Genomic DNA, 144,179 nt, shown 5'->3' on the forward strand with positions numbered 1-144,179 from the left:
TGCGTTGAAAACGTCAAACGGTGCTCCTTCCATTCCGAGCCCTGCCGTACGCCGAAACAATGGCTTTCCCCCACATATGGGGCATCAGCGTACTCAGGATAAATTGTACAACAACTTTTGGGGTCTAATTTCTCCTGTTACTCTCGTGAAAATAAAAAATTGCGGCTAAAAGATCATTTTTGTGGAAAAAAAATGTTTTTTTTTTTCTCGGCTCTACGTCATAAACTTTTGCAAAATACTTGGGGGTTAAAAGTGCTCACCACACATCTAAATAAGTTCCTTAAGGGGTCTAGTTTCCAAAATGGGGTCACTTGTGGGGGGTTTCCACTGTTTAGGCATATCAGGGGCTCACCAAACGAGACATGGTGTCCACTCTCAATTCCAGCAAGTTTTGCATTGAAAACTTCAAATAGCGCTCCATCCCTTCCAAGCCCTGCCGTGTGCCCAAACAATGGCTTCCCCCAACATATGGGGTATCAGCGTACTCAGGAGAAATAGAACAACAACTTTTGGGGTCCAATTTCTTCTGTTACCATTGTGAAAATAAAAAAAATTGGGGTCTAAAGTAAAGTTTTAGTGAAAAAAAGTTAAATGTTCATTTTTTCCTTTTACATTCGATTAATTGCTGTGAAGCACCTGAAGGGTTAATAATTTCTTGAATGTGATTTTGAGCACCTTGAAGGGTGCAGTTTTTAGAATGGTGTCACTTTTGCATATTTTCTGTCATATAGACCCATCAAAGTCACTTCAAATGTGATGTGGTCCCTAAAAAAATGGTTTTGTAAATGTTGTTGTAAAAATGAGAAATCGCTGGTCAACTTTTAATCCTTATAACTTCCTAACAAAAAATGATTTTGGTTCCAAAATTGTGCTGATGTAAAGTAGACATGTGGGAAATGTTATTTATTAACTATTTTGTGTGACATATCTCTCTGATTTAAGGGCATGAAAATTCTAATTTTTGCAAATTGCTAAATTTTCTAAATTTTCGTCAAATTTCCAATTTTTTTTCACAAATAAACGCAAGTCATATTGAATAAATTTTACCATTATCGTGAAGTACAAAAAGTCAAGAAAAAACAATCTCAGAATAAGTGGGATTCGCTGAAGTGTTCCAGAGTTATTACCTCATAAAGTGACAGTGGTCAGAATTGTAAAAATTGGCCTGGCCATTAACGTGCAAACCACCTTCGGGGGTAAAGGGGTTAAAGGGATTGTCTGATGACAATAAGTTATCAACTATCTGAAAGCTAAGGTGATAACTTATAGATCGATGGGGGTCTGTCTGCTTGGACCCACACCGATTGACAGGACGTGCTACTTTATCACTGTTAAAATAGATCAGCCATTTGTCTGACACTCCATTCATTCTCTATGGGGCTGCCGGAAAAAGCAATAATAGTGCTCCATTTTTCCGATCTGTTTGGGTCCCAGTAGTCCAACCCCCACGATCAACAAGTCATCACATATCCTGCTGGGACTGGGCAACCCCTTTAAAAATCATTTCGCCTGACGAACGAGTGTTTTGCTGATTGGTAGCTTGTTCCTGTCATTGATCGGTTGGTGCATTTACATTGTTACCATGGCTGAGATACGTGATACAATAAATCATCGGTCAGAGGATGACGCAGAGGCCGTCACTGCCGTCAGTTCACTACAGGTAAATCATCAGTGGCAGGGTGTCTGAGTCATAGGACTGATGTGTAATCTGCTGATATCTCTGCTCCAGGATGATGCAAGATCTTAGAATTCTTACTGGAGAATGTCAGATGGCGGCAAAGCGGAACCTTTACAGCAGTATACAGAGGTCATGCCATTAAAAAAAAAAGTTACATATTATTTATAACGCCGAACGCTGTAAAAATAAATCACAAAAACTATGTTAGAATTGCTGTTTTTGGAATTTCAATAAATTATATGTAGCCCAAAAACAAGTCCTCATATTACTTTTTCAACAGAAAAATGAAAAAAAAAGTTATTGCTGTCATGTGTCTGGATTTGAACCCTTGAGCCGGTGCTTTATGGTCGACTTCTCTGTCCGCCAAGCCACAGCAGATACACCTTTTCTCTGAATGTTTAGTTTCTGTTATCCTTTCTTCAGTCTTTTTAGGGTAACAGGTGTTTTCATTTACTCATTTTTCTGCCCTATCACCTTTCGGGTGCAGCTTTATATACTTTTCCCCTGCTGATATTCCCTGCTGGTGATAGTCTCATTTTGATGTCCAGCCATACTGCTGTAGTTTAACCACTTTACATCCCAAGGTGGTTTGCACGTTAATGACCAGGCCAATTTTTACAATTCTGACCACTGTCACTTTATGAGGTAATTACTCTGGAACGCTTCAACGGATCCCACTGATTCTGAGACTGTTTTTTTCGTGACATATTGTACTTCATGATTGTGGTAAAATTTCTTCGATATCACTTGAGTTTATTTGTGAAAAAATGGAAGTTTGGCAAAATTTTGAAAATTTTGCAATTTTCAAAATTTGAATTTTTATGACCTTAAATCAGAGAGATATGTCACACAAAATAGTTAATAAATAACATTTCCCACATGTCTAATTTACATCAGCACAATTTTGGAACCAACATTTTTTTCTTATTAGGGAGCTATAAGGGTTAAAAGTTGACCAGCAATTTCTCATTTTTCCAACAAAATTTACAAAACCATTTTTTTAGGGACCACATCACATTTGAAGTCACTTTGATGGGTCTTTATGACAGAAAATACCCAAAAGTGACACCATTCTAAAAACTGCACCCCTCAAGGTGCTCAAAACCACATTCAGATGCTTCACAGGAATTTTTGGAATGTGGAAGAAAACAATGAACATTTTACTTTTTTCACAAAAATGTTACTTTAGACCCAATTTTTTTTATTTTTGCAGGGGTAATAGGAAAAAAATGGACCCCAAAATTTCCTGTGCAATTTCCCCTGAGCACGCAAATACCCCATACGTGGGGAAAAAACACTGGGCGCACGGCAGGGTTCGGATGGGAAGGAGCGTCATTTGACTTTTTGATTGTAAAATTTGCTTGAATAATTAGCGGACGCCATGTTGCGTTTGGAGAGCCCCTGATGTGCCTAAACAGTGGAAACCCCGACAAGTGTTTTGGAAACTAGACCCCTCAGGGAACTTATTTACATGTGTGGTGAGCACCTTGAACCCCCAGGTGCTTCACAGAAGTTTAGAACATTGAGCCGTAAAAATAAAATTTTCACATTTTTGCAACAAAAATATTTTTCAGCCTCCAATTTTGCATTTTCATGAGGGTAACAGGAGAAATTGCACCATGCAGTTTGTTGTGCAATTTCTCCTGAGTAAGCAGATACCCCATATGTGGGGGAAAACCACTGTTTGGGCGCACGGCAGGGTTCGGAAGGGAAAGAGCGCCATTTGATTTTTTGATTGTAAAATTTGATTGAAAAATTAGCGGACGCCATGTTGCGTTTGGAGAGCCCCTGATGTGCCTAAACATTGGAAACCCCCACAAGTGACACCATTTTGGAAACTAGACCCCTCAGGGAACTTATCTAGATGTGTGGTGAGCACCTTGAACCCCTAGGTGCTTCACAGAAGTTTATAACATTGAACCGTAAAAATAAAATTTTCACATTTTTCCCACAAGAATTGTTTTTCAGCCCCCAATTTTGCATTTTCATGAGGATAACAGGAGAAATTGCACCATGCAGTTTGTTGTGCAATTTCTCCTGAGTAAGCAGATACCCCATATGTGGGGGAAAACCACTGCTTGGGCATACGGCAGCGTTCAGAAGGGAAGGAGCACCATTTGACTTTTTGAATGTAAAATTTTCTTGAATAATTAGCGGATGTGCCCCTGATGTGCCTAAACAGTGGAAACCCCCCACAAGTCACAAGTGACACCATTTTGGAAACTAGACCCCTCAGGGAACTTATCTAGATGTGTGGTGAGCACCCTGAACCCCCAAGTCCTTTACAGAAGTTTATACCATGGAGCCATGAAAATAAAAAAATCAAACTTTTCCTCAAAAATGATGTTTTAGCCCCAATTTTTTTATTTTCACAAGGGTAAGAGGAGAAAATGGACCCCAAAAACTTTTGTGCAATTTTTCCTGAGTACGCCAATGCTCCATATGTGGGGAAAATACAGTGTTTGGGCGCACTGCAGAGTTCAGAAAGGAAGGAGCTCTGTGTGACTTTTTGAATGCAAAATTGGCTGGAATCGAGAGCGGACGCCATTGTCGCATTTGGAGAGCCCCTTATGTGTCTAAATAGTGGAAACCTCCCACAAATGACCCCATTTTGGAAACTACACCCCTCAAGGATTTTATCAAGGGGTATAGTGAACATTTTGAACCCAGAGGTACGACACAGAATTTGATAATATTAGGTCATCATATTGAATAAGTTGTCATTAGTCTTGAGCGCAAGTGCTCGCTACTTGAGTTCGCATCGGGTACTCAGGTATGCACCATGTATCGCGGGTGCTCGAGTGACATGTTCGAGTCCCCGCCCGCATGTTTCACGGTTATTAGACACCCAAAAAAAAACATGCGGGGATCGCTGGTGCATGGCAGGCAATCCCCGCAAGGTTTTTTTGGCCGCGAAGCATATGGGGCGGAGACTCGAGCATGTCACTCGAGCACCCGCGATACTCAGTGCATACCCGAGCACCCGATGCAAACTCAAGTAGCGAGCACTTGCGCTCAACACTAGTCGCCATATCGTCATCTTTTTTTCTTTTACTTTTGAAAAAAATCCCAACCCTAACCCTAGCCCAACCCTAACCCTAACCCTAGCCCAACCCTAACCCCAACCCTAACCCTAGCCCAACCCTAACCACAATCGCAACCCTAACCCTAGCCCAACCCTAACCCTAGCCCAACCCTAACCCCAACCCTAACCTCAACCTTAACTCTAACCCTAGCACAACCCTAGCCCAACCCTAACCCTAGCCTAACCCTAACCCCAACCCTAACCCTAGCCCACCCTAACCCCAACCCTAACGCTAGCAAAACCCTAACCCTAGAGTATATTTTTTACGCCGTTCCTCGTGCGATATAAGTGATTAGACGACTTTAGTCTTCGGGTTGGTGCGATTGCAGCGATACTAGAATCCTATCTGGTTCTTATGATTGACAGCTGACACACACTACAGGACACATTTTTTTGTAAAATCTAGTTTTTGCATAGCCATATTTTGAGAGCTATAATTTTTCCATATTTTGGCTGACAGAGTCATGTGATGGCTTGTTTTTTGCAGGATGAGTTGACGTTTTTATTGGTGCCATTTTCAGGCACGTGACATTTTTTGATCGCTTTCTATTCCGATTTTTGGGAGGCAGAATAAACAAAAACCAACAATCCAGGAACAGTTTTTTAAATTTTTTTTATGCTGTTCTGCATGTGGTAAAATTGATAAGGTAGCTTTATTCTTCGGGTCAGTACGTTTACAGCGGTACCACATTTTTATAGTTTTCTATGTTTTGGCGCTTTTACACAATAAAAGCTATTTTATAGAAAAAAATATTTTTTTGCATCGCTTTATTCTGAGAGCTATAACTTTTTTATTTTTCAGCTGATGGAGCTGTATGGCAGCTTGTTTTTTGCGGCACAAGATGATGTTTTCAGCGGTACCATTTTTATTTATATTCGTCTTTTTGATCGCGTGTTATTCCATTTTTTGTTTGGCGGTATGATGATAAAGCATTGTTTTTTGCTTCGTTTTTTTTTTTTTTTTTACCGTGTTCACTGAAGGGGCTAACTACTGGGACAGTTTTATAGGTCATGTTGTTCCGGACGCGGTGATACCAAATATGTGTACTTTTATTGTTTTTTTGTTTGTTTGTTTTTTTCATAATAATATTTATTGATGGGTACATTATATTTTTATTTTTGGTGGATTATTTTTTTATTATTATTTTTACAATTTTTTTTTTTTTTTCACTTTCTGACACTTTTTTTTCATTTTTATTTTTATTCTTTGTCTTACTATGGGACTTTCACTTTTTTTATTCTGATCGCCTGTATAGCATAGGGAAGGAGCACCATCCCTGTGCTATACAGGCTGTCAGCGCTGCAGATGCAGAAGATACTTTGGTCATGCACTGCGCATGACCAAAATATCTTCCTGCTGTCTGGTGAACCCGGATGTTGTCATGACGACATCGGGTCATCATGGCAACATCCGGGAAGCCGCATCAGACATCGCTTGATGCCGGCAGGAGAAGTGAGTATCCCGATCACCTCCCCTTGCACCCGCAATGCTGCGATCGACTTCGATCGCAAAGACATACTAATAAGTATCAGGGTCTTAAGTCCCAGGGCGCAGATATGTATTAGTATGTCTTGGGCTTTAAAGGGGTTAAGCCAGTCAGTGAAAGACCAGCTAGGGTTTATCTCTCTGCTGTTTCTGTTCTTTACACTGCACCTATCTTCTGTTTCTTTTTAGGACATAGGCGGCATATTCTCTAAGAGTACGTTCTTAATTCTATATTTTGTATTTCGTGGTTTGTTTTACTCACTCTGGGATCTCTTTTTATTTCAGCACACTTTCCCTTTTGTAGATAATTCACACTCTGCTCTCCCCCCTGGTTCTTTAGGAGAAACGTGAAGCGCTCAACGGCCTTTCAGGCAGCATAGGTCCAAGTTGCCATTGTCTAATCAATTGCTTTTTGAATGTGGTGATTAAACAAAGAACAAAAACTCTAACCCCTTTTGGCACATGGCGTATCATCACATAATAAAGCGGGTTTGGGTACATGGAGCAGGTTGCTCTAAACTCAGCATATGCTGGCTGTGTTATACAGTAGGCATTCGACACTAATAGATGCAACCGGAGCTAGCGCAGATTTCTGCTGTTTGAGTGCTTAAATCCCGCTGTCAATCTCTGACAGGGCCATTAAAGGTACACAATCCTGCCTGGGTGTCCGTTTGGACGACCCTCAGACAACTATGATGTGGTTGCCCACATGGCTGTCTGTGAAAATTTGCCACTTCTGTGAAAATTTGCCACTGACTGGGCCTCCTAGGAGACTGTGATTTTTGTTATATACTGCAATACTGTGGTTTTGCTGTATAATGAACAAGCACTTGGTTGATCTCAGGTTCAAGTTCCCTATGGGGACTAAGAAAAAAAAAGTAATACATAAATTTTTAAAAAAAAAAACATAAACATTTGAATCAACTCAATTTTTCCGCTTTAAAAATAAAGAAAAAACAAACATATGCGGTATTGAATCAAATAAAATAATACATTATTTAACTAATATGATAAATGTCCCAAAAAAATTGAAATGTCAGAATTGCCATTTTTTTTAGTTATTGCTTCTCCCACAAAAAATACAATTTAAGCAATTGAAACATCGTTTGTACACCAAAATGGAATCAATAAAAACATACAGCTCAGAATACAAAAAAATAAGCCCTCACACAACTCCAGCGACAGAGAAGAAAACAAACGTTACATTTCTTTTTAATACACCAGTTTGGTATCACCGTAATCATGCTGACATTAAAAATCACGTTGCCAGGTCATTTGTACTGCCATAATGAAAACAAAACCCCATAATAAAATGTCAAAATTGTGGGGTTTATCTACCATTTTACCCCATTTTATTTCATTTTTTTCCATTTCATTATCTGTTAAAATGAATGATGTCATTCCAAACTACAACTCAGCTTGCAAAAAATAAGCTTGTATGGCTATGTTGAGGGAACAATAAAAAATATATGGGTCTCGGAAGAAGGGTAGGTAAAAACAATATTTCAAAAATGAAAATTGGTCGCTCCAGGAAAGGTTTAAAGTGACCCTCCATCTTGTTATTAAATGAGACTATACCACCTTTACGTTTCCTCTACAGTGAAATGGACAAGTTCTGATGATGCCATTGGTGCTTGCCTTGTTTACGGGACAAAAAAGGCAGGGGAGGCGTGCTTCGGACTTTCCCCAATGAGACAGCCAGTGAAACAAACAGAGCACCAACCTGACTAAAGGATGCAGCAGTTGCAGGATGGAGGGCACCAGGAGGGGTTATTATACATTTAATGCAGAGGCTGGAGGGTCACTTTAAAGAGAATCTGTCTCTCGGTAAAAAGTGTCCAGCTTTGCTCTTATAGTATTTCTGCTTTTCCCGATTATTCATTTTTGTGATGCCCCAGGAAGAAGCTGGCAGCGAAACGCGCGTCGGGGTGAGGAGACGCCAATCTGGTATATCCTGATCCAAACTATCCTCCTGTATCCATCCATTTGTCACACAGATATTAATTCTGCCAGACTGGCTCTACTACTGACACCCTTGGATATGTTTTAATCATTCCTAATGATTTACTTTGGCCTTTCATTCTCTTCTGACGCAGAGGTGATGCATTGATCTTCATTTGATTCTGGATGTATGCAGACTTTACATTTTTATTGTCCGATGTCAGAATATACTGCTGTTATTTCATTCTATTCACACTGTGGCAATTTACTATTTTGGATGTGATACTTTTGTGCATTGGGTATAATATAGTTTAGATGGGAGGTCACAGGACCCTATCTATTTTAGTATCCCATCTATGATTATATACCCCAGTACTGAGATATTATACACCTTATGGTTACAGGATTCAGCAGCCTCTCCTGTTTAGCATTCTGCTTTATTATTAATGTTTTTAGATATTATTTTTCAATAAAGATTTTGGAGTTTATATAATGGATCTCTTCATTACTTTGGCTGTGTACTGTTAGCTGGAGTTTGTTTTGCATTTATCGTATCGCAGAGAAGTGCCATTTAACTTATTGTGTGGACATTGTGATTAACATGAGAAATGCACAGTCACATTTAATGTGTCATGCTAGGTATGGGAAAGACCCAACGAACGATGATGGGAAAAGGGGGGAAGCCCAGCAACTAGGGAAAGGGAGAGTGGAGATCCCTAGGCAGATCTAACAACACTCTGACTCCCCTATCGTCCCTAAATAGGTTCTGCACCTATCGCCGAGCAGGATACCTTAGCCCTGACTGACCTAGAGCTAGGCCCTAGGTAGGGAGGGTAAGCTCTAGTCAGCCCCACTGCAGCTAAATACAAACAAGGGAAACAAACAAGGGGATACACTTAGCTTTGAGGAGACACCAGAGAGATCACGACTACAATCCACAAAGGAACTCCAAGAATTTAGCCGACTGCTAGAGCTCCAGACCTGAATAGAGGAATTTACTCTATTACTAGCGATTCCCTGGAGCAACTAAGTGTATTTAAAGATCCAGCAAGGGTGTGTTAATTAGCAGCAGAAGGTTGAGATCACCGCTGGGTCCTTTAGAGGGAGGAGGAGGGGTGATGAAAGGATCAAGAAGGTGTCTGCAAGGCCAAGCGCAGCCACCTTCTACCTTCACAGCTGACACCCGGTGCTATCTGCAGGGAGCACCGTTCCCGACATATTAACCCCCGCAATGCTGCGATTGAAGTCGATCGCAGCATTGCGGGGGCAAGGGAAGGTGATCCATTTCTATTCTCCATCCCTATGCTATACAGGCGATCAGAATAAAAAAAGTGAATGTCCCATAGGGACAAAGAATAAAAGTAAAAAAATTGTTTAAAAATTTAAAAAAAAATTTTTTTTTTTAAATATATGAAAAAAAAAATAAAAAAAATAATCCACCAAAAATAAAAATATAATGTACCCATCAATAAATATTATTATGGAAAAAAACAAAAAAAACAATAAAAGTACACATATTTGGTATCGCCGCATCCAGAATGACCTGACCTATAAAACTGTCCCACTATTTAACCCCTTTAGTGAACACGGTAAAAAATAAAAATAAAAAACGAAGCAAAAACAATGCTTTATCATCATACCGCCAAACAAAAAATGGAATAACACGGCATCAAAATGACGAATTTAAATAAAAATGGTACCGCTGAAAACATCATCTTGTCCCGCAAAAAAACAAGCTGCCATACAGCACCATCAGCTGAAAAATAAAAAAGCTATAGCTCTCAGAATAAAGCGATGCAAAAAAATATTTTTTTCAATAAAATAGCTTTTATTGTGTAAAAGCGCCAAAACATAGAAGAACTATATAAATGTGGTACCGCTGTAAACGTACTGACCCGAAGAATAAAGCTACCTTATCAATTTTACCACACGCGGAACAGCATAAAAAAATAAAAAAATAAAAAATTCCTGAATTGTTGGTTTTTGTTTATTCTGCCTCCCAAAAATCAGAATAGAAAGCGATCAAAAAATGTCATGTGCCTGAAAATGGCACCAATAAAAACGTTAACTCATCTCGCAAAAAACAAGCCATCACATGACTCTGTCAGCCAAAATATGGAAAAATTATAGCTCTCAAAATATGGCGACGCAAAAACTAGATTTTACACAATAATGCGTCTTTTAGTGTGTAACAGCTGTCAATCATAAAAACCCGATATGATTCTGGTATCGCTGTAATCGCACCGACCCGAAGAATAAAGTCGTCTAATTACTTATACCGCACGAGGAACGGCATAAAAAATAAACTCTAGGGTTAGGGCTGTGCTACGGTTAGGGCTGGGGTTAGGGTTGGGCTAGGGTTGGGCTAGGGTTAGGGTTGGGGTTGGGGTTAGGGTTGGGCTAGGGTTAAGGTTGGGCTAGGGTTAGGTTTAGGGTTGGGCTAGGGTTAGGGCTAGGGTTAGGATTATGCTAGGATTAGGGTTGGGCTAGGGTTGGGCTAGGGTTAGGGTTAGGGTTGGGCTAGGGTTAGGGTTGTGCTACGGTTGGGCTAGGGATAGGATTGGGGTTGGAGTTGAGGCTAGGGTTGGGCTAGGGCTGGAGTTGGGGTTAGGGTTAGGGTTGGGCTAGGGTTGGGCTAAGGTTAGGGTTGGGGTTGGGCTAGGGTTAGGGTTGGGGTTGGGGTTGAGGTTAGGATTGGGATTTTTTTCCCAACCCTAACCCTGGTAAAAACAAAAAAGATGACGCTATGGCGACTATTGTTGAGCGCAAGTGCTCGCTACTTGAGTTTGCATCGGGTGCTCGGGTATGCACTGAGTATCGCGGGTGCTCAAGTGACATGCTCGAGTCTTCGCCCCATATGCTTCACGGCCAAAAATTGCCTGCCATGCACGAGCAATCCCCGCATGTTTTTTTTGGGGTGTCTAATAACCGTGAAACATGTGGGCGGGGACTCAAGCATGTCACTCGAGCACCCGCGATACATGGTGCATACAGTACAGACCAAAAGTTTGGACTCACCTTCTCATTTAAAGATTTTTCTGTATTTTCATGACTTTGAAAATTGTACATTCATACTGAAGGCATCAAAACTATGAATTAACACATGTGGAATTATATACTTAACAAAAAAGTGTGAAACAACTGAAAATATGTCTTATATTCTAGGTTCTTCAAAGTAGCCACCTTTTGCTTTGATGACTGCTTTGCACACTCTTGGCATTCTCTTGATGAGCTTCAAAAGGTAGTCACCGGAAATGGTCTTCACTTCACAGGTGTGCCCTGTCAGGTTTAATAAGTGGGATTTCTTGCCTTATAAATGGGGTTGGGACCTTCAGTTGTGTTGTGCAGAAGTCTGGAGGATACACAGCTGATAGTCCTACTGAATAGACTGTTAGAATTTGTATTATGGCAAGAAAAAAGCAGCTAAGTAAAGAAAAACGAGTGCCCATCATTACTTTAAGAAATGAAGGTCAGTCAGTCCGAAAAATTGGCAAACTTTGAATGTGTCCCCAAGTGCAGTTCCCTGATGTGTCTTGTTTCTAAAATGGTGTCACTTGTGGGGTTTTTTCACTGTTTAGGCACATCAGGGGCACATCTGCTAATTATTCAAGAAAATTTTACATTCAAAAAGTCAAATGGTGCTCCTTCCCTTCCGAACCCTGCCGTATGCCCAAGTAGTGGTTTTCCCCCACATATGGGGTATCTGCTTACTCAGGAGAAATTGCACAACAAACTGGTGCAATTTCTCCTGTTCCCCTTATGAAAATGCAAAATTGGAGGCTGAAAAACATTCTTGTGGGAAAAATGTGAAAATTTTATTTTTACGGCTCAATGTTTTAAACTTCTGTGAAGCACCTGGGGGTTCAGGGTGCTCACCACACATCTAGATAAGTTCCCTGAGGGGTCTAGTTTCCAAGATGGTGTCACTTGTGGGGGGTTTCCACTGTTTAGGCACATCAGGAGCTTCCTAAATGCAACATGGCGTCCGCTAATTATTCAAGCAAATTTTACATTCAAAAAGTCAAATAGCGCTCGTCCGTTCTGAACCCTGCCGTGTGCCCAAACAGTGGTTTTTCCCCACATATGGGGTATCTTCTTGCTCAGGGGAAATTGCACAACAAATTTTGAGGTCCATTTTTTCCTGTTACCCCAGCGAAAATAAAAAAAATTGAGTCTAAAGTAACATCTTTGTGAAAAAAGTTAAATGTTAATTTTTTTCTTCCACATTCCAAAAATTCCTGTGAAGCACCTGAAGGGTTAATAAAGTTCTTGAATGTGTTTTTTTGAGCACCTTGAGGGGTGCAGTTTTTAGAATAGTGTCACTTTTGGGTAATTTCTGTCATAAAGACCCCTCAAAGTGACTTCAAATATGATGTGTTCCCTAAAAAAATGGTTTTGTAAATTTTGTTGGAAAAATGAGAAATTGCTGGTCAACTTTTAACCCTTATAGTTCCCTAATAAAAAAAAAATTTGGTTCCAAAGTTGTGCTGATGTAAAGTAGACATGTGGGAAATGTTATTTATTAACTATTTTGTGTGACATATCTCTCTGATTTAAGGGCATAAAAAATTAAACTTTTGAAAATTGCAAAATTTTCAAAATTTTCACCAAATTTCTATTTTTTCCACAAATAAACGCAAGTGATATCAAAGAAATTTTACCACAACCATGAAGTACAATATGTCACGAAAAAACAGTCTCGGAATCAGGGGGATCCGTTGAAGCGTTCCAGAGTAATGACCTCATAAAGTGACAGTGGTCAGAATTGTAAAAATTGGCCTGGTTATTAACGTGCAAACCACCTTGGGTTGTAAAGGGGTTAAAGAAACAAACAAAACAAAACTGGTGCGGCAGAAATAAAAAAGAGCAAAAACTGACCACTTTTTACCTGGTGACATGTTCTCTTTAAGAGACGCATCCTAACAGGTTAAAGAAAAAACTCCCTAATAAATACGTCCAATATTTCATAGGTTTCCCCTGGGGTTTACCTTCAGGATAATAAATTACAGCTATTTACGGCTACTCTATTCCTCCATTTACTCCTTTCCTCATGTTCGCACCCATTTTGGCGTGGATTATGATGGGCGGCTCTAAAAATAACTCACCGGGATCTTTCCTGCCCTCACCAAAACTGTGTAACATAGCCTATTAGATAATGGCGGGAGTTATTCATTAATCCGGCTCATCTCATAAAACTGGACTCTGGCAATTCCCGCAGACTCATTATCAGCAAACTCCTTCTCCTGCAGAACAACAAACAGGACCATGGGCAACTTCCATGTAAGCTTTCTCTATGTCTGACACGGCATTACGATGTAGCAGAGCTGGACTTGTTACACATTGAATTCAAAAATCGTTTTGGGTTTTACATAGGACTGCAGGTAGCCCTGCTACATTACCTAGCAACGAAATAGTGACTGGGTATACGTGAGAGATTCAGCCCTGCTACATCTGCATAATATATTAATATTATTCACTAATATTACTTTATGCATTTTAAATGTTAATATTTGATAAAAATTTATATATTTTTTGCATCTTTATGAAACCCAATTCATGAATATTTGCGCTGTATTTTGTTTTTGGGTTCAGTATCTTTCACGCCATTTTTTTTTCTTGTGATCTCCGATATTTTTACCAATAGATCACAGATCCGTTACAATTAATGTGTCTTTTCACATGTCCGTTTTTTTGGGTTTTTTTGCGGATTGTCCTCAAAGAAGAAGACATGTTCCATTTTGATCCGTTGTTGCGGCTGAAACTCACCAATGCAAGTAAAAAATAGAAAAGAGTAAAGCACATGGCTGTCATCCACAGTGCTGTCCGTATCTTACTGCTTAGTGGGTAGGAGAGAGGCTAAGAAATGTTTTTCTTCCTCCGAGAAAAACGGATGCAGCAAGGATTGTAAAAAAATTACGTAAGGGCTAAAAAAAAATGGATGCAGCGCGCTGAAAAAGACTTGGATTGTTTTTGACGTACGAGAAACAAAACTGAACTACGGGCTCATGCAGACGTCTGAGGATCTCAGTCCGATCACGGACCACAATGCACGGACTGTAAAAGTGTGTCAGCCTCATAGAAATACGTGAAGCTGTCCTGCTCTGGACTGGAGTCCCACAGCCCGCCCATGTATTGTGGTCAGGATTGGACTGAGATCCTCGGACGTCTACATGAGTCCTTATTTAGGATGACAAAATAAATTAATTATTAAAGGGAACCTCATGATGTCTGAACCATAGGAAGCGTGAATTAGACCCTGACTGCGGAATTGTAGCCATGTATGCTGTTGCATTTCAGGAAAACCACCCTTTGAGAACATACTGTCTTTGCTGCGGACCTTGGCGGCTTCTCCCTATGTCCGCTTCTCCTACACTGACATGTCTCTTCCAATGTGTATGTATAGGGAAAATCCTGCTAGTTTAGGGGAGTGGAGTGGGCGACAGCATCGGACTAGTTCCCGGCAAGATCCTCGGACGTCTACATGAGCCCTTGTGCAATTGTAGCCATGTATGCTGTTGCATTTCAGGAAACTATCCTTTGAGACCATACTGTCTTGGCTTTGGTCCTTGGTGGCTTCTCCCTATGTCCTGTTCTTCTAGACTAACAGGTCTCTTCCTATGTGTACGTTTAGGGAAAGACCTGCCAGTTTAGAGGAGTGGAGTGGGCGACAGCATCCGACTAGTTCCCGGCATATTCTCTGAGTAAATCCCTCCATGCACATTAGATTGTCGGCCACACCCGCCGATATCAATGGGTATGGCCAACACTTATGGGAATGCCGGCTGCCTGATGGTTGGGAGAGATGTCGATTGGGGATGTCCGATTACGGACTGACGGTCGCTTTGTTCTCCTGGAGAAAAGCAGAGACGTCTGTTGGCGGCCATGGAGCACTTAGCCGGACGTGCGCTACTGTGTATGGGAAAGATGGCCGAGATAGCTGACGGTTCATTGATCGAATGTACATGGGGGGCTGAAATAACGCCCCCAGTGCTCGCGATACAGCAGCGTGAATCAGATGACAGTTTCCCGCTAATGTGATTATTGCATAATTGTATTAATACCCGGAACATATTAGTATCGAGGATGGAATTTGCTTTTTTACAAACTAACCATAATGATGTACGTAAGAAAGTGTGAATCCATTTTTTACTATAGTCACTGAGTATCGTTGAATGTGCCTACTTTATTGCAATAATCATCCACTCGACTAGAGACGACAAATCACATCGGAGGGGAATTATTACAATGCTAATCTTTACTTAGATACATGCAATCCATAATTCAATGCAAAGATTAAAAATTATTTGGCTGCACAGTAACATAGTGTAACCCTACAAATGAGAGAAACCTATAGAAAGAAGTGAAATTACAGGACGGCAGTAAAGAGATAAATAATCATCCCCCTCAGTCACCGGATTCCACCTCTGCCGCTACTAACAAAAGCGCATTGCTACAAAGTACTCAACATCACTAGAAACAATGGATCAATTCATTGCTGCTGCAACGGGTTTCGCCCATTTCGTATGCACTGGGCACATCAGGAGACTTAATTATTAGTACGGGGGGATATATTACATATTGTATCCCTGAGGTTGACTCCAGGAGCACAGATTATTTGTGCTGTACCATATACCAAAGCCCTGATGGAATGGCGGACTCTGGCTGCATAAATGAAAGCCGAAGTTCGTAGAATTGGCAAAGATTTCACGCAAAAAAATGTGAAATAAATAAAAATATAGAAGGCAAAATGATTACTGTTATTAATTGTCATGTTTACTTTTGTAATATAATTTTTTTAGAATTAATTAGGGTGTATTATGCTTAGCTGGAATAACTTATAGTTATGATTTTTATTGGTCATTTTATACATTATTATTATCATCATCATTATTATTGTTACTATTATTATTATCATCATCATCACTATTTTTTTATTTTCATTATTATGTATTACTATCACTATTATTATTATTAATAATAATAATATCACTATTATTATTATTATTATTGTTACCATCACTATTTTCTATCAATATTACTATTATCACTATTATTATCACTTTAACTAATTAGGGTGTATTATGCTTAGCTGGAATCCTTTATAGTTATGATTTTTATTAGTCATTTTATATACTATTATTATCACTATTATTGTTACTATTATTGTTATCATCATCAATTTTTTTATTTTCATTATTATTACTATTATTTATTACTATCACTATTATTATAAATAATATCACTATTATTGTTATCATCACTATTTTTTATCAATATTACTATTATCACTATTATTATGACTATTTTTTAGCATTTTAGTACCATTATTATTATCACTATTATTTTTATTATCATTATTATTATTATTATTATTATTAATATCTCTATTATTTTTATTATCATTATTATTATCTCTATTATTTTTTATCATTTTATTAGCATTATTATTATCACTATTATTTTTTATTATCTTTATTGTTACCGTCACTCTCATTATTAATATCACAATTATTTATTATTAATATTGTTAATATCACTATTATTTTTTATTATAACTATTAAAATTATTTTTTATTATCATTATTTTTATTACTAATATTAATAACAGTACTATTATTATTATTAGTAGTAGTATTAAGCCAACAAAAAATTTTTAGCAAGAAAAACAAATTTAAGCGGATTTTGTTGTAAACGTAAAAAGTTAAGTAAAGCATAAAATACACAATTTTGGCAAAATTTCTTACATTGTGCTACCAATATTGCATGCTGACGTACAATTGAAGCCTTTCAGCCAACAGCTTTTCCTAATGACGTCCTCACACACACAGATTGGCAGAGCATCATGTGTTATTAATGGGGAGAAGGGAATAAGCTCCTGCCTGACACCTGATACATCTTTAACCTGACATCTACTATAGGTCTGAACTGTCAGTCTTCGGGAGCACATCCCCTCCCTGACAAGCAGGAAATCGGGAGGCAGGGGAGCGGTGAGCTCCTGAATATAGAATATGAGACCACCCCTCTAAGAGGCTGACCCCTGTAATAATTTACCAATAAGAAGAGACAGATGTTTGTTTTCCCAAAATTACTTTTTATCACTTAGCCACAGAATATACAGTAGGTGATAAGGGTGGGACCACCATAGTGAGGAACATTGATTGGGACTGCGCACTCCCCCTCTATTCAAAGATGATGAGGCTCACAGAGGTCTCCGAGTCCAGCACTCGGCCATCCCTGTCTGTCCCATAGACTTTGACTAGAACGGCGGCGTATACAGGTGCTTCTCACAAAATTAGAATATCATCAAAAAGTTAATTTATTTCAGTTCTTCAATACAAAAAGTGAAACTCATATATTATATAGAGTCATTACACACAGAGGGATCTATTATATAGAGTCATTACACACAGAGGGATCTATTTCAAGTGTATATTTCTGTTAATATTGATGATTATGGCTTATAGCCAATGAAAACACAAGAGTCATTATCTCAGTAAATTAGAATAACTAACAAAAAACACCTACAAAGGTTTCCTACACGTTTAAAAAGGTCTCTTAGTCTGTTTCAGTAGGCTCCACAATCATGGGGAAAACTGCTGACTTGACAGATGTCCAGAAGGCAGTCATTGACACACTCCACAAGGAGGGTAATCCACAAAAGGTCATTGCTAAAGAAGCTGGCTGTTCACAGAGTGCTGTATCCAAGCATATTAATGGAGAGTTGAGTGGAAGAAAAAAGTGTGGTAGAAAAAGGTGCACAAGCAACCGGGATAACCACAGCCTTGAAAGGATTGTTAAGAAAAGACCATTCAAAAATTTTGCAGGAGATTAACAAGGAGTGGACTGCTGCTGGAGTCATTGCTTCAAGAGCCACCACACACAGACGTATCCAGGACATGGGCTACAAGTGTCACATTCCTTGTGTCAAGCCACTCATGACCAGTAGACAACGCCAGAAGCGTCTTACCTGGGCCAAGGAGAAAAAGATCTGGACTGTTCTCAGTGCTCCAAGGTGTTGTTTTCAGATGAAAGTAAATTTTGCATTTCATTTGGAAATCAAGGTCCCAGAGTCTGGAGGAAGAGTGGAGAGGCCACAATCCAAGCTGCTGGAGGTCTAGTGTGAAGTGTCCACAATCAGTGATGGTTTGGGGAGCCATGTCATCTGCTGGTGTAGGTCCACTGTGTTTTATCAAGACCAACGTCAGCACAGCCGTCTACCAGGACATTTTAGAGCCCTTCATGCTTCCCTCTGCCAACAAGCTTTTTGGAGATGGAAATGTCATTCTCCAGCAGGACTTGGCCCCTGTCCACACGGCCAAAAGTACCAATACCTGGTTTACACACAACAGTATCACTGTGCTTGATTGGCAGCAAACTCGCCTGACCTTAACCCCATAGAGAATCTATTATAGAGAATCTATGGGGTATTGTCAAGAGGAAGATGAGAGACACCAGACCCCACAATACAGACGAGCTGAAGGCTTCTATCAAAGCCACCTGGGCTTCCATAACACCTCAGCAGCGCCACAGGCTGATCCCTCCATGCCACATTGCCGCATTGATGCAGTAACTGATGCAAAAGGAGCCCCGACCAAGTATTGAGGGCATTTACTGAACAGACATTTCAGTAGGACATTTCAGATTTTAAAAACATTTTTCAAGCTGTTGTTATAAAGTATTCTAATTTACTGAGATAATGACTTTTGTGTTTTCATCGGCTGTAAGCCATAATCATCAACATTAACAGAAATAAACACTTGAAATTGATCACTCTGTGTGTAATGACTCTATATAATAGATCCCTCTGTGTGTAATGACTCTATATAATATATGAGTTTCACTTTTTGTATTGAAGAACTGAAATAAAATTAACTTTTTGCTGATATTCTAATTTAGTGAAATGCACCTGTATGTCTGTCCAATGGATAGGCTACCAACAATCTGACACTTATCACCAACCCTGTAGATAGGTGGTAATTCTGAGAAAACCTCGATAAGGACATTGTACTTCTGTACCTTTTCCCTTATAATTATCATGTGGGGCGTAGGGTGCGGTCCCTAATGTGACGTGTACTTCACATTTCCTCTGCACCAATTTTGGTAAAAATTTCAAACAATATCCAAGGTGCGGGCAATGCTTGTCAGTAGGATTCCAGTGTAATACGCCCAAAACCTGATTTATGGATTTATTTATGGTTTTTACCATGATAAATTGCGCTGATAAAAGGCACATCATTGGAATTTCCCAACCCGAGCCCAAAGCGACAGTCACGGAAAACACATTAGTATTTATCAGATAGGAACGGATACAAATACAAGCGGCCAGTTATGGAGTGAATATTACATCCTTAGACTTAGCGGGATTTTTTTTCCAAATAGATATTTTCAGTAATAGAATAGACGCAGATTGGCACAGAGTAGCTAAGGCAGAGGTGTAACTGGAGGTACAGGGGGGAAATACAAGCAAATCTGATTTTGCCTGGGTATTTTTAGTTCTAGGCAGTAAATTAGGGACATACAGTGGATGCATTACACCGGAGGTCATATAATGATCTATGGACGTTGCATACGAGTCCTCTTTTCCTTATTTATTGGAAGAAATTCACTGTAGCGAGGTAAAACCAGGCTGCGGGTGAGATTATATATCTACAATATATTAAAATTAAAGGGGTTGCCCCTTTCAGAAAACTTACTTCATTGTAAAAACAACACACCGCACCTTACTTGCCCTCCCCGGGTCCGGCACTGTGTCTCCGCTCTCTCTTGTTTGGCTGCATCAGTGATGTGACATTAACAGTGCTGCAGCCCATCACTGAGCTCAGCTGCTCGTGCTGTCTGTATCGGCAGAGCTGCTGAGCTCAGTGATTTGCTGCAGCACTGTCAATGTGACATCTCTGCAGCAGCCTATAGAGAATAACTGGAGCAGCGTCAGAGATAAAGCACCAGACCCCGGGAGGGTAAGTAAAGTGCAGCTTGCTTTTTAACAATAAACTTAGCTGGCAGGCAACAGTTTTCTGAAATAAAAAATGCAGAATAATTGGAATAGTCGACAGAGAACCGTATATGGTCAAAATAATACCATTATATAGTGTTTAACCACCATTCATGGTAAGCGCCATAATCGTTATTGCCAGACTTGGAAACCAAGTTATTTGAGTATTACATAGTGTTATAATTTGGCCACCGTATATTGTGTTTTCTAGTTATTGTGCTATTATTTGGTTACTGTATATTGGTAATATTTTTGTCACTGTATTGCGGTATTATTTTTCCATGTTATTGCGGTATTATTTGTGCACTGTATAGCTTTATCTTTTAGTCACAGTAAAGTGCTATTATTTGGGCACTGTATAGGGCTATCAATTGGTTACCATATAGTCCTATGATGATGTAGTTACTGAACAGTGCCTGTGCTAGTCACTACTCACAGGCAAACCGTGAGGCTGGGTAATCAAGAGGTCTGAGGTCAAAAGCCAGGAGGGTACATCATAGACATAGGGGTGAGACAAAGGCATAGTCAGGTAACAGTCCAGGGTCAGAATTCCAAGAAGGTAGCGGATCACGACAAAAGGGCAAACGGATGGTCAAGGCAAATCCAAGGTCAAGCAGCAAAGATCAGAATAGAAGACTAGGAACACAGAGCAAACACACACCACTTGAGCAAAGCTACAACTGGCAGCAATCTAAGGCAGAGAGCCGGCTAAATAGCCAGGTAGTTACTCTGAACAGGAGACAGATGGATGAAGACTCGCACACCATGGTCCCGATTGGACGGCTAAACTGTCACTCAAGACACTGACAGCTCAGCACACCCCAGCATCTGATTGGACGGCTAAGCTGTCAATCACCATACTGACGGCTCATCACGCCTCTGTCCTAGATTGGATGGCAGAACTATCATTCACTGAGTCCAAACACTCAGATAGGAGGAATCGAGACAGTGCCATTATTAGGGCAGTAGGTAGTACTGTTATTTGGTCACTGTATGCTCCTAAAAGTTCAATTAATTGATTATCGTGCTATTATTTGGTCACTGTATAACGCTTCAATTTGGTCTCAGCATAGCGCCATTATTGAGCATTGTATAGAGGTGTTATTTGAGAATAGTATGGTGTTATACTTAGTGGGGGACACTTATCATTGTCATAAATGCCAAAGTCAGTCTCAATGTTTTACATAATTTATTACACCATTTTTTAGTACTTCATGCCAAAATTTAAAAATTGATGAGAAAAAGGGGACATGTGAAGTTCAGTATATTTATTAATGCATTTCTGCAGAAAAGTTGTATGTTCTAGACAGGTCTAAGCTGTCTTAAAAAAGCCATGAGACAAATACATTTATGTTGCAACCATTTTTTAATGGATAAAAAGTCACAATTTATGCAAATTTCTACATTAATGTGCGACGTATAACACATTGGTCTCGGGCTCTGATCTAAGGCCACGGCCCCACTATCAGTATTTTGTCAGTATTTTTTCTCAGGAGTGGGAGACAAAACCAGGAGTGGGTGATAAATGCAGAATTGGTGACTTGTTTCTATTATACCTTTTCTCTGATTGTTCCTCACCTGGGTTTGAAAGCTCCCATTCCTGAGAAAAAATACTGACCGAATACTGACCAAATACTGATAGTGGGGGCGTAGCCTAACATTGAGAAGCGGACCACCATGCTTTAAAAGTTGGTTGGCGTAATTTACTCCAAATTTATCATAAAGTTGCAACATTTGAGTATTGAAGTGAGTGGACACTAAAGATTTAGTGCAAATTTTTGATAAACGTGGGTCATTTTTGCAGAGGTCTGGAACAGTATATGACATAGTGCCAATGTACGGAAACAGCACAGTAAACCGAGAAATACAGACAGTGGCGTAATCTGAAGCCCTTAGGTCCTATGTAAAACCTCCAACAGGGACTCCAACTATCACCGGTCATTAATGGTGTTGGTCTTCTCATATGGGCCAAAGGGGAGTATGGAAAAGCAAGAAGATGCTACCGGGTCCTCACTGCTGTGTTTTCAGGGTTTTTTTCTTATGAGCCTATAAAACTGGTAGAAGTGTCCCCTCCAGTGGGTTTCATGGAATCATTTTCATGGGCGAATACATATTGATTTAACTAAGCAGCTGGATTAGTGATAAAGTCTTTAATCCTGAGGACACAATTCTACCCATTGTATTTTCTCTGTCTCTGATCGATACCTTCATTCACTTGTGACATGGGATGGAAAAGTCCGGCGCACACAATAACGACTCCTTTTAATTATTAATTAAAGCGACCATCACATTTATGGCTTCACTTATCGGCAGCTAGATAAGTCCAAACTTTGATCAAGGAGGGAGCAGATGTGAACAGGCGGGCACCGGGCTTTTATAAAGGATCTCAAACAGCTCATCCGGTTATAAAAAAAAAAAAAAGAGAGAGAGAGAAAAAAAAGTGAGTTCAACATAAAAGGTCAGAAAAAAAATAGCAAAGTTAAAATAAAATTGTGATATAAAAAAAAGTGTAAAAAACTTTTTAGTTTTAGGATTTTCTTAGTAAAAAACATCCAATAGTAAAAACAATTTAGAAGAGATTATAATTCAAAATTTCTCTAAAAAATAAAGCTGTGCAAAATTAGGCAAATGCTAGGACCGATTATGGATTTTGTGTCCTGTCTCTTTCAAGGGAAGGCAACACCAGACTTTCTGACAAATGCTTGGCTGATGCCTCTATAGATTTAATTAATTTTCCATTTTTATTTGTATTTTTATTGTTTTTTTTCCTGCTTGGTTTTAATATCAGTAAAAGCAGTATGAGAGGCAGCGACACTAACAGTGAGCCACAGACTTCATTTGTATCCATGAAAAGATTTTTCATAGTCTAATCAACTCTGTAATATTTTTCTTTGCAGGCATAATATACTGGTATATACAGATATACTGTATCTCTGTAAAAAAAAAAAAAATCAGTTAATGAAAAAAAAAAATAAAGTACAAAAACAATTACAAAAACATTTTTTTTTTTTTAAACATAAACTTTATTGAATAAAACAGTAAATAGCATAGCCATATTTAGTCTGCAGAGTAGCCAGACCGGCCACTAAATGTCTCCCTATATGAAAACTACAATATTTAATCCTTCATTTTTACATTATTTTTCACATGACTTGGCATGATAAAATATAAATGTATAACATATGTCACAAAGGCAATGACATAAGACTAAATGCTCTGGATGAAAACTTAATCCTATACTGATTAGTCAAAGTTGAAATTAAAGGGTTTTTTTTTCCCATTGTCATAAATTGGTATATCGGATAGTGCTTGTAAATAAGAGCAATTTTGCAATTTACTGCTTATTAAAAAAATTTGTTGTTCCAAAAATATTAACCCTTTTCTTCGGTGCAGTGCTTACAAGCTAGACAAGCAGCAATGGTCGGTCTCCTAGGCAACGAGCTGTAAACAAAAGAAAAGTGTTAATATCTCAAGAACGGATGTAAATTTTAATAAAGAGTAAATGGCAAAAGTGCTTGTTTTTACAAGCTCTATCCATCTATGGAGATGGAAATAACTCTTTAAAGTTACTTGAAATAACCAGAAAGGCGTAAATCCTCTATAATCCATAGTTATTAAGGGCTATTATACTTGTGTGGCTATAAAATGTATAATATACAACAGATTTCCCTCCCGGCAGGAAAGGTAATATCAGTTATTGATTAATGATCCATATTTCTAGGGAACAGATAATTTATGAGGAAATCATCTGCCAGCCGCATGAAGCAGACGTCGCTTTATTACTGTTGTTTGCATGAGATTAGACAGTGGTGGTGATCAGTCAGCAAACATTATGTTAAGCTATGCCTTGTGCAAATATCCTAAGATAATGAACCTGTCCGTGACATTTATACTGTGGAGTCAGCAGGACTGAAAAGGCCCCATACACATTAAACAGTCTAATAATGTGCATGGGGACCGCCCGAGTCTCCCCCAACAGATGATCCGATCTGTTAAATTCCAATGACCAATCCTTTTGTGTGGCGCAGAGATAATCTGCTACCAGAGGAGTCTTGCACCAGCCCTTGATGAGGTTGTCCACCTTTTTTTTTTTTATTATTTCTTAAATTTAGGTGCATGTATTTGGGGCTAAAGATCATTTTTGCAATTGGGTTCCATTAACATTTTTGCACGGTTTGCCTTTTACTGGCTCTTTGATTCACAGCATATTCAACTTTTGATGTGGTCAAGAGAGGCTCAGAAAAAAAAAAGACAGATAAAACAGTTTTTATAGTTTGCCCCCCCTTATCATTCAATCTGAATGAGCTCACTGATGAATTCTCAGTTAATTCATTCTACAGCCGGCAATAGAAGGCAAGAAGCAAAAGGCAAATGGTGGCAACATTTTTAATGAAACCCAATTTCAAAATTATTTTTAGCCTTAGATACATGAATTTAGGAAGGTGGGAAACCCCTTTAACTGAATGTCCGTCAGTAGGCGGAGTAGGGTGCTAAGTAATTAAGTGCGCTGATGCGCTTTCCATGAATCGACACACCTCCAATTTCAAAATCTGCTGGAAAATGAACGTTTAAGATACAGAATTTTCTGTGTATTTTATCCTTCACATTGCAAACGCTGAAATTTCGGCAATATTTTTCAAAATCTGTAGCATGCGCTAATTCTGCAAGTCCCCCCCCCCCCCGCTTAGGTGTATGGACATCCACGTGGATTATATTGTAAATTTCACAGATTTTCAGCATCCACAAAAAAAACTCCATTATGTCTGAACTTCCCCTACAAAGAAGCTACACAGTCAATATCCTTGATACATACAGAAATGAAATGTATATTTTCAGTTCAGATGCTACAATCTCCCACCAATGTTTAGCACATAGTAACCCAATAAGACCAATAATCCATTATCAAACATTCTTTGCTAATAAATCAATTTTTATTTTTATTTTCAGCCAACCATCCGGCACCATCATGATTTTAATGCAGAACGAGATTGCAAGGCCCTGAAAAAAGCTTGTAAAGGACTTGGTGAGTGTCCAGTATATAACAGTTCAACGGACCCAAGTGCTCCAGCGTGTACATGGAGGTGTAATTTAAAGTGAACCTGTCACCAAATCAAAAGTGTCCTGATTTTGCTCTCATTTTATTCCTGCTGCTTCCATAAGTATTCTGTTATTTTTCTTTTTTAAATCCGCCATATGGTTCCAGAGATATGGGCCTTTTTAATATAGTGGTAATTTTTCAGTCTTTATCAAGGGCGTGTGGCTTACTAGATTCTTTGGCGGGGTGTCTCTAAGCTGCTCTGCAAAATTACCCTGTCAGCTACACCCCTTTCAAAAAGACCATCAAAATTAGCTCTCTATTCAGGTCACCCACAGATTTTCTATTGGATTCATGTCTGGGCCATTCCACATCTGTGATCTTCTTCTAGTGAAGCCATTCTTTTGTTGATTTGAAGGGTTTTTGTTGCACTGAAAGATTAAATTCCTCTTCATCTTCCGTTTTTTAACAAATCCTGACGGTCTTGTTGCAAAATTAAATGATATTTGGAACTGTTCATAATTCTCTCCACTTTGACTAAAGTCCCAGCTCCAGCTGCCAAAAAACTGTCTCAAAACATAAATCTGCCTCCACTATGCTTTACTGTGGGTATGGTGTTCTTTTGGTGATGTGCAGTGTTGGCTCTGTGCCAAACATACCATTTTAAATTATGGCCAAAAAGTTCCACCTTGGTCTCATCAGACCATAACATGTTTTCCCCACATGATTTTGGCAGAATTGATGTAGGTTTTGGCCTTTACAGCCTCCTGGACCAATTTTCTTTTTGTCTTTTAATCAATTTTTGAGTGACGTCCAGTTCTAGGTAATGTCACTGTTATGCCAAATTTCAGCCACTTTTTCATGATGTCTTCACAGTGCACCATGATATAGCTAATGCCTTGGAATTTTTTTGTACTCTTCCCCTGACTGAAAACCTTAAATAATGAGATCCCTTTGTTGTGTTGTCAGCTGTTTACAAACCATGGCTTTTGCTGTAAAATTCAACTAAAAAAGTTAGGAAAATCCTCCCAGAACAGCAAAACTTTAAATGGGGTTAATCAGAGTCACTGTTAATGATGGCGGCCGTGTACTGACTATTAAGTAACATGAGTTTACATGTGATTGGCTAATTCTGAACACAACCACGCCCCCAATTATAAGAGGGTGTTCACACTTATGCAACCACATTATTTTATTTTTATTTTTATTCTCTCCCTCAAAATGATTTCAACTTGTTTCTCAGTGGATTTGTACAGATTATGGGTGACATTAGAGGTGGAAAAAGTTCTGAAATGATTCTTATTGCTGTGATTTTTGTACATGACAAAAACCTGCAATTTTAACAGGGGTGTGTAAACTTTTTATATCCACTATATATGCTGCTCCTCAGTCTTAAATGTTTTATAACAATATGAATAGATTGCAGTCACCTTACTTGGTGTAAATGCCGCTGTTCTCCTGAATCCGGAGATGTTTTTCTTTTGTTTTTGCGCCTCTCCGTTCATGAGATATGACCTCCTCTTCCCTGTGTATAAATCTATTCTTTTAGCCAACTGGGTGTGGTCATAACTTCTTCTCTGTGGGTGTATTTATGCAGATCACACCCAGTTGGCTAAAAAAAATTCCTAGATTTATATACAGGAAAGAGGGGGCGATATCTCAGGAACGGATAGGCGCCGGAACAAAAGAAAAACTTTGCAAAGTTCTTTTATTTTTTTATTTTTTTATACAATGGTGCCATGCACAAGTTGGTCAATATTTTTTTTCTAAAGTTTGATCCAGCTAGCTATAAAAGTACGGCTAAATAATGATCCCAAACAGAAAAAAAATTATATCAAGCCTACAAATTACTGAATATATTCTCCTCCGTTCACCGAATGACATCTATTTCTTTTTTTCTTATTTTACAGGAACTGATGAAAAAGCAATTATTGAAATCCTGGCAAATAGATCTTCTGAGCAGCGTCAGGAAATAAAGCTTAAATACAAGACATTGTATGGCAAGGTACTGTACACTATGTACTCACTGTAACATACTGTATATACTTGTCTGCAGATCTAGATTGTTTAGATTTCTTTGGGGAAACAGTCCCAGCAAATTTTGGAATTTTTTGAATTAAAGGTGTGTGTGTATACAAACCACTCTCATAAGTGGATGGTTACTGGTGGGGTTGGGCACAGTCCTAGGCAGGAATGGTTGCGCGTCTAAAGCATCCCAAAATGACAACATCAGTGTTGGTAACCATGATATTCATCACTGAAGGCAATCTGTCAATGTGTTTTTTTTTACATAGAGATCCAAATTGCTAATCATGAGAAATCTAGCATAGAAGCCATAGGAAAATTAGGCTAGAAGTGCAGTGGGGACATGTCAATGCACTTGGAGAAAGCTGTCCAAATGCACTGACACACCTCCAGTGCACTTCTAGCCTAATTTGCATATGGCTTCTACACTAGATTTCTCACGACTGGCACATCGGATATCTATAAAAAATATAATATTGTATTGGGGGACAAGCACCTTATTCATCCATACCATTATTATTATTATTATTTATTATTATTATAGCGCCATTTATTCCATGGCACTTTATATGTGAAAAAGGGGTATACAGAGGAAAAACAATTACCGTATTTTTCAGACTATAAGACGCACCGGACGATAAGACGCACCTAGGTTTTAGAGGAGGAAAATAAAAAAAATAAATTTAAGCAAAAAAATGTGTTCATGATGCACTTTTAAGGGGGAGGGGGTCTTCTGCTGACACTGGTATAGGGGTAATATCCCCCAATTCTGACAATATCCCCTATCCTGGTATATATGCCCCCCCCTTCCTTTTATACGTGGTGCCCATCCCCATCCTGGTATGCCTGGCATCCCTCCATCCTGGTATGCATGGCACCCCTCATCCCTATCCTGGTATGCATCGCACCCCTCATCCCTGTCCTGGTATGCATGGCACCCCTCATCCCTGTCCTGGTATGCATGGCACCCCTCATCCCTGTCCTGGTATGCATGGCACCCCTCATCCCTATCCTGGTATGCATGGCACCCCTAATCTCTATCCTGGTATGCATGGCAAAGCAATCCCCATCCTGGTATGCATGGCACAGCAATCCCCATCCTGGTATGCATGGCACCCCTCATCCCTATCCTGATATGCATGGCACCCCTCATCCCTGTCCTGGTATGCATGGCCCCCTCATCCCTGTCCTGGTATGCATGGCACCCCTCATCCCCGTCCTGGTATGCATGGCACCCCTCATCCCCGTCCTGGTATGCATGGCACCCCTAATCCCTATCCTGGTATGCATGGCACCCCTAATCCATATCCTGGTATGCATGGCACCCCTCATCCTTATCTTGTTATTTATGGCCCTCTCATCTTTATCCCGTTATGTATGGCCCCCTCAGCGTTACCCTGGTATGTATGGTCCCCTTATCCTTGCCCTGGTATGTATGGCCCCCTCATCCTTATCCTAGTATGCATAGTCCCCCTAATCCCCATCAGGCTGCACAAAAAAAAATAAACACTCATACTCACCTTTCTTCTCTCTCCTCCAGCGCTGCATCCTGTCTGCCCGCATTGATATCGCCATGTGAGCCGCGCATGACGTCACTGCCATGTGCGGCTCACATGGAGAGATCAGCTGCCGGAAGTCACTGCTCCCCACGCCGGGACTTTGTGCACGGGGAGCAGTGACTTCACTCTCCTTCATAGCCGGCACACAGTGTAGCCGCGCTGCGGCTCTTGCTGCTGCCGGGCTATCTCGTGTGCCCGCTTATTAAAGGACATGAATATTCACCCCTCCCCACACCCATGGGCGTTGAGAGAGGTTGAATATTCATGCCCTTTAACAGCGGGCACAGGCGATTCCGACAGCAGCCGGAGCCGCAGCGCGGCTACACTGTGTGCTGCTATTAAGGAGCATGAATATTCAGTGCTCCCCACGCCCCATGGGGAGCAGTGAATATTCATTTACTTTAGCAGCGGGGACAGTGTAGGCTGCAGCGGGCGGCTGCTGCCTCCTGTGCCCCACTCCTCCACCGCAACCACTCCCCCCACACCCCACATATATATACACACACCCCCAACATTCGGACTATAAGATGCACCCCCCATTTTCCTCCAAAATTTTGGAGGAAAAAAGTGCGTCTTATAGTCCGAAAAATACGGTACAATAATCTTGAGCAAAACGTGACGGCGACTGGTACAGGAGGAGCGAGGAGCCTGCCCGCGAGGGCTCACAATCTACAAGGGATGGGTGAGGATACAGTAGGTGAGGGTAGAGCTGGTCATGGAGCGGTATGGTGGAGCGATGGTTAATGCATGTTGTAGGCTTGTCGGAAGAGGTGGGTCTTCAGGTTCCTTTTGAAGGTTTCCACGGTCGGCGAGAGTCTGATATGTTGAAGTAGAGAGTTGCAGAGTAGAGGGGATGCACGGGAGAAATCTTGTATGCGATTGTGGGAGGAGGAGATAAGAGGGAAGTGGAGAAGGAGATCTTGTGAGGATCGGAGGTTGCGTGCAGGTAAGTACCGGGAGACTAGGTCAGAGATATATGGAGGAGACAGGTTGTGGATGGCTTTGTATGCCATGGTTAGGGTTATGAACTGGAGTCTCTGGGCAATGGGGAGCCAGTGAAGAGATTGACAGAGAGGAGAGGCCGGGGAATAGGAGATGGACAGGTAGATAGGTCGGGCAGCAGAGCTCAGGATAGATTGGATGGGTGCAAGAGTGTTAGAAGGGAGGTCCCAGAGCAAGAGGTTGCAGTAGTCGAGGCGGGAGATGATGAGGGCATGCACTAATGTTTTTGCAGATTCATGGTTGAGGAATGTGCGGATCCGGAAGATAATTTTAAGTTGGAGTCGGCAGGAAGTGGAAAGGGCTTGGATATGTGCTTTGAAGGAGAGTTCAGAGTCCAGGGTTACCCCAAGGCAGCGAGCTTGAGGGACTGGGGAGAGTGGGCAGCCATTGATGTTGATAGATAGGTCAGTTGGGGGGGTTGAATGAGATAGCAGAAAGACGATGAATTCTGTTTTTTCCATGTTAAGTTTTAGAAATCTAGCAGAGAAGAAGGATGAAACAGCAGACAGACATTGTGGGATTCTGGTTAGTAAGGAGGTGATATCGGGTCCAGAGAGGTAGATTTGTGAGTCATCAGCATAGACGTGGTATTGAAAGTCATGAGACTCTATGAGCTGTCCCAGGCCTAGAACTGAACCTTGGGGGACACCGACAGATAGGTGCCGAGATGAGGAGGTGGTGTGTGAGTGGGAGACACTGAATGTCCGGTCTACCTACTTCAGTATGTAAAAAATGTACTGACATATTTCCTCTAACAACCATTGTGACCACGTCATCTCTTGTTGGCTTTTTTTGCTAGTCACATGGTTGCCTAATTACAGCCAAAGCATGGAGCTTTCCCAAATCTACTGTCATTTCTTTCTAGCAGTTGGTGGTCAGACTGGTGGTCAGACCCTCCACAAATATACAGGGTTCTATGAAAATCTCCATTTTTTTTTATCATTATATATTTTGGTCTTAAATTCAGTGCAAATACACATACATAGATCCAAATTCTTTGTATGGAAACGGTTTTATAAAAAAACAAGGTTGGCTATTTGCAACCACTAAGAAGCTGTATATGTGAAGCTGTCTTTCTATAGATTTGTGGAATTGTGAGAAGATGCACACAGTTAAAGGGGTTTTCCACTACTAGGACAACCCCTTCTTGATTTAAATGTCTGGCCCCAATTAAAAAAAATGCCTTTACTCACCAGTGACGTTCCAGCGGTGTCAACACTCACAGTCCCAGGGCTTTTGTGCAGTTGTGATGACACATAAACCTGGCGCCCACTCAGTGCTGTCGTGACTGTCCCCGCCTTCGTACGAATTGAACATAAAGAGGAAGTCCGGGCTGCAGCTGCTCTCTGACTTCCTCTTCATGTTCAATTTGTATGAAGGCGGGGACAGTGACGCCAGTGCTGATTGGGCGTAGGGCTCACGTGTCATCACAACCGCATGAGAGCCCTGGGACCGCGAGTGCCAACAATGCCGGAACAGCGCCGACACAGGAGGTGAGTATAGGTGTTTTCATTTTATCAAGGCGAAACATTTAGATCAAGAAGTGGTTGTCCTAGTAGTGGACAATCCCTTTCATGCCTAACAGAGTGGCTACAAGTGAATACCGCCATCTGCTGGTCAAAGATGATAGAGAAAGTGGAAGCAGAAAGAATTGCATTAGTAGGAACTCAAGAGTGAAGTACATCTTCCCTCAGGGAAGAGATTGGAGAAGACACCAGGTCAGGTGATAGCTGTGGTGCAGTTAGTAAATATAAAAGGCCCAGGAGGCAGTGAAGGGGAGGAGTTGGCGCCTGAACCTGTAATAGGACAGCGAGCTTGCTTATAGCTGCCATTACTAGAGACCAGATCTGAGTAAAGAAGTCGAGAGACCAGATTTGAGTAAAGGAGCCGAGAGACCAGATCCGAGTAAAGGAGCCGAGAGACCAGATCCGGATAAAGGAGCCGAGAGACCAGATCCGGGTAAAGGAGGCAACAGACCAGATCCGGGTAAAGGAGCCGAGAGACCAGATCCAGGTAAAGGTGCCGAGAGACCAGATCCGGGTAAAGGAGCCAAGAGACCAGATCCGAGTAAAGGAGTTGAGAGACCATATCTGGGAGCAGAGAGCCAAATCCGGGTAAAGGAGCTGAGAGATTAGATCCGGGTAAATAAGTTGAGAGACCAGATCTGAGTAAAGGAGTTGAGAGACCAGATCTGAGTAAAGAAATCGAGAGAGACCAAAGCTGGGTGAGGTGAGCCGAGCGAACAGAACCAAGGCAGAGAGAGAGACGACTGAGCAGTAGCGGAGGAATGTTCATGTGAGCCATCGCTTCCAGTGTAGACGTGCGGTACAAAGTGGAGACTGGGGCCATACTTCAGGGAACGAAGGCGGCCAGTGTGACGAGTGTACCGACTAACTCACAAATCTGGGACTTGCAGCCTATGGGGTAGCATCATCGACTCTCGTTAGGGTCTGTGTGATGTGTTGTGTTACCTAGAGAGTGACGACAGTGACAGGCCCAGTAGTGACAGTGGCGCCCTTTAGGTTGGGGTATTGACTAACACCTCACTTATAACAGTTATTTAATGGTAATAATAGAACGTTAGTGTGTCAATAGCATTGTGTTAATACCCTGTTCATCTGAATTACTGTATTCTTCTTGTAACATAACTTCTTCCATTTTCACCCTTTGCGTTGTCCCCTGATATTATGCCGAGGGCACCCCTTTGTGTTAATTGAACAAACAGTTGTTTGTTAAGTTACCACTGTCTCCTTATTGTCTGCACTGTTGCATCCGTGTCCATTGTGTCAGAGCCAGTGGTCCCCCCATCATTTGAGCCACTTGATGTTCTTTAGGCAAATGCACAAGGTGTACATTCCCGAATTGGTTTCTAAGGACCATAAATACAAAATTAGGAATAGGGGATAATTTTCTGATCGCTGGGGGTTCGGACCGCTGGGACTCCCAGCAATCTCGAGAATGTGACTCTGCGCATTCTCAAACTCCACTGCATTAATTGTCTAGGAACATAAAGGAGCGCTCAACTCCAATTCTTTGGCAGTCCCATAGACAATGAATTGAGTAAATGTAAAGCACGTGCACCTCCACTCCATTCAAGAGCCCCTTTCTTAGGATTATTGGGCATCCCAGCAGTCAGAGTCCCAGTGATCAGCAAGTTATTCCCTACAGATAAAATATAATCTGTTGTTTGGAGATAGAACTTTTAAGGCCTCATTCACACATCAGTATTTTTGATTAGCATTTGTGTGCCAAAACCAGGAGTGTCTCCAAAACACAGAACAGATGTTAATTTTACAATTTTAGGGCTCTTTCACACGCTAGTGTCTCCGGTATGAGTGGTGACAGTTTCCACACGTACTGGAGACACTGACACAAACTGACCGATTTAAATGAATGGGTCTGTGCACATCTCAGTGTGTTTTCACGGACCGTGTGTCCGTGTGCTCCACACGGAGACAAGTCAGTTTTCTTGCGGATACACGGTCCTCAAAACGTATCACACGGATGACATCCGTGTGTCATCCGTGTGACACGTATCGGCGCCTGGGAATCAGCGCTACAGTTAGCAATGTTCCCAAGCTCCGGGTGCTGAACACTGCCCTGATCATGGTTCCCTGCCGGTGCTGTGATCAGCACCAGCAGGGACAGTGATGAGGGTAGTAGTGTCTGCTCCCGCAGTGTCCCCACCTTTAAAAATAATAATAAAATAATAAAATCCATATACTCACTTCTCCTAGGTGTCCCCCCACTGTAATCCATGCGACCGCTGAAGTCGGGAAGCTGGGGAGAATGAGCCGGAGCTGCGCTCAGTGAGTGACAGGACATCGCTCCTGAGCTGCAGCTCCGGAGCGACTCATTCTCCCTAGATTCGCATGGATTACAGTGGGGGACACCTAGGAGAGGTGAGTACATGGATTTTATTATTTCATTCTTATTTTAACAGGTGGGGGCACTGCGGGAGAAGACTACCATTACCCTCATCACTGTCCCTGCTGGTGCTGATCACAGCGCCGGCAGGGAACCATGATGAGGCTAGTGTTCAACATCGGCGCTTGGGAACAACTCTAACTGTAGCGCTGATTCCCAGGCGCCGTCTGTATGATCCTGCTGTGGCACACGGGCGGCACACGGTTGCCACACGTGTGACACAATCAGACACATGGACACACGGGACACGGATATCTCCGGTACCGATTTTTCCGGTACCGGAGATATGCAGACGTGTGAAACCGGCCTTAGTTTTTCTCAGTAAGTCCCACTCCTGCTTTTGGCATACAAACACTTATCCAAATTCGGACCAAATACTGACGTGTGAAGAAGGCCTAAAGCGGTTTTCTATGTTTTGCCTTACATGTGTTTTTTTTCTTTCAGGACTTAGAAAGTGTATTAAAAAGTGAACTGAGTGGCCACTTTGAGAAGACGGCCTTGGCGTTGCTTGATCGTCCCTGTGAATTTGACGCAAGAGAACTGAGAAAAGCCATGAAAGGGGCAGGAACCAACGAATCTCTGCTGATACAAATCCTTTGTACTAGAGCCAACCAGGTGCACCTTCTCCATAAATTACTAAGTTGCAGTTTTTTCCATTGGATCCAACTTTGCAACCATTTCATAGCTTCGCTGCAGCTAAATAATTTACAGTATGAAGCAACTTTCAGATAGTCCTGATGACAATCCATTTTTTACCATTTGATGTATGCAGCCCATGTGCAGAACTATGTATCTTCATGGTTTTAGCATACAAACACTGAATGTATTCTAAAAGTGTAGTTGTGTGTACTATGCAATCTACTACTTATTTTTGCTAGACAGAGTACAGGAATTGGTTAATAAATGGCTTCAGGATCAGACTACACAGGGTGCATTTGTTGTCTGTAACCAAGAAGACAGATAGGTCTGCATAGGAGCTGTATACACAGAATTTAGCTAAAGTTTTATTGTACTATTATTTTTTTTTATTTTTAAATGCCTCTTTGGTGGAACATATTGAATATATACACTTTCCTCCTGATTTGTCTGTATGAACAGTGCAGCATACTATGTGTTTATGGCAGCTAGTATGAATTGGAGATGATGTACAGAAAAGTGTCTGTCCACAGACCGTCCCCTAAGGATCAGGGAATATCAAGGGAACATTGTACTATCTATATGTTTATTTTATGGCATTACTATCCTGGATTATCTACAGTCATGGCCAAAAGTATTGAGAATGAGACAAATAGTAATTTTTCCAAAGTTTACTGCTTCATTTTTTGTAATGGCAATTTGCATATACTCCTGAATGTCAAAGAGTGATCAGCTTAACAGCAATTACTGTACTTGCAAAGTCAATATTTGCCCAGAAAATGAACTTTAACCCCCAAAACACATTTCAACATCATTGCAGTCCTGCCTTAAAAGGAGCAGCTAACATCGTTTTAGTGATTGATCCATTAACACAGGTGTGGGTGTTGATGAGGACAGGGCTGGCGATCAATCAGTCATGATTAAGTAAGAATGACATCACTGGACACTTTAAAAGGAGGCTGGTTCTTGTTATCATTGTTTCTCTTCAGTTAACCATGGTTATCTCTAAAGAAACATGTGCAGCCATCATTGCACTGCACAAAAATGGCCTAACAGGGAAGAGTATCGCAGCTACAAAGATTGCACCTCAGTCAACAATCTATCGCATCATCAAGAACTTCAAGGAGAGAGCTTCCATTGTTGTCAAAAAGGCTCCAGGGCGCCCAAGAAAGACCAGCAAGCGCCAGGACCGTATCTTAAAACTGTTTCAGCTGCGGGATCGGACTACCAGCAGTGCCGAGCTTGCTCAGGAATGGCAGCAGGCTGGTGTGAGTGCTTCTGCACGCACTGTGAGGCGGAGACTCTTTGAGCAAGGGCTGGTTTCAAGGAGGGCCAGCAAAGAAGCCACTTCTCTCCAGAAAAAACATCAGGGACCGACTGATATTCTGCAAAAGGTACAGGGAGTGGACTGCTGAGGACTGGGGCAAAGTCATTTTCTCTGATGAATCCCCTTTTCGATTGTTTGGGACATCTGGAAAACAGCTTATTCGGAGAAGAAGAGGTGAGCGCTACCACCAGTCTTGTCTCATGTCAACTGTAAAGCATCCTGAAACCATTCATGTGTGGGGTTGCTTCTCAGCCAAGGGTATCGGCTCACTCACAGTCTTGCCTAAAAACACAGCCATGAATAAAGAATGGTACCAGAATGTCCTCCAAGAGCAACTTCTCCCAACCTTCCAAGAGCAGTTTGGCGCCCAACAATGCCTTTTCCAGCATGATGGAGCACCTTGCCATAAAGCAAAGGTGATAACTAAATGGCTCATGGAACAAAACATATAGATTTTGGGTCCATGGCCTGGAAACTCCCCAGATCTTAATCCCATTGAGAACTTGTGGTCAATCATCAAGAGACGGGTGGACAAACAAAAATCTAAAAATTCTGGCAAAATGCTAGCATTGATTATGCAAGAATGGACTGCTATCAGTCAGGATTTGGTCCAAAAGTTGATTGAGAGCATGCCAGGGAGAATTACAGAGGTCTTGAAGAAGAAGAGGCAACACTGCAAATATTGACTTGCTGCATTAACTCATTCTAACTGTCAATATAACCTATTGGTACTCATAATATGATTGCAATTATATTTCTGTATGTGATATAAACATCAGACAAACACTAATAAAAACCAGAGGCCAGCAGATCATGTGAAAATATAATTTTGGTGTCATTCTCAAAACTTTTGGCCATGACTGTAGATCACAGCAGCACAAGAAAGCTGTTACGAAATCCTTTACCCTCTGCTGATTCTGTCTCAGTCTACACAGCAAAGCTGACAATTGAGCTGCAGAAAACAGGAAGTGTGAGTGACACTATTTTGTGTGCTCTTCTGGGCAGTGTAAAAACTGCAATATTTCAATATTTTTATATATATATATATATATATATATATATACAGTACAGACCAAAAGTTTGGACACACCTTCTCATTTAAAGATTTTTCTGTATTTTCTTGACTATGAAAATTGTACATTCACACTGAAGGCATCAAAACTATGAATTAATACATGTAGAATTATATACTTAACAAAAAAGTGTGAAACAACTGAAAATATGTCTTATATTCTAGGTTCTTCAAAGTAGCCACCTTTTGCTTTGATGACTGCTTTGCACACTCTTGGCATTCTCTTGATGAGATTCAAGAGGTAGTCACCGGAAATGGTTTTCACTTCACAGGTGTGCCCTGTCAGGTTTAATAAGTGGGATTTCTTGCCTTATAAATGGGGTTGGGACCATCAGTTGTGTTGTGCAGAAGTCTGGTGGATGCACAGCTGATAGTCCTACTGAATAGACTGTTAGAATTTGTATTATGGCAAGAAAAAAGCAGCTTAGTAAAGAAAAACGAGTGGCCATCATTACTTTAAGAAATGAAGGTCAGTCAGTGCGAAAAATTGGGCAAACTTTGAAAGTGTCCCCAAGTGCAGTTGCAAAAACCATCAAGCGCTACAAAGAAACTGGCTCACATGAGGACCACCCCAGGAAAGGAAGACCAAGACTCACCTCTGCTTCTGAGGATAAGTTTATCAGAGTCACCAGCCTCAGAAATCGCAGGTTAACAGCAGCTCAGATTAGAGACCAGGTCAATGCCACACAGAGTTCTAGCAGCAGACACATCTCTTCAACAACTGTTAAGAGGAGACTTTGTGCAGCAGGCCTTCATCGTAAAATAGCTGCTGGGAAACCACTGCTAAGGACAGGCAACAAGCAGAAGAGACTTGTTTGGGCTAAAGAACACAAAGAATGGACATTAGACCAGTGGAAATCTGTGCTTTGGTCTGATGAGTCCAAATTTGAGATCTTTGGTTCCAACCACCGTGTCTTTGTGCGACGCAGAAAAGGTGAACGGATGGACTCTACATGCCTGGTTCCCACTGTGAAGTATGGAGGAGGAGGTATGATGGTGTGGGGGGCTTTGCTGGTGACACTGTTGGGGATTTATTCAAAATTGAAGGCATACTGAACCAGCATGTCTACCACAGCATCTTGCAGCGGCATGCTATTCCATCCGGTTTGCATTTAGTTGGACCATCATTTATTTTTCAACAGGACAATGACCGCAAACACACCTCCGGGCTGTGTAAGGGCTATTTGACCAAGAAGGAGAGTGATGGGGTGCTACGCTAGATGACCTGGCCTCCACAGTCACCAGACCTGAACCCAATCGAGATGGTTTGGGGTGAGCTGGACCGCAGAGTGAAGGCAAAGGGACCAACAAGTGCTAAGCATCTCTGGGAACTCCTTCAAGATTGTTGGAAGACCATTTCCGGTGACTACCTCTTGAAGCTCATCAAAAGAATGCCAAGAGTGTGCAAAGCAGTCATCAAAGCAAAAGGTGGCTACTTTGAAGAACCTAGAATATAAGACATATTTTCAGTTGTTTCACACTTTTTTGTCAAGTATATAATTCCACATGTGTTAATTCATAGTTTTGATGCCTTCAGTGTGAATGTACAATTTTCATAGTCATGAAAATACAGAATAATCTTTAAATGAGAAGGTGTGTCCAAACTTTTGGTCTGTACAGTATATATATATATATATATATATATATATATATATATATATATATATATATATATATACAGGTGCTTCTCACAAAATTAGAATATCATCAAAAAGTTAATTTATTTCAGTTCTTCAATACAAAAAGTGAAACTCGTATATTATATAGAGTCATTGCAAACAGAGTAATCTATTTCAAGTGTTTATTTGTGTTAATGTTGATGATTATGGCTTACAGCCAATGAAAACGCAAAAGTCATTATCTCAGTAAATTAGAATAATTAACAAAAAACACCTGCAAAGACTTCCTAAGCATTTAAAAAGGTCCCTTAGTCTGTTTCAGTAGACGCCACAATCATGGGGAAGACTGCGGACTTGACAGATGTCTAGAAGGCAGTCATTGACACACTCCACAAGGAGGGTAAGCCACAAAAGGTCATTGCTAAAGAAGCTGGTTGTTCACAGAGTGCTGTATCCAAGCATAGTAATAGAGAGTTGAGTGGAAGGAAAAAGTGTGTTAAAAAAAGGTGCACAAGCAATCGGGATAACCACAGCCTTTAAAGGATTGTTAAGAAAAAGCCATTCAAAAATTTGGGGGAGATTCACAAGGAGTGGACTGCTGCTGGAGTCATTGCTTCAAGAGCCACCACACACAGACATATCCAGGACATGGGCTACAAGTGTCGCATTCCTTGTGTCACGCCACTCATCACCAATAGACAACGCCAGAAGCATCTTACCTGGGCCAAGGAGAAAAAGACCTGGACTGTTACTCAGTGGTCCAAGGTGTTGTTTTCAGATGGAAGTAAATTTTGCATTTCATTTGAAAATCAAGGTCCCAGAGTCTGGAGGAAGAGTGGAGAGGCCACAATCCAAGCTGCTTGAGGTCTAGTGTGAAGTGTCCACAATCAGTGATGGTTTGGGGATCCATGTCATCTGCTGGTGTAGGTCCACTGTGTTTTATCAAGACCAAAGTCAGTGCAGCTATAGCGTCAGTGTCTCTGCCTTCTGCCTCTCTCCCCTGGCAGAGACGCCGACCCCCTTACCACTCTGGTCCTGTGCACGCCGCTCCCCCGTCGGGTCTCCACGCTGAGGCTGCCTAGGGTGTGAGCGCTGTGCGTAGATCCCCGGCCACTGCTCTTAGGGCGCGCGCTCCCTGTCTCTTAAAGGGGCTGTGCGCACGCTCCGTCCTAAGATGTCCCCGGCCAATAGCCGGAGGGCATCTACTATATAAGGCACCTCCCCCAACGTGGAGGTGCCTGAGCAACATTGTAAGCTTGTTGCTTCAATTCTCTTGTTAGTTCTCAGGTCCCAGTCTTCCCACCAGCCTGTCTAAAATCTTCACGAAACTCGATCTCCCTGGGGCATACAACCTGATCTGGATTCACCAAGGTGACTAATAGAAGACGGCATTCAACACACGGGATGACCACTACGAGAACCACGTGATGCCCTTCGGACTCTGCAACGCACCAGCAGTCTTTCAGGAGCAGGTGAATGATATCTTCCGAGACCTTCTCTACACATGCGCGGTGGTGTACCTGGACGATATCCTGGTGTTCTCTCCAGATCTGCCCTCACATCAGAGAGACATCCAACAGTTATTGCAGAGGCTCAGGAAGAATTGTCTGTATGCTAAATTTGAGAAATGCGTTTTTGAACAGACTTCTCTTCCATTCCTGGGTTACATAATCTCGGAGACCGGCCTAAAGATGGACCCCGAAAACGTATCTGCCATTCTAAAGTGGCCCCGATCTAAGGGGCTGAAGGCTATTCAGCGATTCCTAAGTTTTGCAAATTATTACTGTCTGTTCATTCCCCATTTCTTCTCCCGGACTGCTCCCATCTCTGCTCTGACCCGCAAAGGGGTTAATCCCAAGGAATGGACTCCTGAGGCAGAAAGTGCCCTCGTGTCCTTGAAACGGGCCTTCTCTTCAGCTTCGATGCTGCATCGTCCTGATGGTAACAAGCAGTTCTTCCTAGAGGTGGATGCTTCTTCCTCAGCGGTCGGAGCAGTTCTCGCTCAGAAATCCTCGTCCGGTCGAATGGTGACCTGCGGTTTCTTTTCCAAGCTACTCTCTCCCTCTGAGCGCAATTATTCCATTGGAGATCTGGAGCTGCTTGACGTCAAACTTGAGCTGGAGGAATGGGCTTTTCTTACTAGAGGGGGCCTTGCATCCAGTGGTCATCTACACGGATCATAAGAATCTCGCCTATCTGCAATCCGCTCAACGGCTTAATCCTCGACAGGCCAGATGGTCTCTGCTCTTTGCCCGCTTTAATTTCACTCTCCACTTCCGGCCGGCGGATAAAAATATCAAGGCAGATGCACTCTCCAGATCATTTCTGTCGACCGACCAGGAGGAGGAGCCTCAACACATCATTGAGCCCTCCACAATAATTACGGTTGCCCCGTTTGATCTATCTCGTCTTTTCCCTGGTAAGACTTTCGTTGCGGCTCCGGATAGGAGGTAGGTCCTACTCTCGGGTCATTCGTCTAAACTGGCAGGTCATGCCGGACAGAAGAAGACAGTTCTGCTCATTTCCCGACATTATTGGTGGCTGACCCTGCAGAAGGATGTTGTGGATTTTGTTTCTGCCTGCCCTTACTGTGCCCGAAACAAGACACCCAGGCGACTTCCTACTGGTCAACTACTTCCTCTTCCTGTGCCTTCCACTACGTGGCAGCATATTGTGATGGATTTCATCACAGACCTTCTGGTATCAGCCGGCTGTACTGTCATTTGGGTGGTTGCTGACCGCTTCTCCAAAGTGGCTCACTTCGTTCCCTTGCCTGGTCTTCTCTCCGCGCCAGTGCTGGCTGAGAAGTTCATTTTGCACATCTTCCGTCTCCACGACCTACCTCTTCATATTGTCTCGGATAGAGGAGTCCAGTTTACTTCGCGCTTCTGAAGGGCCACGTGAAAGCTTCTGAATGTCACTTTGGATTTCTCATCGGTTTATCATCCGCAGTCTAATGTATCAATCAGTGTCACGGGTGTATCAGAGGTGACAGACAGTCACCCTGCAGTTGGTTGCAGGAGATCTCTACGTCTGGCATTACAGGCATCTTCTTAGATGAGAGGCTGGCTCTAGGACCTAGTGGCTACCTGCCTCTGGTAATTAGCTCCCTGGCCTGGTGTGTCTGAGAGGGAGGTGCCGGGTATATTAATTTCTACTTGTGAAGGCTTAGCAAGAGCAGTACTTCGTCCTCTCTGAGCTTGAGGCCGAGTTTGCTTTTGTCTGGAGTCGTCTAAAGCTAGGCATTCTCCATCTTGTTGTCTATAGAGTTTAGTGGAGATCGACTAGTGCTCATCTCCTCCCATCCCTAGCTTTAGCTTTACGCCAGGGAAAGGCAGTGCAAGGCACGCGTGCGGCGATTGCTGAAGAGGCAATATAGGGAGGGTAGTTGAGACAGGGTGACACTAGTCCAGGCTAGGAGGTCTCCACTTCCCCCTTTCCCTAGTGTCTGGGCTCCCTTTCCCTCTTTCCTCTGTGTTGCACTAAGTCTTTCCCACACCTGGCATGACAATCAGATCCTCACTAACTTCCTCTGGCACTTTGTCAACGCACACCATAGCAACTGGGTGGAACTCCTGCCTTGGGCCGAATTTTCTTACAATAATCATGTGAGCGAATCTTCTGCTAAATCTCCATTTTTTGTAGTATATGGTCAGCATCCCAATATTCCGTTTTCTGTCTCTACTTCTGTCAACAATCCTGCTGCAGAGTCTCTCGTTAAGAACTTTTCTGATGTCTGGGAGACACAAAGTCTGCGTTGCTTCAGTCCTGTGAGCGGATGAAAAAACATGCAGCCAAGAGACGTCTGGATCCGCCTCTATTCCGCCCAGGGGACAAGGTCTGGTTGTCATCCAAGTATATCCGTCTCAAAATACCTTCTTACAAGTTGGGTCCGCGCTTCATTGGTCATTTTGAGGTTTTGAGACAAATTAATTCTGTGGCGTACAAACTGAAACTCCCTGCCTCGTTAAGGATCTCCAATTCCTTTCATGTGTCTCTCCTTAAACTGGTCATCCACAATCCTTCCTCTGATGATCCGGGTACCACCCAGCCCCAGTCTCCACCAAGGACGTTTTTGAGGTAGAGAACATTCTGGCTACCAAGATGGTAAGAGGAAAAACCTTTTTTCTTGTGAATTGGAAGGGGTTTGGTCCTGAGGAGAGGTCCTGGGAGCCTAGGGAGAACATTCACGCTCCTCTTCTTCTGGAAAAATTTCTTGCGGGCTTGAAGAAGAGGGGGCGTAAAGGGGGGGTACTATATCTTCGGTGTCTCTGCCTCTCTCCCCCGGCAGAGACGCCGACCCCCTTACCGCTCCCGTCCAGTGCGTGCCTTTCCCCCGTCGGGTCTCCATGCTGAGCGTGCACGGCGTGCGTGCGCTGCGCGCAGATCCCTGGACACTGTGCATAGGGCGCGCTCCCTGTCTCTTAAAGGGGCCACGCGCGCCGTCCTAAGATGTCCTCGGCCAATGGCCAGAGGGCATCTACTATGTAAGACACCTCTCCCAACATGGAGGTGCCTGAGCAACATTGTAAGTTTGTTGCTTTAACTCTCTTGTTAGTTCTCAGGTCCTAGTGCTGCCCGCCAGCCTTTGTATCAGCCATGCCCTCCAGCCTGTCTATCAGCCGTGCCCGCCAGCTTATCTATCAGCCGTGCTCGCCAGCCTGTCTATCAGCCGTGTTCACCAGCCTGTCTATCAGCCGTGCACACCAGCCTGTCTGTCAGCCGTGCCCGCCAGCCTGTCTATCAGTCGTGCCCGCCAGCCTGTCTATCAGCCGTGCACGCCAGCCTGTCTATCAGCCGTGCCCGCCAGCCTGTCTATCAGCTGTGCCCGCCAGTCTGTCTACTAGCTGTGCCCGCCTGCCTACCAACCGAGCCGACCTGCCTTGCCGCCGTGTCAGTCAGTGCTTGTCATCAGTCCCGTGGGAGTTGCCTGCTCTCACACGAGGTCGGTCCCGAAGTAGCACCTCATCCACCTTCCTGGTCCTTCCTTGGTTCACGGAGTCGACTAAGCCGCCATATATCCAAGGTCGGTCCAGGTGAGGCCCTAGTTGCTCCCCTCCAGTCCCTCCTTGTACCACGGCTCAGTGGTTCCACCACCCGGCATCGTATCAGCAACCGTCTGCCAGGAAATTTTAGAGCACTTCATGCTTCCCTCTGCCGACAAGCTTTTTGGAGATGGAAATTTCATTCTCCAACAGGACTTGGCACCTGTCCACACTGCCAAAAGTACCAATACCTGGTTTAAAAACAACAGTATCATTGTGCTTGATTGGCAGCAAACTCGCCTGACCTTAACCCCATAGAGAATCTATTATAGAGAATCTATGGGGTATTGTCAAGAGGAAGATGAGAGACACCAGACCCAACAATGCAGATGAGCTGAAGGATGCTATCAAAGCCACCTGGGCTTCCATAACACCTCAGCAGTGCCACAGGCTGATCCCTCCATGCCACATTGCCACATTGATGCAGTAATTGATGCAAAAGGAGCCCCGACCAAGTATTGAGGGCATTTACTGAACATACATTTCAGTAGGACATTTCGTATTTTAAAATCATTTTTCAAGCTGTTGTTATAAAGTATTCTAATTTACTGAGATAATGACGTTTGTGTTTTCATTGGCTGTAAGCCATAATCATCAACATTAACAGAAATAAACACGTGAAATAGATCACTCTGTGTGTAATGACTCTATATAATATGAGTTTCACTTTTTGTATTGGAGAACTGAAATAAATTAACTTTTTGATGATATTCTAATTTTGTGAGAAGCACCTGTATATATATTTACTGTATATATATCATATATATACAGTATACATATGTATATAGATGTATATACAGTTAGGTCCATATATATTTGGACAGAGACAACATTTTTCTAATTTTGGTTCTAGACATTACCACAATGAATTTTAAACAAAATAATTCAGATGCATTTGAAGTTCAGACTTTCAGCTTTCATTTGAGGGTATCCACATTAAAATTGGATGAAGGGTTTAGGAGTTTCAGCTCCTTAACATGTGCCACCCTGTTTTTAAAGGGACCAAAAGTAATTGGACAATTGACTCCAAGGCTATTTCATGGACAGGTGTGGGCAATCCCTTCGTTATGTCATTCTCAATTAAGCAGATAAAAGGCCTGGAGTTGATTTGAGGTGTGGTGCTTGCATTTGGAAGGTTTTGCTGTGAAGTAAACATGCGATCAAAGGAGCTCTCCATGCAGGTGAAACAAGCCATCCTTAAGCTGCAAAAACAGAAAAAACCCATCCGAGAAATTGCTACAATATTAGGAGTGACAAAATCTACAGTTTGGTACATCCTGAGAAAGAAAGAAAGCACTGGTGAACTCATCAATGCAAAAAGACCTGGGCGCCCACGGAAGACAACAGTGGTGGATGATGGCAGAATAATCTCCATGGTGAAGAGAAACCCCTTCACAACAGCCAACCAAGTGAACAACACTCTCCAGGAGGTAGGCGTATCAATACCCAAATCTACCATAAAGAGAAGACTGCATGAAAGTAAATACAGAGGGTTCACTGCACGGTGCAAGCCACTCATAAGCATCAAGAATAAAAAGGCTAGACTGGACTTTGCTAAAAAACATCTAAAAAAGCCAGCACAGTTCTGGAAGAACATTCTTTGGACAGATGAAACCAAGATCAACCTCTACCAGAATGATGGAAAGAGAAAAGTATGGAGAAGGCGTGGTACAGCTCATGATCCAAAGCATACCACATCATCTGTAAAACACGGCGGAGGCAGTGTGATGGCTTGGGCATGCATGGCTGCCAGTGGCACTGGGTCACTAGTGTTTATTGATGATGTGACACAGGACAGAAGCAGCCGAATGAATTCTGATGTATTCAGAGCCATACTGTGTGCTCAGATCCAGCCAAATGCAGCCAAACTGATTGGTCGTCGTTTCATACTACAGATGGACAATGACCCAAAACATAAAGCCAAAGCAACCCAGGAGTTTATTAAAGCAAAGAAGTGGACTATTCTTGAATGGCCAAGTCAGTCACCTGATCTCAACCCAATTGAGCATGCATTTCACTTGTTAAAGACTAAACTTCAGACAGAAAGGCCCACAAACAAACAGCAACTGAAAACCACCGCAGTGAAGGCCTGGCAGAGCATCAAAAAGGAGGAAACACAGAGTCTGGTGATGTCCATGAGTTCAAGACTTCAGGCAGTCATTGATAACAAAGGGTTTTCAACCAAGTACTAGAAATGAACATTTTATTTACAATTATTTAATCTGTCCAATTACTTTTGGTCCCTTTAAAAACAGGGTGGCACATGTTAAGGATCTGAAACTCCTAAACCCTTCATCCAATTTTAATGTGGATACCCTCAAATGAAAGCTGAAAGTCTGAACTTCAACTGCATCTGAATTGTTTTGTTTAAAATTCATTGTGGTAATGTCTAGAACCAAAATTAGAAAAATGTTGTCTCTGTCCAAATATATATGGACCTAACCGTATATATATATATATATATATATATATATATATATATATATATATATATATATATATATATATAGTCATGGCTGAAAGTGTTGGCATCCTTGAAATTGTTCCATAAAATGAAGTATTTCTCCTTGAAAATTATTGCAGTTACACGTGTTTTGTTATTTCCTTTGTGTGTTGGAACAACACAAAAAAACTAAGAAAAAAGGCAAATTTGACATAATTTCACGCAAAAAATGGGCCGGACAAAATAGTTGGCACCTTTCCAAAATTGTGGGTAGACAACTTTGTTTCAAGCATGTGATGCTCGTTCAAACTCACCTGTGGCAAATAACAGGTGTCGGCAATATGAAAATCACACTTGAAACCAGATAAAAAGGGGAGAAGTTGACTCAATCTTTGCATTGTGTGTCTGTGTGTGTCACACTAAGCATGGAGAACAGAAAGAGGAGAAGAGAATTCTATGAGGACTTGAGAACCAAAATTGTTGAACAATATCAACAATCTCAAGGTTACAAGTCCATCTCCAGAGATCTTTATTTTTCTTTGTCCACGGTGCGCAACATAATCAAGAAGTTGACAACCCATGGCACTGTAGCTAATCATCCTGTACGTGGACGGCAGAGAAAAATTCATGAAAGGTTGCAATGCAGGATAGTCCGGATGGTGGCTAAGCAGCCCCAATCAAGTTCCAAAGAAATTCAATCTGTCCTGCAGGTTCAGGGTGCATCAGAGTTAGTGCAAACTGTCTGTCGACATTTTAATGAAATTAAACGCTATGGCAGGAGATCCAGGAGGACCCCACTGCTGACACAGAGACATAAAAAGCTAGACTGCAGTTTGCCAAAATTGACACAAGTAAGCCAAAATCCTTCTGAGAAAGCGTCTTGTGTACAGATGAGACCAAGATAGAGCTTTTTGGTAATGCATATCATTCTACTCTTTTACCGAAAACAAAGTGAGGCCTACAAAGAAAAGAACACAGTACCTACAGTCAAATATGGTAGAGGTTCAAAGATGTTTTAGGGTTATTTTGCTGCCTCTGGCACTGGATGCCTTAAGGCATCATGAAATCTGAAGATTACCAAAGGATTTGGATCGCAATGTACCTGGTGTCAGACAGCTAGATTTGGTGCTAGGTCATGGGTTTTCCAGCAGGACAATGACCCCAAACATACTTCAAGAAGCACCCAGAAATGGATAGAAATAAAACGCTGGAGAGTTCTGAAGTGACCAGCAATGAGTCCGGATCTAAATCCCATTGAACACCTGTTGTGAGAAGGTGCTGTCAAATATGAGAGACCTGGAGCAGTTTGCAAAAGGAGAGTGGTCCAAAATTCCAGTTGAGAGGTGTAAGAAGTTTATTGATGGTTATAGGATGCGATTGATTGCAGTTATTTATTCCAAAGGGTGTGCAACCAAATATTAAGTTGAGGGTGCCAACAATTTTGTCCAAACCATTTTTGGGGTTTTGTGTGAAATTATGTCAATTTGGTTTTTTTGTGTCATTCCAATACACACAAAGGAAATAACAAAACATGTGTAATTGCAATCATTTTCTGGGAGAAATACGGTACTTCATTTTCTGGAACAATTTCAAGAGTGCAACAAAAAAATATATATATATTAATCATAAAAACTTGATAAAACACTTAAAAAATTAGTTACATTCCCTTTTAAAAAAGATCCAATTTATTGTTATATAACCTCATGTGGGATTTTGGACATTAGAAAATACTATGTCTAGGAAAAATAATCTCTCCTGACCAGATTTCCATATGTCAGACACCGCATTGACGGAGGGAAACAGGGATTATGCATTTCTACAGAAGCGAGGTGACTCTGTGACTTATCTCAAACATCCCCATCCTTCATTATATCCATCTTTGTTTTTCAGCAAATTCGAAACATAAAAGAGTCATACAAGAAATGTAAGTATTATGGCTCCTGTGTAGTAATATCTTGTAGCGATGGCGCCCTCAGCTGTGACATTCATATGTGTCTGTTTCTCAGTGTTCGGGAGAGATTTGGAGGCTGATGTGAATAGTGATACCAGTGGTTACTTCCGGAAGATACTCATCTCATTGCTGCAGGTACTTCTATTATAAGTCTTGTAATATTGACCTCCGGGGATCAGACATGTTGGAAACCAGGCATTAGGCTGTACGTGATCTGGTGCATTTTGTAGAGAAGTGCATCTGTCATATATAATTTAAGCTCACGGACAGATATTGGGAGAGAGAAGAATCGGCATGTTGGAATTTCCAATGGCCGATCCTTATTTTTCGGAACAGATACAAGTCACCGCCAGAGGAGTTTAGCAGCAGCTCTCCTATAGAGAACACAGGAGGGCAAGTGTTCATGTGTAGGCGGGAGGTAGCTACCAGCCGAATGATTGCGTGTATTGAAGCTTTAAAAGCTGTGAAATGGGCCAAAGTCTAGCACACTAGAGGGAGAGAAATTTCTGCGAAACTCCACTTCTCACTAGTTTTCTCTATTGGGGCAATTTTGTTGAAGTTGATATGATGGGTTCTGTCTTCAGTTATGGAGGCCTTAAAGGGCTCCCATATGTGTCCATTCAAGGGGCCAATTGTCTAGTGCACGTCACATGCAAATAACACGTGCTGAACTTTAAAGGGAAGACTTCCAATCATGTGCAGTGCGCCTCTCTGAAGTCGGGATGTGTACACCCGGCTTCAGAAGCTCAATGATTGAGCCTCTGAAGCTGGGTGTACGCATCCCAGCTTCAGAGACTTGAAGACACCATCGACTAGTTAAAGGGTTCATTTGCATATCATAAACGGACTTTAGAAATACTTTTTCTGAAGATCTGTTTATGCGTCCATTGTAATAAAGGGATAGGTAGACTATTAGCTGGTGGTTTTTGGGGGATGGAGGACCTGACAGGTTCCCTTTAATAAGCTAATTTTCATCCAAGAAAGGAGGTGGCCATACAGCCAAAAAAACAACAGAAAAATATTCAAAAATGTAAAAACTTTATTATTCCCATATAAAGGGAAGAAGGTAAAGGAGCAAAATGCATAGGGACAATACACACATATTAAAATAAAAAAAAACAGAGCATTGCGGAGAAAAAATTCCCTATCATCAGATCACCTTTTCATAAGGTTACAGGCAGCAAACCTATATGTCATTAGTTCCAGAAGAAGTGAACTCTACTTGTCACAGTGTGGAATAATTATAACTGGTCAAAACCCATATGTTACCTCAAAGCTCAAGTAGCAGCTGCCGGGATCACCACGCTACGCACGCCACCCCAACGCGCGTTTCGGCACGAGCCTTTCTCAAGGGTCATTTTCACCCACGTAACACACTAGGGGTGGAGACATCTCTGCGAAATTCTGCTTCTCACTAGTTTTCTCTATAAAATTAACCCAATGGGTCCTGCACTTGAAAATAACACTGTGTAAACGTCGTAAAGAGAATAAAAAATCAAAACACCAAAATTACGTTTTTTTGGCCTCTGTGACATTGCAATTAAATGCAAAAAGAGGCAATCAAAACATTGTGTCTACCCCAAATTGGTATCAGTAAAAATGTCAGCTCAGGGAGCAAAAAATAAGCTATCACACGGGCCTATAGCCCAAAAAATTAAAACATTACGGGTCTCGGAAAATGGCTACCCAAGCAAAATTTTTTTTTTACAAATTAGGAATTTTTTTTCACCATTTAAATAAAAAAAAGTTATATGTGTTGGCTATCTGCATACTCTTACTGACCTGGAGAATCATTTGTAAATAAAAAAACCAAAAAACAATTGTGGAATTGCACTTTTTTTTTGCATTTTCAACACACTTGGAATTTATTTTCCGCTTTCCTGGGCATCAGATGATAAAATGGATGGTGTCATTAAAAAGTAAAATTCGTCCCACAAAAAACAAGCCTTCATTCCGCTATATGGACAGATAAAATAAAAAAGTTATGGCTCTTGGAAGAAGGGGAGGAAAAAGCGAAAACGGAAAATCGTAAGGTTGTGAAGGGGTTAAGAGCCACGGGCAGCATGTATCAGGCACTGGCTTCATGGTTCCCTTTAAGTTTGTACTAAACTTACTTATTTTTTTTATATTTTAGTTATTTAAAAAAAAAAAAACTTTGAAAAACAAACTTTGGTTTCTGTTTCCATTTTCTGAGATCCGTAACTTTTTTATTTTTCTGGTAATGGAGCAGTGTAAGGATTTTCATTTTGAGCACTGAGCTGTAGATTTTATCGAAACCATCTTTTAGTACATACAACGTTCTGATTACTTTTAATTGCATTTTTTGTTGGAAGTGCATCAGCAGAAAAAAACAGCAATTCTGGAGACTCAATTTTTTTTTCGCTTTACGGTGATTATCAGACAGGTTGAAAAATTTAATTTTTCATTGATCGGACCTTTGGGCACACGGTGATACTAAATAAGTTTCTTATTTATTTCTTTTTATAATAAACTTTTTATTTTTTAATTTTTTATAACTTTTTTTTGAACCTGTGATCGTTTCATTGTATGTGTAGTATATAGTATATAGTAAAACTTTTGACCTCCTATAAACTCCAGCCACGAGAGTACAAAGTTGGCAGCAACGGGCACCTTCAGTAGGTCCCTGGATGCCACCCAACCCATCATAACCACGTGATACCACCAGGGTTCCAATGGGTGAGCACCGGAATAGGCAAACCATTGGGATTGCATCACTTATATGCAGCTGTCAGAGGTTGACAGTGGGATTTAATTGCTCTGATCGCTGCTGTTAGAGGCAGATGCTGGATGTGCAATGCAGACGGCACCGGCCGTGTATGAAGCGGCCTCGGTTTAGAACCTCCATTTGCATATACCCTCTTAAAAAATTCAAATTGAATAGTGGAGGGTCCACATCTCTAGATCAGATTAGAAAATGGTTACTAAGAGGGTCTCTCACTCTGGAAGACCTGTCCTGTCCTGCATTTGAGAAACAGCACATTTCTTTAAGAATGCAATACTTTTTTTCTCCTGTTGGGGTGCTGCAGGGAAACTGAACACTTACAACGAGGTTTTCCCACAGATTAGAACTGATCACTAGATGTCCCAGTGAGAATAATCTTTTGCCAATAAAGCCTTCTAAAAAATTAGGGATTGTCCACAGAAGAAAAACTTTTTAATAGATCATTGAGGTGTTGAAGGAGTTGTAAACTATCTGGACAGCCCCTTTTAAAAGTAAAAAAAAAGATACTAACCTCCTTGGGCTTTCACAGAATTTTGCCTGACATGGAGGAAGTGATGGAAATCTCCCCACCCCGCTCCTTTTGAGTGACAGGTTTACCTTTATACACATCGGGAGAGACCTGTCAGTCAAACGGAGTGTGACGGGAAGAAGCTGGAAAGCCAAACATATAGTGGACACCACCTGCATTGTATGTAGTCGGCTAAATGTGGCAGTGGAGGAGGGGAGTGGGTCATTTTTAATCATAGAGGTCATTCCTTTTCTTATATATGTGGAAGTCTAGTAACTATGAAGATCTGGAACTCTAATGCACAATATATATATACGTATATCATTTTTTTTAGGCAAACAGAGATGAAGGTTTGGAAGTTGATAAGGATCTTGCCGGTCAGGATGCCAAGAGACTATATGAAGTAAGTAACCCAAATATGAAGACCCTCAAACGTAAGTCTTTCATGTAGTTATAGGTATGGCTAAATAGTGGTCCTGTTATGAAAATAATGGTTGTAGTACAAGCACTGTGTGGCGGTATTATTTTGTAGCCTTTCATATTATTTTTTGTTGGGCATTTATGTAGGGGCTTTATGACAGGTTAGGCAGATGATGAGCATTAGCTTCAATAAAATTCTCACATGAATGAAATCATAGTACTGAAGAACAGTAACATTTCCAGAAGATCATAAAAGAATGGTGGATGGAGTTCAGTATAGATAATAAGGAGCATAAGGAAGCATTTCATTTGTATTGGGACACAGTACTGAAGAACAGAGATACTCTATACAGACAAAAGTGTAGAGACATCTCCGCATCCCACCTACAGGAGCTTCTCTGACCTCCCATTCTACATCCATAGACATTAATATGGAGTCGGCTCCTCTGTAGATAGAACGGCTTCCGCTCTTCTAGGAAAGTTTTCTACAAGATTTTGGATGTGTCTGTGGGAATTTTTGCCCCTTCATCCAGAAGAGCATTTGTGAGGTCAGACCCTGATGTTGTGGAGAGGCCGGGCTCACAATCTCCCTTCTAGTTTACCCCTAAGGTGTTAGATTGGTTTGAGGTTTGATTTTCCCACTAAACTCCCCCCTCCATGTCTAACTGAGCACAGTCATGGGGAACAGAAAAGGGTCTTCCCCAAACTGTTCCCACAAAGCCGGAAGCTACAATTGTCCACAATGTCTTGTGATGACGCCGCCCCCTGATAACAGCCCAAAGCATTATCCTCCTCCACCATCTGTGCAGCCGGCACAATGCAGTCAGGGGGTAACGTTCTCCTGGAATCACATGTCACGGGTGTGTCAGAAGTGACAGACAGTCGCCCTGCAGTTAGTTGCAGGAGATCTCTATGTTTGGCATTACAGATATCTTCTTAGAGGCTGTCTCTAGGACCTAGCGTCTACCTTCCTCTGGCTAATTAACTCCCTGGTCTGGGTGTATAAATGCCTGCTGTGTACAGAGGGAGGTGCCGGCGATATTCATTACTCCTCGTGAGACTTCAGCAAGAGCAGTTCTTCCTCCTCTCTGGTGTTTGAGGCCGTGCTCATTTGTCTGGAGTTGTCTAAAAGCTAAGCTATCTACCCTGTTTATCCTTCCTTTTTGTCTTTAGAGTTCAGTGGAGATCAACTAGTGCTCATCTCCTCCCTTCCCTAGCCTGAGTCTAATGCCAGGGAAAGACAGGGCGAGGAACGCGTGCGGCGATTGATTAAGAGCCAATATAGGGCCGCTTGTTGAGACAGGATGACATTAGACCAGACTAGGAGGTCTCCACTCCCCCCTTTCCCTAGAGTCTGGGCTCCCTTTCCCTCTTCCCTTTGTGTTGCACTAAGTCTTTCCCACACCTTGCGTGACATCGCTAAACCCAGACTCCTCCATCAGACGCCAGATAGAGAAGTGTGATCCGTCACTGCACAGAACACGTCTCCTCCAGATTCCAGTGGTAGTGGCTTTACACCACTCCATCCGACGTTCAGCATTGTGCTTGGGGATGTAAGGCTGCATGGAGCTGCTCAGCCATGAAGCTCCAGACGGGGGCGCAGTGTTTGTGCTGATGTTACCAGAGGAGGTTTGGACTCTGCAGCTTTGGGATCAGCAGAGCGGTGGTGACATTTCTACCTTCTGCTTCTTAGCACTCGGCCCCCCGCTCTGTAACATTATGGGGTCTCCACTTCGTGGCTGAATTGCTGTGGTTCCTTCCACTTCTCAATAATATCACTCACAGGTGATGGGGGAAGATTTAGGAGGAAGAAATGTCATGAACGGACTTGTTACCCCATTGGCTCCTATTACAGGACCGTGCTGGTATCACTGAGCTCTGCACCACCAGCCGTTCTGTCACATATTATATACAGGACATAATGGGTGTGAATGAAAAATCTGAATTCAATAACTAAGGTGTCTGTCCTGTTACTTTTGTTCATGTATTGTACACTTGTTAAGAATATAATATCAATGTGTAGATTAATCCTACACTGCATGCAGAATAATTATTAGGCAGCTTGTTTTCCTCTGACTCTGAAAAGTCACAAATTGTTAGAAGATTTACAGAGGGATGCAGCACTCCTGAAATTACTATGATATTAGGACGATCACAGAACCAGCAAAAGTTTTGTTGCAAATAGTCAACAGGGTCATTGTCATGTCCCATGAATTGGGAATCACAGAGACAGTATTGTATTATCATTGTGTTGTTATAGTGCTGTTTCATTGCTAAACAATAAGGTTTGCCATCATTAGAAGTTTGTCCTTTCTCTCTCCCTGTCTCTCTCTGATGTAGCTGTGATGTCAGTAACGCCTCCCTTCTTCCTCTTTCTTCTTCCTCATTCACTGTCTATCAGCCATCTTAGAAGCTCATGTGTTTGCAGCTCTGGCTCAGAAAAGTCTTTTGTTACCTGCTGTATGTGTGCATATCTACAAGAATTCAGCTGGAAAATAAACCTTCTTCTGAAATCTTCATACATACCTCCTGCAGTCAAGTTCAAGCTATTTGATGATATATCTATGTGTGAGTGCTGGTGTATACCGATGGAGCCTAGAAATGGTGTCCAAAGTGCTATACACGTGCACCCTAGCTATAGAGAACAATGTGGAGATACCCCTACCCATTCTCGTCGAGTGCAACCAGATACCATCCAACATAGAGGAGACCCCCAGAGGCTGTTCTTCATCACCCTCAGCTAAAGACTACAGTCAACAAGATACCAACCCTGGACAATAGTGCGGATATCCTGATTCTGCTTGACAGAGATATTCTCTGGCTACACAAGGTGCGTCAGAAAATCAATGGACCACAGGATGCACTATTTGCCCAACACTTTGATCTAGGCTGGGTTATCGTAGGTAATGTCTGCATAGATAAGATGAAGAGTCCTTCAAAGATTTTCTCATTTAAGACTCATTTCTTGCCAAATGGTCACAGCACTTACTTTCAGCCATGCCCACATCATTACTGGCAGTAAGTGGCAGCAAGAAACCCCTGACAACATGAACACGTTCCCGTCCTGTGATGACAGACTTGGGTCACCGGTGTTCAATTCTGCAAGTGAAGACAACAAGTCGACACCTGCAAAAGAGGACAAAGAATTTATAATGATTATGGAAAAGGAATTCACTCAGGATGATTCCAACAGCTGGGTAGCACCTTTACCCTTTTGTTCTCCAAGAACAATGTTGCCAGACAATCTGCAGCAAGCAGCCGCAAGGTTTTCCATCTTTAAAGCGCACCTAAAGAAAAAAACAGAGATGGAGAAACATTTTGTCGACTCCATGCGGAATATCTTTGACAGAAATCATGCAGAGTCTGCACCACCACCGAAGGAAGGAGAAGAATGCTGGTACCTTCCATTCTTTGGTGGCTATCACCCTCGCAAATCTAACCAAATCAGAGTGGCGTTTGACTCCAGTGCTTAGTCTGAAGGCATCTCTGTCAATAGCCCGCTCTTCACTAGGCCTAGCCTAAACAACAGCCTTATAGGAGTAATGATTCGCTTCAGACAAGAACCTAGTGCAGTAATGTTTCATTGTATTATCGTGAGGGAAGGCAGTAGAAACTACCTCAGATTCCTATGGCACAAGGAAAATGACATTCACATTGAAGTCATAGAGTACTGGATGAAGGCACAGTATATGTGACGCGCCCCCTGGGCCGTGTGTGGGAAGGGGAATACCCGGAACCGAGTCTCTGTATGATACTGGGGGTTGTAGTCCCCGTGGCGGAGACCCGGTCCCGTGGCTCAGGGTGGTCAAACCAGTGGCAGTCTATTTATGTGGTTTTTATGATTAAATGTCCGACTACGCCACCCGTGGATTGCGGTCACTGAGAACCGCCGCTGGGAGGCAGACCGCTGAGGCTGATGTTGTGTGCGCAGCAAGGGGTAGTATAACTCTCCACGGGAGGAGTATAGCCTCAGGGCAGTGAGTGCAGATGGTGGGGGTGATGGTACGCGGGAGCAGCAGTAATGACTCAGAGTCCAGTGATGCAGTCCAGGGTCTTTACTCACAGTTTTACACTCCAAGCCACTTCTGCGCAGGTAATGGCTGCCCACGTCGTACTGTGCTCACCAGGTGATGGGCTCGGCCAACTCCCAGGTATCTTTGAAATGCTTTTCAGGACCCCCATCGTGTGTCCTTTCTCTGGCCTGAGGTACCCCACAAGTGACCACCTTTCTGTCCAGCTGCCTCGGGCCTTGGCGGGCAAACGTATGTTCCGTTTCCCTGGGTCCTATATGGTGCCTTCCTAACGGGTGTATTGAGGGGCCGTGCATGTACAATGCCACGGCCTCCGGTTACTAGCTGAGGGTAGTTGCTCTCCTCCACTAGATGAGGGATCCGGTTCCCTTTTCTTGGCCTGACCCCCCTACTCTAGTAGCGGCGGGCGTACGGTGGCGACTGGCCGGTATGCACCCATGGGGTCCCTTCAGTCTTCTCTTAGAGCTTCCTCCATCCTTCTTCCTTCCTTCTCCTTCTGTTTCGTCCCTTCAGCCTCAGGCCTTAAGACTTGGCCTGCCTGCGGAGCAGAGCCCATTCAGAGCCTCTGCTCCCAGTCTCCTTCTCTCTCTCTTCTCCACTTCTTTCACCACCATATATACTCCCCTATACAGTGCACCTGAGATCTACTCTCCCCACCCACACACTACCGGCTTCCCCCTTTCTCGGTGTTCCCTTCCCCCACTCCAGCCAGGGACAGGGACTGCTGTGCTCACTCTTGGGAGCATTGTCACCCTGTCCCCGGGAAATGTGGTGTAATGCATGTGGGTGTTAGGGTTCTGAGCCACACTCCATCCTTACCTGGAAGTGAGATATCACACCTCTGGGTGAGATGCAATACCTCTGTAGCAACTGAACCCTCGGGGCGCTACATATGTCTTTGGCAATAGCCCCACCACCGGCTGTGGCAATCTATGTACTGAGATGGACAGTCCAGGAAGGTGAGAGAGAGTATGGATCTGATGTTTGTCTATTTGTGGAGAACTTCTATGTAGATGATGGGTTTAATGTTCAGAGACATGGCCGAGGTAGGTTAGGCTGCATCCCCATCACCACTGACCAAGATACCGAAGAGAAATGTCAAGACTGGGCTAAGCAATATCTGAAGACAGATTTTTTTAAAGGTTTTATGGACTGATGGGATGAGATTGACTCCTGATGGACCAGATGGATGGGTTGTGGATGGATCAGTAATGGGCACAGACCTCCACTTCCACTCAGACACCAGTAAGGTGAAGGTGGGTTACTGCTATGGGCTGGGATTATTACAGGTAAGTTAGATGGACCTTTTCAGGTTGAAGATGGACTCAAATCAACTCCCAAACCTACTGCCAGTGTTTAGAAGACCCTTTCTTCAGGCAGCGGTACAGGAAATGTCTGCATCTTTCTAGACCATTCATTTTCTGCAGGCAATGCAAAATGCAAAAGCCTGGAAATCTCCACGGCTTGGCTGCCGGTAACGGTCTTAAAGATGAAAGAATAATGACATGGCCCCTTCTTCACCTGACCTAAACCCTACTGAGAACATGTGGGCCCTTCTTACACACGAAATTTACGGTGAAGGGAAACAGTCATCTCTCTGATCAGTGACTTGGGCTGTGGTTGCCCAAAAAGTTGACGGTCAGCAGGTGAAGAAACTGACAGACTCCAAGGATGGAGATTATGGCTGATAGTGAAAAGAAGGGCGGCTGTATTACTATATTGGTGACAGATTTTTGGGCAAATGTTAGAAATGTATTTTGTACTTTTTGACCTGCTTTATTCTTATTCTCACTTTAACAGATGAAAACAAATAATTGAGTTGGAAAATTTACGTTTTTCATAATAATTCTGCACATATAGATATTCTCCTAATAAAGACAAAACCGCACTTTTACTTTCTTAAATATTCAGGTTTCTGGTTTATTAACCTTTTAGATTGACCGACAGCACTGGAGATGTTCAATAATGATATTAATCATCAAAATATAAAAGTTTTCCAATAATTCTGCACACAGTGTATACAATAGTTTACAGGAAAATATTTCTTGCTTATTTCCTTATTTTCTTTCCCAGGCTGGTGAAGCTCGATGGGGCACAGAGGAGTCGGAGTTTAATGTTATTCTGGCAACAAGGAATTACATGCAGCTAAGAGCCACATTTAAAGCATATGAAATTGTAAGTATCAAGGAGGTTGATATCTTGAGTTGACCATAGAGAAGACTTTCTCCATATACGATGAATGTTTCAATTAAACAGCACAATATTTAGGAGAACGGTTCTGTCCCTATAATATGCTGAGCTTACATAAGTCCGCATATGTAGGTGACAAATCCCCTTTAAGATTTCTGGAAGCTGTGCAAGAAGTTTCTTTTTAGGTTATTGAGAACCATCTTTGGTCATCCGGTCACCAAGCCTGTAAGAAAGTCACACTCCCGGAAGAGGAGGAAAATATCATGGGATCAGCATCTTTTTAAAATTACAATCTCATCCCTCGTCTTCAATGCTGGGCACCACTAATGAGAACAATCCCTATTGCCCCTAATGATTTTATAAAAATCTGTTTTTCTGCTTCTATTGTAGCTGCATGGAAAAAACATTGAAGATGCAATCAAAAGTGAAACATCGGGAGAATTGAAAAAAGCTTATCTTACAATTGGTATGTGTGATTAGAATATTTATGAAAACGATTTCTTAATTTTCCACCAGATTCATACAGACCACACGGTTACTTCTCAATGGAAGAGCAAACTCACAGCTACGGACATGATTGATTTTGTGGCAGTCTGTAGAAGATAATCCCCAGATTTAAAAAAAAAAAAAAAACATCAAAGTTTTTGTCCTCTTAATATATTGCAGTCATCACATTATATAGCACTGTGTACTTACAATTGCTCATTTTGCTTTTCTGCCCAGCTAATTCTTCTCTTTTCTCTGCTCTATGTAGAAACAGGAAGTCTCTTGTCCCTGTGACTCGCCCCCTGGGCCGTGGGGCACTCGGATCCGGGCAATTAGGGAAACGATGGGAGTAGTAGTGGCAACCCGGTTCCGTGGCTCAGGGTGGTCAGGCCAGTGGTAGTCCGTTATGTGTTATTGATAATGTCCGACTACGCCACCCGTGGATTGCGGTTATTAGGAACCGCCGCTGCATGCAGACCGCTGGGGCTGATGAGGTGTGCAGCTAGGGTAGTGTGACTCCCCACGGGAAGAGTGCGGCCCCAGGGCAGTGTAGTGGATGGTGGGAGTGATGGTAGTGAGAGTCCCAGTGATGATAGTGCTGGAGGAGCAAGGAGCACACAGACAATAGGTTGCAGTCCAGGGTCTTTACTGAAACAGGCAAACTGACCCATAAACAGTCCCGGCTAGGAGGGGACCTGGATGTCTGAGAGCAACGGGGAAATTGGCCCTGGTCAGGGTGAGGGTGTAGGCCTACCGTGCTTTCTGTGCTCCTTCTGGCTATCTCCTCCTCATAGGATAACAGCCCACGTTTCCGAGCTTTCCGTGCTTTCTCGCCTGTATGGCCTGCGACGTGGGTTCCTTTCTGCTCCCAGCCTTGTACGGCTTTACTGGTCCCTTCGGTTGTGGCAGGGCCTCCAGGCTTCTTAGGCCAAGGAATGTACAGTCCCTTGCGGACTGGTTCTCTGCTGGGGGACGTGGAATCCCTCCAGCCTCAGACACCAAAGTCTGGTAAGATTAAGTCTTTTCTCTGCCAGGACAGGCTCTCTTCGCCTCTTGTCTCTGGCTGGTGGCTCTCTCCTACTGCCACACTTCCTCTTAGGTGCAATCAACTTTCTGTCCCTGCTCCACTCTGGGACACGTCTCAGTGCTGAGACAGGCAATCCAGTTCTCTCTAACCCTGTCCCCAGTACCAGCTTTTATAGGGGCAGCCAGCTCCCCCTACTGGCCTGAGACAGGAGGCATTGCATGCTAATGTTCCCCTGACCAGAGAACCTCCCCCTTGCTCTCAGACACAGCTTTATTACACTTGTGGCATCCAGGCCAGGGTGACACATTCCCCCCTAGTGAAATTTAGTACTCCGGGACTAAACAATAAACAAAGACAATATGCATAACAATAAAACATTAATAGACAGACGGCGCACAGATTGAGTTCTTAAGGTCACAGTGTGGCCTGTGACCGGGTGTCCATATCACCAATACAACGGGGAGCCTTAACCAGGTGGGGGTCTGTCCTACCCCAAGTCCTTCACAGTCTTAGTTCATTCCTGGGTTAAGCTCCGAACGCAGTCCATACAAGGTCCCGGTTATAAAAAGTCCATAACCTGTGAATCCTTACGGTAACTGCAAGAAACTGAAACACACTATCAATAAACATGCAGGTAACTTTGGCAAACAATTCAACATTTGGCAACAGGGTTATTTACACTTTTAGTACACTCTATATTCTCCAGCGAGCGGGTATCTGTCCCTTTGTGCTCCTGGTTGACCTACGTAGCTCACTGTCTGGTGGTGGACTTACCTGGCTTTCCTCACTAGCGTTAGGGGTACAGCTACCAGCTGGGTGTACAGGTAAGGCAGGCAGCTGTCTGCGGGTTCTTTGGCTTACCGCAGGCATGGCAGGCTCACTGTCAGCAGAGGGTTGACTCTCCTGGGCTGCTGGAACAGGCTCTTCTGCCTCTGGAACCGCTTGCTCCTCTTCACCTTCCGGCTCTGGTGTTGGTTGTTGCTGTGCCGGTTGCAGGAAATTTAGGACGGGTACCACTATGGCATCATTTATGCGAGTCCAGGACTGAGGGAACTCTCCGAGAACAGTGCTGATCATTTCTTCCTTGTCCTCTGCGGGTTCAAGGTCACTCTGATCCTCTTCTGCACTACGGAGTTGCTCGGGGCACCTTTTGAGGTGGTCTCTGGAGACGACACTAGTGGTTTCTCCTCCGTCCTTGGTGATTACGCACACCTTTGGGTTGTCGTGGTCAGACTGCAGTACGGTGTAGGGTTCCCTTTCCCACTGGTCGTCCAACTTATGTAGCCTTCTTTTTCGCTTTAGGACTTGCTCACCAGGTTCTAGGGGACAAGCAGGGGCGTGTTGATTGAAGAGTCTTTCTTGCTTCTCTCTCACCTGGGCCAGGCTCTTCTCCACACTCTCCTGTACCTTCTTGTACTGCAGTTGACTTTCCGTATCCCAGTCCGCATCCGGGGAGGTGTCCTCAGGTATTAGGACTCCCATCTCCAGGTCTACGGGCAGCTTACCTGGTCTAGCTCGCATCAGGTAAGCCGGGCTGCAGTTTGTAGCGTTCACCGGGATATTGTTGTACATGTCTACCAGGTCCGGCAGTTTTTCTGGCCACAGGCTGCGTTCCTCCAGGGGCAACGTCTTCAGGAGATCAATGACTATATTGTTCATCTTCTCACACATCCCGTTGGTTTGGGGGTGGTAAGGCGTTGTCCGAATCTTCTTAGCCATAGAGGTTGCAGAACTCCTGGAAGATTTCAGCTTCGAACGCTGGACCCTGGTCTGTTAGGACCTGTTCCGGATACCCGTGTGGACGGCAGAAGTATTGCTGGAAGGCTCTGGCCGCTGTTTGGGCTGTCAAGTCCTTTACCGGGACCACCACTAGAAAACGGGAATAGTGGTCCACGATTGTCAGGGCATAGATGTATCCTGACCGGCTGGGAGCCAATTTGACATGGTCCAGAGCTACCAGCTCAAGAGGCTGCGTGGTGACGATGGGCCTCAAGGGTGTCTTCTGGCTGGCACGGTCCTTCCTCCTTAGGTGACAAGGGCCACAATCTCTGCACCATTTTTCTACAGCTCCTCTCATGCCGACACAAAAGAACCTTCCTCTTAGTAGGAACTCCAGTTTCTTCCAACCGAAGTGTCCCGCTCTGTCATGGTAAGCCCCCAGGACCATAGCTGCATCTCGCCTTGGGACCACGACTTGCCAGGTCAGCTCGTGCGTCCGGTGGTTGACAATCCTTCTGCACAACTTGCCTTCGTAGAGGAACAGCTTGCTCTTCTCCTTCCATAGCTGCTTGGCTTCCTCTGGGGCATCTGGATCTAGGCGGGCGTCTTCCCGGGTCAGCAGATCTTTCACCAGGCGGACTGCAGGGTCACTATCTTGGGTCTCGGCCCAGCTGTGGTGAGGTAGGGGATTCATCATCACAGTTGTTAGATCCTCCTCCTTCACACGGTGAGAGTGTTGAGCGGCTCCATACCGGTGAAACGCGGGGAGTTCTACCTCTTCCAGCTCTTCTGGGTCTTCGTCACCTTCAGGTAAGTGAGGCATTCTTGATAGGGCGTCCGCGTTGGCGTTGGTTTTGCCTGCCCGGTACTTGATCACGAAGTCATAGTTGGAGAGACGGGCCATCCACCGCTGTTCCAGGGCACCCAGTCTTGCATTGTCCAGGTGTGTCAACGGGTTGTTGTCCGTGTACACGGTGAACTTTGCGGAGGCCAGGTAATGCTTGAAGCGTTCCGTCACGGCCCACACCACCGCCAAGAATTCTAGCTTGAAGGAGCTGTAATTCTCCGGGTTCCTCTCGGTGGGCCTCAGCTTCCGGCTGGCGTATGCGATCACCCGTTCTCTGCCCTGTTGGTTTTGGGACAGTACGGCTCCCAGTCCCACATTACTGGCGTCAGTGTGGAGAATGAAAGGCTGGCCATAATCAGGGTAGGCCAGGATCTCATCCCCAGTGAGGGCCAACTTTAGCTGGCGGAAGGACTCCTCTTCCGGTTTATCCCACTTGAAGGGTGGCTTTTGGCTTCTGGACTTGGACTGTCCGATCAGGAGGTCCTGCATAGGAGCTGCCATCTTAGTAAACCCGGGGATGAACCTTCGGTAGTAGCCTACCAACCCGAGAAACTGTCTCACCTCTTTGATGTTCGAGGGGCTTGGCCAGCTCTTGATTGCCGTGACCTTGTCAGGGTCGGGGGCCACTCCTTCCGCGCTTACCACGTGCCCTAGGTACTGGACCTTTGGTTTCAGCAGGTGACACTTCGATGGTTTCACCTTCAGGCCATAGCCTGCCAGGGCTTCGAACACCTCGGCCAGGTGCTTTAGGTGGTCCTCGTAGGTTTTCGAATAGACGATCACGTCGTCCAGGTAAAGGAGGACCGTCTCGAAGTTTCGGTGCCCTAGACAGCATTCCATCAGCCGCTGGAAGGTCCCTGGTGCGTTGCAGAGCCCGAAAGGCATACAGTTGAATTCGCTCAGTCCCATCGGGGTGGTGAAGGCGGTCTTCTCCTTGTCAGCCTCTGCCACAGGAACCTGCCAGTACCCGCTAGTAAGGTCCAAAGTAGAAAAGAAGTTAGCAGATTTTAGTGCGGCTAAAGACTCTTCTATTCTAGGCAGCGGATATGCGTCTTTGTGGGTGATACGGTTGATTTGTCTATAGTCCACGCACATTCTCATGGTGCCGTCTTTCTTTTTGACCAGAACCAAGGGGGCTGCCCAGGGGCTACAGCTGTCTCTAATGACCCCAGCTTCTTTCATCTCCCTTAGCATACCCTTGGCGTTCTGATAATGTGCAGGGGGTACAGGTCTGTGCCTCTCTTTTATTGGTGGGTGGCTCCCTGTGGGGATGTGGTGTTCTATCCCTTTTACTCTGCCGAAGTCTAGCGGGTGCTTACTAAAGACTCTCTCGTACTCCTGTACCACCCGGTAGACTCCTTGTTTTTGGTGCAGGGGAGTGGAGTCAGCACCCACGTGGAGTTTCTGGCACCAGTCCTCCTTTTGTTTCTGGGAGCCATTACCCTCCGCCTGTGGAGATGGAGGCAAGGGTTCCACGGCCCTGATAGCTTGGTGTTCGACAACAAACAGTTTGGCGAGTGTAGCGTACCTGGGTAAGTGTACTTCCCTCTCCCCAATGTTGAGGATGCGGACGGGCACCCTCCCATGACGGACATCAACCACCCCCCGGGCTGTCAAAATGGTGGGCCTGCTGTCTGAGTACACGGGTTCTACCATGGCTTGGTAGTCTCTACCTCTCAACCCGATTGCAGTCCGACACCAGATCATCATTTCACTTTTGGGAGGCATAGAAATGGGGAATGGATCACTGAGTCTTACGCTACCGATCTCACCACCAGACAGTTCTACCTGCTGCCGTCTCATCAGGGCTTTTATCTCCTTGTTGAGGACCCTCTGTTGGCTGGAACTAGCATTCACCGCCACCTGTTGTAGAATTACAATTACCTCTGAAAGACAATTTTCAATTATGTTAGTACCCACAGTTATTTTAGGGTGACTTTCATGACGGTCAATGTCCACAATAATCACTCCCTGTGCCGGCAGTTCAACTTTACCAATTTTAATGGTCATCTCCTTGAACCCCATCTGCGGCACGGGTAAGCCATTACTGGCGATGATGCTCAAGTTACTGTCTGGATACCGTGTGATATCAGCATCAGTCCAATACTGCTTAAAAAGTACATAAGGGATTGTGGTTACTTGTGACACAGTATCCAGCAAGGCGCTCATGGGGATACCGTCCAGCACCACGGGTAAAACCGGGCGCCCCCCAACGTACTTATTACGCCAATTGTAAGGGCCTGGTGATCTTATGCTGGGGGTCGGCCCTCTGCCCCAGGTTGGACCCGTTTAAATTACAGTACCTGGAAATGTGTCCGGGCTGGTTGCATCGACGGCAAATGGGCTGTCCATCCTCTGCGTAGCGGTCTGTGGGCCTCCCTCGGAACGACGGGATCCTCCTCTGTCGACGCCACGGGACATCCTCCGGACTTGAAGCCAGCTCGATGGGTCTTGACGGGTCCACTTGCAACGCCTGGACGGTCCTGGTCAACGCCGCGACGCTCCTGGTCAGCTCCTGGACTTGGTGGTGCAGGCCTTTCGACGGGGCTTGGTTCAGGGCCTGTGCATCAGCCTCCACGGAGTCCATAGAGGAGGGCGCCGCCTCCTGGTGGTAAGTGATAGCAGGGCGCCGGGGGTTTATAGCGCCACTGGTTGCAGATTCACGGAGCACCCTTATGGCCCTGTCCTTAAATTGGGCAAAGGTCAGGTCGGGGTTCTGGAAGAACATGAGGCGCAGCTGGGCCCTGTGGGCGCTGGACAGCAGACCCTCTATGAATTGTTCTGTTAGCAGCTTATCGGTTTCCTGCACACTGCCAGGGTCAGTTTGTTGAATAGCCCTCAAGGCTTCCTGCAGATTTAGGGCATAGTCTCTGATGCTGTCCTGTGCCCGCTGCTTACATCCATAGAACCTCATTTTAATTTCAGCGGAGGTACGTGTATCAAAGGTACCCCGCAGCCAGGCCAGAATACCCTTCACAGTCCCTTTCTCCTCAATGGGCCATGATTTTACCTCCCTTTGGGCTGCGCCAGTTAACTGCCCTGTCAATATGCTGACCTTCTGTTCCTCTGTCAGGGGGTAAACTTGGAACAAACTATACAGTCTTTCCTTGAAGTCAGTTAGGGCATGGGGCTCCCCTGAGTATTTGGGCAGCCAGGCCGCTCCAGGGATGTAGGGCAAGGAAAAGGGCATCACCGCTGCTGCAGCTGCGTTGGTGGTAGTGGGCGCCTCTGTGTCCGACATCTTCCTCCCCCCCTAGTGAAGTGTGGCCTACCTTCCGACGATCCTCTTCTGTAGGCTGCGGCTCCGCTGCTGCTCTGGACGAGGACCTGGCGTCGCACTCCGATGACGTCAGCGTCGCTCTCTCTCCCTTCCAGGACCTTGCGCAGCGTCGGTGCGTGGGGCGGAGCTTCGGATCTCACGCGGTTTTGACGTCCACGCCCCTCTTCTTCCCGCGCGGCGTCCTGAAGATGGCGTCCTATGGCGGGAAGACGGCAGAAGACGGCGGGAAACGGTCCAAGATGGCGTCTGATGGAGGGAATCGGCTCCGGATGGCGGGAAACGACTCCGGACGGCGGGAAACGGTCCGAGATGGCGTCTGATGGCGGGAAACTTCTCCACAGGTAAGTTTACAACAGTCTTTTTCAGGCACGCAGTACCCGGTGGTTGCGGGCACGAAATCCTGCCGACTACGCCAAAGCTGACTCGCCCCCTGGGCCGTGGGGCACTCGGATCCGGGCAATTAGGGAAACGATGGGAGTAGTAGTGGCAACCCGGTTCCGTGGCTCAGGGTGGTCAGGCCAGTGGTAGTCCGTTATGTGTTATTGATAATGTCCGACTACGCCACCCGTGGATTGCGGTTATTAGGAACCGCCGCTGCATGCAGACCGCTGGGGCTGATGAGGTGTGCAGCTAGGGTAGTGTGACTCCCCACGGGAAGAGTGCGGCCCCAGGGCAGTGTAGTGGATGGTGGGAGTGATGGTAGTGAGAGTCCCAGTGATGATAGTGCTGGAGGAGCAAGGAGCACACAGACAATAGGTTGCAGTCCAGGGTCTTTACTGAAACAGGCAAACTGACCCATAAACAGTCCCGGCTAGGAGGGGACCTGGATGTCTGAGAGCAACGGGGAAATTGGCCCTGGTCAGGGTGAGGGTGTAGGCCTACCGTGCTTTCTGCGCTCCTTCTGGCTATCTCCTCCTCATAGGATAACAGCCCACGTTTCCGAGCTTTCCGTGCTTTCTCGCCTGTATGGCCTGCGACGTGGGTTCCTTTCTGCTCCCAGCCTTGTACGGCTTTACTCGTCCCTTCGGTTGTGGCAGGGCCTCCAGGCTTCTTAGGCCAAGGAATGTACAGTCCCTTGCGGACTGGTTCTCTGCTGGGGGACGTGGAATCCCTCCAGCCTCAGACACCAAAGTCTGGTAAGATTAAGTCTTTTCTCTCCCAAGACAGGCTCTCTTCGCCTCTTGTCTCTGGCTGGTGGCTCTCTCCTACTGCCACACTTCCTCTTAGGTGCAATCAACTTTCTGTCCCTGCTCCACTCTGGGACACGTCTCAGTGCTGAGACAGGCAATCCAGTTCTCCCTGACCCTGTCCCCAGTACCAGCTTTTATAGGGGCAGCCAGCTCCCCCTACTGGCCTGAGACAGGAGGCATTGCATGCTAATGTTCCCCTGACCAGAGAACCTCCCCCTTGCTCTCAGACACAGCTTTATTACACTTGTGGCATCCAGGCCAGGGTGACACACCTGCATGGGTCATCTTCCTCTTCAACTCCTGACCAAGCTGCTCCCTCCTGCCCCCTGCCATAACGCATGAGTCACGCAGGGAAAATTGACCTCCTGTTTCTACATAGAGCTTAGAAGGATTCAGCTAGATCAGTTTTTAATCATGTGATGTCATAGACCTAATGGAAAAGAGAATTATCTGGGTAAAGTTACACTCCTAGGTGGTGCACATGGTTCGGGAACCCACTGTGCCACAGGCCGTACTTTCCCTGGAGGGGCGTGACTAAGCAGCTACCTTGGTGTTCACTTTAGCCTCTAGTGGTGAGGTGAGGCTTGTGCGGCAGGAAGCTGCCAGGTGCCACTCCAGGGCGGCGTCCGATTGTAGCTGCTGAGCTCAAAGGGCAGAGACGTTACTTCAGATTTTCAATAGGACAGGACTACCAATTGAGACAAATTCAGACTGTGCCGACAGGACGGCCACTGGAACAGGTTCAGACTGTGCAGACAGGACGGCTCCTTGGATGGGTTCACACTGTGTAGATAGGACGGCCAATGGGACAGATTCAGGCTATGGGGACAGGGACGGGTTCAAAGTTCTGGCCTGGGTATTCAGCACCCAGGGTGGCAGACAGGTACCACTGATGAGGCCACGGGGTACAGGTGCCGCAGACACAGTTTTGAGATTAGAACATCGCCAAAGCAGTCACAGGAAACAGGGACTGACTATAGCGGACTAACGAGACAAAAGATACTGGATACTATAACAGGCTAGGCTGCGGGGGACCTGGCAACATACAAACGCCAACCACCTGACGCAGAACTATAGTGGTTGCTCAGGCACTTCCCAATTGGGGAGGGTGCCTTTTATACAAGATGTCTCCCAGCTATTGGATGGGAGACACCTTGCAGGTGAACACATCTTTAACTAAATGCCTCCCATCTTTACCTCTAAGAACAAGGGAGCGCATGCTCGCGCGCCCTAGGCACACCGCCGGGGCACAGTGTGGCGTGCATGGATTAGAGACTAGGCAGTAGCACGCCGGGGAGCATGCCGTGGGTCGGGGCGGTGAATAAGCCGATGTCTCTGCATGGAGGTAGAAGGGGACACCATGCAGGGGTGCTGGGCATAGTACTACAGGTAGAAAGGCAAAATGAGCAATTGTAAGTATACAGTGGGTACGGAAAGTATTCAGACCCCTTTAAATTTTTCACTCTTTGTTTCATTGCAGCCATTTGGTAAATTCTAAAAAGTTCATTTTTTTTCCTCATTAAAGTACACTCTGCACCCCATCTTGACTGAAAAAAAACAGAAATGTAGAATTTTTTTGCAAATTTATTAAAAAAGAAAAACTGAAATATCACACGGTCATAAGTATTCAGACCCTTTGCTCAGACACTCATATTTAAGTCACATGCTGTCCATTTCCTTGTGATCCTCCTTGAGATGGTTCTGCTCCTTCATTGGAGTCCAGCTGTGTTTAATTAAACTGATAGGACTTGATTTGGAAAGGCACACACCTGTCTATATAAGACCTCACAGCTCACAGTGCATGTCAGACCAAATGAGACTCATGAGCTCAAAGGAACTGCCCAAGGAGCTCAGAGACAGAATTGTGGCAAGGCACAGATCTGGTCAAGGTTACAAAAGAATTTCTGCGGGGTACCGTTTATGTAACGACGCTGGTACACAGACCCATCTAGAAATAATCTTGAAGGAAGTTTCTTGGGCTTTGGTTGCAAATTGAAGCCTGATGGGCAAGTTGAAAACTTTTAGCCTATTGCAAGTTATCAAAAGATTTCCCCAATTCTTTTTCCCACACAGAACAATACAATGATCTGTCACCAGATGTCTGAGCAATAAGGTAGTTATAGAGTCAAGAAGAGATGGAGTAAGAAAGGTAGAGATGACAAAAGACACAATTTTTCAAAGTTTGTGGACTCCCTGTGAAGCTCCATAGTTTTCTTTATTTTCGAATAGAAGTGTTGGAGTTGTCTCTAGTTATAATTATTTATTGGAGGAATAGGATTCCCCAAAATATCTCACTGAGGGACATTAGGGAGATGTTGGACCAAAAAAGAATAAAAGAAAGAAACTGTATATAGAGGTATCAGTCATTGTACAGGACGAGGAGGTGAGCTGTGACATCAGCTATTGTGAATGGTGGATCCTGTGTTATCTACTGTATATAGAGGTGTTATCAGTCATTGTACAGGAGGAGGAGGAGGTGAGCTGTGACATCAGCTATTGTGAATGGTGGATCCTGTGTTATCTACTGTATATAGAGGTGTTATCAGTCATTGTACAGGAGGAGGAGGTGAGCTGTGACATCAGCTATTGTGAATGGTGGATCCTGTGTTATCTACTGTATATAGAGGTGTTTTTAGTCATTGTACAAGTCGGGGGAGGAGGTGAGCTGTGACATCATCTATTGTAAATGGTGGATCCAGTGTTATCTACTGTATATAGAGGTGTTATCAGTCATTGTACAGGAGGAGGAGGTGAGCTGTGACATCACCTATTGTGAATGATTGATGCTGTGTTATTTACTGTATATAGAGGTGTTATCATTCATTGTACAAGAGGGGAAGGAGTGAGCTGTGACATCACCTATTGTGAATGGTGGATCCTGTGTTATCTAATGTATATAGAGGTGTTATCAGTCATTGCACTGGAGGAGGAGGTGAGCTGTGACATCAACTATTGTGAATAGTGGATCCTGTGTTATCTACTGTATATAGAGGTGTTATCAGTCATTGTACAGGAGGAGGAGGTGAGCTGTGACATCACCTATTGTGGTGATGTCACAGCCCACCTCCTCCTCCTCCTGTACAGTGACTGATAACACCTCTAAATAACACAGCATCAACCATTCACAATAGGTCACAGCTCACCTCCTCTTCCTCCTGTACAATGACTTACATACCTATAATTTTTGTTCTGCCTTTGACATAAATATATCTGATCGTTGGTCACAATCTGTAATTTAGGTGTTTGCCTGCACACAATGCCGGGGGCAATATCACAGCTCTGGTGGATAAAACAAACATTAATAATGTATTGTAATTCCTGGGAGATGAGAGGATCCGGGAATGTGGTAGAATGTAGGTAGGATCTGTCTGTAAGGATGTGGTCACCGCGCTTCTGGGTGGGCTTCTGTCTTTTCTGGCAGAAGAGATAATAACCTCTATATTCCCAGCTGGCTCAGTACACGTAACCGATTAGGACACAGATCTCAAGCACTTTATTATTTATCATCATTTTCATATGTATACAAGAGCGTACCATGGACTGCCAGCACACAGGCCAAAGCAAGTAACTACTAACCAAGTGTTGATCCTTTTATACACAAAGCAAATGAATTGTAGTTTAGTAAAATACTAATGAAAATATAATTTAGATTTTTTTTCCTGCTTTTTGCTGAAATCTGAAATTAAAAATTTATTAATAAAGTTATCCATTGTTATATGGCTATTTTTTACTTTTTATTTTTTTTTAGAACTTGTTTTTATGTAGCTATTTTATTACTCTAGCCCTAACACAGCATTAACACTAACAGTAACCCTAGCCCTAACCCATAACATTTATTATAATGTTGCTTTTTATTATTATTTTTTTTATACAGGGGACACTTTTTTACAATTTGGGACAGCTCTCCCAAGAGGTCCTTATCCCTCCTCTCCCAAAAATTACAAAAATCCACGATCCTCAAGATAGAGAGATAGAGAGAGAGAGAGAGAGAGAGAGAGAGATATTACATATGAGAAGTGAGGCGGAGAGCTGCTGGAAAGCACATCTGCACATGATTCAGTACTGTTGCTACCTATGCAGAGTGCAGCAGTTAAAATCCTTTGTGATCAGCTGCTGCTCTCTACATAGGCAGCGACCCAGATGACAAAGTTCACTTCAGTATACTGACAGCTTTGACATCTCATCGGCCGCCGAGTACCTCTCCAAGAAGAACCAAATTAATGCAGTGGAGTTCTTGCTCATTTGACATAGGAGGGATTGGGATCATTTTGCACTATATAGTGACAGTGAGAGGGGAACAGCTGACCTAGGTGACAAATTTTATGGGAAGCAAACTTATCCCACTCCCCCACTGCCAAATAAGCAATAACTCCACTGCACTAATCTAGTTCTTCTTGGAGTGGTACTCGTTGGCCGATAGGATGAAGTGAACTTTGTCATCTTGGTCGCCGCCTATGTGGAGAGCAGCAGGCAATGACAAATGTTCTTGACTGCTGCACTCTGCATAGGCAGCGACAGTACTGAAACACGTGCACTGCACTTGTGCTTCCCACAGCTCTCTGCCTCACTTCTCATTTGTAACATATATATATATATATATATATATATATATATATATATTTGTACATGATCTTTCTAGGTTAGAGACAGCTGAGAGTCAAGTCAGGCGGAGACCGTGGATGTCTATAGTCAATACTGGGCAAACACTGAATTTAATACAGCTGTGTGATTTCAGCCAGGTATGTTTGACTCTGAGACTGAGAGAGAAACACACTGGGACTGAGCTGCATGGGAGACTGGTCAGACAGGTGGGTCCCCGGCGGCTTCTCCCTGCCCCCTCCCATTGAGTGACAGGTCCCTCCTTGCGTGCATATATGGGGACAGACCTATCGCTCAAGGGGAGCAGGCAGGGAGAAGACACCGGGGACCCGCTTGTCCGACTAGTCACCCCTGCGGCCTGTTACCGGCGGCTTTTGAATGCCACAGAGTTTCAGAGTCTAGCATATGTGGCACCCCAGGGGTCTGGTTTCCACAGTAACAGCCATGTTATGTCTGAGAGCAGGTGGGAGGTCTCTTGGTCAGGGATCCTGTGCATGCCACACCTCCTGCCCAGTCCTGGGAGGGGAAGAACTTCCCCTATATAAACCTAGGGCTGAGGCAGGGTTAGTGAGTAGAGAAGAAGCAGAGAAAAGAAGCAAATATAGGAAGAAACAACAGGAGCTCTGTGGGAGCAGTGTTACAAGGAGTCAGGGGCTGGCAGCTGCAGAGCTCGCCCTGACTGAGAAGTTATCACCGGACCCGGAGTCCGAGGCTGTGGGGACTAACTCCTATCCAGCAGCAGAAACCGACCGGCAGGGGATTGCAGGTCCTCTGGCCCAGAAACCCGAAGGCCCCGAGTCACCGGCCATACGGGTGAGCACCACACGGTACACTCAGGGACGTGGGCTACTTATACCCGCCTCTAGCAAAGTAGCCAGAAGAGTATCGTTAGTTTGGGAGGCCTACAACTCCACCTGGCCAGGGGAGATCCCATCTGCTCAAGGACTGACCAGGCCCCAATCGCTAGCCAGTACTCCGGGAGGGTCTATCTTTGTCACCAGTAAAGACCCTGAACTACACAGTACCGTCTCCGAGTGGTTCCTGCTACCCCCATCATCCACGTCGGCTGCCCTGAGGCCATACCCCTCCCGTTGGGGGTTATACTATCACGCTGCACAATCCTACCACCGGCCTCAGCGGTCTGCCCTGCAGCAGCAGCTCCTTGGCTGCACTCAACGGGTGGCGTAGTCGTCCAACATCTACCGCTAAAACAGCGCCACTTAGTCTGACTCCCTGGGCACGGACCGGATCACCGCCATGAGACTACAACCCTCAACAGATCCGGCTCCGGGTAAGCTCCCGCGTGCGCAACGCAGCGCGACACAGGCCCAGGGGCGCGTCAACTTTTGGCGTAGTCGGCAGGATTTCGTGCCCGCAACCACCGGGTACTGCGTGCCTGAAAAAGAGACTTTTAAAACTTACCTGTGGTGAAGATTCCCGCCATCCGGCGCCATCTTCAGCCTTCTTCCCGCCATCCGTGAAGTTTTCCCGCCATCCGGCGCCATCTTCAGCCTTCTTCCCGCCATCCGTGGAGTTTTCCCGCCGTTGGACGCCATCTTGGGGACGCCGCGCGGGAAGAAGAGGGGCGTGGACTCCGAAAACGCGCGAGAACTGAAGCCCCGCCTCACGTCCGGACGTTGGGTAAGGTCCTGGAAGGAGCCCAGCAGACGCCGACGTCACAGGAGCGCGACGGAAGGTCCTCAACCCTGACGATCCACTGCGGAGCCGCGGCCTACGGAAGAGGATCATCGCAAGGTAGGCCCCGGTCCACTAGGGGGGAGAAGGATGTCGGATACGGAGGAGAGCTTCACCGCTCCAACCCCCGCCAGCGCCACCGCTGTTGCGGTCATGCCTTTCACCATGCCCTATATCCCGGGGGCAGCCTGGCTACCCCAGTACTCAGGGGAGTCACATACCCTGCAGGACTTTAGAGAAAAACTGGATAGCCTCTTCCAGGTGTACCCCCTCACAGAAGAGCAAAAAGTAAGCATCCTGGTGGCCCAATTAACCGGGGCAGCCCAAAGGGAGGTAAAGTCCTGGCCACCTGGGGGGAGGACTGTCGCAGGGATACTAACCCGGCTGAGGGACACCTTTGATACCCGCACCTCAGCCGAGATCAAGCTTAGATTCTACGGGTGCAAACAGCGGGCACATGAGAGTATAAGGGACTATGCCCTGAACCTACAAGAGGCCCTGAGAGCCATTAAGCAGACCGACCCTGACGGCGTGGGAGACGAGGACAGGCTGTTAACTGAACAATTTATAGAGGGTTTATATTGCAATGCCCACCGAACCCAGTTGCGGGCAATGGCCTTACAGGACCCTCATCTGGGATTTGCACAGTTCAAGGACAGAGCCATCCGGGTGCTCCGAGAACCGGCACCAGGTGGCGTTGTGACCCACAGACGCCCCACTACCACCTACCACCAGGAGGCGGCGCCCTTGTCGGCAGGGCCTGTGGGAGCTGATGCGCAGGCTTTGAATAATGACTCGGCTCCAGACCTGCACCATCAGGTCCAAGAGCTAGCTAAAAGCGTTGCTGCGCTAACCCGAACTGTGCAGTCTTTACAGGTTTCCACTCCAAGGAAGATCCAGCTGGCATCCGGACCGGAGGACATCCCGTGGCGTCGACCAAGGAGGACCCCACCGGCCAGAGGAAGACCCAGCGACCGATACAACGAGGACGGACGACCCATCTGCCGCCGCTGTAATCAACCCGGACATATGGCAAGGTACTGTCCTTTAAACTGGCACAACCTAGGGTAGAGGGCCAACCCCTAGGAAAAAGATCATCAGGCCCATCGAACTGGCGCGACAAATATGTGGGAGGATGTCCAGTCTTGCCTGTGGTACTGGATGGCATTCCTATGAGTGCCCTACTGGACACCGGGTCACAGGTCACCACCATCCCGTACGTGCTCTTCAAGCAGTACTGGAATGACTCGGATATTACCCGCTACCCTGACGACGACTTGAGTATCATCGCCAGCAATGGTCAGCCCGTGCCACAGATCGGATTTAAAGAGGTGACCATTAAAATTGGTAGAGTTGAACTGGCAGCACAGGGACTGATCATTGTAGACATTGACAAACACGAGAGTCACCCAAAGATAACTCTAGGAACTAATGTAATTGAAAATTGTCTTGCAGAGGTGATTTTCCTTTTACAGCAGGTTGCCAAGAACGCCAGCTCCGGTCAGCAGCGGGTGCTCCAAAAAGAGATCCGGGCACTGATGCGACGGCAACAGGTGGAACTCTCCGGCGGTGAGATTGGTAGCGTGAGAATGTGTGACCCTTTCCCTATTGCCATGCCCCCAAAAAGTGAAATGATGATTTGGTGCCGGGCAGCTATTGGTCTGAGAGGTAGAGATTACCAGGCAATGGTAGAACCAGTTTACTCAGACAGTAGGCCCACCATCTTGACAGCACGGGGGGTGGTTAATGTACGCCATGGGAGGGTGCCCGTTCGCATAATCAATATCGGGAAGAGGGAAGTGTACCTGCCCCGGTATGCCACGCTAGCCAAATTATATACCATTAACCAAAATGCTATACAATCTGTGGAACCCTTGCCTCCATCTCACCCGGAGGAAGGTAACGGCTCTAAGAAAACAATGGAGGACTGGTGTCAGCAACTACATTTGGGTACTGACTCCACTCCCTCACATCAGAAACAGGGAGTCTATCGGGTGGTTCAAGAGTACGAGAGAGTGTTTAGTAAACACCCGTTAGACTTCGGGCGAGTCAAGGGGGTAGAACACCACATCCCCACGGGAGACCATCCTCCCATAAAAGAGAGGTATCGACCCGTACCCCCTGCACACTACCAACACGCCAAGGGGATGCTTAGAGACATGAAGGAGGCTGGGGTGATCAGGGATAGCTGTAGCCCCTGGGCAGCTCCACTAGTCTTAGTCAAAAAGAAAGACAACACCATGAGGATGTGTGTAGATTACCGGAAAATCAACCGTATCACACACAAGGATGCGTACCCCTTACCAAGGATAGAGGAGTCTTTGGCTGCTTTAAGATCTGCTAACTTCTTCTCTACCTTGGATCTCACTAGTGGGTACTGGCAGGTTCCTGTAGCAGAGGCGGACCGGGAGAAGACCGCATTCACCACCCCGATGGGACTTAGCGAGTTTACCTGCATGCCGTTCGGACTCTGCAACGCACCAGGAACCTTCCAACGATTAATGGAGTGCTGTCTGGGCCATAGAAACTTCGAGACGGTCCTGTTGTACCTGGACGATGTCATCGTATATTCTAAGACTTATGAGGACCACCTGAAACACCTGGCGGAAGTGTTCGAAGCTCTGGCAAGCTACGGCCTAAAGGTGAAACCCTCCAAGTGTCACCTCCTGAAACCAAAGGTGCAGTACCTGGGACACGTGGTGAGCGCTGACAGAGTGGCTCCCGACCCTGATAAGATCACCGCAATTAAGGAATGGCCAAGTCCCTCCAGTGTAAAGGAAGTGCGGCAGTTCCTCGGGTTGGTAGGCTACTACCGCAGGTTCATCCCCGGTTTCACCAAAAAGGCAGCTCCTATGCAGGACCTCCTGATAGGCCAGTCCCGGAAGGCCAAGAACCAGAAGCCGCCCTTCAGATGGGAGAAGTTGGAAGAGGAGTCCTTCCGCCAGCTGAAGATGGCCCTCACGGGGGATGAAATCCTGGCGTACCCGGATTACAGCCAGCCCTTTATCCTCTACACCGACGCAAGTAACATCGGGCTAGGAGCCGTGCTGTCCCAGATCCAGCAGGGGAAAGAACGAGTAATCGCTTACGCCAGCCGAAAACTGCGACCCACCGAGAGAAACCCTGAGAATTACAGCTCATTTAAGCTAGAGTTCCTGGCAGTGGTGTGGGCAGTCACCGAACGCTTTAAGCACTACCTCGCTTCTTCCCGGTTCGTCGTGTACACGGATAACAACCCGTTGACACACCTGGACACGGCAAGACTCGGTGCCCTAGAGCAGAGCTGGATGGCCCGCCTGTCCAACTACGAGTTCACCATCAAATACCGGGCAGGACGCTCCAATACCAACGCGGACGCCCTGTCCAGGATGCCAAACCTACCGGACGTAGGAGAAGATCCAGAGGGACTGGAAGAAGTCGAACTCCCCGCGTTTCACCGTCATGGGACTATCCAGTATTCCCATCGGGTAAGGAGTGAGCAAGGCGCTACGCTTAACCCCTTACCTCACTACAACTGGGCGGAAACGCAAGACAGTGACCCTGCCGTCCGGCTGGTGAAGGAGATGCTGACTCGGCCAGAGGCTCGCCTTGACCCAGACGCTCCGGAGGAAGCCAAGCAACTGTGGGCTGAGAAGAGTCGACTGTTCCTTTACAAGGGGAAGTTGTGCCGCAGAATGGTTAACTCCCGGACGCATGAACTAATCTGGCAAGTAGTGGTGCCACGAAGAGACGCAGCCATGGTGATGGAGGCATACCACGACGGGGCTGGACACTTCGGATGGAAGAAGCTGGAGTTCCTGCTGCGCGAGCGGTTCCACTGGGTAGGCATGAGGGGAACCATCGAGAGGTGGTGCAGAGACTGTGGCCCGTGCAACCTAAGAAGGAAGGACCGTGCCAGCCAGAAGACTCCCCTGCAGTCCATCGTCACCCGGCAGCCGTTGGAACTGGTAGCCTTGGATCATGTAAAACTGACCCCAAGCAGAAGTGGCTACGTCTACGCACTAACCATCGTGGATCACTACTCCCGGTTCTTGGTTGTCGTCCCCGTCAAGGACCTAACAGCTCGAACAGCAGCGAGAGCCTTCCAGCAGCATTTCTGCCGTCCACACGGGTACCCGGACCAAGTGTTGACAGACCAGGGACCTGCCTTTGAAGCGGAGGTCTTCCAAGAATTCTGCACTCTGTATGGCTGCCGGAAGATAAGGACGACACCCTATCATCCGCAAACTAATGGACTTTGTGAGAAAATGAACCAGGTGGTAATGGATCTTCTGAAAACGTTGCCCCTGGAAGAACGCGGTCTGTGGCCTGAGAAGCTGCCCGATCTGGTGGACCTATACAACCACATCCCGGTAGGTTCCACCAACTGTACCCCGGCTTACCTAATGAGGGCGAGACCTGGTAAGTTACCTGTTGACCTGGAAATGGGAGTCCTGACACCCGAGGACACTTCACCAGAAGCAGACTGGGACACAGAGAGGCAGCAGCAGTACCGGAGAGTACAGGAGAGCGTGGAGCGAAGTCTCTGTCAGGCTAGGGAAAGACAAGAGAAAACTTACAACCAGTATGCTCCCGCTGTTCCCCTGGTACCCGGAGAGCAGGTCTTGAAGAGAAAAAGACGGCTCCACAAGTTGGACGACCAGTGGGAGAAGGACCCGTACACCGTACTGCCCTCAAGCCACGACAACCCAAAGGTCTGTACCATCAGTAAAGACGGAGGGGAAACCACAACCATTGTATCCCGGGATCACCTGAAGAAGTGTCCCGAACAGCTACGGAACCCTGAAGAGGAACAAGAAGACCCTCGACCCGTAGAGGAAAGGGAAGACATGGTTAGTACTGTGCTCGGAGACTTCCCTCGGTCTTGGACTCAAGTCAATGGCGCAGTTGTGGTACCCGTACTCACCTTCCTCCAACCAGCATCCCAAGTACCTACGGAGCAACAGGTAGAGCTGGAAGAACAGCCGGTCCAGGAGGCAGAAGACTCCACACAAGCAGAACAGGAGGATCAACCCACTGCTTATAGTGAGCCTGCCGTACCCCTAGTGAGTCAAAGAGCCGGTAGACAGCTGCCCAGTTTACCCTTGACAGCTCCTACACCCTGTAGTTCAGGGCTAGGCAGTCAGCTCCGTAGGTCCACTAGGGCCACTAGGGGCCAGTTACCCGCACGTTGGAGGATTTGAAGTGTATAAATTGTTTTATTTATGGTTACCTGTTTTTCTTGTTGCTTGTGTATAATTATGTGTTTCTAGTTGTTTATAGGAGTCTTTGGTGGATTTACCGGGAATCCTGTGTACATAGTTGGAGCGTAACCCAGGACGGACTAAAGACTGTTAAGGACTCGGGGCAGGACAGACCCCTACCTGGTTACGTCTCCCTGTTTTGGTGAAATGGACACCTTGCTTTCTTCAAAGACTGCACCCGGTTACGGACATGCCGTGACCACCTTTATGTGTTTCTTTATTGTTATTGTTATATCTTGTTATGTTTTTCTAAAATATGTTTAGTCCCGGAGTACTAAATTTTACTAGGGGGGAATGTGTCACCCCAGGGGTCTGGTTTCCACAGTAACAGCCATGTTATGTCTGAGAGCAGGTGGGAGGTCTCTTGGTCAGGGATCCTATGCATGCCACACCTCCTGCCCAGTTCTGGGAGGGGAAGAACTTCCCCTATATAAACCTAGGGCTGAGGCAGGGTTAGTGAGTAGAGAAGAAGCAGAGAAAAGAAGCAAATATAGGAAGAAACAACAGGAGCTCTGTGGGAGCAGTGTTACAAGGAGTCAGGGGCTGGCAGCTGCAGAGCTCGCCCTGACTGAGAAGTTATCACCGGACCCGGAGTCCGAGGCTGTGGGGACTAACTCCTATCCAGCAGCAGAAACCGACCGGCAGGGGATTGCAGGTCCTCTGGCCCAGAAACCCGAAGGCCCCGAGTCACCGGCCATACGGGTGAGCACCACACGGTACACTCAGGGACGTGGGCTACTTATACCTGCCTCTAGCAAGGTAGCCAGAAGAGTATCGTTAGTTTGGGAGGCCTACAACTCCGCCTGGCCAGGGGAGATCCCATCTGCTCAAGGACTGACCAGGCCCCAATCGCTAGCCAGTACTCCGGGAGGGTCTATCTTTGTCACCAGTAAAGACCCTGAACTACACAGTACCGTCTCCGAGTGGTTCCTGCTACCCCCATCATCCACGTCGGCTGCCCTGAGGCCATACCCCTCCCGTTGGGGGTTATACTATCACGCTGCACAATCCTACCACCGGCCTCAGCGGTCTGCCCTGCAGCAGCAGCTCCCTGGCTGCACTCAACGGGTGGCGTAGTCGTCCAACATCTACCGCTAAAACAGCGCCACTTAGTCTGACTCCCTGGGCACGGACCGGATCACCGCCACGAGACTACAACCCTCAACAGATCCGGCTCCGGGTAAGCTCCCGCGTGCGCAACGCAGCGCGACACAGGCCCAGGGGCGCGTCACATACGTGGCTGAAATCATGCAGCCAGCGTCTGATACATATTGTACTTCCCCTGCAATGCCTCTTTAAACCTGCGGGAGTGCTATACAGATCATTCCTACACAAATCCCCTGCAATTGTGAAACCTCCCAGCACCAAGACCACCTATAATCAGTTGAGGACCTGACAACGTGAGAAGGGATTTAAAGGGGAAGCCCCTTTAATAGAGTAGATTACGCTATTAGCTGCATTTATTTCACATAAATGTTCTTGTTTATACAATAATAAACTATTTGCACACAGTACAAACTGCGGGGGCGGCGGGGCACAGACCACTTGTACCCGCTGACACATGACTCATACACAGACATTTCATGGGCCAGGAATTACATTTTGAGAAGGGGATTTTGCTGGGATGTCAGTGCAATCTCACGCATGTCCTGCCCTGGTCCTGACCCGCATCCTTCTACCAGCGGAGCTCCGCTCATGTCTGAGATTTGATAATCACATTAATGTGGAAATCATTCTGCAAAGTTTCTGGTCATTATCGGTGCAATTTATATTATCTGGAGTTAATGAAACTCTAATATTTACTTGTGTCAGTAACTCTGTGATACATTGTAGCCCGAGAATGCAAGTATGATAAGCAACCGCTTGTATGTAATATTAATTGAGGGTCACAGGTCTCTTCGGCTTAGGTCCCCTTCACACGTCCGCTTAAAAAATGTACGCCCGAGACGGTCTATTTTTGCTATGAGTGTGGTTTACTGTTGGCCGTGCATGTGTACCATCCATGTGTCATCCGTGTACCATCCGTGTGTCATCCGTGTACCATCCGTGTGTCATCTGTGTGACACCTACCGGAATAGAATGCAGAATAGAAATGACAGATTATTATGTGTTAAAGATAGAGAGATAGATATCCGTCACATATATAATTAGTGCTTTGCGTGTGGAGCTGACTGTACATGTATTAACCTAATAAATAAATAAATGAAAAAGCAACTTTTTTTTTTTATAACCAGCCAAGGTAAAGGAGACAGCTGTAGGCTGATATTTTCAGGCTGGGAAGGTCCCTGGTTATTGGACTCTTCACAGCCTCCCCAGAAGTGGTGCATCACATGAGATATTCCAGTTCTGGCTCTTTGCCCGGCTCCTCCCGATTGCTCTGGTGCGTTGGCAAATGGGGTAATGGTAGTTGGGGTTGATGTCAGCTGTGAATTGTCCAAAAACACAGCTGGTATGAAGCCCTGAGGTGCCTCAGAAAACCATTTATAACCTCATTGAAAGCAGTAAGTGCTGGGATTTCTTCACGTGGCTCATACTTCAGACTAAATAAATCGCCATATTTTAAGAATTTTGCTTCCATGTTTTCATCATGTCCCGATCAGTAACATGTCTCCATCCTGTGATCTTGATCAATCCACAAATATTCCACTCCAGTGTTACAATGTTAATGTTTCGCAATGAGGAATGTAGAATGGTGCTCAAAAGTGAATATTTAGGATAAACATGACACGCCACGCCGGGTTCTTTAAATACCAGCAAGTCTTTGGTATGAAATCTGACAGCAGCATAATGTAGGGGAATAGAGCCTGACTCCAGGGATGTGTCACTTACTGTGTGTTGTAGTTTCAATACAATCAGAGTTTTATCAGCAGAAGATTATCACTGCAGGACTAGGTCGTGTGATCTATGGTCATAAATCAGCACAAAGGAGTCCAGAAAAAAAGACATATAAAAGAGTTACATCAATCAGTGAACTCATTATGCAGCCAAGCAATGCGCAGGGGAACAAAAAGTCTGTAACAGCCAAGTTCTGCAAAATGTTTAATAAAACCCAATCACTAAAAATATTTTATCCCAACGAGTTGATAGTAAGGCTGTGTGCTCATGATGCGTTTTTTAAGCGTTTCTGCAGCAGCAATTCCGCTACAGAAACGCTTAAAAAACGCTTGGTAGAAGGTCTGCCATGTTCCCCAATGATAATCCGCATGTGCTGTGCACATGCTGCGGAAATTTCCGCTGTGGATTACCATTGCAGAAAAATACGCAGCACTACCAATTATTTTGCGTAATCGCGGCAATTCGCCGCCATTGACTTGCAATGAATCGCTTAATATCCGCATGACTACATGTGCACATGCGGATATTATGCGATTCAATGTGCAGATGATACCCAGGTCTGGAGAAGAGGAGACTCTCATCCAGACCCAGGTACCATAGTACCTGTAAAAAAAAAGAATTTAAAATAAAAAATACATTATACTCATGTTCTGATGGCCCCCGGTCTCCATAGTGATGCGTCCTGGCTTCCCGGCAGCTCGCGATGGTCTAAAAGGTCCTTCCACAACGTCATTTAGTCATGTGACAGGTCACGCGACCGCTGACGTCGGCGGTCGCGCGACCTGTCACATGATTAACTGACGTCATGGAAGGTCCTTTTAGACCATCGCAAGCCGCCCAACACACCAGACAAGGAGACTGGGGGCCATCGGAAGGTGAGTATAATGTTTATTTCTTATTTTTTACCATTCTTTTACTATAACTTGGTCACACTATATATGCTGGTTGCATGGATTTTTATAGTGTGACCAAGTTGTCAAGCACTTTTCCAAGTGATGCTAAAATCGCTTGGAAAGCGCTTGATAACCCGCATGCAGAAATGCATGTGAAGAACGCTTCACTTCCGCTTGTCCCTGGCAGGAAAAACGCATGTACAATCCGCATGTACAATCCGCATGTACAATCCGCATGTACAATCCGCATGTACAATCCGCATGTACAATCCACATGTACAATCCGCATGCACAATCCGCATGTACAATCCGCATGTACAATCCGCATGTACAATCCGCATGCGTTTTTCTTGCCAAGGAGATGCAGAAACGCTCAGGAAAAATCCGGAGCATTTCTGCATCGTGTGCACATGGCCTAACGGTTACAGTCATGTAAGGTTTTGATCGCCCCTTAAATGAACCAAATGTGACTTTTCTTTTCCAGCACAATGCACTAAGGATGCACAAGGATATTTTGCCAAGAAACTTTACAAAGCCATGAAGGGAGCTGGAACAGATGAAGACATGTTGATCCGAATCCTTGTCACCAGGGCAGAGGTAAGAGACAGAGTATATTGGGCTGAATCATTTCTTAAAGGGGTTTTCCCACCAACACAAGTTGATTTTAATCAATAGATCTTGGAATAATAATAAGTTCCACAATTGGATGTGTTTAAATATAATGTTCCTGTGCTGAGATAATCTTATAAATGTGCCCCTGCTGTGTACTGTGTAATGGCTGTGTCTGACCGTACAGGGACATGGTCTGATCATACCACAGCTCCTGGGCAGGGGAGGAAGCAAAAGAGTATACAGACATTACAGCAGGGGAGCGCAGGTGATTCTTTTTGTGTGATAAATCATTTCCCTGCCTGTTTTTAAGCAATGTTTTACCTCAAAAAAAGAGTCAGCTGTGATCCCATACTGTCCTGTCTGTATACTCTTTTGCTTGCTCCTCTGCCCATGAGATGTGGTATGATCCAACCATGTCCCTGCACGGTCAGACACAGCCATTACACAGTACACAGCAGGGGCACATTTATAAGATTATCTCAGCACAGGAACATTTTATTTAAACACATCCAATTGTGGAAATTATTATTATTCCAAGATCTATTGATTAAAATTAACTTTTGTTCGTGAGAAAATCCCTTTAATTTACCTTTACAGGGGCCAGAGGAATCTTACTGCCTCCTGCATCATGGCCGAATGCAATGACTAAACAGTGTACAGTAATAGGACTGAGCTGCATTACCAGACACAACCTATAGATCAGAGTGGCGCTGTTTGACAAATCCTCACATAAAACTAGAGATGAAATACTGCAACACCTCAAGCTCGAAACAGGCACAAATATGCACTATTTGTATTAATGGTGTCTTGTTTTGTGGCCAAGTGCGTTTATAGGGGTTTTCTGTTTTAATAAAAACCTTTGTACCCTGGATGCAGTTTGTTTTAATCAAATTGAGCTCTACTCATCCTCCCGCGGTCCAGTGTTGCATCTCTGCTGCTGCTCTCAGTGTCTGTTATTGTCTGCAGCGCTGACCCAATGCTGCACCCAACCAGTCGGCTCAGCAACTCTGAGTGGCCCATGCCGTCAACTCGTTGGGCAGAGACGCTGGGCTCAATGGTTGTCTTGAGTGCTGATGTTGTGACAACGCTGCAGCCAATCCTTGAGCTCAGCGGCTCTTCCCGAGTTGATGGCACAATCCGCTTAGAGCCGCTGAGCTCATGGATTGGCAGCAACGCTGTTGATGTAATGTAAGCGCTGCAATGACAAACACCGAAAGCGGCGGCAGAGACACATTGCTGGACCCGGGGAGGGTAAGCAAAGCACAGCTAATTTTTTTTGTTTTTTTTCGTGTATACAGCCTTTAATCATCTCTGAATCTATTTTAGGTTTATATTTCCGAGTTGGACACTAGGGGGCAGCAGAGATATTTACGTTAACTCCGCATTCACACATAAACACAGAGAGAGTTGTGTTATGTCCACAGTAGAGTAGACTGTTCTGTTTTGGAAAAAATGACACAACATGATGAGGAAATACAAGACAGGGGAATTTACCATGCACTTTGCATTCTATATTAGTACTCTTGATCTACAATATAGAATTGCAACTTATTAACAAAATGTACAAACTTTCTCCTGTTTGTTCTTGTGTCTTTAATTTATTGCAATCTAAATAATCAACACATCTAATATAACGAGAGGCTTCCTCAAATTCAACCCAAAATGACACATTTGCGACTACCACAGTCTCAGAATTACTCACCCCATCTTGACAAGCTTCTTTAATACTCAGTAGAGCTCCTCTGGCTGTTGTGACCTGCTGCAAGTGTGATGCATTGCAACATAACAGCTTCTGCCATCGTCCCTGAGGAATCTCAGCCCGTTCTTCATGGACATCGGCATCCAGATTAGTAATGTTCTTGGGTTGTCAAAAGAGTAGCCCAAAAAGTTACCAAAAGAGATCACTACCTTGTACAAATAAGAAAGAGAATACAAAAAGACACAAAGACATTGGAAAGTTCCTAGAGATACAGCAGACATCAGAGATTGTAAGGTCAAAGTCATAAAAACACCAGCTACACTATAGAAATAAGTGTCATAGTCACTAACTGACATGAGATTCCTGAGGAGGCCGGTCATCAAAAACTGTCGACTGACTATAAGAGACCTGCAGAAGATTTGGTGGCCACGGGCACTGAGGTATCAGTTTTGACAATAAGGTACATATTAAAAGCTGAAGGTCTCAATGCTCGAGCTTCAAGATGTCATCTCTACTGACCCAAAAGCACAAGAACAGTTTGTTTCAGTATGTTATAAACCATAAAAAATAAGTCATAAGTTTTTGGATTCTATTCAGTGGAGTTATGAAACAAAAATGGAACTTCTGCGGCTCATGAATCAGCAATAAGTCTGAAGGAGGAAGAATGAGGCACACACTAAAAAGATCACCTACTGTGAAGCATGGCAGTGGCTTGGTGATATCTACAGCGAATGATGAGGGTGACTCAGCGGTGGCTACAGTGAAGCATAGTGGTGGCATGGTGATGCTTACAGTGAAGCATGGCACTGGCGACTGTGAAGCATGGCGGTGGCTCAGAGGTGATGACAGTGAAACATGTCGGTGGCTACAGTGAAGCAGGGTGATGCCTACAATGAAGCATTGTAGTCACTCAGTGATGGCTAAAGTGAAGCATGGTGGTGGCTCAGTAATGCCTATAGTGAAGCATGGCGGTGGCTCGGTGATGCTTATTGTGAAGCATGGTGGTGGCTCAGCGGTGATGACAGTGAAGCATGTCGGTGCCTACAGTGAAGCATAGTGATGGCTACAGTGAAGCATGGCGGTGCCTCGGTGATGCTTATAGTGAAGCATGGCGGTGGCTTGGTGATGCCTACAGTGAAGCATGGTGGTGGCTCAGTCGTGAGGACAGTAAAGCATAGTGATGGCACATCAGTGGTTACAGTGAAGCATGGCAGTGACTCTGAGATACCTACTGCAAAGCATGGTGGTGACTCAGTGATGCCTTCAGTCAAGCATGGTGGTTGCTCAGAGATACCTACAGTGAAGAGCCAATGCCGATGAGGAATGAGATAAGATTCCTCAGGAATGTGGTCAAAAGCTGGTGTCTGGCTATCCCTCAATTTTGCAGCAAGTTATAACAGCCAGAGGGCCTGTACTAAATATTAAAGAATCTTGTCATGATAGGGTGGATAATTCTGAGACTGGAGTAGTTAGTATAATTAGCACCTTGTGGCGAATTTAAGGAAACCACTTCTTATGTTAGTTGTGTTGAACTATTTCCATTGTTTTTGTTAGATTTGGTTATTTTGCAGAAAGTAACTTTTGTAACTTTGTACATTTTGCTAACAATCCTCTTTCTTCACAGATTGACCTTGAGACAATCAAACAAAGATACCAGGAGCTGTACAAGAAGAGTTTAGCTGATGCCATTAAATCAGACACATCGGGAGACTTCTGCAGACTGCTCCTCGCTCTTCTGCATTAAATCCTATTTTGTAGATTTTCCTCCGTCCAGTGAAGATGAGCCGCTGATTTCGGGGAATCTCCATGTTATCTCCAAATGTTAAACACAAAAGAAAACTGACAGCGACTGAATAAACACTTTCCTCAATCATGTTGTTGCTCATTTTCCGACCTCTTCATTCACACAGAAGTTTAGATACAATTGGTAAATTGTTATAATTTAGGTTACAATTTATAAACAAGCCGATCTTACAGATATAAATTGTACAGACGGAGTTGACAGATTCTCCTACTCTCCAACTGCAGGCTGTGTAAGTCTTCAAAGCACATGATATCTGCCTATGAGTCCAGGGGTAGCAAGCTGGGGAGGTAAGGTGGGCATTACCCAGAGGACATAGTGAGAACCCGAGGATGACGCTCCTAGACCGCTAGAGACAATCTCTATACTATTAATCCCTAAACTACCCTAGACCACCAGGGACTGTACTGTTAATCTCTACTATTCTAGACCCCCAGGGACTGTATTATTAATAACACCTAAACTAGACCACCAGGGACTGTACTGGTAATCTCTACTATTCTAGACCCCCAGGGACTGTATTATTAATAACACCTAAACTAGACCACCAGGGACTGTACTATTTTATCACTTTACTATCCTAGACCACAAGGGACTATATTATTAATTACCCTAAACTAGACCACCAGGGACTATATTATTAATCACCCCTAAACTAGACCACCAGGGACTGTATTATTAATCACCCCTAAACTAGACCACGAGGAACTGTATTATTAATCACCCCTAAACTAGACCACCAGGGACTGTATTATTAATCACCCCTAAACTAGACCACCAGGGACTGTATTATTAATCACCCCTAAACTAGACCACCAGGGACTGTATTTTTAATCACCCCTAAACTAGACTGTATTAGAACTGTATTATTAATCACCCCTAAACTAGACCACCAGGGACTGTATTTTTAATCACCCCTAAACTAGACCACCAGGCACTGTACTATTTTATCAATTAATATCCTAGACCACCAGGGACTGTACTATTAGTCACCCCTAAACTAGACCACCAGGAACTGTACTATTTTATCAGTTTACTATCCTAGACCACCAGGGACTGTATTTTTAATCACCCCTAAACTAGATCACCAAGGACTGTATTATTAATCACCCCTAAACTAGACCACCAGGGACTCTACTATTTTATCAGTTTGCTATCCTAGACCACCGGGGACTGTAATATTAATCACCCCTAAACTAGCCACCAGGCACTGTACTATTTTATGAGTTTACTATCCTAGACACCAGGAACTGTACTATTATATCAGATTACTATCCTAGACCACAAGGGACTGTATTATTAATCACCCAAAACTAGACCACCAGGGACTGTATTATTAATCACCCCTATACTAGACCACCAGGAACTGTATTATTAATCACCCCTATACTAGACCACCAGGGACTGTATAATTAATCACCCCTAAACTAAACCACGAGGAACTGTATTATTAATCACCCCTAATCTAGACCACCTGGGACTCTTCTATTTTATAACTTTACTATCCTAGACCACCAGGGACTGTCCTATTAGTCACATACTATTAATCACCCCTAAACTAGACCACCAGGGACTGTATTATTAATCACCCCTAAACTAGACCACCAGGGACTGTATTATTAGTCACCCCTAAACTAGACCACCAGGGACTGTAATATTAATCACCCCTAAACTAGACCACCAGGGACTGTAATATTAATCACCCCTAAACTAGACCACCAGGCACTGTACTATTTTATCAATTAATATCCTAGACCACCAGGGACTGTACTATTAGTCACCCCTAAACTAGACCACCAGGAACTGTACTATTTTATCAGTTTACTATCCTAGACCACCAGGACTGTACTATTTTATAACTTTACTATCCTAGACCACCAGGGACTGTATTTTTAATCACCCCTAAACTAGACCACCAGGGACTGTATTTTTAATCACCCCTAAACTAGACCACCAGGGACTGTATTTTTAATCACCCCTAAACTAGATCACCAAGGACTGTATTATTAATCACCCCTAAACTAGATCACCAAGGACTGTATTATTAATCACCCCTAAACTAGACCACCAGGGACTCTACTATTTTATCAGTTTGCTATCCTAGACCACCAGGGACTGTAATATTAATCAACCCTAAACTAGCCACCAGGCACTGTACTATTTTATGAGTTTACTATCCTAGACACCAAGAACTGTACTATTATATCAGTTTACTATCCTAGACCACAAGGGACTGTATTATTAATCACCCAAAAATAGACCACCAGGGACTGTATAACTAAACCACCAGGAACTGTATTATTAATCACCCCTAATCTAGACCACCTGGGACTCTTCTATTTTATAACTTTACTATCCTAGACCACCAGGGACTGTCCTATTAGTCACATACTATTAATCACCCCTAAACTAGACCACCAGGGACTGTATTATTAATCACCCCTAAACTAGACCACCAGGGACTGTATTATTAATTACCCCTAAACTAGACCACCAGGGACTGTATTATTAATCACCCCTAAACTAGATCACCAAGGGCTGTATTATGACTAACCCCTAAACTGTACTATTTTATAACTTTACTATCCTAGACCACCAGGGACTGTACTATTTTATCAGTTTGCTATCCTAGACCACCAGGGACTGTATTATTAATCACCCCTAAACTAGACCACCAGGGACTGTATTATTAATCACTCCTAAACTAGACCACCAGGAACTGTATTATTAAACACCCCTAAACTAGACCACCAGGAACTGTAGTATTAATCACCCCTAAACTAGACCACCAGGAACTGTATTATTAATCACCCCTAATCTAGACCACCTGGGACTCTTCTATTTTATAACTTTACTATCCTAGACCACCAGGGACTGTCCTATTAGTCACATACTATTAATCACCCCTAAACTAGACCACCAGGGACTGTATTATTAATCACCCCTAAACTAGACCACCAGGGACTGTATTATTAGTCACCCCTAAACTAGACCACCAGGAACTGTACTATTTTATCAGTTTACTATACTAGACCACCAGGACTGTACTATTTTATAACTTTACTATCCTAGACCACCAGGGACTGTATTTTTAATCACCCCTAAACTAGATCACCAAGGACTGTATTATTAATCACCCCTAAACTAGATCACCAAGGACTGTATTATTAATCACCCCTAAACTAGACCACCAGGGACTCTACTATTTTATCAGTTTGCTATCCTAGACCACCAGGGACTGTAATATTAATCAACCCTAAACTAGCCACCAGGCACTGTACTATTTTATGAGTTTACTATCCTAGACACCAGGAACTGTACTATTATATCAGTTTACTATCCTAGACCACAAGGGACTGTATTATTAATCACCCAAAACTAGACCACCAGGGACTGTATTATTAATCACCCCTATACTAGACTACCAGGAACTGTATTATTAATCACCCCTATACTAGACCACCAGGGACTGTATAATTAATCACCCCTAAACTAAACCACCAGGAACTGTATTATTAATCACCCCTAATCTAGACCACCTGGGACTCTTCTATTTTATAACTTTACTATCCTAGACCACCAGGGACTGTCCTATTAGTCACATACTATTAATCACCCCTAAACTAGACCACCAGGGACTGTATTATTAATCACCCCTAAACTAGACCACCAGGGACTGTATTATTAATCACCCCTAAACTAGATCACCAAGGGCTGTATTATGACTAACCCCTAAACTGTACTATTTTATAACTTTACTATCCTAGACCACCAGGGACTGTACTATTTTATCAGTTTGCTATCCTAGACCACCAGGGACTGTATTATTAATCACTCCTAAACTAGACCACCAGGGACTGTATTATTAATCACCCCTAAACTAGACCACCAGGAACTGTATTATTAATCACCCCTAAACTAGACCACCAGGGACTGTATTTTTAATCACCCCTAAACTAGACCACCAGGGACTGTAATATTAATCACCCCTAAACTAGACCACAAGGCACTGTACTATTTTATCAGTTTACTATCCTAGACCACAAGGGACTGTATTATTAATCACCCTAAACTAGACCACCAGGGACTGTATTATTAATCACTCCTAAACTTAACCACCAGGAACTGTACTATTTTATAACTTTACTATCCTAGACCACCAGAGACTGTGCTATTTAATCACTTTACTATCCTAGACCACCAGGGAATGTGCTATTTAATCACTTTACTATCCTAGACCACCAGGGACTGTGTATTTAATCACCTCACCATATTAGGCGCTATACTATTAAAAGGTTATTCCCATCTTAGCAAGTTATCATCTATTGCTGATCGCTGGGGAACCCCCATTGGTCTTGAAAATGGGGATCTGCAGTGCCCTCTTTGAATGAAGCAATTGCTATAGTCTAATAGACAAAAACTAAAAGACCATCACTCCATTGAAATGGGGCACTAGAGTTAGATAGGTGGATAGGTTATTACCGGCTAAAATGGGAATAACGTTTTATGAACTTCACTGCCCTAGATCACCAGGGACTGTCATATTAATCCCTTTATTATCCTAGACCAGATAAGTATAGGAACTATACTACAATAGATAGAAACTATACTACTAAGCCCTTCACTACCCCAGACCACCAGGTTTTGTACTATTAAAATTTTCACTACTCTAGACCACCAGAGACAGAAACTATGCTACCAAGCATGTCTGTACCCTAGACCACCAGGGACTGTACATTTATTACCTTTACTATCCTAGAACATCAGGGACTGTAATTTTAATTCCTCTACCATCCTAGACCACCAGGGACTATACTATTAATCTCTTCATAACGCTAGACCACCAGAGACAGACACTATGCTATTAAATTCTTGCTTACGCCTAGATCATCAGTGGTTTTATAATAAAGCCGTACACTGCTGTTGGCCATCAGATATGAAATTAATAAATCTTTTTTATTACACTCGACCACAAGGGATATCAAAATTAACCCCTGCACTGCTATAGACCACCAAAGATGTCTCCATCACCACTCTAGTCCAAGAGGAATGTCGAAATTTACCCCCTCACTGCTCTAAACAAATATGTGTCTATTAACCTATTCCATCACCTAGACCCCCAGGTCACAAATAATACGTAGAAAGATTTCTGGTAATTGAACCCAATAATCACCCCATGTAGCAGTATCTGGGCATATAACACCATACCAAATGCCATCCTGCCAGAGCAAAAGTGGCACTTTGATTCCTGATGGGCTATTTAGTCTGACGAATATTAAAGTGACTGAGATTCCCGAATGCTCATGCACACGTTCCTTCTTTTTTATGAGCAGATTTAAACCTGCAGCACGTTCTTACAGCGTTTCTGGCTGCAAATTTCAATGAGTGGGAAAAAATCTGCACCAAAAATGCAAGTAAAAAAATGTGCCTATTTTACGCTGCGTTTTTCCTGCCAAGAGATGTAGAAAGCAGAAACGGTGCAGAAATGTCTCCACCAAATGCTTAACGTGTGCACATACCCTTATTCCTAGATTAACCCCTGGTAGTATTAGCCCTGACAATACACATGCAGTAGCTGGAGAAAGTATCCTCCCCCTTGGCATTTTTTGTGTTTTTCTACATCACAACCTGGAATTTCATAGTTTTTGGGGAGTTTGCATTAGTTCTTGTAAAGAACATGCCTACAACTGTGAACATTTGGTTTTCTTTTTATTGTGAAGCAAACAACAAATAGGACAAAATAACTGAAACTTCAGTGTGCATAACTATTCACCCCCCTCCCCTACAGTCAGTACTTTCTAGAGCCTCCTTTTGCAGCAATTACAGCTGCAAGTCGCTTTGGATAAGTCTCTATGAGCTTTCCACATCTTACCACTGGGATTTTTGCCCATTCCTGAAGGCAAAACTGCTCCAGCTCCTTCAAGTTAGATGGTTTTCTCTGGTGAGCAACAATCTTCAAGTCTGACCACGGATTGTCAATTGGATTAAGGTCTGGACTTTGACTAGGTCACTCCAAAACATTTACATATTTCCCCTTAAACCACTCAAATGGTGCTTTAGCAGTATGCAGTGGGTTATTGTCTTGTTGGAAGGTGAACCTCCAGCCCAGCCTCAAATCACTGACAGACTGAAACAGGTTTTGGTCAAAAATATCCCTGTATTTCACACCATCCATCTTCTCATCGACTTGGACCATTTTCCCTGCTGCGGAAAAACATCCCCATATCATGATGCTGCCACCACCATGTTTCACTATGGGGATGGTGTTCTTGGGGTGATGAGCAGTGTTGGTTTTGAGCCAGACATAGTGTTTATCTTGGTGGCCAAAAAGTTCACTTTGGTCTCATATGACCACAGCACCCTTCTCCACACATTTGGAGAGTCTCCCGCATGTCTTTTGTCAAACTCAAATGAGCCTCACAATTTTTTTGTGTAGTTAAAGGCTTTTTTCTGCCCACTCTTAAAGGCCACCTCTACGGCTTATTGTGGTCGTATGGACAGATACTCCAGTCTCTGATTGGGAGCTCTGCTGCTCCTTCAGGGTTACCTTTGGTCTCTGTGCTGCCTCTCTGATTACTGCCCTCCTTGCCCGGGCTGAGAGTTTTGGTGGGTGGCCCTTTCTTGGCAGGTTTGCTGTGGTACCATGTCCTGTGGATTTGATGGTGCTCCAGGGGATCATCAGAGATTGGGATATTTTTTTAGAACCCAACCCTGACTTCTGCTTCTCAACAACGTTGTCCCTGACTTGTTTGGAGATCTCCTTGGTCTTCATGGTGTTGTTTGGAGATCTCCTTGGTCTTCATGGTGTTGTTTGGAGATCTCCTTGGTCTTCATGGTGTTGTTTGGAGATCTCCTTGGTCTTCATGGTGTTGTTTGGAGATCTCCTTGGTCTTCATGGTGTTGTTTGGAGATCTCCTTGGTCTTCATGGTGTTGTTTGGTTAGTGGTGCCTTTTGTTAATGGTGTTGCCTCCTCTGTGACCTTTCAGTAAAGGTAAAGTGTATATACTGACAGACATGTGACATTTACATTGCACACAGGGGGACGTCCTGTAACTAAGCATGGGACTTATGAAGGGAATTACTTGTACCACAATTTTTTAGGGGCGTTATAGCAAAAGGGGTGAATACATATGCACATGACAATTTTTAGTTATTTGATCCCATAAATATAATTTATGCCTATATTTTTTTCACGTCACTTCACCAACTTAGACTATTTAGTGCTGATGCATCACATACAAATTAGATTACAAAAATATTTACACACAGGTTGTAATGTAACAAAATAGGTAAAAAACCAAGGGGGATGAATACTTTTGCAAGCCATTGTACCTGGCTACAGTCAGTTGAGAGTTTGCTGTAATCGCAATTATTGCAAAATGAAGCAGAAAACAGGAGTTCATCCTCTGCCGTAAATATCCGCTCTGTTTACACCCATCTCCTATTGCAATTTTTGTGGGACAGGGATCTGAAGAAGTTTCTATCGCGCCGGCTAAATCCTTGTATCTGGAGAAGCTTTTATATATCAACAGTAACTGGAAAAACAAGGCCGGGAGCACAACGCCACATGTGACCACACCGGGAAGCCAGCGTACAGCTAATATTAGCATCTGCTCTGCTGTCCTCCTGCCAAGAGAGGGGCAGAAGTCGCCTGATAGTAAACAAGGTCCGAAAACCAGAACCTCAGAGACGAGCGCAGCTCTGCAGGCAGGAAAATGCTGCATCCAGGTAAAATATCTCTATCTATCTATTATCTATCTATCTATCATCTATCTATCTATCTATCTATCTATCATCTATCTATTATTTATCTATTATCTATCCGTTATATATATACAGTATATATTATCTATCTATCTATCTATCTATCATCTATCTATTATCTATCTATTATTTATCTATTATCTATCCATTATATATATATATATATAATCTATCTATCATCTATTTTATTACCTATCTAATATCTATCTATGTCACTTTTTTGCTGCATTTTATCAATGTGTATATTTTTAGAATGAAAAAAAAACCACTGCATTTTACAGTAGCAGCAAAATAAATAAGATGTTTTACATTTCTGATAACACCTATTGTGAATGGTGGATCCTGTGTTATCTACTGTATATAGAGGTGTTATCAGTTATTGTACAGGAGGAGGAGGAGGTGAGCTGTGATATCACCTATTGTGAATGGTGGATCCTGTGTTATCTACTGTATATAGAGGTTATCAGTCATTGTACAGGAGGAGGAGGTGAGCTGTGACATCACCTATTGTGAATGGTGAATCCTGTGTTATCTACTGTATATAGAGGTTATCAGTCATTGTACAGGAGGAGGTGAGCTGTGACATCACCTATTGTGAATGGTGGATCCTGTGTTATCTACTGTATATAGAGGTTATCAGTCATTGTACAGGAGGAGGTGAGCTGTGACATCACCTATTGTGATTGGGGGATCCTGTGTTATCTACTGTATATAGAGGTTATCAGTCATTGTACAGGAGGGGGAGGTGAGCTGTGATATCACCTATTGTGAATGGTGGATCCTGTGTTATCTACTGTATATAGAGGTGTTATCAGTTATTGTACAGGAGGAGGAGGTGAGCTGTGACATCACCTATTGTGATTGGGGGATCCTGTGTTATCTACTGTATATAGAGGTTATCAGTCATTGTACAGGAGGAGGAGGTGAGCTGTGACATCACCTATTGTGAATGGTGGATCCTGTGTTATCTACTGTATATAGAGGTGTTATCAGTTATTGTACAGGAGGAGGAGGTGAGCTGTGATATCACCTATTGTGAATGGTGGATCCTGTGTTATCTACTGTATATAGAGGTTATCAGTCATTGTACAGGAGGAGGTGAGCTGTGATATCACCTATTGTGAATGGTGGATCCGGTGTTATCTACTGTATATAGAGGTTATCAGTCATTGTACAGGAGGAGGTGAGCTGTGACATCACCTATTGTGATTGGGGGATCCTGTGTTATCTACTGTATATAGAGGTTATCAGTCATTGTACAGGAGGGGGAGGTGAGCTGTGATATCACCTATTGTGAATGGTGGATCCTGTGTTATCTACTGTATATAGAGGTGTTATCAGTTATTGTACAGGAGGAGGAGGTGAGCTGTGACATCACCTATTGTGATTGGGGGATCCTGTGTTATCTACTGTATATAGAGGTTATCAGTCATTGTACAGGAGGAGGAGGTGAGCTGTGACATCATCTATTGTGAATGGTGGATCCTGTGTTATCTACTGTATATAGAGATGTTATCAGTTATTGTACAGGAGGAGGAGGAGGTGAGCTGTGATATCACCTATTGTGAATGGTGGATCCTGTGTTATCTACTGTATATAGAGGTTATCAGTCATTGTACAGGAGGAGGTGAGCTGTGATATCACCTATTGTGAATGGTGGATCCTGTGTTATCTACTGTATATAGAGGTTATCAGTCATTGTACAGGAGGAGGTGAGCTGTGACATCACCTATTGTGATTGGGGGATCCTGTGTTATCTACTGTATATAGAGGTTATCAGTCATTGTACAGGAGGGGGAGGTGAGCTGTGATATCACCTATTGTGAATGGTGGATCCTGTGTTATCTACTGTATATAGATGTGTTATCAGTTATTGTACAGGAGGAGGAGGTGAGCTGTGACATCACCTATTGTGATTGGGGGATCCTGTGTTATCTACTGTATATAGAGGTTATCAGTCATTGTACAGGAGGAGGAGGTGAGCTGTGACATCACCTATTGTGAATGGTGGATCCTGTGTTATCTACTGTATATAGAGGTGTTATCAGTTATTGTACAGGAGGGGGAGGTGAGCTGTGATCTCACCTATTGTGAATGGTGGATCCTGTGTTATCTACTGTATATAGAGGTGTTATTAATAGTTTATTTTTTATAGCGCCAACATATTCCGCAGCACTTTACAAATTTTAGGGGGGACTTATACAGACAATACAGAATAAGCATATCTCATATCGAAAGGAGTGAGGGCCCTGCTCGTGAGCTTACAGTCTATGAGGAAGTGGGGGAGACACAAAAGGTAAAAAGTACATATATTGTATAATTAGCCATTGTACAGGAGGAGGAGGTGACCTGTGACATCACCTATTGTGAATGGTGCATTTATCTACTATATATAAAGTTAGTATCTGTCCTTGTACAGGAGAGGGAGGAGGTGAGCTGTGACATCACCTATTGTGAATTAATTATCCTATGTGATATACTGCATGTAAACATCTGCTTACCGTATATTCCGGCGTATAAGACGACCTGGTGTATAAGACGACCCCCCTACTTTCCTGTTAAAATATAGAGTTTAGGATATATTCACCGTATAAGGCTACCCCTTTTCCAACGCATACCAAACACCGGTAAAAATTAAAAAAAAAACAGATTTGAATTTAACATGGTCCTTTTTTAATTTAAATTCTTATGACATGCAGGTATATAGCAGGAAAACTGTCACTCATAAACATAAGGCATACAACAACAACATTACTATCATCCATTTTCATCAGCGGCATACACCGGTACCCGATAATTTACAACAGAAAGAATAGAGCTTCACACATAGATTAGATAGATAGAAACATGTCAGTCACATATATATGAAGTACAGTGACAGTGTTGATTACTGTACTTGTCATTTAGTGTAAAGGATTTATTAAAAAATATAATAGTGTTTTCGTGCACCGTCTCTTTAAAAAAGCCGGCCGGCAATTCAGCAGCGGCATACACCGGTACCCGACAATTTAGAATAGAAGGAATAGAGAATCATACATAGATTAGATAGATAGAAACATGTCAGTCACATATATATGAAGTACAGTGACAGTGTTGCTTACTGTACTTGTCATTTAGTGTAAAGGATTTATTTAAAAAAATAATAGTGTTTTCATGCACCGTCTCTTTAAGAAAGCCGGCCGGCAATTCAGCATCTGTACCCGACAATTTAGAATAGAAAGAATAGAGAATCACACATAGATTAGATAGATAGAAACATGTCAGTCACATATATATGAAGTACAGTGACAGTGTTGCTTACTGTACTTGTCATTTAGTGTAAAGGATTTATTTAAAAAAATAATAGTGTTTTCATGCACCGTCTCTTTAAAAAAGCCGGCCGGCAATTCAGCATCTGTACCCGACAATTTAGAATAGAAGGAATAGAGAATCACACATAGATTAGATAGATAGAAACATGTCAGTCACATGTCAGTGACAGTGTTGATTACTGTACTTGTCATTTAGTGTTAAAATAAAGGATTTATTTAAAAAAAAATTGGCGTGGGGTTCCCCTTAATTTTAGTCTCTAGTGGAGGTTAAGCAGACGGCTGGGGCAGATGTTTGAAGCCTGGGAAGGGGGTAATACCCACGGAGCTTCCCAGACTACTAATATCAGCCCCCAGCTGAATACCTAGCCTTTACTAGCTATTAAAATGGGGGACCCCCCCAAAAAAATGACGTGGGGTCCCCCCTATTTTAATAGCTAGCAAAGGCTAGGCAGACAGCTGGGGGCTGATATTAATAGCCCAGGAAGGGAGCCATGAATATTGGCCCCCTCCCAGGCTAGAAACACCAGCCGTCAGCCGCCCCAGAAATTCTGGCACTTAGCCTCGCTCTTCCACGCTGCCCTGGTGCGGTGGCAGGGGGTAATAGGGCTGGGGTTCATGTCAGCGCCAGCTGCCATGAAGCCCAGGTTAGTAATGATGGGCGTCTATAAGACACCCCCATTACTAACCTACAAAGTGTTAAAAAGAAAAAACACACTACACCCAGAAAAAAATAATTTATTTGAAATAAAACACACCATTTTATTTAATTCTTAGTTTACTAAAAAAAAAATAGTTACCTGTCCACGTTCCTGCGCTGATCTCCCATGCACAGCTGTCACATCTGGAGATGGTGACAGCTGTGCATGGCTGCTGTAAGCTCACGCTGCCGGGAACACGTCCGCTCCCGGCAGCGGGAGCCACTGACTGAGGTCACCGGAGTGCATTCAGGCAGCGCAGCTCCGGAGACCTGCTTTACGGCACTGCTGTACCGTGGGAATTTCTCACGATACAGCAGGGCCGTAAAGCAGCTAACCGGAGCAGCGCTGCCTGAACTCCGGCGAACCCGCTTATGCAATGACGGGGCTGCTTTACGGCCCCGGCATTCTAGCGGCGGCAGCGGTTCAGAGCGGTCACATTCTATGTGGCTGCTCTGAACTGGAGATCATCGTGGGACACTCGTGGACTACTACGGAGGGGTAAGGATAAGGTTGTGGTTTATTATTTTATATTTTATTACAGGAGATCGATGGCTTCGGGGAATTAGGTGTCTAGGTGAGTATAGGTGTAGTTTTTTATTTTTTACTTTATTTTAGGTGGCGATCGGCGGGGACAGGTAATGTATGAACTAATTTATTGTAGGTAACCACTGGCCACCAATGACATGTATTTAACATTTATTGGGGACACAGTAGGGCAATTTATATAGCAGGATCAGGCTGATGGGAACTACTGCTCCCATCGAGCTGATCCTGCTGGCAGGAGTGGACGGGGGACAGACATAGGCCGATGGGAGTAGTAGTGTCACATCGGCCTATGTCTGCCTGCACGCACACACCCGCACACATCGCACAGACACCGCGCACACCCGCAGACATCGCACAGACACCGCGCACACCCGCACACACTCGCAGACATCGCACAGACACCGCACACATCGCACAGACACCGCACACACCCCCAGACATTGCACAGACACCGCGCACACCCGCACACACTCGCAGACATCGCACAGACACCGTGCACACCCGCACACACTCGCAGACATCTCACAGACACCGCACACACCCGCAGACATCGCACAGACACCCCACACACACTCGCAGACACACGCACAGACACCCGCACACACCAATCATGACGGGTCTGGGAGGTGAGGCTGACCTGTGAGACCGTGGGAAAGTTCATGTGAGTTCATGCAATGCAGTCAAGCATGAACTCACATGAACCCTCTGAGGGCACCGCGGCGACTTCAAATGAACAGCTGATCGGCATCACCTGATACCTCAGCTGTTCATTTGAAATAACCGGCGGGAAAGCGCAGCACAGAACGGGAAAGCCGGCGGTGAAGTCTTTTCACTGCCGGCTTCCCCGCCCGGGTCCTTCGCTCCCCGCTCCTTTGTGCTGCACTCCCCGCCCGGTCCTAACTTACGATTGGGATGGGAGGTGGCGAGGGGAGCGGAGGATCGGGGTGGGAGGCTGCGGGGAAGCAGTATGGGGCTGTGTGATTGTTTAAAAGCCGGCGGCTTTTTACCGCCCGCCGGATTTTAAACAATCAGGACAATTCTCCCACGCTGGGATGGCATTCTGATGACAGGCTGGATCTCACTGAGCGCTGCCACCCAGCTTGTCATCCTTCAGAGACACTGCAGAGCGCAGGCATTATGGGAACTTCCGATTCCGGTATTCGATATTGTAAAAGTATCGGAATTAAGTATCGGAATTCCGATACCGCGAATATCGGCCGATACCCGATATTACAGTATCGGAATGCTCAACACTACTTGTCACAGAAGCAATGCGAACTTCCCAGCTCCGGACACAGCGCAGCGCTTCTGTGACAAGTGAAAGCTGTCGGCACAGAAGCCCTGCGCTGTGTCCGGAGCTGGGAAGACACTGCGATGTGTCAGAAAAGTTCGCTAGGTTCTGTCTGTCTCCGCTGCTGGGAATACGCTGCGCTGTGTCCCAGGCCTGAGCAGACACAGCGCAGCGATGTGTCAGTTTCAGCACAGAAGCGCTGACTGTCTGGACCTACCGCCGCCGTATTTTAACTCCCTCCACCTTATATTAACTCCCATATGGCAGGGATACGGCCACGGCAGCTTATTAACACCCCCAGAGTATCCCCGCATGTCAATTTCTGAAAGTTCAAAAACATTACCGGCGTATAAGACGACCCCAGACTAGACAGAAGATTTTTCAGTCTTCAAAAGTCGTCTTATACGCCGGAATATACGGTACATATTCTGCCTCTAAGGTCAGGTTCACACATTCAGCATTTGGTCAGTATTTTACATCCGTATTTGTAAGCCAAAACCAGGAGTGGGTGATAAATACAGAATTGGTGACTTGTTTCTATTTTACTTTTCCTCTGATTGTTCCACTTCTGGTTTTGAATTACAAATACTGATGTCAAATACTGACCGAATACTGAATGCGTGAACGTGGCGTGGCCTAACAGCAGCAATCGCAGATAAGTTCTGGTTGCTGCCGTTAGCTCTTTGTCATTCCGGATGCCTAGTGGTTCCTCTGCAATTTGATCAAGGGGTACTAATAGGTTGACATTGCAGCTAGGAGCCCGCTGAAGGCCCTGTGACTGAAATCAGATGATCTTAGGTTCAAGTACCCTAATACCCAGAAAAAAAAAAATACGAAAACAAAAAATTCCAAGGTGATGAAGTGGTTAAAAAAAAGACGTCCCAAAATGCTGGAAAAATGCAAAAAAATTTCAGGAAATGACCAAGAAAATGCTGAATTTTTGGAGCATAATTGGAAAAATGTTTAGGAATTTTGAGTTTTTGAGGAGGATTTTGGAGAGTTTCCTGCTTAGTTTCTGCTCCAAAAACTCAACAAAAAACTGAGTGTGAACACATCTGAAGAGGGAAAATCCTGATGATAGTTTGCTTTCAAGGTACAAACCCACACAAGCAATAAACTATAAAGAAAATCGTTATGCAGGTGCATTCTTTCCGCTCGTGAGTTCCTATTTGTAAAGCTTGTGATGAAAACTAAGATCAAACCACAATTGAAATTCCAAAAATCACAAAAGCTTTCATTCTTTTTAAATTGCCTTGTAAAACTTTTATGGCCCTTATAAAGTTACGTTAAATGGAAAAATCCAGTTCTTAGCCCTAATGATTACTGAAACTTGAGAAAATGGATTGTTTCCTATAAATCCTATTGTTGACGATTTTGTGAGAAGTTTCACACTTTATGACTTGTTCTAAGTTCATCAACTAGAAATCATGTCTTATAATGAATGAGACTCAGAACTTTACTTTATTTTTATAGGCTGGAAGAAGATAAGAGGACTTCTGCTCCAGTTCTGCTTCTGCTGACATGGCCTCTGTCCAACACAAGTTGGGTTTCATTTATTGGAAATTTTTCTAATTGGAATAATTGTGGCAATATGGATGGCAAAACGAGTGAAGTCCTAATCTTTCATGATAAAGTCTTCTCCAGCGACCTATTGAGGCAGCTGAACAAGTTGAGAGAATCCAGGTTGCTTACTGATGTTACCATTTGTAGTGATGACTGCGAATTCCCTTGCCATAGGAACGTTTTGGCCTCCAGTAGTCCATACTTTAAGGCAATGTTTTGCAATAATTTTAAAGAAAGTACCCAGGACAAGGTGTTTTTGATGGGCATAGATTCAGACACGCTTCATTGGATCATCGTATACGTCTACACCGGGGAGATCCTCATAACAGTGGATAACGTCTTCAGTCTCATTCAAGGTGCTTCACTTTTACAGTATGAAAAACTATTGGGAACTTGCTCAAAATTCCTCCTGGACCAAATGACTCCCCAAAATTGTTTAAGTATGATCAGACTTTCTGAATTCTTTAGCTGTAAGAACCTCAAAGAGAAGGCTAGACGAATGGCTTTGCAATACTTTAAAGACGTGTCCATTTCCGAAGATCTGAAGAATCTCGGTGTCTCGGAACTGTTGGACTATATTGGAGATGATGATCTTTGTGCTGAAGAAGAACAAGTATTTGATGCTCTAATGACCTGGATAAGACACAATGAACATGGCCGAAGGTGCTATATACAAGAATTATTTAAAAAAGTCAGGCTCCAGTATGTCCATCCAACTTTTCTTTTCCATTTCATTGCCAATGAACCTTTGATTCAGTCTTCAGTGTCTTGCCGGAGAATGTTAGAATCAGCCTGTAAAGTATTATTTGCACATAACACATCCATCTCCCCAGATATCAAGGCAATATGTCATGTCCCGCGTCGATTTTCTCATCAAGAATTCCTCATCAACATAGGAGGCCGAAAGGACAACCACCAGACGACAAGAGACGTCTTGCTGTATAATGAGAAAACAAATCAGTGGTTGAGGCTTGCCAGGCTGCCGACACGTCTACACAAGGCTTCGGCGGTTGGGTTGCATGGTAATGTGTATGTCCTAGGTGGGCTATCCATTGGCAACAAAGAAAACACCGTCACTTCAAGTGTTTTCATACTGTCCCTGAAATTAAATCAGTGGCGCAAAGGTGAATCCATGCTTGTTCCGAGATACTCTCACAGGAGTATCGGGTACAGAAACTATATCTTCTCAATAGGAGGGATGGGAGCAAAACAACAAATTCTTAGCTCGGTAGAGAGATTTGATAGCATTTATAACTCCTGGGAGGCAATGGCCAGTATGCCAGTCGCTGTCCTACATCCTGCAGTAGCTGCCAAAGATGAAAGAATATATCTTTTTGGTGGAGAGGATGTGATGCAGAATCCAGTCCGGCTTATACAGGTAATTCATGGAATTCCTATGGAACCTAATAACTACGCCATGAAGAGTAAAAGAGGCACTTTTTTTTTAGTCACTGACATAAAGCTGATCAGATAAAGAAAATACAACACTAAGACCGGTAGGTCATAGGAAGGAATTGCAAATCATTTTTTCACGACATTTCAGTACGACAGTGTGTACAGTTGATCACTTTAAGGGTATGCTACAAATTCACATATACCCAGTAAGTTTATATATAAAAAAAACTACAAAACACTATACTGACCTCGTTTGGTACTTCCACGGCTTCTTTGCCTGGTTCTCAGCCAGTCTCTGTAAACCTCGGCCTCCTGTAATGATGTCTCGTCCCATGTGACCACTGCAGCCAATTACAGGTGGTCCGGCTTTGAAAAACTTTTTTGCAGGGGGTAAAATGTGCAGAAAATTCCCAGCATGAAATCAGGAGTGAATAAATTCTGAGTGCCCTTAAAGTTACAGTATCTGTGATAAAAAAAAACAAAACAGAATATTTCCTACATTGTAGGAATTTAATTTGATTGTCCCAAATTAGAAAAAAAAAAGATGGCTGCTAACTTCCAATTGCAGCAAAACACTTGTCTATAGGTTGAGTGGTAAGTGCATGGAGATGAACTGCAATACCATACAGTGTGGCACTGTTTTTGTAAGAAAGCAGCCATGTTTTTGTTATCTTAAAAAATCTGCTTGAAACACAGACCAGTCTAAAGTAGTAGGGATAATGAATCAAATTCTACACCTCCTGGAGCTGTATACTGTGTGCAGCATCCAGCTGGAAAGAACATTAGGGAGGAGCTATAATCTATGAGTCTGTTGCTCTAAGCCAATCAGCATTGACTTGAGTTTACTCAGCAATGCTAATTGGCAGGAAGCTGTGATTGACAGGGCTCTCCTTCCAAATACCTTTTTAAGTTGGATTCCATCCTCTGAGACATTATAGACATGACTATATATATATATATATATATATATAAATTATTGTTCTTATATTTTAGGTTTATCATGTTTTCAGGAACATGTGGTTCAGGATGGAGACCAGAATGGTAAAAAATGTCTGCGCCCCGGCCGTTGTTGTTGGGGAAAAGATTATAATAATCGGAGGTGAGTTCTTATTGCCAAGTTTCAGCACATTGACTATGAAATGGTTGACTATCGATTCTCTGCAGCTCCTCCATCCTTTCCTGATCTTCCGATGTGACTGGTGCTTGACCACTGCTGCCAATTGCTATGGCCAATGATTATCTGCAGCAGTCATATGCCAACCATGGTGGAAGAGAAGAAGATGATACAGGTTGGAGAACATGGCCAGCAGGATGGTGGAGCAGTTGGGTGAAGTAGAAGTTATTTCTTCAGTTCATTTAGTACACTGGGGCCATATATCAACATAACAAAAGGGGCAGAAAAAAAGTCTGTGGTAGTAATATAAATATAAATATTTGTTACGATACTGGCGCAGTACTGCTGGAAACCAGTGGCCGAAGGAGCACAAGCAGTAACAGCAAGCGATAGTAGAAGTTTTTGGAGATAGCAAGGAGTTGTAGGAAACAATCTGTAGATAAATTAGAATAGTCTGGGTAAGAATGTTCAGGAGCTGGAGACTAATACTAGGCTAACAGCTAGTCACAATACTCAAGCAATGATTGAGAGACCCATGCGGCTTTAAGTAGGTCCAAACAGTAAACAGGATGGATTCCATAGATTCAGAATCCGCCATCTTGGTAAAGGACAATTGCAGAACACAACAGCAGCCTCCAGTGATAAGGAGTAAAATTGCAGCACAATTATTAAAGTGAACAAGAGCGGCCATTAGTGGTCAAACTGCAGAAGGCAACAGAAATCCTGACTATTGTCAGGATTTCATATACGATATCGTATACAATATTTCGTACTGTGAATGCAGCAACCAATGTGCTCACCCCCCTTCCTTACCTTTCTACACAGGACTCAAATCTCTCACAATACAAATTTAATAACTAGGTGCAAAATGCTAGCAAGACCATCACCAAATCACATCACAACCATATAGCATAAACAACTCCAGACAGAGTATCACAAAACCATATTTTTAAAATGAAAATAAAAAGCTGGACATCTCGTGCCACTTACTTTGGGATATGTTGACCTGAGGAAAGATAAGGAAGCTACTTAGACACATTTTGTGGGAGGCTAGTCTGCTTTGCAGGAAGTGCACATCTTTTTCCAAATTTTGACTTCCAGATGAAATGAGAAAAGGGGATAAAGTAGGGTGAAAAATCCTTATATTATGGGGTGTAGAAAATAAAATGAAAAATGGGATACATAAGACAGGAGAGACAGAGCTTGCCAATCCCTCTTAAAGGGTTGCTTTCATGATTGATGTTCATTAGCACATTGCTTATTAGCATCCCTTGTTTCTGTTACCTGTGGTGGCAGTTTGGAAGACTGACAGTTCGGAGCAGTGGCATTGTCGCGCCACTGGCCCAAACTGTGCGTTCTCCCATGCTCTAAAGCATAAAGATGGCCATATCCAGTGATCCATCCAGCTTCAGAGCAGGACCTGCAAGCTTTATAGCAAAGACCTTAAAACCGCCACTTCTGATGGACTACAGGCAACGAGCAGTAAACTATAGAATTAAAAACACCTCCGTTCTTGAGAATTGAGAGGGTTTTTAATAAGAGGTAAATTGCAATGTTGCTTGTTTTTACACACACTCTCCAGCGTCATGGTCCTGGGTTCAAACCCTTGAGCCTGTGTTTTGTGGTCGGCTTCTCTGTCTGCCGAGCCACAGCAGATACACCTTTTCTCTGGGTGTTTAGTTTCTGGTATCCTTGTTTCAGTTCTTTTAGGGTAACAGGTGTTTTCATTTACTCATTTGTCTGCCCTATCACCTTTCGGGTGCGGCTTTATATTCTTTTCCCTTACTGGCATTTCCTGCTCCTCTCATTTGGATGTTCAGACATTCTGTTGTAGTTTAAAGCCAGCCAGTGATATTCCAGCTAGGGTTTATCTCTTTCCTTTTTCTGTTCTTTACCCTGCACCTATCTTCCGTTTCTTTTTAGGAAGTAGGCGGCATATTATCTAACAGTACGCAGTTTATACTTTATTTTGTATTTTGTGGTGTATTCTACTCACTCTGGGACCTTTTCCTTTTTTCAGCACACTTTCCCTTTTGTAGGGAATTCACACTCTACTCTGCCCTCTGGTTCTTTTAAGAGAAATGTGAAGCTCTCGACGGCCTTTCAGGCAGCATAGGTCCAAGTTGCCATTGTCTAGACTATGGTTAGGTCTATTTCTGCCCATACAGGAACCACTAGGGACTGCGGGGTCAGGATCTGTGGAGCCTGTACAGGAACCGGCAGGGTCAGTTGCAGTTTTTAGCTTTACCTATTATCCTGAGGGAGTTGCTACACCTGCATAACATCCAGATTACATTTCACAGCTGTCCATACTACATCATTGGCTGTAAACAGTATTTTCTACCAGGTGGAATTATAATTTCAGCTTTAGATGTGACTTGAGTATATCAGATCAGTAGTAGAAATGACTCCATAAAAGCTCCTATATAAAACATTTGGATATTCTGCTCCATATAACCCCATTTAAATTACCATTTATGCCATTAACTTTTCACCTGATCTGATCTAACATTTTTTTTGTTCCAGGTTACACCAGAAGAATCATTGCCTACGATATGACGCAAAATACATTTGCCAAATGTGCCGACATGAAGGACAGACGAATGCACCATGGCGCCACCGTCCTGCAGAATAAAATTTACGTAACAGGCGGCCGGTGTCTGACCGTGGACAACACCATTGAGGACTCTGATTCCTTTGACTGCTATGACCCTAATACCGATTCATGGACTTCAAAGGGAAAGCTGCCCCATAGGTTATTTGATCATGGCTGTCTCACTCTGCAGTGTATCCCTACACAATTTCACTAAACAAGTACTGTCATTTGGTATGGTCCAAGAATCAGGAGCTATGGGACATGTAGTGGCGTTTATAGACAGAACATAACAAAGATCAAAATTGCTGCCCAATTATAGCACTTTGTTTTTCCATCTAGGAAAGAAGGGCCCTTCTTATCCTTTCCACGAGTCTTTGAGCATTTCCCATTTTGCAGTTCGCTTAAGGAGGAGAGTCCTACAAAGGCTTGCACCACCATAAGCCAACAAGATGGGACAACAGTTGCAATGGTTGTAGACAACACATAAACTCGGTCTGTAGTCTGGTCCTGCAGTTATGCAGAGGTAGAATGTGTCTGGGAATTGTCCATGTGCCTACTGGCCCTTTCATTGTGGTAGCCCCTAGGAGGATAGTCGTATAGCCAGTCCCCATGACAGATGTCTTTACTGTCCAGTGATTGCATTCCCAGAATCTATGCTCTGCTTCTAAGGCGGCACTCACACATCCGTATGTCACGGTCTGAGCACGGACCACGATGCATGGATTGTCTACGGGTCTCCAGACCTGAATTTGACTGTTGACTTCGTGTCGAGAGACCCACAGCCGGCCAAAACATTGCGGTCCGTACTTAGACCATGTTTCACGGACATCTGACTTAAGCCTTATTGCCAGGAAGCGCTGAAGAAGTTCTACAGCGACCATGCTTACACAAAAGTAGAAAACGGGAGAGAGGTAAATACAAGGGGGCAAACAAAGTCAAACATTAAAAGAATAGTAAGGATAACAATCTTTATGAAAATTATTTTTCTTGTTTATTCGAAGCATTGGAGCAATAAAACACAGTATAACAAAGATGGACATTCACATACCACTTAAAAACTATTTTGTGGACCTTTTACTTTTTTCCTTGTTTGTAAAGTTGGTGCAATTCGATTCCCACGACCCGGCCCATCGGCCATGTGAGTTATTTCTGTGAGAGCCCGCTTGATTAGCGGCCTGACACAAAGTCATCGTTGCAACGTGGCAAACATGTGAGGTCGTACCAGGCCGACTAATAAAAACAGAAGCCGTGGGTGCCATCAGGTAGGAGCCGGTTCTCATTGTTCCCGTCCAACAGCCAAAAATTACTGACGTGGCCGATGGACCGGGTTGTGAGAATCAATTTGCACCAACACTACTTCTCTGTTTTCTATGCTGATGCTACAAAATTTCTTGCTTTCTATAGTGTGAATGAGAGGGATCAAAAGCATGAAGGGTCACAGCCATGTCCATTAAATGGCGTTGGACCCGTAGCCAATTTTTGGATCATGAATTGCTGTTGGTGCAGCTTGTATGACTTTTCTGAGTGCCGATACCTATTGTTCTGTGAATTACCGAGCCCAGTTAGACGGAACCGCATCTCATTGGACACGATGTACTGTAACGGGTCCAAATGAATTTCTACGAATATATCCACCATCCAATTACAGTACTCGAGAGTCTTCCCCTCCTAGAACTCTTACACAACCTGATTTTTGAGGATCCAGGTGAAATGATTTCATGTTAACATGTTGTTTTGTTGAAGTGCTCCTGCTGGAATGATTTTTATGCAGATTTCCTTGGGCTTCTCGTAATCCTCTCCTGGACGTCTGCAACAACCACCACATATAGTATTTTTTTGCATTAGCCATGGGTCCTGTGTTCTGCCACTTTTGCACCAAACTTTATATATTGATTTTTACTGGAAGAAGATGGTCTGAAAACTGAACAACAGAAAAGTCGTGTCTTTGTGTGAATGATCCTGTGTGTTCATAGGCCTCCAGGTATCACAAAACACCACATTGGACACACATACACACAACACCATTGCCCTAAAATTTCACAACTATGGTTATTGTAAGAATAATAATTCACTTAGTATATTTAGCTACATGTCAATGTCATTAATTTGTCAGAGTTTCTATTTATGTACATTTTTTAAGTTTGGTGTCCTTATTCTGGATCAACGCATTAACAAATCAGAAAGTATATTTTTCAATGTATACAACACATATCAAATATCTAAAAAAAAAAAGCATGTCGGCATGAAACAGCAGTAAAAATTGTATTGAATTTGTAATAAAGATTTTTTCTTTTCTGGTAGACTCTATTTTCTCTTTTATTAAGCGACAATCTCCGTTTTATCTGTCTGCAATTTCAACCAAAAAGAGATGGTTTTATCAATAAATATCTTAAAAAATCCATTGTATTTTATTTTTTTTTACTATAAGTACCGTATTTGTTCCCCTAAAATAATACTTTTTAAGAGGTTTTTCTCTGTTGGCTGTATCTGGTATGGGAGTTTAGTCTAATTCAAATGAAATGTAATATCAGATACTGTCCATGGATTGTAATCGCTTTCATGGGCTCTATAAGGGGTCTGCTACTTTGCTATACAACCCAGCCAGGTTGTGTATTACATGGCTAGCCATTTGCAGAGGAATATCTTGACGTGCCGTCTTCACAACAATGATAGCTGAGCATTAGTGTTCATTTGATTGCTGATTTGCCTTTATTCACAAATGAGACAACCCCTTTAATCATCATCAGTAACTGTGATAGAAGTTTCTGTTCCCCTATGGTGAATTGCAGTTTCATAGCACAGAAACTTCAGCGGATTGAGATGGTGACCCTAATCTGAAGTATATACATTGGGTAAATAATTACAGAATAAATAAAAATATTGTTGGAGTGCTATCTTAATACAGAAGGTTTCTCTGTTCCGGATAATCATCTCTTAGCTAAAGCTGACTGATTTCAAAGTGTCTCTAGGAGTGGAGGACCTGGCCTGTCCCTTATTACACATACAATTCTTTGATATGAATAGGCATCTTGTAATACTTAATTTGCCCTGTGGGGGCACTGTTGGAAAATGTAACACTTACTGCCAGGTATTCTTAACCAATAGGGATTTCCAATATGGAAAAGCCCTTTAAGCAGTCGTGACCTATCTGTAGCAAATGACATAAATGCTTGATAAATTCAACTCTCATATTTGGGACCCTTATATCTCCCCGATGTGGAAATAGTAATCTTTGGCTACAATTTGGTTTGACACTTGTTTTGAACTGGTAATATAAATCACAAATCCCGGTACAGAAACGTGGTAATATTATACTGTATCTGTATTATGAAGGAGGCAGCAACAGGCAGAATATTGAGGCCCTTGTCACACCCATCGGGACACAACATTCTCACTACACATTGTAAAAGGTTTTCCATTTTTAGGAATGTTGTGCTCACACACTCTAAAATTCAGAAAAAACTAAGTCATTTCCAGAGTCACCAGGTCAAAAGTGTACACTTTTTGCTCATATTTTATTCCTGCGCCATCTGAAGCTCCATCTTCAATTACAGTAATTCCGCTTATAATATTGAGGAATTGTGACACCCACAATTCCCTAATTTATTCCCTTAAAGGCGGAGTGATTTTTTTTTGCTTTCGCGTTTACGTTTCTTCCTCCTAGAGCCAAAACATTTTTATTTTTCCATTAACATAGCCGTATGATGGCTTGGTTTTCTTTTTAGCAAATAGTTGTAGTTTCGAATGACTCTATTGATTTTACCATATATTATACTGAAAAAAATAAAGGAAAAAAATGGAAGTGAATAAAATGGTGAAAAAATGCAATTCTGTCATTGTTTTCTCGGTTTTTACAGCATTCATCGTGAAGTAAAAAAGACCTGACAATATGATTCTTCAGGTCAGTAAGATTATGGTGAAACTCATAGGTTCATATATATACAAGTGCTTCTCATTAAATTAGAATATCATCAAAAAGTTAATTTATTTCAGCTCTTCAATACAAAAAGTGAAACTCATATACGCCTATGTGTGGTGGCTCTTGAAGCAATGACTCCAGCAGCAGTCCACTCCTTGTGAATCTCACCCAAATTTTTGAATGGCCTTTTCTTAACAATCCTTTCAAGGCTGCGGTTATCCCGGTTGCTCGCGCACCTTTTTCTACCACACTTTTTCCCTACACTCCACTTTCCATTAATATGCTTGGATACAGCACTCTGTGAACAGCCAGCTTCTTTATCAATGACATTTTGTGGCTTACCCTCCTTGTGGAGTGTGTCAATGACTGCCTTCTGGACATCTGTCAAGTCAGCAGTCTTCCCCATGATTGTGGAGCCTACTGAAACAGATTAAGGGACCTTTTTAAACACTTAGGAATCCTTTGCAGGTGTTTTTTGTTAATTATTTCAATTTACTGAGATAATGACTTTTGTGTTTTCATTGGCTGTAAGCCATAATCATCAACATTAACAGAAATAAACACTTGAAATAGATCACTCTGTTTGTAATGACTCTATATAATATAGGACTTTCACTTTTTGTATTGACGTTTATTTAGAACACTTGGTCAGCATACCCTAATTTGGCCAGTTACCCAAACACCTGGGACTTTAACTGCCTATACCCCTTTTCCATACTTGTTATTAGGGTTATGATGTTGCTGTTTATTATTTTGTGCTGGAGGTTCATCAGTATATCAGCTCTTTACCTTACACACTGCTTTTAATTGTTTGGGTATTTTGTAATTATCATGTATGTGCTCTATATGTATTTAATAAAGTTTTTCTACAAATTTTATATCCTTAAAAAACTCTGTTTCTCCTGTTTTTCTGATGCGTCATGGAGTGATTTTCTAGTGTACACACACTCTCGCATGTGTGAAGTTGATGTGCCTTCCGCTATTATGTTTTTGTCAATTCTGTTATTAGTTTCTGACATCTATAACTTCTTAAAGGGAAGCTATAATCGTAAAGTAATGATGTTATACCACGTTTGGAAGTTATCCCTTATAAACTGGATAGGGGATAATTTCACTGGGGATCTGACCACTGCGCGCCCCATGATCGGTACTCTAAAGGGCCCTGTCTGAAAGCAGCGGAGGCTCAACATTCACATCTCTGCTCCATTAATACTTAATGGGAACACTGGCGACAGCCGAGAGAAGCACTTCAGGAAATTCACACGTTAGCTACAAGGAAAAGACCCCAAACTATCTTTGGTATTGAAGCATCTGATGAGCATGTACAAAGATCATTGTGAATCGGGAGCAGCTGAGCTGTAACATTGACTATTGTGATTGGTGGATCCTGTGTGATAAGCTGTGTATAGAGGTGATACCTGTCATTATAATCCTGGATCCTGATGATAAGGAGCCTGCTGAAAACTCTTCCTGAAAGGTTAGGTGCCATCTGCAGTGTCTTGTCAAATGGAAAGGTTATGGTCCTGAAGATAACTCCGGGGTTGGCTGGGAGGATCTTCATGTGTGATCGCTTGATGAGGGAGTGTTATCGGCGACATTGGACAACTGGGGCTTCTGAGGGTCCGATGGCCCCTCATAGAAGGGCAGTACTGTCATGGCTCTGTTTGAGGATTCGATCCGGTGACCTGTTGCTTTGTGGTCGGTTCTTCTGCCTGGTGAGCTACAACTCTTTTCCTTCCCAGTCCAAATGCTGATTTTTTGTCCTTGTTTGTCCTTATTAGCCCTTCCACTCCATTTCCATCCCAGGTGTTCTCCATTATCCCATTTTGGTTTGCCCTAACATGTTCTGGGTGGGGCTTTGTATAGTATTCCTTCTCTGCACTTCCTTGCTGGCTATATTTCTTGGAGGTTGTATTTTTTAGGAGTTCCAGCTCTTTATCTTAGGGGTTTACCTTGCTGGGTAAACTCCTGTTGTATTCTGCGTGCAAGTTAGCTTGCTTTCCCTCCCAGCACCTTTTCCTTTTACAACTATAAGGATCTTGGGAGAGCTTTCTTGTTCATTTTATTTTTTGATACTCCTTAGCCTTTACCCTTCCATTTTATTTGAATGGGTCTTAGTCTCTCACCTTAGATTCTCGCATCTCTCCTCACACTTTCCTTATCTTTATGTTAGGTCCTCCTCTCTGGTTCTTCAGGAGGTACGAGAAACCCCTCAAAGGCCTTTTAGGGAGCAAGATCCGAGGTGGTGTTTTTTTAGTTGTGTGACTAGGACCTTTCCAGTCTGTACAGGTACCAGTTGGGTGTAGGTACGGCGTTTCCCTGGTGTGAGTGTGAACACGTTTATAACAGTTCCAGTGACAGAACAGAGGGCTGCCATGTTGAAACCTTTTAAATGCTGCTATCATGCTTGACAGCAACATTTAAGAGGTTAAACTGTTGAGAACGGAAATTATTCCAATTGAATGAGTTGCTCTCGGATGCCGGTAACACAGCCGCCACCTGTGCTGTATGGAGCCTGCTCAGCTCCTTAGCCCGTACCATATAAGCAGTGTGCACCATATATTTATGTCACTAAGGAGTTAATATCTGCAAGTGGGAATGATATAGAAAACCCATACAAAGCTGCTGTGCAATCATCAACATCACTTGTGGCATAATAACTAAGTGATCAGTGTTGTATGTGTAGTTGTGTAACCTTTGAGTCATGTGATGCGTCTACTCACAGATCTGTCGGAATTTTTCTCAGTTTTACAAGGCCATTAAAAAAGTAAAATTAATTGCAGTGATCAGTCAGGAATCATACTGTGTCATACTGGGTGATACCATTAGTTTTACTACTGTATTGTGGTGACATCTGTGTCCTGTACATTGTGTAACGCAACACAGAGAAACAGACCTGTCCTCACTGACAATCAGCAATATAGTCAGTAAGCAGAACTACAAAAATGCATCCATGCAAGAAAAAAAATGTTGACATAGGGGCAGTATTATAGTATGAAGAAAACGTGTAAATCCAGTAAAGGGTCCAATAAAATATTCTTCTTTATTTAAAGTCCATTAAAATCCACTCAATTTTAATGGGCTTTAAATGAAAGAAGAATATTTTATTGGACCATTTACTGGATTAACACGTTTTCTTCATGCAATTCTACAAGATTGTGCGTGCAATAGGAATTCATTTATCCATGGGTGAGCTGATTTTCTGTGGACTTTAACGGGTCACACACTACTTTTTCAGTATTATAGTAGTTATATTCTTGTACATAGGGAGCAGTATTATAGAAGTTATATTCTTGTACATAGGGGGCAGTATTATAGTAGTTATATTCTTGTACATAGGAGCAGTATTATAGTAGTTATATTCTTGTACATAGGAGCAGTATTATAGTAGTTATATTCTTGTACATAGGGGGCAGTATTATAGTAGCTATATTCTTGTACATATGAGCAGTATTATAGCAGTTATATTCTTGTACATAGGAGCAGTATTATAGTAGTTATATTCTTGTACATAGGAGCAGTATTATAGTAGTTATATTCTTGTACATAGGGGGCAGTATTATAGTAGCTATATTCTTGTACATATGAGCAGTATTATAGTAGTTATATTCTTGTACATAGGGGGCAGTATTATAGTAGTTATATTCTTGTACATAGGGGGTAGTATTATAGTAGTTATATTCTTGAACATAGGGAGCAGTATTATAGTAGTTATATTCTTGTACATAGGGGCAGTATTATAGTAGTTATATTCTTGTACATAGGGAGCAGTATTATAGTAGTTATATTCTTGTACATAGGAGCAGTATTATAGTAGTTAAATTCTTGTACATAGGGGGCAGTATTATAGTAGCTATATTCTTGTACATAGGGGCAGTATTATAGTAGTTACATTCTTGTACATAGGGGGCAGTATTATAGTAGTTATATTCTTGTACATAGGGGGCAGTATTATAGTAGTTATATTCTTGAATATAGGGGCAGTATTATAGTAGTTGTAGTCTTGTACATAGGGGGCAGTATTATAGTAGTTATATTCTTGTACATAGGAGCAGTATTATAGTAGTTATATTCTTGTACATAGGGGCAGTATCATAGTAGTTATATTCTTGTACATAGGGGCAGTATTATAGTAGTTATATTCTTGTACATAGGGGGCAGTATTATAGTAGTTACAGTGGGTACGGAAAGTATTCAGACCCCTTTAAATTTTTCACTCTTTGTTTCATTGCAGCCATTTGGTAAATTCTAAAAAGTTCATCTTTTTTCTCATTAAAGTACACTCTGCACCCCATCTTGACTGAAAAAAAACAGAAATGTAAACATTTTTGAAAATGTATTAAAAAAGAAAAACTGAAATATCACACGGTCATAAGTATTCAGACCCTTTGCTCAGACACTTATATTTAAGTCACATGCTGTCCATTTCCTTGTGATCCTCCATTAGATGGTTCTACTCTTTCATTGGAGTCCAGCTGTGTTTAATTAAACTGATAGGACTTGATTTGGAAAGGCACACACCTGTCTATATAAGACCTCACAGCTCACAGTGCATGTCAGACCAAATGAGAATCATGAACTCAAAGGAACTGCCCAAGGAGCTCAGAGACAGAATTGTGGCAAGGCACAGATCTGGCCAAGGTTACAAAAGAATTTCTGCATTACTCAAGGTTCCTAAGAGCACAGTGGCCTCCATAATCCTTAAATGGAAGAAGTTTGGGACCACCAGAAGTCTTCCTAGACCTGGCCATCCAGGCAAACTGAGCAATCATGGGAGAAGAGCCTTGGTGAGAGAGGTAAAGAAGAACCCCAAGATCACTGTGGCTGAGCTCCAGAGATGCAGTAGGGAGATGGGAGAAAGTTCCACAAAGTCAACTATCACTGCAGCCCTCCAGCAGTCGGGCCTTTATGGCAGAGTGGCCAGACGGAAGCCTCTCTTCAGTGCAAGACATATGAAAGCCCGCATACAGTTTGCTCAAAAATATATGAAGACTATGAGAAATAAGATTCTCTGGTCTGATGAGACCAAGATAGAACTTTTTGGTGATAATTCTAAGTGGTATGTGTGGAGAAAACCAGGCACTGCTCATCACCTGCCCAATACAATCCCAACAGTGAAACATGGTGGTGGCAGCATCATGCTATGGAGGTGTTTTTCAGCTGCAGGTACATGACGACTGGTTGCAATTGAAGGAAGCATAAATGTAGCCAAGTACAGAGATATCCTGGATGAAAACCTCTTCCAGAGTGCTCTGGACCTCAGACTTGGCCAAAGGTTCACCTTCCAACAAGACAATGACCCTAAGCACACAGTTAAAATAACAAAGGAGTGGCTTCAGAACAACTCTGTAACCATTCTTGACTGGCCCAGCCAGAGCCCTGACCTAAACCCCATTGAGCATCTCTGGAGAGACCGGAAAATGGCTGTCCACCAACGTTCACCATCCAACCTGACGGAACTGGAGAGGATCTGCAAGGAAGAATGGCAGAGGATCCCCAAATCCAGGTGTGAAAAACTTGTTGCATCATTCCCTAGAAGACTCATGGCTGTACTAGCTCAAAAGGGTGTTTATACTCAATACTGAGCAAAGGGTCTGAATACTTAAGACCATGTGATATTTCAGTTTTTCTTTTTTAATAAATTTGCAAAAATTTCTACAGTTCTGTTTTTTTTCTGTCAAGATGGGGTGCACAGTGTACTTTAATGAGAAAAAAATGAACTTTTTAGAATTTACCAAATGGCTGCAATGAAACAAAGAGTGAAAAATGTAAAGGGATCTGAATACTTTCCGTACCCACTGTATAGTCTTATACATAGGGAGCAGTATTATGGTAGTTATATTCTTGTACATAGGGGGCAGTATTATAGTAGTTATATTCTTGTGCATAGGGGGCAGTATTATAGTAGTTATATTCTTGTACATAGGAGCAGTATTATAGCAGTTATATTCTTATACATAGGGAGCAGTATTATGGTAGTTATATTCTTGTACATAGGGGGCAGTATTATAGTAGTTATATTCTTGTGCATAGGGGGCAGTATTATAGTAGTTATATTCTTGTACATAGGAGTAGTATTATAGTAGTTATATTCTTGTACATAGGGGGCAGTATTATAGTAGTTATATTCTTGTACATAGGAGTAGTATTATAGTAGTTATATTCTTGTACATGGGAGTAGTATTATAGTAGTTATATTCTTGTACATGGGAGCAGTATTATAGTAGTTATATTCCTGTACATAGAGGCAGTATTATAGTAATTATATTCTTGTACATAGGAGCAGTATTATAGTAGTTATATTCTTGTACATAGGGGGTAGTATTATAGTAGTTATATTCTTGGACACAGGGGGCAGTATTGTAGTAGTTATATTCTTGTACACAGGGGCCAATATTGTAGTAGTTATATTCTTGTACATAGGAGCAGTATTATAATTGTTATATTCTTGTACATAGGAACAATATTATAGTAGTTATATTCTTGTACATAGGGGGCAGTATTATAGTAGTAATATTCTTGTACATAGGAGCAGTATTATCTATATATATAATCGTCTTATCCCGTCAGTCTGTCTTTCTGTCTGTCTGTCTGTTCTGGAAATCCCGCGTCGCTCATTGGTCCGGCAGCGGCCAATCAGCGCTGCGGGATTTCTGAAAAAAGATGGCGGCCGTTAGCGGCTCATCTGCGGGACGGAGCTCAGCGGCGATGCAGCCGGGAGATGACCGTTGCGAGGCGCTCATCTCCCGGCCGGTACCAGCAGAAGCACCTCGACCGCCGGACCCATCTGCGGGATGGAGATGCAGCTGGGAGATGAGCGGCGCGAGGCGCTCATCTCCCGGCCGGTAGCAGCGGAAGGACCGCCGGCGTCGCTGATCTCCATGCGGAAGGGAGGACCGGGGAGCGGCGCTGCGAGTTGGGATACTTCTGCTGCGAGCGCCCGCTCATGTCCCGGGTTCTCGCAGCGGAAGTACCCGCACAGGCAGCGCCGCTCCCCGGTCCTCACCAAGACGATTCGATGATTGGTTGCGGTCTTCGGACCCGACCAATCACTGATCTTACCACTAAAGTTAAACACCGCTGTGCTGATTGGTCGCGGACGCTGCCCGCGACCAATCACCGATTTGGGCGCCACATTTAAATATCGGCCGCGAGCAATCACCGATCTTGGCTCCACATTTAAACACCGCTGTGCTGATTGGTCGCCGATGCCGGGCGCGACCAATCACCGATTCTGGCGCCACATTTAAATAGCGTCCGCGACCAATCAGCACAGCGGTGTTTAAATGTGGAGCTAAGATCGGTGATTGGTCGCGGCCGATATTTAAATTAGGCGCCCAAATCGGTGATTGGTCGCGAGCAGCGTCCGCAACCAATCAGCACAGTAGTGTTTAACTTTTGCGGCAAGATCAGTGATTGGTCGCGGGCCAAGACCGCGACCAATCACCGATTTGTGCGGCACATTGAAATTGCGGCCGCGACCAATTGGATGTCAGCGCCGCTCCCCGGTCCTCCCTTCACACCCTAGGCGCAGGGATGTCAGCGGCGCTGCCTGTGCGGGTACTTCCGCTGTGAGAACCCGGGACATGAACGGGCGCTCGCAGCAGAAGTATCCCGACCCGCAGCGCCGCTCCCCGGTCCTCCCTTGACACCCTAGCCGCTGATGTCCCCACAGTACCCGCATGGTGTTACAAAGGTCCGGACATTTGTGTTAAAAATCGCTGATTGGTCGCTGGCGCTGCCCGCGACCAATCACCGATCTTGGCGCCACATTTAAATATCGGCCTCGACCAATCACCGATCTTGGCGCCACATTTAAACACCGCTGTGCTGATTGGTCGCGGACGCTATTTAAATGTTGCGTCCAAATCGGTGATTGGTCGCGGTCTTGGCCCGCGACCAATCACCGATTTGGCCGCCAAATTTAAATATCGGCCGCGACCAATCACCGATCTTGGCTCCACATTTAAACACCGCTGTACTGATTGGTCACGAACGCTATTTAAATGTGGCGCCAAAATCGGTGATTGGTCGCGGACGATATTTAAATTTGGCGCCCAAATCGGTGATTGGTCGCGAGCAGCGCCAGCGACCAATCAGCGATTTTTAGCACAAATCAGCGAGATTGGCGCCAAATTTAAACAACGCTCTGCTGATTGGTCGCGGATGACAGCCGACTGCGACCAATCAGCGAGATTAGCGCAAAATTTAAACAACGCTCTATTGATTGGTCGCGGCCGCCAACCGCGACCAATCAGCGAGATTGGCGCCAAATTTAAACAACGCTCCGCTGATTGGTTGCGGCCACCAGCCGACCGCGACCAATCAGCGAGATTGCCGCCTAATTTAAACAGCGCTATGATCTCCCGACGGCAAGTGTGAACGGAGGACCGAGGAGCGGCGCCGCCGGTCGGGATGCTTCTGCTGCGAGCAGCCACTCATCTCCCAGCTGCTCGCAGCGGAAGTACCCGCACAGGCAGCGCCGCTCCCTGGTCCTCACTAATACGACGCTGATTGGTTGCGGCCGCCGGCCCTGACCAATCATCGATATGGGCGGCAAATTTAAACCCCGCTCTGCTGATTGGTCGCGGTGGCCGGTCCCGACCAATCAGCGATTGTGGTGGCAAATTGAAACACCGCTCTGCTGATTGGTTGCCGACGCCAGCCGCGACCAATCAGCGAGATTGGCGCCAAATTTAAACAATGCTCTGCTGATTGGTCGCGGACGGCAGACGCGTCCAATCAGCGAGATTGGCGCAAAATTTAAACCCCGCTCTGCTGATTGGTCGCGACCGCCGGGCGTGACCAATCAGCGATATTGGCGCCAAATGTAAACCCCGCTCTGCTGATTGGTCGCGGTGGCCGGCCGCGACCAATCAGCAGTATTAGCACCAAATTTAAACCTCGCTCTGCTGATTAGTTGCAACCACCGGCCGTGACCAATCAGCGATATTGGCGCCAAATTTAAACACCGCTTCGCTGATTGGTCGCGGTGGCCGGCCGCGACCAATCAGCGATATTGGCGCCATATTTAAACACCGCTCTGCTCATTGGTCGCGGTTACCGGTCACGAAAAAACAGCATTTTTGGCGACAAGTTTAAACACAGCTCTGCTGATTGGTCGCGGCCGTGACCAATCACCATTATTGGCACCAAATTTAAATACCGCTCTGCTGATTGGTCGCGACCGCCGGCCGCAAACAATCAGCATTATTGCCGCCAAATTTAAACCCCGCTCTGCTGATGGGTCGCGTTCGCTGGCCGCGACCAATCAGCATTATTGGCGCCAAATTTAAACCCCGCTCTGCTGATTAGTCACGACCGCCGGCCGTGACCAATCTGCGATATAGCCGCCAAATTTTAACACCGCTTTGCTGATTGGTTGCGGTTGCCGGCCTCGACCAATCAGCGATTTTGGCGCCAAATGTAGACACCGCTCTGCTGCTTGCGCCCGGTCGGCCGCATACCTATTCTAGAATACCCGATGCGTTAGAATCGGGCCACCATCTAGTAGTAGTAATATTCTTGTACACATAAAAGGTAGTATTATAGTAATAATATTTTTGTAGATAAGATCAGTATTATAGTAGTTATTTTGCGCATAGGGGACAGGATTATAGTATGTATTTTCGTGTACATAGGGGGCAGGGGATCGATGGGGGAAATCATCTGCTGCTGTTCTGTAGCCTGAGTGTTAGGCTATGTGCCCACGTTGCGGAAATGAAGCGGAAAATTTGCGCTTCATTTCCGCATGTCCTTTCCCGGAAAAACGCATGCGGAATTTCGCAAGCGTTTATAGCGCGTTTTTTGCGCGTTTTCGACATGCGGAATTGCCTTGCGTTTTTTATTACATTGAAAAGGCAATTCCGCATGCGGAAACGCAAAATTAATTGACAAGCTGCGGATTTTTGTGCGCATCAAAAACGCTGCAGAAAAATCCGCAGCATGGGCATAGAACTTGCGGATTCTCATTGGGGACCATGGGGTGCAGATTACCAAGCGTTTTACAAGCGTTTCCGCTGCGGAAATTCCGCATCAACTACGCTTGTAAAACGCTACGTGGGCACATACCCTTACAGACGGCACATGTCTCACAGGTTTCACAAGTTGCTTGGTGTACTCCAGTAATATCATCACCCAAGGCCTATTAAGACTAATTCTGCTACTTCTCCGTGTCTGAGTATTAAGTATACAGTGTGCCCTGTTACCTTGTGCCTTAAAGCTTTATCTCACCAGTTCTCTCAGCTGCAATCATCTCTGCAAATTTTTGTGGTTTCTTCAAACTGCATCTACTTCTTGGCTCTGATCTTCTGATCAACTCTTCATCTGCTGTATGCATAACAGACTAGTCTATGGACTAGTTCACACTACAATGCTGCTGCATCAGTGTGTTTTGTTTCTCTCTACAGATAAGTTTTCCTGATCAACATTGCTGTTAGCTGCCATGCATTTGTAGCTAATTAACCCTCTCCCTGCTGTAGGAATAACAAACTCTCCTCTAGACTTGTTAAAATTGCACTGCAGCAATTCCTGGCCTGGCTATTACTATGTCCTATTGTTTGTCTACACCCCTGGCTCTGTGTCTTCTGGTGTGTCCTGCTCCAGTTGCCTGCCTACCATTCAGCTTACCCCGTGGTCCTGAGTCTCACTGTTCCACTTGCCATCTGACCTGTTCAGCCCGTTTTGCCATCTCCCTCAACCCGTTTTGCCATCTCCCTCAGCCCGTTTTGCCATCTCCCTCAGTCCGTTTGTTCACCCTGACCGGTGGCTTAGGGAAGCCAACTCACTAGGTGACCCCTAATACTGATAACCCTAATTTTTTGTGTGGAGTGCAGACGGCTGAGTCTCTACAAGACTTATCTGTTCATAAGCGGATGAGGGTAAATGAGGGTAACATATACATGACATTTCTCTGCTGGAGCACTGGATGTCTGGAATTAGTGCAGTGTATACATATTACACAGTCAATGATCCCTGAATCTCTATACTTACTGTCTACGAATACAGTCCTGCAGCATCAGAACCATTCAACATGTCATTGATCTCCATAGATGATGGCAAAAATTGGCTGTATCATTGGGTACTTTGGCTGGCATGGTTATGGGGTCATACGCTAGTACTGTAATCAGGCTGTCACTTTTGCTGTGACACTGACTATACTAAATCCACGTGTTTCCTTACCTTCAATGGTGTCCATTGTAGTACATTTTATTGGTGGAGATGTGACCGTACATGGTCTAAAAATATGTCACACTGCATGGTGCCAGAGTAACTGTACCATATATTGGTGATATAATACTGTTGCCTGAATAAGAATGCTATACAGTGCCCCCATTACCATACACACATAATATACTGTGCCACAATGTAAAATCCTCCATATACTGCTCAAATAACATACTGACTGACCTTATGACAGCGCTTACATAAAGTATCCAAAGAAGAGAACTACAAAAATAAATGATATAAAATTGGTGATGGTTGCAAGTGTCGAAAACCAGGTCATCTGTGGCACCCCTTCAGCATCGGCAGTATTTGTAGTTGTACGGGTATGCACATGTGGCTGTGATACAGTCATATATTGGAAACCATACTCTCCTTCATCCTGTAACGACCAGAATGCCCTTTGCATATTACCACAAAAAAAGTAATTAAATTTTAAAAAATGATAAAAAAATGTGAATGTATTGTTTATTTCTTTTACTTGTTTATATAACACCATTAAGTCCACAGCACTTTACAGACATTATGGGCTCTGTCCCCATTGGGGATCACAATCTAAGTCCCCTATCAGTATGTCTTTGGAGTGGGCAGAAAGCTGCACAAACACAGGGAGAATATACAAACTCCTTGCAGATGTTGTCCTTGGTGGGATTTGAACCCAGGAGCCCAGCACTGCAAGGCTATATGCAGTGCTGGCCACTGAGCCACCGTGCTGCCCAACCACATTTCAGCTCACGTGATGAGAAAGGCTCACTGTTAAGCCAAAACTTTACTCACAATATATATGGCTATGTACAGTACGGACCAAAAGTTTGGACACACCTTCTCATTTAAAGATTTTTCTGTATTTTTATGACTATGAAAATTGTACATTCACACTGAAGGCATCAAAACTATGAATTAACACATATGGAATTATATACTTAACAAAAAAGTGTGAAACAACTGAAAATATGTCTTATATTCTAGGTTCTTCAAAGTAGCCACCTTTTGCTTTGATGACTGCTTTGCACACTCTTGGCATTCTCTTGATGAGCTTCAAGAGGTAGTCACCGGAAATGGTTTTCACTTCACAGGTGTGCCCTGTCAGGTTTAATAAGTGGGATTTCTTGCCTTATAAATGGGGTTGGGACCATCAGTTGTGTTGTGCAGAAGTCAGGTGGATACACAGCTGATAGTCCTACTGAATACACTGTTAGAATTTGTATTATGGCAAGAAAAAAGCAGCTAAGTAAAGAAAAACGAGTGGCTATCATTACTTTAAGAAATGAAGGTCAGTCAGTCCGAAAAATTGGAAAAACTTTGAAAGTGTCCCCAAGTGCAGTTGCAAAAACCATCAAGCGCTACAAAGAAACTGGCTCACATGTGGACCGCCCCAGGAAAGGAAGACCAAGAGTCACCTCTGCTTCTGAGGATAAGTTTATCCGAGTCACCAGCCTCAGAAATCGCAGGTTAACAGCAGCTCAGATTAGAGACCAGGTCAATGCCACACAGAGTTCTAGCAGCAGACACATCTCTTCAACAACTGTTAAGAGGAGACTTTGTGCAGCAGGCCTTCATGGTAAAATAGCTGCTAGGAAACCACTGCTAAGGACAGGCAAACAAGCAGAAGAGACTTGTTTGGGCTAAAGAACACAAGGAATGGACATTAGACCAGTGGAAATCTGTGCTTTGGTCTGATGAGTCCAAATTTGAGATCTTTGGTTCCAACCACCGTGTCTTTGTGCGACGCAGAAACGGTGCACGGATGGACTCTACATGCCTGGTTCCCACTGTGAAGCATGGAGGAGGAGGTGTGATGGTGTGGGGGTGCTTTGCTGGTGACACTGTTAGGGATTTATTCAAAATTGAAGGCGTACTGAACCAGCATGGCTACCACAGCATCTTGCAGCGGCATGCTATTTCATACGGTTTGCGTTTAGTTGGACCATCATTTATTTTTCAACAGGACAATGATCCCAAACACACCTCCAGGCTATGTAAGGGCTATTTGACCAAGAAGGAGAGTGATGGGGTGCTATGCCAGATGACCTGGCCTCCACAGTCACCAGACCTGAACCCAATCGAGATGGTTTGGGGTGAGCTGGACCGCAGAGTGAAGGCAAAAGGGCCAACAAGTGCTAAGCATCTCTGGGAACTCCTTCAAGATTGTTGGAAGACCATTTCCGGTGACTACCTCTTGAAGCTCATCAAGAGAATGCCAAGAGTGTGCAAAGCAGTCATCAAAGCAAAAGGTGGCTACTTTGAAGAACCTAGAATATAAGACATATTTTCAGTTGTTTCACACTTTTTTGTTAAGTATATAATTCCACATGTGTTAATTCATAGTTTTGATGCCTTCAGTGTGAATGTACAATTTTCATAGTCGTGAAAATACAGAAAAATCTTTAAATGAGAATGTGTGTCCAAACTTTTGGTCTGTACTGTATATATCTTGTCTTTTTAGTGGAGTCCCTGGAGAGCCATGATCTTGTGAAATCTGCCTATGACCTCCCAATAGCAGCTATTCTGGGGAGGTCTCTTCATTCAGGAATTTGGAGAGAGTTGGGGAAAGGGACATGGGCTGTAGTCTATGGTCTACTTTGCTCCGCAAATTGATACCCGTCCTAAAATCTTGAAGTGAAAAGTTGGCAAATAAGGCATGACAATGTTAGCAATAGGAGCCCTGTAATGGTTCCTCAAAAGATAAACCAATTTATAGTGGCGTGGGGGTCACTTATAGTGTTATACTTTACCCAAATGGAGCCTTAAAGTGCTTAAAAAGTGGCAAGACCCCCAGAGCAAAGAAGAATCAGGATCCCATACTAGTGACAGTCGCTTGAAGGTTGACTGACAATGGTGGACCCAATGCATTAGGTGGAAGATGGACATCAACCCAGTGGAGCAGGACATGAACTCTCTACAAGCCATGGGGATCATTGTACAATAGGCAGGGGCGGACATATCATTGATGCAACCTGTGCGGCCGCACAGGAATCCAAGAGGTAAGGGGGTCCATTTCTACCTCCAAAGCAGGTGCAATTTTGTATTTTAAGAGCATTTAGGCTGCAGAGGGCCCATATATTGTTCTTGCCCAATCCTATGCCTGCCACTGATAGTTATATAATGTATGCAGTACTGTATCATATGTATATAATGTATAACGGTGCTATATACAGTATGTATATGATGTTCATATATTTGTTCCCGTTCTCCCCCATTAGCACAACAGCCCCTCTTAACAGTGTTTTTCTCCGGTTACTTGAGAGCAGCCGCGCTCCCTTCTTATATTGTTTAAGTAGTAAGATTTATTATAAAAACAGGCTGATTAAAGAGCTGGAAGATTTCCTAGAACAGATCAGTCCCGGACTTTCTAAACATATCCATTCTCGGAGGAGTTTGGCTGCTGTTAGGTTTTCTACTTTGCAAAGAAATCGTCTGTACTTTGCCTAAATGGCTTTCAGAGAACGCAGCGGCGGCCGTCCTTAAATGTATATTTTCATTCCTTCTATCCCCAAAGTCACCCAGAGAAGATGAATATATATGTGGGCACGGTCTGGACAAGGCGCAGATTTTATCTGCTAGGTACGCGCTGTAACTAATAGGGAGATTCCAGATTTCGAAAAGAAAATCTAGTATTCGACATGTCTTTGGAGGAGGTAACTGGTTGTGTGGTCGTGCCGCCAGCTATTGGTGGGGTTATTAAATCTGTTACTGGATTTTACGGGTGGCGGATTCATGCATGTGATCGCTCCCAATCAATGAGCCCAGTGCATCAGAAACATCTTCTTACCACATATTAGGTGGATGTTGTTGGAGGAAATAACAAAAACAGCAGGGGGCGCCATAAGAAGTATGTGAAAGCGTTATGTGGCCATTTTTAAAGGATTCCAATTGAAAAAATTGATCTGTTTTGCCTGATCCAACGGCGAAACGTTATATTTATTAGTTGGCGAACCCCTTCATATTCACGGGAAGAGAATTAGCGCCATGGAGCGGTGACTTGCAGCAGGGCAGTCTGGTTGGAACTACAGAGACTGTAGAGAAAGGTTGATAACTGGAGAAGCAACAGAAGTGGCAGAGCAGAGCAGATCAGGAGGTTCACTGAAGCAATGAAGCAGAGTCAAGTGATGTAGCAGAGTTAAGTGGGTCAGAAAATAGCAAGGTAGCAGAGTCTAGCGATGTAGCAGAGTTGAGTATGTCAGGAGGCAGATTGTGGCAATGCAGCAGAGCCCAGGTATGAGCAAAGTCAGGTACAGTACGTAAGGAGGCACACTGTTTTCATCTAGTAGAGTCCAATGATGTAGCAGTGCAGGGTATGTCAGGAGGAATTATGGAAAGGTAGCCGAGCTAGGTATGTCCAGAGACACACGGTGACGAAGCAGAAAAGTCCAGCAATACAGAAGAACTGAGTATGTAAGGAGGCACAGAATGTCAATGAAGCAGAGCCCAGCGATGTAGCAGAGCTTGGTAAATCATGAGCAGAGCTGGATGTGCCAGGAGGCACACTGTGGCAGTATAGTGCATGCAGAGCTAAATGTGTCAGTATTAGAGTGGTGATAATCCAAAGTAATGGCAGACAACAACTACCTGAACTCTCAGAAAATCACTTCCACAACATGTTTGATAAAATAAAGTGAGAACTGAACTGGAGCAGCTCTACTTGCTTTAAAATGCAGCACTACCAGGAGCAATATGGGGGTCAAAAAGTTCGGACCCCCCCACCAGTGATAGCTCCCCATAGGCAGGCTGTGGTTAGCAGTGGTCACCATGTCCCCGCATGTAATAATACATCACAGCGTGCACCACTAGATGTTTAGCTCAGACGCCTGCAGAAAGAAGCAATGTTTATCAGACGTGACAATTGTTGTGTTTTCTCCTCTGAGCTTATGCAAGAAGCTGGAACCATCTGTATAACTGAGATCTGAAAGAAACCTTGGATGTCACTGGTGCATTTTTATGTGAAGCGTAAAGATATCTGAAAGCGTTGGAAGAAATTGTCAGAAGGGTCAATAACAATGTTTGATAAGATGCAGTAAAGGTCATAAAAAGCCTAAAGACTACTGCTTTAATCCCACCTAATCTAGACATATAGGAGGTCTCCATCTTATTGTAACTATTTAGAGCCTAAATTCTACTCATACAGTCACAACGGCGTAATTGCGATAATTTTTTGTGTGATCCTCTTTCTGTTCTAAATTATTCAGTTTTGTCTAGTTTCCTAAAACACCTATCTATAGTAGTCACAGACAGCAATTCATGTGGGGGCCTGCACAGAGCAAGGAAGCTCCAGCCATGAGAAGAGGAAGGCATGGAAGCTCCACCCATGAGAAGAGGAAGGCATGGAAGCTCCACCCATGAGAAGAGGAAGGCATGGAAGCTCCACCCATGAGAAGAGGAAGGCATGGAGGCTCCATCCATGAGAAGAGGAAGGCATGGAAGCTCCATCCATGAGAAGAGGAAGGCATGGAAGCTCCATCCATGAGAAGAGGAAGGTATGGAAGCGTTACCCATGAGAAAAGGAGGGAATGAATCTCCACCCATGAGGAGAGGAGGGCATAGAAGCTCCATCCATGAGAAGAGGAAGGCATGGAAGCTCCACCCATGAGGAGAGGAGGCATGGAGGCTCCACCCATTAGAGGAGGGCATAGAAGCTCCACTCACGAGGAGAGAGGGCAGGGAGGCTCTACCCATGAGGAGAGGGGGCATGGAGGCTCCACCCATGAGGAGAGGATGGCCTGGAAGCTCCACCCATGAGGAGAACAGGGCAAGGAGGCTGAGGAGAGGAGGGCATGGAAGCTATATCCATAAGGAGAAGAGGCCATGGAGGCTCCATTTATGAGGTGAGGCCATGGAGGCTCCATCCATGAGAAGAAGAGGCCATGGAGGCTCAACCCATTAGGAGAAGATGTCATGGAGGCTCCACCCATGAGGAGAGGAGGACATGGAGGCCCCACTCATGAAGAGCAGAGAGCGAGAAGAGAGAAAGGGTAGGGTAGATCCACCTATGAAGAGAACAGGGTCTGCTCATGAAGACTCAAGGAGCAGCCATGAAAGACTGCTCCCATTTCTGGGCTTATTTAGGGGGGTGCTTAAACTATTAGATGGAATACAGACAAATAGGAAAAGTTGTAGCATGAATGGTTAGTAAAGCCGGTCAGGGACTATAAGGAGAGACCTGACCAGTCCAATGAAGTTCCCGGCCAGCTTCTCCCCAGCCCGCTACAGTTAATTGACAGGTCCCTATGTATGTGTGGCACCCCAGGGGTCTGGTTTCCACAGTAACGGCAATGTTATGTCTGAGAGCAGGTGGGAGGTCTCTTGGTCAGGGATCCTGTGCATGCCACACCTCCTGCCCAGTCCTGGGAGGGGAAGAACTTCCCCTATATAAACCTAGGGCTGAGGCAGGGTTAGAGAGTAGAGAAGAAGTAGAGACAGAGAAGAGAAACAGCATAGGAAGAAACAACAGGAGCTCTGTGGGAGCAGTACTACAAAGAGTCAGGGGCTGGCAGCTGCAGAGCTCGCCCTGACTGAGAAGTTATCACCGGACCCGGAGTCCGAGGCTGTGGGGACTAACTCCTATCCAGCAGCAGAAACCGACCGGCAGGGGAATTCAGGTCCTCTGGCCAAGAAACCTGAAGGCACAGTCACACGCGTGGGACCAGCACCGCCGTCGTGGAGCGGAAGCTACTAGAAGGCCCCGAGTCACCGGCCATACGGGTGAGCACCACACGGTACACTCAGGGACGTGGGCTACTTATACCCGCCTCTAGCAAGGTAGCCAGAAGAGTACAGTTAGTTTGGGAGGCCTACAACTCCGCCTGGCCAGGGGAGATCCCATCTGCTCAAGGACTGACCAGGCCCCAATCGCTAGCCAGTACTCCGGGAGGGTCTATCTTTATCACCAGTAAAGACCCTGAACTACACCGCATCGTCTCTGAGTGATTCCTGCTACCCCCATCATCCACGTCGGCTGCCCTGAGGCCATACCCCTCCCGTTGGGGGTGATACTACCACGCTGCACAATCCTACCACCGGCCTCAGCGGTCTGCCCTGCAGCGGCAGCTCCTTCGCTGCATTCAACGGGTGGCGTAGTCGTCCAACATCTACCGCTAATACAACGCCACTTAGTCTGACTCCCTGGGCACGGACCGGGTCACCGCCACGAGACTACAACCCTCAACAGATCCGGCTCCGGGTAAGCTCCTGCATGCGCAACGCTGTGCGACACAGGCCCAGGGGTGCGTCAACTTTTGGCGTAGTCGGCAGGATTTCGTGCCCGCAACCACCGGGTACTGCGTGCCTGAAAAAAGACTGTTCAAACTTACCAGTGGTGAAGATTCCCGCCATCCGGCGCCATCTTCAGCCTTCCTCCCGCCATCGGTGAAGATTCCCGCCATCCGGCGCCATTTTCAGCCTTCTTCCAGCCTTCCGTGGAGTTTTCCCGCCGTTGGACGCCATCTTGAAGACGCCGCGCGGGAAGAAGAGGGGCGTGGACTCCAAAAGCGCGCGAGAACTGAAGCCCCGCCTCACGTCCAGACGTCGCGTAAGGTCCTGGAAGGAGCCCAGCAGACGCTGACGTCACAGGAGCGCGACGGAAGGTCCTCAACCCTGACGATCCACTGCGGAGCCGCGGCCTACGGAAGAGGATCATCGCAAGGTAGGCCACGGTCCACTAGGGGGGAGAAGGATGTCGGATACGGAGGAGAGCTTCACCGCTTCAACCCCCGCCAGCGCCACCGCCGTTGCGGTCATGCCTTTCACCATGCCCTATATCCCGGGGGCAGCCTGGCTACCCCAGTACTCAGGGGAGTCACATACCCTGCATGACTTTAGAGAAAAGCTGGATAGCCTCTTCCAGGTGTATCCCCTCACAGAGGAGCAAAAAGTGAGCATCCTGGTGGCCCAATTAACCGGGGCAGCCCAAAGGGAGGTAAAGTCCTGGCCACCTGGGAGGAGGACTGTCGCAGAGATACTAACCCGGCTGAGGGACACCTTTGATACCCGCACCTCAGCCGAGATCAAGCTTAGATTCTACGGGTGCAAACAGCGGGCACATGAGAGTATAAGGGACTATGCCCTGAACCTACAAGAGGCCCTGAGAGCCATTAAGCAGACCGACCCTGACGGCGTGGGAGACGAGGACCGGCTGTTGACTGAACAATTTATAGAGGGTTTATATTGCAATGCCCACCGAACCCAGTTGCGGGCAATGGCCTTACAGGACCCTCATCTGGGATTTGCACAGTTCAAGGACAGAGCCATCCGGGTGCTCCGAGAACCGGCACCAGGTGGCGTTTTGACCCACAGACGCCCCACTACCACTTACCACCAGGAGGCGGCACCCTTGTCGGCAGGGCCTGTGGGAGCTGATGCGCAGGCTTTGAACAATGACCCGGCTCCAGACCTGCACCATCAGGTCCAAGAGCTAGCTAAAAGCGTTGCCGCGCTAACCCGAACTGTGCAGTCTTTACAGGTTTCCACTCCAGGGAAGATCCAGCTGGCATCCGGACCGGAGGACATCCCGTGGCGTCGACCAAGGAGGACCCCACCGGCCAGAGGAAGACCCAGCGACCGATACAACGAGGACGGACAACCCATCTGCCGCCGCTGCAATCAACCCGGACATATGGCAAGGTAATGTCCTTTAAACTGGCACAACCTGGGGTAGAGGGCCAAACCCCAGGAAAAAGATAATCAGGCCCATCGAACTGGCGCGACAGATATGTGGGAGGACGTCCAGTCTTGCCTGTGGTACTGGATGGCATCCCTATGAGTGCCCTATTGGACACCGGGTCACAGGTCACCACTATCCCGTACGTGCTCTTCAAGCAGTACTGGAATGACTCGGATATCACCCGCTACCCTGACGACGACTTGAGTATCATCGCCAGCAATGGTCAGCCCGTGCCACAGATTGGATTTAAAGAGGTGACCATTAAAATCGGTAGAGTCGAACTGGCAGCACAGGGACTGATCATTGTAGACATTGACAAACACAAGAGTCACCCAAAGATAACTCTAGGAACTAATGTAATTGAAAATTGTCTTGCAGAGGTGATTTTCCTTTTACAACAGGTTGCCAAGAACGCCAGCTCCGGCCAGCAGCGAGTGCTCCAGAAAGAGATCCGGGCACTGATGCGACGGCAACAGATAGAACTCTCCGGTGGTGAGATTGGTAGCGTAAGAATGTGTGACCCTTTCCCTATTGCCATGCCCCCAAAAAGTGAAATGATGATTTGGTGCCGGGCAGCTATTGGTCTGAGAGGTAGAGATTACCAGGCAATGGTAGAACCAGTTTACTCAGACAGTAGGCCCACCATTTTGACAGCAAGGGAGGTGGTTAATGTACGCCATGGGAGGGTGCCCGTTCGCATAATAAATATCGGGAAGAGGGAAGTGTACCTGCCCCGGTATGCCACGCTAGCCAAATTGTATACCATCAATCAAAATTCCATACAGTCCGTAGAACCCTTGCCTCCATCTTCCCCGGAGGAAGGTAACGGCTCTAAAGAAACAATGGAGGACTGGTGTCAGCAACTACATTTGGGTACTGACTCCACTCCCTCACACCAGAAACAGGGAGTCTATCGGGTGGTTCAAGAGTACGAGAGAGTGTTTAGTAAACACCCGTTAGACTTCGGGCGAGTCAAGGGGGTAGAACACCACATCCCCACGGGAGACCATCTTCCCATAAAAGAAAGGTATCGACCCGTACCCACTGCACACTACCAACACGCCAAGGGGATGCTTAGGGACATGAAGGAGGCTGGGGTGATCAGGGATAGCTGTAGCCCCTGGGCAGCTCCACTAGTCTTAGTCAAAAAGAAAGACAACACCATGAGGATGTGTATAGATTACCGGAAAATTAACCGTATCACACACAAGGATGCGTACCCCTTACCAAGGATAGAGGAGTCTTTGGCTGCTTTAAGATCTGCTAACTTCTTCTCTACCTTGGATCTCACTAGCGGGTACTGGCAGGTTCCTGTAGCAGAGGCGGACCGGGAGAAGACCGCATTCACCACCCCGATGGGACTTAGCGAGTTTACCTGTATGCCGTTCGGACTCTGCAACGCACCGGGAACCTTCCAACGATTAATGGAGTGCTGTCTGGGCCACAGAAACTTCGAGACGGTCCTGTTGTACCTGGACGATGTCATCGTATATTCCAAGACTTATGAGGACCACCTGAAACACCTGGCGGAAGTGTTCGAAGCTCTGGCAAGCTACGGCTTAAAGGTAAAACCCTCCAAGTGTCACCTCTTGAAACCAAAGGTGCAGTACCTGGGACACGTGGTGAGCGCTGACGGAGTGGCTCCCGACCCTGATAAGATCACCGCAATTAAGGAATGGCCAAGTCCCTCCAGTGTAAAGGAAGTGCGGCAGTTCCTCGGGTTGGTAGGCTATTACTGCAGATTCATCCCCGGTTTCACCAAAAAGGCAGCTCCTCTGCAGTACCTCCTGATAGGCCAGTCCCGGAAGGCCAAGAACCAGAAGCCGCCCTTCAAATGGGAGAAGTTAGAAGAAGAGTCCTTCCGCCAGCTGAAGATGGCCCTCACGGGGGATGAAATCCTGGCGTACCCTGATTACAGCCAGCCCTTTATCCTCTACACCGACGCAAGTAACATCGGGCTAGGAGCCGTACTGTCCCAGATCCAGCAGGGGAAAGAACGAGTAATCGCTTACGCTAGCCGAAAACTGCGACCCACCGAAAGAAACCCTGAGAATTACAGCTCATTTAAGCTAGAGTTCCTGGCAGTGGTGTGGGCAGTCACCGAACGCTTTAAGCACTACCTCGCTTCTTCCCGGTTCACCGTGTACATGGATAACAACCCGTTGACACACCTGGACACGGCAAGACTCGGTGCCCTAGAGCAGAGATGGATGGCCCGTCTGTCCAACTACGAGTTCACAATCAAATACCGGGCAGGACGCTCCAATACCAACGCGGACGCCCTGTCCAGGATGCCAAACCTACCGGACGTAGGAGAAGATCCAGAGGGACTGGAAGAAGTCGAACTCCCCGCGTTCCACCGTCATGGGACTATCCAGTATTCCCATCGGGTAAGGAGTAAGCAAGCCGCTACGTTTAACCCCTTGCCTCACTACAACTGGGAGGAAACGCAAGACAGTGACCCTGCCGTCCGGCTGGTAAAGGAGATGCTGACTCGGCCAGAGGCTCGCCTTGACCCAGACGCTCCGGAGGAAGCCAAGCAACTGTGGGCTGAGAAGAGTCGACTGTTCCTTTACAAGGGGAAGTTGTGCCGCAGAATGGTTAACTCCCGGACGCATGAACTAATCTGGCAAGTAGTGGTGCCACGGAGAGACGCTGCCATGGTGATGAAGGCATACCACGATGGGGCTGGACACTTCGGATGGAAGAAGCTGGAGTTCCTGCTGCGTGGGCGGTTCCACTGGGTAGGCATGAGGGGAACCATCGAGAGGTGGTGCAGAGACTGTGGCCCGTGCAACCTAAGAAGGAAGGACCGTGCCAGCCAGAAGACTCCCCTGCAGTCCATCGTCACCCGGCAGCCGTTGGAACTGGTAGCCTTGGATCATGTAAAACTGACCCCAAGCAGAAGTGGCTACGTCTACGCGTTAACCATTGTGGATCATTACTCCCGGTTCTTGGTTGTCGTCCCCGTTAAGGACTTAATGGCTCAAACAGCAGCTAGAGCCTTCCAGCAGCACTTCTGCCGTCCACACGGGTACCCGGACCAAGTGCTGACGGACCAGGGACCTGCCTTTGAAGCGGAGGTCTTCCAGGAATTCTGCAATCTGTATGGCTGCCGGAAGATAAGGACGACACCCTATCATCCGCAAACTAATGGACTTTGTGAGAAAATGAACCAGGTGGTAATGGATCTCCTGAAAACGTTGCCCCTGGAAGAACGCAGTCTGTGGCCTGAGAAGCTGCCCGATCTGGTGGACCTATACAACCACATCCCGGTAGGTTCCACCAACTGTACCCCGGCTTACCTAATGAGGGCGAGACCTGGTAAGTTACCTGTTGACCTGGAAATGGGAGTCCTGACACCCGAGGACACTTCACCAGAAGCAGACTGGGACACAGAGAGACAGCAGCAGTACCGGAAAGTACAGGAGAGCGTGGAGCGAAGCCTCTGTCAGGCTAGGGAAAGACAAGAGAAAACTTACAACCAGTATGCTCCCGCTGTTCCCCTGGTACCCGGAGAGCAGGTCTTGAAGAGGAAAAGACGGCTCCACAAGTTGGACGACCAGTGGGAGAAGGACCCGTACACCGTACTGCCCTCAAGCCACGAGAACCCGAAAGTCTGTACCATCAGTAAAGACAGAGGGGAGACCATAGCCATTGTATCCCGGGATCACCTGAAGAAGTGTCCTGAACAGCTACGGAACCCTGAAGAGGAACAAGAAGACCATCGACCTGTAGAGGAAAGGGAGGATATGGTTAGTACTGTGCTCGGAGACTTCCCTCGGTCCTGGACTCAAGTCAATGGTGCAGTTGTGGTACCCGTCCTCACGTTCCTCCAACCAGCATCCCAAGTGCCTACGGAGCAACAGGTAGAGCTGGAAGAGCAGCCGGTCCAGGAGGCAGAAGACTCCACACAAGCAGAACAGGAGGATCAACCCTCTGCTTATAGTGAGCCTGCCGTACCCCTAGTGAGCCAAAGAGCCGGTAGACAGCTGCCCAGTTTACCCTTGACAGCTCCTACACCCTGTAGTTCAGGGCTAGACAGTCAGCTCCGTAGGTCCACTAGGGCCACTAGAGGCCAGTTACCCGCACGTTGGAGGATTTGAAGTGTATAAATTGTTTTATTTGTGGTTACCTGTTTTTCTTGTTGCTTGTGTATAATTATGTGTTTCTAGTTATTTATAGGAGTCCTTGGTGGATTTACCGGGAATCCTTGTACATGGTTGGAGCGTAACCTAGGAATGGACTAAAGACTGTTAAGGACTCGGGGCAGGACAGACCCCTACCTGGTTACGTCTCCCTGTTTTGGTGAAATGGACACCTTGCTTTTCTTCAAAGACTGCACCCGGTTGCGGACATGCCGTAACCATCTTTATGTGTTTTTCTTATTGTATTATTATTGTTTATACCTTGTTATGTTTTTCTAAAAATATGTTTAGTCCCGGAGTACTAAATTTCACTAGGGGGGAATGTGGCACCCCAGGGGTCTGGTTTCCACAGTAACGGCAATGTTATGTCTGAGAGCAGGTGGGAGGTCTCTTGGTCAGGGATCCTGTGCATGCCACACCTCCTGCCCAGTCCTGGGAGGGGAAGAACTTCCCCTATATAAACCTAGGGCTGAGGCAGGGTTAGAGAGTAGAGAAGAAGTAGAGACAGAGAAGAGAAGCAGCATAGGAAGAAACAACAGGAGCTCTGTGGGAGCAGTACTACAAAGAGTCAGGGGCTGGCAGCTGCAGAGCTCGCCCTGACTGAGAAGTTATCACCGGACCCGGAGTCCGAGGCTGTGGGGACTAACTCCTATCCAGCAGCAGAAACCGACCGGCAGGGGAATTCAGGTCCTCTGGCCAAGAAACCTGAAGGCACAGTCACACGCGTGGGACCAGCACCGCCGTCGTGGAGCGGAAGCTACTAGAAGGCCCCGAGTCACCGGCCATACGGGTGAGCACCACACGGTACACTCAGGGACGTGGGCTACTTATACCCGCCTCTAGCAAGGTAGCCAGAAGAGTACAGTTAGTTTGGGAGGCCTACAACTCCGCCTGGCCAGGGGAGATCCCATCTGCTCAAGGACTGACCAGGCCCCAATCGCTAGCCAGTACTCCGGGAGGGTCTATCTTTATCACCAGTAAAGACCCTGAACTACACCGCATCGTCTCTGAGTGATTCCTGCTACCCCCATCATCCACGTCGGCTGCCCTGAGGCCATACCCCTCCCGTTGGGGGTGATACTACCACGCTGCACAATCCTACCACCGGCCTCAGCGGTCTGCCCTGCAGCGGCAGCTCCTTCGCTGCATTCAACGGGTGGCGTAGTCGTCCAACATCTACCGCTAATACAACGCCACTTAGTCTGACTCCCTGGGCACGGACCGGGTCACCGCCACGAGACTACAACCCTCAACAGATCCGGCTCCGGGTAAGCTCCTGCATGCGCAACGCTGTGCGACACAGGCCCAGGGGTGCGTCATATGCAGAACCAAATAGAATGTCAAAATGCAAGTGTGAACATGTCTTAATGAGTAATGTTATCCTGAACTGTGTAATGTGTATGTTTGCATTCCTTCCATAATCCCTTAGTGAGGAAACAAGTCTTATACCAGGGGCCATGTAGCTTACATATTATTTAAAGGGCCAGACCACTATTCAAGCATCCTTTACAAACTTATGGACATGTGTGATAAATTATGACACAAGAGGGAAGGAGACAATAGTAGACAAGAAAAGAGGAGAAAAAAGCAGGAGAGTAAAGAGTAGTGGAGGGGAAAAATGACAAAAATAGTGAGAAAAATGGATGAGGTGAGAGAAAAGGAGACAAAAGTAGATAAGAAAAGAGAAGACTTGCAGGAGAGTAAAATGTTGCAGAGGAAAAGAAAAAAGACAAAAACAGAGAGGAGATTAGATGAGTGGATAGGGAAGGAGACGATGGTGGACGAGAAAAAAGGAGAAGAGAGCAGAAGAATAAAGAAGAGCAGAGAAAAGAGTATAGAGGAGAAGAAAGAGATGAGAGCACAGAAAAGAGCAAAAGAGAGAAGAGTTTAAATGAGAGCAGATGAACAAAGAGAAGAGAGCAGATAAGAAAGAAGGGGATCAGAGAGAAGGGCATAGATAAGAGAAGAGAGCTGATGAGAAGACAGGGACGTGTGCAGACAAGATGAGGGGAGAGCAGAAGAGAAGGCATAGAAAAAAAACAACAAACCAAAGAGAGATAAGCAAATGAGAGGAAAAGAGAAGAGACTAGAACTGAACAGGGAAAAAAAGAAGGGTAGAGGAGAAATAAAAATAGAGGAAAATTAGAGGAAATAAGGGAGGACAGGAGAGGAGAAAAGAGGAGGACAACAGAGTAGAGGAAAATAAAGGAGAGGAGAATATAGGAGAGCAGAAAAAAAGAGAGAATAGAAAAAAAGAAAGGAGAGAATCGGGGAGGAGATAAAAATAGAAGAGAGATGCAAAAAGCAGAATACAATTGGGAGAGCAGTGAGCACAATAAATAAGAGGAAATAAAAAGGAAAGGAGAGTAGAGGAGAATAACAGAGGGTAGAAGAGCGAATATGAGAATATAAGAAAGATAAAAGCAGAGAAAAATAAATGGCAGTTAAATAGAGGAGAGTAATAGCGGGGAGAAGAGTGAATAGGATAATAAAGGAAAAACAAAAGGAGGTAAATACATGACAGTAAAATAGAAGAAGAGGAAACAGTAAAGGAAGAGATCGAGTAGAGGACAATAAAGGAGAGTAGAAGAAAGGAGAATAGAAGGTCACAGCCAGCTGCTGTTGTGTTTGCTATACATTCATCAGCTCAATTACAAAGAGTAACAATAATATACCTATATATACATATGTGTGGATATATACATACATATATATATATATATATATATACTGTATATCTCCAATGACCTATTTCCATAAAGTGCAGCTTATCTATTTGTTCAGTCCTAGATGTAATCCCTCTGCAGGGCACAGGAACGTCTATAGATAGTGATTCAATGTTTCCATGACTAAATGACACCTGCATTTCGTACCTGAGTGACATCAATCACTAATAATAGTTTCCTTCTACCGGTGCTATGTAATGTATGACTGATGACCTACAAACAGCTCTGACCCTGTACTTATGTCAGAGTCCTATTATCATGGCACTCCGGTGATATTCAGGTGTCTCCTTTCTGTGCAGATAAACCTGCGGCTGAGCATTGACAGTCGAGGAATGAATTCATCTTCCTTTTATCTATTTTTAGGTGATGTAACCACAAGACGCGCGGTGCTTAGTACAGCTGTTATTAAACTACTCATGAAGTGAGATTCTCTGGATCCTCAGATCTGCAAGATCCACAGGAGAAACTTGTAACTCTCAAACCCAATGCAAAATTTGTTATTGCAGCCCTGTGTGTTTCACTTTTTAACGCCACGCAAAACCTTATTTTGAAACTACAGCTGGTCACAATGTGACTAGTCCAAGGCAAGTCTGGTGGCTTCTCTGTCTTTAGAGTGAGATAATCTTGGTGGCAACAAGTGACCCGGTCTGTTATTCACCCAGCCCATGGTTCAGGCAGCACAAATCAGCTGGCAGGTTCCATCCACACGAGAAAGCAAATTGCAGTAAAAAAAAAAAAAAAAAATAGAAAAATTTCTGTTGAACAACATACAGGTACATCTCACAAAATTAGAATATCATCAAAAAGTTAATTTATTTCAGTTCTTCAATACAAAAAGTGAAACTCGTATATTATATAGAGTCATTACAGAGGGATCTATTTCAGGTGTTTATTTCTGTTAATGTTGATGATTATGGCTTACAGCCAATGAAAACACAAAAGTCATTATCTCAGTAAATTAGAATACTTTATAACAACAGCATTAAAAATTATTTTAAAATCCAAAATGTCGGCCTACTGAAATGTATGCTCAGTAAAAGCCCTCAATACTTGGTCGGGGCTCCTTGTGCATCAATTACTGCATCAATGCGGCAATGTGGCATGGAGGGATCAGCCTGTGGCCCTGCTGAGGTGTTATGGAAGCCCAGGTGGCTTTGATAGCAGCCTTCAGCTCGTCTGCATTGTTGGGTCTGGTGTCTCTCATCTTCCTGTTGACAATACCCCATAGATTCTCTATAATAGATTCCATATGGGGTTAAGGTCAGGCGACTGTTGTTTGTGTGTCACCCCAGGCCTGGATGCCACAAATATTAAAGGCTGTGTCTGAGAGCAGGAGGGAGGTTCCCTGGTCAGGGACCATTAGCATGCAGCACCTCCTGTCCCAGGCCAGTAGGGGGAGCAGGCTGCCCCTATAAAAGCTGGAACTGGGGCAGGGTTAGAGAGACCAGAACCCACTTCTGAAGTGTCCAGAAGGGTTCTCAGAGAAGAGGGACAGGTCAGCAGCAGCTGAGGAGTCCGTGAGGCAGAGGAGAGACTGCGAGCCAGGGACAGAGGCGGCGAGAGCCGGTCCTGGCTGAGAGAACCAATCTACCGGACATTGGGGTCCGAGGCTGTCAGGGTTGCAAGCCCAGCAGCAGAGAACCAACCCGCGAGGGATTTCAGGTCCCTTGGCCTAAGAAGCCTGGAGGCTCCGCCACACAGAGGGACCAGTACAGCAGGAGAAAGCAAAAGGTACCCAAGGCCCGAGTCGCAAGCCATACAGGCGAAGTACACGGCCAGCTCAGGGACGTGGGCTATTACACCACGAAAAGGGGGATAGTCAGCAAGGGCAGAGAGAGAACGGTAGGCCTACACACTCACCCTGACCAGTGGGGCTCGCCCGAATGCTCTCAGATACCCAGGCCCATTCCTAACCGGTACTCCTGTTGGGTCAGTAATAACATCTGCAATAAAGACCCTGGACTGTTTGAAGCGGACTCTGAACTCTTACTATTGCGGCCGGCACTATCACCCCCAGCATTCACCTACACTGCCCTGAGGCTACACTCTTCCCGTGGGGAGTTATTCTATCCCTGTGCTGCACACCAACACCAGCCTCAGCGGTCTGCCTTGCAGCGGCGGTCACCCCTGACCGCAATCCACGGGTGGCGTAGTCGGACATTCAAAACACTGATAAATAGACTGCCACAATTTGGTCTGACCACCCTGAGCCACGGGATCGGGTTGCCACTACTACCCCCAGCATCGCATAGAAGGCCCGGTTCCGGGTACCCCACGGCCCAGGGGGGCGAGTCATTTGTAAACCAGGTATTGGTACTTTTGGCCGTGTGGACAGGTGCCAAGTCCTGCTGGAGAATGACATTTCCATCTCCAAAAAGCTTGTTGGCAGAGGGAAGCATGAAGTGCTCTAAAATGTCCTGGTAGACGGCTGCGCTGACTTTGGTCTTGATAAAACACAGTGGACCTACACCAGCAGATGACATGGCTCCCCAAACCATCACTGATTGTGGAAACTTCACACTAGACCTCCAGCAGCTTGGATTGCGGCCTCTCCACTCTTCCTCCAGACTCTGGGACCTTGTGGAGTGTGTCAATAACTGCCTTCTGTCAAGCCAGCAGTCTTCCCCATGACTGTGGAGCCTACTGAAACAGACTAAGGGACCTTTTTACTTGCTTAGGAAGCCTTTGCAGGTGTTTTTTGTTAATTATTTTAATTTACTGAGATAGTGACTTGTGTTTTCATTGGCTGTAAGCCATAATCATCAACATTAACAGAAATAAACACTTGAAGTAGATCACTCTGTTTTTAATGACTCTCTATAATGTATGAGTTTCACTTTTTGCATTGAAAAAGTGAAATAAATTAACTTTTTGATGATATCCTAATTTAGTGATATGCACCTGTATATTATTTGCTGTGGATCAAAAAAATGCTAATAAAATAGTGAAATAAGTGGAGAAAGTCCACAGCATCAATTGACTCGGCACACAGAAATATCCAGCGTGTGGATCATGTTTTGAATGAATCAAGTTTGATATCTACATTTTTAGGCCGGGTCCAGATGAGCATATGAAAAATCATCCATTTATGATCAGAAAAAAAACAATGATTTTTCATCCACCTTCCACTTTTTCCACTCATGTGGCATCAATTTTTGTATAGCAGCAGTTAGAAAAATTTACTAGACCAAAGTCAGTTTCCAATGTCAATAATTTCAATGGAACCATAAAAAAAGAAATGCAATTGTGCTCTTGTGAATTTCCAAACAATTCTTGAGACAGGTCCACTTTAAGAAGTCTTGTGTTTTCTGTCTGCTCAAGCTCCAAGTTTACACTGAGCTGGAGACAGAAGATCATTACAAAAGTGTTTTGGAGAGAGCAAGCGATGGTGCAACGCCTGCAGATTTCCAGCAGCAGGTGAGCAGTCACATTACAACATGACGACAGAGACACAGACACTGGCACTGCAATCCGCATGGACACACGAACCATCAATGTCAGAAGATACATCGATGGCTCAGTAAATGTAAAGTGAATTATATGTTTCTATGCACTTTGCGATGGGACTGACTTATGGTTTAGAGGCTTTTTTTCAGGACCCACAAAAGAAAGAATGATCTCTGCTCAATCCAATATATATAAAGTGTGATATGGAGTAGTATAAGTACTATAAGCATCCATAAGATGGACCAATTCTGGCGCTTAGCCTTGCTCTTCCCGCTTGCCCTGGTGCACTGGCAAATGAGGTACTAGGGTTGGGGTTCATGTCAGCCTTGTATTGGCAGCTGACATGAAGCCCAGGTTAGTAATGCAGGGCGTCAATAAGACGCCCCCATTACTAAGCCCATAGTCAAGGTTTTGAAATAAAGACACAGCCTGAAAAAAATCCTTTGTTTGAAATAAAAGTCCACACGATTTTAATAATTTATTTAAAAATAAAAAAACACTGTATACCCACCTAACGCCTAATCCAGTGAATCCATTGTCCCCTGTAAAAAAAAACAGAAAAGAATAAATAACAAAAATACTCACCTAACGCCTTATCCGCTAAAGCCATTGTCACCTGTAAAAAAAAACAAACAAAAAAAACAACCATATCCCTCATCTGTCCGACGTGATGGCATAATCCACATTGTGCCACGGCGATCTGTGTCATTTCTAGTGCAGTAAAACCAGCAATCACCAGTGACCTCACTTACTGCACCGATGCTGCATGAGAAAGTTCTCACGCAGCACCGGTGCCGTGAGGTCACCGGAGCTCATCAGCAGATCATCAGCTGATGAACTCATGTGACCTCAGTCCTGGCAACTCAGCACTATACACTGCGGGGAGAGATCACGATCCTGTCAGTGTATAGAGCGCTGCCGGGTGATCGGATCGCCGTGGGACACTTGGGATTCGGCGGATAGGTGAGTATAATGTGTTTTTATTTTAACATTCATTTTAACTTTTTTTTTCACTGCGAGCACAGACGCCGGCTGTTGACAGCTTCAATTAGCGGTGCCTGCTCTCGCTATTGTCAGTGGTAGCAGCCCTAGGCTGTCTTGTTTTTCGCAAGACATTATTAAATAAAGTGGTTACTCCACTTGTGACCCAGGATCCCCCTCCTCCTATTCTGGTTGATAATACTGAAGAATTTGAGATAGAAAGTATTTTGGACTCTTGTAGAGTTCAGAACTCCATTCAGTATTTAATTCATTGGAAAGGATACGGTCCTGAGGAGAGGTCCTGGGTCTCGAGAGGTAATATACATGCCAATCGTCTCATTGCTATGTTCCATAAGAGGTTTCCGGACAAGGTGGGCGGTGAGAGCCCGGAGGTCTTGACGCACCCCCTGGGCCGCGCATGTAAGGGGATACCCAGAACCGGACCCGTTGCGGAAGCTGGGGGTTGTAGTCCTCGTGTGGCGGGGACCCGGTCCCGTGGCTCAGGGTGGTCAACTCAAATGGCGGTCTATTTATGTGGTTTTGATATTAAATGTCCGACTACGCCACCCGTGGATTGTGGTCAGGATGAACCGCCGCTGCAGGGCAGACCGCTGAGGCTGGTGTTGTGGGTGCAGCAGAGTGTAATACAACTCCCCACGGGAGGAGTGTAGCCTCAGGGCAGTGTATGCGGAGGATGGGGGTGATGGTGCAGGGGAGCAGCAGTAACGACACAGAGTCAGTGATGCAGTCCAGGGCCTTTACTCACAGTTCTTATTATCCAGACCACTTCTGCAGGTAACGGCTGCCCACGTCGTACTGTGCTCACCAGGTGAGGGGCTCGGCCGACTCCCAGGTATCTCCGGAGTGTTTCACAGGGCCCCCTTTGTGTGTCCTTTCTCTGGCCTGTCATACCCCGCCAGTGACCTCGCTTCTGTCCAGCTGCCTCGGGCCTTCTCTTGGTAAACTTGGCGCCAGTTTCCCTGACCCTATATGGTGCTTTCCTAGCGGGTATAGCGAGGGGCTGCGCCACGTGAAATATCACAGCCTCCGGTTTCTAGCTGAGGGTAGTTCCCCGCCTCCACTAGTTTCGGGGACCGGTCTCCCCCCTTTGGCCTGACCCTTCTACGCAGGTAGATTCGGGCGTGCAGTGGCTACTCACCAGTCCACACCCCTGGGGTCCCTTCTTTCCTTGTTCCTGGAGCCTTCTCCGCTCCTCTTCCTTCCTTCTCCTTCCTTCTGCTTCCTCCAGGCTCCGGCCTCTCTCTTAGGCCTGCCTGCGGAGCAGAGCCTATGCAGAGGCTCTGCTCCCTGTCTTCTCCTCTCACTCTGAGCTGAACTGAACTGAACCCCCAACTAAGATGGTGCCCACCTTTTATACCTCCCTCTAGGTGCACCCAGGAACTGCTCTCTCCCTGCTCCCACACTACAGGGTTCCCCCTTCCTCGGTGTTCCCTCCCCCCACTCCAGCCAGGGACAGGGACTGTCGCGCTCTGCTTGGAGCATATCGGTCGCCCTGTCCCCCGGAAATGTGGTGTAATGCATGCAGGTCCTGATCCACACTCTATCCTTACCTGGAAGTGAGATATCACACATCTGGTTGAGATGCAATACCTCTGTAGCAACCAAGCCCTCAGGGTGCTACAGTCTCTCCTAGGGAGAGGGGTACTGTTACGAATCGTGGTTCTGTGCTCCCAGCTGGGAATGGAGCAGGTCTGGTGCTACGCTACTTCGGTTGAAAGTGCCGCCATTGTCCTGACCCCGGAGGCAGAGTCAGTACACGTGCAGGGAAACTGTCCCATTCTTGTGGAGCCTGGTGTTGGGGGATGTGTGAGAACGCAGGACGCTGCTTTGTCTGGTGGTGGGATGTTGTCCAGTCTGCTGTTGAAGCTAGCAGGGAGTGGCTGTCTGGTGATGATTTGGAGGTAATCAACACCTGATCATTAGGCAGGCTATATAATCTTGCTCCCTGCTCAGTCCTTTGCTGTTTATTGCAGTTCCCTATGTGCTTGGTGGTGAGTGGTGCTAGCATTAGTCTTGCTATCTTTTCAAGGGTTTTCTCATTTTCTCTTCTGGTTACACTTCTTGGGGTTCTTGCAGAGGTACTCACCTGGTTCTTGACTAGGCACCAGCGGCGTCACCAAACGCCAGCTGTCCGGCAACAGTGGGCATGGGAAGGGCTCTGCCAAAGTCCCCCTTCCATTTACTGGGAGCTGGGTGAAGAGTATTCCCGGCGCTCAAGGGCTCGCCTAGCTAGGCTGCTTGTGCCAAGTGCGTCTGTGGCTGCGCCTTTGCTGGTTTGGTGTCAGTCTTGCTGGATCCCTCTGCACAGCGCATAACAGTGACCCAATCTTGAAACTCCTTCACATTAAGCAACAAAGGCCAAGAAAACAGAAAGCCATAATCCAAAATGGAGGGCAGATGGGTCTTTCTCAAGGAATCTCCTTACTGGAGTGGCCTGTTTTCCTGTTCCCTCAATTTTTATACCATCCCTCCTACTTCACTCTACCTAACTACTCTTCCTGCCCTCTAAACTTAGTCATGTAAGTTTTTGTCTATGACATCCAGTCTAGGCTCCGGTTCTTTCTTAATTCTTCAATGAGCCAAGGTTAAAAGGGAGTGAAAACTGAAGAAAAAAATGAAGCAACTTTGCAGATAGTCTTCATTTGTGCACACAGCTCTTATGCAGATTATGAAAAAAATAAAAATATATCTGAATTAGAAACCAAAGTGTATATATTATACATTACACAATGCAGCATAAAGTAGAAAAGAGAATCCTTTAGTGACCTAAATAATATAACATGGATTTGACAGCATCTTTGATTGATTAACTGAGTTTATTCCGTCTTATTTATCTGTACAAATGGGAAACTGTCAGTATGGAAGAATTGTAAGAATATTTCCAGGAACCATGTCCTGACTGAACTCCTGCTATTGTAATTACTTCAGCTAACCGTCTGCTCTCCTGACATGTTGCTTTTAATAAATTCCAATTAAATAACTTTTAAATCTTTGTGTTTTGCTTTTCCTTTCTCATTCCTCCTGGAAATGTATGGATAAATGACAAGTGTGTGGCATTTTTTCCCTTTAAAATAGAGTTTGTTCCTTTTGGACTGGCCCACAGGACAACAGGAGAATCCTCCGGTGGGCCCCATCTTA

General features: G+C 44.6%; 2 protein-coding genes across 4 annotated transcripts; both read left to right on the top strand.

The window, feature by feature from the left end:
• The first annotated feature begins 13,323 nt into the window (after positions 1-13,323).
• ANXA13 (annexin A13) lies at positions 13,324-85,710 on the top strand. Its single transcript, XM_073679847.1, has 11 exons — positions 13,324-13,470; positions 25,130-25,205; positions 27,128-27,222; positions 34,175-34,345; positions 47,763-47,796; positions 47,879-47,958; positions 51,409-51,477; positions 57,599-57,700; positions 58,106-58,181; positions 82,014-82,126; positions 85,465-85,710. The coding sequence occupies exons 1-11, from the start codon at positions 13,456-13,458 to the stop codon at positions 85,582-85,584; spliced, it is 951 nt and encodes a 316-aa protein (XP_073535948.1). The 5' UTR covers positions 13,324-13,455; the 3' UTR covers positions 85,585-85,710.
• A 7,491-nt stretch (positions 85,711-93,201) lies between these two features.
• Positions 93,202-108,218, top strand: KLHL38 (kelch like family member 38). Of its 3 annotated transcripts, XR_012320183.1 has the most exons (5): positions 93,202-93,370; positions 100,726-102,193; positions 103,204-103,309; positions 103,375-103,499; positions 105,851-105,974. XR_012320183.1 is itself a non-coding variant. In XM_073679846.1 (4 exons), exons 2-4 carry the CDS (start codon positions 100,844-100,846, stop codon positions 103,404-103,406), a joined length of 1,488 nt encoding a protein of 495 aa, XP_073535947.1. In that variant the 5' UTR covers positions 93,202-93,370; positions 100,726-100,843; the 3' UTR covers positions 103,407-103,779. The 3 variants fall into 3 exon arrangements, 2 of the variants coding, with proteins under 2 accessions (XP_073535947.1, XP_073535946.1); XM_073679846.1 differs by lacking the exon at positions 105,851-105,974 and having other exon boundaries at positions 103,375-103,779; XM_073679845.1 differs by lacking the exon at positions 103,375-103,499 and having other exon boundaries at positions 93,203-93,370; positions 105,851-108,218.
• The last annotated feature ends 35,961 nt before the right edge of the window (positions 108,219-144,179 follow it).

This window comes from Phyllobates terribilis, unplaced genomic scaffold (assembly GCF_046119375.1).
Source record: "Phyllobates terribilis strain yellow unplaced genomic scaffold, ASM4611937v1 Scaffold_4__5_contigs__length_816908805, whole genome shotgun sequence".
In the NCBI taxonomy this organism is placed as follows: Eukaryota; Metazoa; Chordata; class Amphibia; order Anura; family Dendrobatidae; genus Phyllobates; species Phyllobates terribilis.

Coding starts and splice junctions, on each gene's coding strand:
- ANXA13 (XM_073679847.1), top strand. Junction 25,206..27,127: donor AAAAGCTTGTAAAGGACTTG/GTGAGTGTCCAG, acceptor CTTATTTTACAG/GAACTGATGAAAAAGCAATT. Junction 58,182..82,013: donor AAAAGCTTATCTTACAATTG/GTATGTGTGATT, acceptor TTTCTTTTCCAG/CACAATGCACTAAGGATGCA.
- KLHL38 (XM_073679845.1), top strand. CDS start 100,844: ATGGATGGCAAAACGAGTGAAGTCCTAATCTTTCATGATAAAGTCTTC. Junction 102,194..103,203: donor ATCCAGTCCGGCTTATACAG/GTAATTCATGGA, acceptor CTTATATTTTAG/GTTTATCATGTTTTCAGGAA. Junction 103,310..105,850: donor AAAGATTATAATAATCGGAG/GTGAGTTCTTAT, acceptor TTTTTGTTCCAG/GTTACACCAGAAGAATCATT.